This window comes from Coptis chinensis, chromosome 2 (assembly GCF_015680905.1).
Source record: "Coptis chinensis isolate HL-2020 chromosome 2, ASM1568090v1, whole genome shotgun sequence".
Classification (NCBI taxonomy): Eukaryota; Viridiplantae; Streptophyta; class Magnoliopsida; order Ranunculales; family Ranunculaceae; genus Coptis; species Coptis chinensis.
In genome coordinates, this window is record NC_141457.1 from 38119115 (window position 1) to 38263293 (window position 144179).

At 36.8% G+C, this 144179-nt stretch overlaps 2 protein-coding genes, 1 long non-coding RNA gene and 1 pseudogene across 3 annotated transcripts; 3 read left to right on the top strand and 1 right to left on the bottom strand.

Annotated features, from left to right (window-relative positions):
* The first annotated feature begins 14249 nt into the window (after nt 1-14249).
* LOC147515956 (uncharacterized) lies at nt 14250-16800 on the top strand. Its single transcript, XM_086593113.1, has 3 exons — nt 14250-15308; nt 15386-15868; nt 16204-16800. Exons 1-3 carry the CDS (start codon nt 14250-14252, stop codon nt 16798-16800), a joined length of 2139 nt encoding a protein of 712 aa, XP_086449239.1.
* A 10261-nt stretch (nt 16801-27061) lies between these two features.
* On the bottom strand, nt 27062-27748 carry LOC147515957 (secreted RxLR effector protein 161 pseudogene; annotated as a pseudogene).
* Nucleotides 27749-34568: 6820 nt separating this feature from the next.
* ACS (acetyl-CoA synthetase) lies at nt 34569-57322 on the top strand. Its single transcript, XM_086588686.1, has 18 exons — nt 34569-35153; nt 35248-35391; nt 35458-35613; nt 35714-35836; nt 35926-36094; nt 39264-39346; nt 41150-41251; nt 41319-41407; nt 41566-41656; nt 43607-43720; nt 51113-51189; nt 51269-51347; nt 51485-51553; nt 51628-51803; nt 54210-54266; nt 54418-54508; nt 55648-55746; nt 56549-57322. Exons 1-18 carry the CDS (start codon nt 34836-34838, stop codon nt 56732-56734), a joined length of 2223 nt encoding a protein of 740 aa, XP_086444812.1. The 5' UTR covers nt 34569-34835; the 3' UTR covers nt 56735-57322.
* A 6166-nt stretch (nt 57323-63488) lies between these two features.
* On the top strand, nt 63489-65386 carry LOC147515959 (uncharacterized). Its single transcript, XR_015213552.1, has 3 exons — nt 63489-64286; nt 64368-65092; nt 65188-65386. It is a non-coding gene; the product is annotated as an uncharacterized LOC147515959 (long non-coding RNA).
* Nucleotides 65387-144179: the final 78793 nt, after the last annotated feature.

The following is a 144179-nucleotide window of genomic DNA, read 5'->3' on the forward strand; positions in this document are numbered from 1 at the left end:
TGGTTTCATTTTTAGCTTCTATTTGCGGGTGGTCTTCAGGCATAGTTACTTTGTTATCAACTACTCTCCCTGAACGAAGGGTAGTGACTGCCTGTAAGTCCCCTAGGTTTATATTACCATTATAGTGAATACTGTTTATTTCGAAGGCGGTGTTTGTTGAATTAGGAGTAGGCACTGCTTAACCTGGAAACACACCTGTTTGGTTATTATTTTCGTTAGGAGACGTGTCAATAACCTTTTAGCACAAAGACTGCATCATGTCCATCATTTGTTTCATCATATTAGAGTTTTGACCATGCTGATCTTTCATCAAGTTTGAGTTTTGTTGTATAATTTGATTTAGTTTTTCCAACAAGGTCACTACTAATTTGTCTGTAGATGGTTGAACTGGCATTAAGGCTTGTTGAGCGTTCATGTCTTAATGTTGATAGTTCTGGGTCATGGGCACTAAACCTCTATTCTGGTCACCTAAGTTTCCTAGTCCTTGAGGTTGAGTTAACTGGTGGAAGGTTGATGGTTGTGGTGGTGGTTGTGCATAGACAAGAGGACAATAGAAGTCGGAATGCTCAAGACTAAAACAGACATTACAACGAGTAGATTTAATGTCCATGACAGGAGTGGGTTGTTGTTTAATAGAGATGGCATCTACCTTTTTAGTGAGGGCATCGATAAGAGTTTTACGCTCGGAATTAGGTTTAACCTCAAAAGAAGGAGTGGAGCAGGAAGATTCGTTACCTCCCCAATTGTTGTTCCTCTTAGATTGATCCTCTAAGAATTTATAAGCCTCTGAGGCTCCTTTACTAAGAAAACTACCACCAGTCATGATATCTAGAACCTCCTTATAATGATGTAAAAGCCCCTTGAAGAAGGCACTAACAAGCGTGTCCTTTGCAAGATTATGATGCGGGCATTCAATAAGAAGATCAGTGAAACGATTTCAGGCCTCTGAAAAGGATTCATGAGGATTCTGATGGAAGAAATGAATCTTTTGAAGCATTTCATCTATTTTCAGTGGTGGGTAAAACTGTTCCATGAACAATTGAACAAGATTAGCCCATGAGTCCATGGAGTTTGGCGTTTGGGCAGTTAACCAAGACGCCGCCTTGTCGGTTAAGGTGAATGGAAACACCCTAAGTTTAACTTGATCCGGACTTACGCTAGGATGATGGAATATAGTGAGAACTTGGTCTATCCTACGCATATGCTGGTAAGGCTTCTCATGGTCCAAACCATGAAAAATTGGTAACAAGTTAAATATATTAGGGGGAATTAGAAAATCCCCCACTAGGTCTGCAAGAACGATGCATGACTTAGGGCCATCGTTTAGGGCTTTATAAAAATTAGAGAGAGGAGTCTCTTGTTCTTTAGTCATTGATGCAGGTGTAGTGTGTGAAATTCTAGATAGGCGTGTGGTATTTATGTCTATAAAAAACAAGCCTGATTATACTAGAATTAAAACTCCTCTGACAGAAGAGGCGAGGAGTGGAAGAAGGAGTACCTGAATGCCTCCTTGCTACGCGTTTGAACAGCGTCTTGTATACGTGATCTTAGTGTTTGTATGATGTTAGAAACATTGAATAACTTGAAGAAATGAAAATTTGGACTGACCTTTGAAAATCGGGCTGCTCTAGAAGAGGGCGGTCACTCTCTAACTCAAGTTCCAGTGGTTGAGCCGCCGGGCACGCTTTGGAAATAGGCTACCTAAAGGCGCGGGTCGTGTGCTCGTGCTTGACACAATGTCCAGCGGTTGGCCTTGAGGCACGCTTTGGAAATAGGCTATCTAGGGAATTATTCGCCGTTCGTGGAATTTGGAATTCCAGTGTTTTGGGCGTGGGTCGCGCTCTCCAAAATATTTGAAATTTTTACAGTAGATTGCTAAGATTTCTATCAAGTAGCCTGTAAAATTTCAGATCAATCGGAGCTATGAAAGTCCTTCTACTGCCCTTCAAAGTTTGTGAACAGTTTTTGGACACAATACAAACAACCAAATGGTTAACCAATCAAAACAAAGAAACAAATCGCCAAAATTTTACTGGAGACTCCGAAGGGTATTTCTGTGAAAATTTTAGAGTAATTGAAGTTCTACAAATCGTCCTTATCGGCTATTCTTCCAGAAATTAAGTGTTCGCAAAACTGCATAAACATACTGGAAACACTCCACTAGTTAGGAGGTCAAAACAAATAAAAAACTCGTTAAACTTTTACTGCAAACTCCTGACTTAGGATAGATACTCCTGTAAAATGTTTAGAATTTTTGGAACTGCCTAAGTAACCTTACTTGGCTGTTTTTCAAAAACTTACGGTTTGAAAACTGAAATGCAGCACTGTAAAGATCGTATTAGTTCACTAGGTAACACAACTAGGAAATATCTGACAAAATTACAGTAAATCAATAACACCTTAAGGATTACGCCTGTAAATTTTTAGAATTTTTTAAAATTTACAAATACCTTTACTGTAGTGTTTTCCTCTGTGAATCCGCAGCTCCTATGCCTAAAATAGTGAACAGTTCCAAAAATTCAAGAAATAAGAATGAAAACTTAAAAGGGTAGGTGGGTAGAGAATGGGGGATTGCCCCTTGAATTCAAGCAATTGAATTCTTGTCTTGAACGAGATTAAGATGGCAGCGGCGCCATTTGATAACCCGTAAAAACACGACTAGAATACTTTAACCTAGTTCTTACGGTATCAATCATTTATTTCCTACTCTCACATATATATTAATGCAATATATATAGAGTACGGATTCGTTCCACTCTTAAATCTCAAGACTTAAACAAATTCAATTGAACAAACACAAAGAACAATGGTGAGAGTAATGTGTGATGTGAAATTTCTATACTATCATTCCCAACACAAGAACAATAATAACAAATCATAATTTAATAACTAATTTTAACTTAATAAATCTAATTTTAACAATAGTCTAAGAATCAAAATGAAGACAACCTAATTTATGAATTTAAAACAACTAAAACTAAATAAGAATTTAATCAATAACTAAATTGAAATGAAAACTAATACTTTATTATAAAACTAATAGTGATTCTAAATAATAATCTACTTTGTTCTAACACTAATTAATTGAAGGTAAAAACTAGATCTAAAACAAGCTATTCAAACTAATTAATGGAGTCTAACCTAATTTTTTTAATCTAGATCTAGGTTCCTTAAGAGCTAAGTCTTCTCCATACAAATGGAGGAGACCAGATCCACTTTTTCGTGCATGGGCTGAGGAGCCATGTTTTGGGCCAGAATATCGAGCCCAAAACCCAATTTCTTCAGTCCACAGAGGCCTTTTCAGTTAGATTTGACTTCAGTAGGCTTTTTGTCCACTTTTTCTCTTCTAATTGGATCAATGCTTGAACCATTGGAAAGCTCTTTCCGAGCCGGTCGTTTTGACATAAGGTAGGCTCAATTCTGAGGCCTGCGTCCAAAGATACAGTCTTCAGAAGTTCTGCTGCACAAAATAGACTTCAATGCCTAAAATACATAAAAACACGTAATCAGTATTAACTCTTATTCATTACTCGCATAATTGGTCTGAAAGTATTATTGTTAAGGGGTTATAACTACAGTTTTGGGCTCTTATCAAGCATGCATGCAGTGATCTTTTACAATGAAATCTACGAGTAGGGCCGTTTTTGGATCCTTTGGATAGCGTCCTTAAGTAGGTTCTCACAGGTATGTGTCGAAATACAATTTCTCTCTTATTTTTCCACTCAAGTTTTGCTAACTCCAGTGTGCAGTGGGCACATGTTTTCTCACATACTCAATGACAGTCGGAGGAGCCGAGGTCGAGAATTCACATCTACTACTGATTATCACACTATCCTACTCCTAATTGAGCTAGAAGTCTTTATTAGGTTTTATGGGGCTTAGGTGGTAGTGTTGACGTAATTGGAATGGAAAATTCAAAAATGATAAGTATGAAAGAATAAGGTCTTCGAGATATTTATACTAGAGAAATCCTTATTTTTTTTTCCTGCTTCTAATATGGGTTTCCATACTTGGCTTTTTTTTAAGCTTTTGTATTCCCTTTTGATTTGATTTTGGAGGAAATTCTAACTTTGATCATTCTTTTGATTTTTGGAAACATATTTCTAATTTTCTTTTTCTTTTCTTCTGAAGCAGGTAACTGATTTTGATTTGTGACAAGTTTTTCTCTTCATTTTTCCGCACTTTATCCTATTTCTAATACTCATCATCTAGGTAGGGTTTTTATTTTTATTTTTATTTTTTATTTATTTTTATTTTGTGGTTAATAGATGGGTAATAAATTTTTTGGTGAAATAGAAAGGGTTAATGAAAGGTTCAATGGGGCGACTAGCGATAAATTTTTTTTATAGTTGTGAATTTTTGGCTATATCAATCCAAAGAAGGCCTAAATTCTCACCTAGGATTTGGGTAGTGATCAAGTAAGTAGACGTGTGAACTTCTCTATTCGAAAAAACTACTCCTCTGTGTCATTACTCACATATCACACATTTTGAGGCTTTTTGGTTAGATTTTTACAAGATATGAAAACTAAGTTGTCTAACCGTGGGTCCCAGAAACTTACTGCTGTGTACATTTAATGATAGTCAGTGCATGAATGCTCATGAAAAGATGTAAAAACTATTGCATACGTATTAACTCAAGTTTCTAAGAACAAGTCCTAATTCAAATGCTAGGGTGAGATTTCTAAATATTTTTCATCACAGAAAAGGAAACAAGAATTTGTCACTAAATACGTTTATTTAGACATAAAATAAAACTATATACAACTATGAATGCTTAATTTTTGCGAAAGATTCTCGCCACCCCCAAACAGTCGGACGCTGTGTCCTCAAAGTGTTAAGAGGAAGAAAGAATTTACCTAAGAGGCTTTGAGCAAAAATATAGCTGACATCTTTCACAGAAATTTATTATAACACACTATATATTATACATCATAAAAGTGAAAGCACACTGTTAGATTATTTATTTTTCAAATCAAAACGTAAAACAAATATGTACATCAACTCACATTGCCCCAATTATGAATTGGGGGATGGTCCATCCTTGCTTCGTCTCTGTAGAAATGTCATTCCTTTACGTCACGCCAATCTATCATAGCCTTCCAGACTTCGCTCCACTTCCTCTTCCTTGAAGTGTCCAGATGAGCTATCATTTTAACGTCATCAGGGAAGCAACGGACTTTCTTTAGATACCTTGCAGGGCACCGCCATGCCCAAAATCACAATGAACGAATTATCTTGTTTGTTGGACACATAGAGTCTACTTTTACCCAGTCCTGAAATGTGGCCGCAAACTATGGGAAGTACGTCCTCATTATCCTGCATGCTGTAACTGGTAAAGGGATATAGTGTTGTCGAAAAGACCGAGCCCTCTTAAAGTTCTCAATTACTAGGTCTGTGATGTCGAAGGCGATATATTGCTGAGCCAGGGCATGGAACGTCTTACAAGTTGATTATGAGGCAGTGGAAAAATGTCAATCCCCCATGATGTTTAGAAGAATAAATAACATGGCAGTTCCAACATTCATGGTCATACTGGCTAGTGGAATAGTGTTGTCTGGCCATCGACCAGCTTCTGCACGTTCAATGACTTGGGCAAGGCCATCGCTATAACGGGCGGCAAAATTTTCCCAAGAATAGTCATTAAAGTTGTTTTCAATCATGTATTAAATGGGGATATATGGCTGAAAAGGAGGAAGGTTGAAAGCCATAGCAACTGCTGGCTCTTAAAAAGGGTGGCGGTTGTTACCAATACGGATTGCAAATCCGTTCTACACGAAACCATCAGCAAGTAGATCCTCCATATGATTGTAAAAATAAGTTGCCAAACCTGGAGAGTACGTCTGCTCAGGGTGTAGTATCAAGGAGTTCCAACCAACTCGGGTGATGAAGTCTCTGAAAAGATGTCCATATGTAGGAGAATTCAACAACGAATGGAAAGATTATTCTGGAATAATCTTTGGAGATGTCATTGTAGAAGACGTGTGAAGAAAGATACTACCTGTAGACAAAGATGAACAAAAATGAGAATACGATGGAAATGACTAATTAAAACAAATTACATTTATTTATCATAGGAAAATTGCACTATATTTAAAAACTAAAAAGAAAATGACAAAGAATATAAAATTGCAAAATTTAAATTATGTCATGGGCCCAAGTAACGGCGAGGGTCCTTTTGTGAGAGAAATTCATTTATAAGATTCTCGATGCCGTTAATCCGTGCAACAGCCCGTTGCAACATTTCGCTCTGTGTCTGGTAAATCTCGGCGTGGTTCTCCATTATGAGAGTGTGATTTGCCAAGAACTGGTTGTGGCTGTGCAAGAATTGTGTTTGTTCCTCTTCTTGTATTGTCCGCAGGTCGTGAAATTCAAGAAGACTGGTGATGATAATGTTCTGACGTTTGTATAATGTCATCAGTCCTTGTTGAATTAAACGAAGGCCTTCCATAGGATTAAATATGTTGCATAATGCATTTTCAGTGAAGATGTTGTCAGGGGAACAAGCTTCGTCGGTTTCTGCACCGACATGGTTCTTTGCAACGTCGGGATTCCAGAAACCGTTCCTACAAACTGAGTGAATGGTGAGAATGTTAGCTGTTCTGAGAGGTGTATTAGGAGTAGCAATAGAAAAACCTCAACGCATCATGATAAGTGTCACAATGGTTGGCAAAGGAGCTGCCTTTTTCCTGGCACGTGCGATAGCGTTCCAGAGAAATTTAATAATGCAAAAATCATTGCAATTAGTCTGCAAGACCCAAAGTAGATGGAGGAGGGGTTTTGTTATTTCGGAAGTCTTAGATGTGCCGAGCACATTATGAGCTAGCCATTGGATCACAGATAATTGGTTTCTTTGCAAGGATCGCTGATAAATAATACGGTTTTTCCAGTTGTATACGCCATGAAGGATAGTTGCAAACATCAGATGCCTGATATTGTCGAATGGTGAATCCTGAAGGTGTACCCCCTGGTTCTTAATGGGAATTTGAAGTACCTCAGAGATGATTTCCATAGTCAATTCACGCTCGCATCCGTTTGTACGGACGAAGAATTGCCCGTTTTAGAAATAATCGTGTTTATAGATTAGCAGGACCAATTCTCTGGAATAAAATGCCTTCTTATGATGTAATAGAAGGAACTATCCTCGACGTCAAATTTCTGTGTCAAAATAAAAAGATGAAAAAGACCGTTTTGGAAATTTTCCATAAAATTTTGCTCGGGCACGAAAATTCGAGTGAGGGCCACTAAAGATGGATTGGTGAAGAAAATTTAGTGGAAAGGGGAAGTTGAATTTTTAGAGGTGTCTATCCTTGCTATAAATAGGCACCAATCCGAAGATGCAGAAAATACAAATCGAGGTGTCACAGGGTAGTTAGACCACGTGTGTCTTCTGAAACATGGCGTAAAAGTGGATGTAGTGTAAATGGGAAGAATGGGGCATGTGACTACAAGGAGTGCCCCTTTTTTTTTTTTTTTTTTTTTTTTTACGTAAATAGCGTAAGTAGAAGGACAAGGAAGATGTAGATATAATATCACAATAAGATGTAACAACATACAGAGATGTGAAAATACACCATAATGACATAAGAAATAAAATACAAACTTAAATATTAGATAGGACTATATGCCACATTAACAACATTACTATAATAAAACAATCGAGAATAAAGACTTGAGTAGCATATTCAATCTACTGCTGCTCAAACTTTTCTAGTGCATCCATGAAGCTTGAAATTTGTAGCGAACTAAAAAATTATATTTAGAATAAGAAGTATAGAGGGAAGAAGATGAAAGGAGTGAATGTGAAGGATGTATTGTGCATTTTTATAGAAAGAAAATTGAGTCGTTTTCTGACCGTTTTTGGATGTGATTTCTTGAACGTTTTCTGACCGTTTTTAGGATGCAATTTCATGACCGTTTTGCAAAACGTTGGTTTACAGTAAAATTTGTCGTTAAGTGTGACGTTAAAAATATATATGTATATATTTTTATATATATCTACATAAATTATTATTACTAATATTATTATAAATGTTTCTACCTATATAATATAATATTGGAGATAACTAATATACTATTTGACAAGGCAGAAATTTTGGAACATGTAGGAAATAACAGACATCCTAGGTTGGAAAATAAAAATGCAAATACGTAAATAAAATATCCGACATAAATAATATACAAGACCGGGAAAATAACTGGCTACTAAGAATCCTCAGGGGCTGCAGAAAAATCCTTAGGGGCTGTAGAAGAAGAACCATGAGTCCTGCGACGGCATGTAGGACAAGCTCCTATGGAGGCTAACTGCTCCTGAATATCACCTAAAGTATCCATCACCTGAGCTTGAAACTGATGCTGGTTCGCCATGAGCATTCGCTGGAACTGGTTCTAGCGAGTAGTCATTTGGTCCTGAAATGCATTCATGGAAGCTCGCATTTCCTGCTGAAATTCGCCCATGCTGTCTATCAGCGACTCGTGGCAAGTGGTCATATCTGTCCTTAACTCGCCCAAGGTATGTTTCATCGATACCTGGTGAGTGTACATATCTCTCATGCCACTGTTCATAGCATGTAAGGCATCCATAGGATGGCTTATCTTACTCATAGTAGTCTCATCATAGAAGGGTGGGTAAGATGGACCTACGTTAGCGTGCTCAACTGCCATTGGTGCTGTGGGTTCCCATGGGACCAGTATGCATTTCTTGAACACAAGCATATTCTCATATAGTGGCATAAGGAGTAACGGGGTGGCAGACAGGAAACCCAAATTAATCATAACTTTGGTTACAAGAACGGCAAGAGGGGCTGACCTGAGAGTGGCATGCGTAATGATATCAAAAAGAAAGGTAACTATGCAGAAGTTACCCTTGTGCTCCTGTAGGATCCAGAGTAGGTGGAGGAATGTCTTGTTGATGTCCGGTATTTTCAAGGTGCCAATGACGTTCGTCCCGACCATTGAGTCATCGCCACCGGTTTCGTCACACCGAAATACGATACGTGCATTTCCCATCCATATTATACTCGCCCTCGATTAGCGTGTTGAGCATTAGGTCGTAAGTCCGTGGGTACACGGACTGCTGCTGAGTCAGTACGTGGTCGACCAGAGGTATGCCCGTTATCCTGGAGATCAAAACGGGTGTGACTTCGTGGCGCACACCATTGACGGTAACCCAAAAATGGTCGCCATTAAAGCTACTATTATCATAAAATTTCATCACCAAATCCTTTGAATATAACCCGCCATTGGCATACAACAAGTACTCCCATCCTCTAGAGTGTATTTCCGTATCGAAGAATGGAGCAAACATCCCATTTTCAAATAGGGAACCAAAAAATTTCTCCACCGAAATCCGCCTATTTCCGGCCATTGCTGATCGAATGAAGAGGATGGATATTGATTTAAGATGAGGGGGAGAATTTGGAGTTGCTGACGAAAGGGAATTGGATTCGGAGCTGTGGTGGTCGCGCGCGAGACCTGGATATAATGTGGGCCTGTCTCGTGCGAGACTAAATCGAGAGGGAACAAGATACGGATTATGGGGAAGAAGAAAAACGAAATGGTGACACGTGGGATGGTTGTCTTGGGTTTAAATGGGCTGAGAATAACGAGATTTGGTTGGGCCCAAAAAATTTCTGAAGCCCAAATCAAGCCTAAAGCCCAATTTAAGCCTAAAAAAATCTAAACGCTCACCCATGACTCGTTCGGACTCTGAATTGGATGAATGAGATATCAAAATGATCGACACGAAAAATATCATCCAATTATATGAGTCATTCTCAAAGGTCACAAAAGTTTTTGAAAAGAAGGGGGGTGTTTTATTTATAAACAGAGTTTTTATTTATATATAAAAGAGATTTACGTGAAGAACACTGAATGTCCAGAAAAGTCACCATCTAAATTCATAGGCAACTATCATGTCGACTTTGGAGCGAACCCAATCCAGCTAGACTGTGGCTTTACCTCTATGTATTATGGGGTTAGGGGCAGGACGGTACCATCCTGGACCGTGCACGCTACGGTCTAATAATATTGCCCTTATTACATACGACTATCATCAAACCGCCCCAAAGGGAACTTAAAGTAACCAATGCTAGGGGTTGGTCTGGTGGAATCCATTGCACGTACGTGTTCCAAGTATGCAACATCCAAGGTTGAACACGAATCTCTATGTGCACAACTTAATGCACGGGGAATTTTTTAAAGGTAATAATATATACATATCTACAAGGTGGGTCTTTTAACGTCAGATCCTCAAGAGGAATCGAGTCTTTTAATGTCAGATTCTCAAGACGTTATGAGTCTTTTAACGTCAGATTCTCAAGACGATTCCCAACCCATGGGAGAAACGGCGCGGTGTCGAAGTTTATCCTGCGCAGCTGGTGTCAGACAAAAGTATACCTTATACTGGCTAGTATCGGATAAGAAGTCAAGACCTGGACAGAAAGGTGTTTGACAATGCATACACCACCCCATCCTTCGCGCACGTCGTTTACGAGCAAAAGTACTGCGACCATTACCTATTCGTGATGGGTGAGACTTACACCAAATGATTAGCTGAAGTTCGCGAGGCAGAGAGTAGAAAAGGGAAGAGAAGGAAAGAGGTGAAATTTTTGGTACCCAGCGTTTACTAGCAGGAACGTTTGCTCGTGTTGCAGAAGACATTTATACTCAGTTCTAAAATAGAGTTTTTTTGGACTACGGTTCCGGCGCTTGCAACCATACACTTCAAAAAACTTTTGAGATCATAAAATAGAAGATGGCCCGACTACCAAAATGGCGTACCCTCTACAGAAACAAGATTGAGTACGCCAAACAAAACATCTAGTCTATGTAGACCGGATCCTGAAGAAGAGTCTATTCAACATTTGGGGAGCGTAATTCGTGGTAATGTTTGAGGCATTGTCCATTTACTTGAAATTCGATGTTATCTTGTCCATTAAGATAAGAGATTGCCCCATAATGGGTCACAGCTGATACAATGAAAGGACCAGACCATCGTGTTTTCAATTTACCAGGAAAAATGTGTAATTTGGAGTTGTACAATAAAAAAATTTGGCCAATTTTGAAATCTTTACGCAAAATGTGCTTGTCGTGCACTCTTTTCATATTAGCTTTGTAGGATTTCGAGATATCATAAGCATCATTCCGAATCTCCTCAAGCTCATTTAATTACAGTTTTCGCTTCTCGCCTGCCGTGTTGATATTATAATTGGGGCTTTTGATGGCCCAAAGGGCACGATGCTCAAGTTCAACTGGCAGATGACAATGTTTTCCAAAAACAATGCGGTAAAGAGACATCCCGATAGGTGTCTTAATTGCTATTCGGTATGCCCACAAGACATCCGATAAGCGGAGAGACCAGTCTTTTCTTGATGGATTGATAGTTTTCTCCAAAATAGACTTTATCTCTTTGTTGGAGACTTCCACTTTGCCACTCATTTGTGGGTGATATGGAGTAGCAACTTTGTGAGTAACTCAATATTTCATCATTAAAAACCCAAAAATTTTATTACAAAAATGTGTACCTCCATCACTGATGATAGCTTTGGGGACACCAAAATGAGAGAAAATGTTTTCTTTTACAAATTTCACAACAGTCTTATGGTCATTTGAGCGACATGCGAGTGTCTCAATCCATTTGGACACATAGTCTACAACGAGTAGAATGTAGAGAAAACCTAGAGAAATAGGGAAGGGTCCCATAAAATCAATGCCCCAAACATCAAAAATTTCCACAATTAAGATAGGATTTAGGGGCATCATATTGCGTTTGGTAATTCGACCTAGGTGCTGACAACGAATGCAAGCTATGCAATGTTTGTGTGCATCGCGAAAAAGGGTAGGCCAGTAAAAACCACATTGTAACACCTTGGCCACAGTTTTCTTCCCATTGAAATGACTGCCGCAAGATTGTTCATGGCAAAAATATAATACGCCGGTGTGCTCCCAGTCGGGAATGCTGCGACGAATGAGTTGGTCGAAACAATACTTAAAGAGGTAGGGGTCATCCTAGAAATAAAATTTTACAGTGGATAAAAACTTTTTACGATCAAGACGTGACCAAGAGGAAGGAACTTTCTCAGTAACTAGGTAGTTAACGATATTCGCGTGCCATGGAGAGGAGAAAATGGAGTGCAAATATTCATCTGGGAAAGAATCACATATGGCTTCAGAATCACTATCAATGTCACCAACCAGCCTTGATAAATGGTCGACCACGATATTTTCTGTTCCTTTTTTGTCTTTGATTTCCATGGTAAATTCTTGCAAGAGAAGGATCCAGCGGAACAATCGCTGTTTCGCATCCTTTTTCGCGAGTAAGGAAAAACAATTGCAGAGCAAGGAATGTAGAAAGGGAAGTTGAGAAAAGGGGAGACAGGGGGATTTTGTGAATTGGTGGTGGCAGAGAAACAAAAGGGTGGATTAGAGACTGATGGGACTATGAGTACACGTCTGCAACTCATGCATGGAGATAATAGGTATAAGCATTTGCTTATGGACACTGAAGGAAATGAAGAGATGGTAGAAAGCAATGATACAACACAGGCCAAAGTAACAGCGTCTGCAGCAAAGCTGGTGGTAAAAAAAGGTACCAAGAGTGGTCCCTTAACACACGCACCCCCCTTTAAATGATAAATCTATCTTGTTGGAATATGAGAGGGTTTAACCAATCATTTAAACATGTGGAAGTTAGGGATTTGATTCGAAAGTATGATGTGAGTCTGATGGGGCTAATTGAAACTCAAGTTAAGCAAGATAAGATGGATGACATAGTTAATAAATGCTTCTATCAATGGCAATGTGCCAGTAACTATACATATAACGAGTTGGGGAGGATTTGGGTCTGTTGGGATCCTAAAAGGTGCTCTGTGACGAATGTACAAATCGATGAACAATGCATTACAATGGAGGTATTAACCACTACTGGTAAGGAGTTTAATGTTACTATTATATATGCCAGTTCTGATCACAGCTCAAGAAGGAGATTGTGGAGCAGATTAATTGATTTGTCATACATTATAACAAAACCATGGATTCTTCTTGGAGATTATAACTCAATCTTGAATTCTCAAGAAAGAGTTGGAGGGGCAGATGTGAGACCATTTCATTTTATTGATTTGCCTCACTGTGTGACCAGTGCAAGTTTGGTAGATATCAAATACAGAGGGAACTTTATGACATGGTCTAATAGACGAGTAAATCGAATATGCAGCAAGCTAGACAGAGTAATGGGAAATGATGAATGGATTCGGGAGTTTAGTGACTATGAGGCTAAATTTCTAAACCCAGGAGCCACCTCAGATCATTCAGCCATGGTGGTCTACTCAGTTAAGTAGAGGAACCAGAAGAGAAAAGGCTTCAAGTTCTATAACTACTGGGTAAAAAAGGATGGGTTTATGCGAGTAGTGGAGAAAGCTTGGGAAGAGACAGTGGTGGGCAATCCAATGTATATGGTAATGAAGAAACTCAAACATGTCAAGGCAGCACTGATAGAGTGGAACAAAGAGAAGACAGGAAATGTACAGATTATCCTTACAAGGCGACCCTTTGAATCGAGAACTTGATAAATGGCAGACATCCTTACAAGGCGACCCTTTGAATGCACAGATTATCACTTCGGAAAGAGTAGCACTCACAAAGTTTGTGCAAGCTTCAAAATCTGAAGAGAGTTTCCACAGGCAGAAATCAAGGGACCAGACCATAGTTCTTGGAGACAACAACACGAGTTACTTCTTTAAATCTACACAGGCGAGGAGAGTAATGAACAGAATCACGTGTGTTGAAGATGTTAATGGGAAGATTCTAGATGATGTAAATGAGATCGGAAGCGAATGTGCAGATTCTTATAAAGCTCTGTATGGACCAGCTCAAATCCCAGAGCTGGATTTCGCTGTGTTCAATGCAATGCCACCAAAGCAAGAGATTAATGAAGGTATGAAGGAGAAGCTTGCTACATAAATATCAAGGAATGAGATTATTCAAGCATTATCGAACATAAGCAGTGAAAAAAGCACACGGGGCGATGGATTCTCGTCTCTATTCTTCAAGGCTACATGGAAAATCATCGGTGAGGACTTTATTAAAGCCATAAAAAATTTCTTTACATCTGATAGAATGCTTCAAGAAGTGAATGCTACATGCATTACTTTAATCCCAAAAAATTGTAGCCCAAAATCATTGAATGATTACAGACCTATTGCTTGTTGTGGGGTCATTTATAAATGCATTACGAAGATTTTAACCAACAGGATGAAAGATTTCATACCTATAGTGGTTGCAGATGATCAATCAGCCTTCATACCGGGAAGAAACATCCAGGACAATATACTTCTATCACATGAACTACTTCATAATTATCACAGAAAGGGCGGACCACCAAGATGTGTTGCAAAAATTGATCTAAGAAAGGCTTATGACTCTCTGAGATGGGAAGCAGTACTATTCTCTCTGCAAAGAATTGGAGTACCTGCTAAGTTTATTGGGTGGATCAAGGTGTGTATTGAAACCCCAGTATTTTCTATCATGATAAATGGGGCGCCATATGGATATTTCAAGAGCAAGAGAGGAATCCGACAAGGTGGCCCTATATCCCCGTATTTGTTTGTACTAGTCATGGACTTGTTTCATGAATTAATGATGCAAACTGTACGAGATGGATCTTTTAAGCTGCATTACAGATGTCATGATCCCATTATCACTCATTTATCATTCGCCAATGATCTAATAGCTCTCATGCATGGGGATCCTGGAACAGCTGCTTCTCTGAGAAATACTTTGGAGATCTTTAACAAATGCACGGGATTAGAAGTCAACATAGAAAAGAGTTCACTCTTTTTTGCAGGCCTGGAGGACAATAGATGTGATGATATTCAAAGTGTTATTCAGTTTCAGAAAGGAACACTTCCTGTGAAATATCTCGGGCTGCCGCTTATTACAACAAGATTAACTTCCATTGATTGTGCACCATTAATTTCTAAAGTGGCAACCAGAATACAATCATGGAAAGGTAAATCTTTATCTTATGCGGGAAGGCTACAGCTAGTCAAGGCAGTTTTGAACAACATAAGTATGTACTGGGCTTCATGTTTTATGTTATCGCAAAGTATCATTGAGGATATTAATAGATTGTGCAGGAACTTTCTGTGGACTGGGCCTGATTGTGCTACCTCTCATGCATTGATATCATGGGAAAGGGTCTGCCACCCTTTTGAAGAAAGGGGTTTGGGAGTGCGAGACATTGCAGCAGTGAATGTAGCAGCTAACTTAAGGCACCTCTGGAATGTGGTCAGCAATAAGAAGACACTATGGGTACAATGGGTTAAGAAGAACCTCATAAAAAAGAAAGACTTCTGACATATGGCTATACCAATGGACTGCTCTTGCAGCTGGAGGGGAATACTAAAAAACATAACGGAAGGAAAGGGTATTGTGATGCACCAAATAGGAGACAGTCAAAATACAAGGTTCTGTTAGACCCTTGGCACCCAGCTGAGATTCTCAAAAGGTTGTTTCCGCAGACTCTTTTATACGACTCCACAGGTAATTTGAATGCAAAAGTTTCAAAGTTCATAGAGAATAGAGAGTGGAAAGTGCCGCAGCGTATTAGAAGACACATGCCTGACATTGTCATGAAAATGGAAGAAGTGGTGGATATAACAGGGGGAGAAGACAAAGTCATATGGTCTGTGTCAGAACGAGGGAATTACAACATGAGAGACACCTACCATCATGTTAAAAATATGAAAGCAAATACTCATTGGCACCAGCTGGTGTGGTATGCTAATCGGATACCGAGACACTCATTCATCAGTTGGATGGCAGTGCAAGGAGCTCTCAAAACACTTAGTAAGATGCGAGAATGGGGGAAGGTACAGTCAGATGTGTGTATACTATGTTGGCGAGAAGTGGAGAATGAAGAGCATCTGTTTTTCGAATGCTACTATAGCCAATTCATATGGGCAAATCTGCTACAAAAAAACCGGATCTGTGAGGAGGAAGGGCAACAACATGGATGAATGAGATGGAATGGGTTATACAAATCACAAAAGGGAAGGGGTTTAAGCAAGACGTAATGAAGCTGGTGTGGAATGGGATGATATATTGGATTTGGAGGGAGCGAAATGGGAGAATTTTTTAGAACAAGAAGAACACAGCATAACAGGTTGCGAACTTGATCTTTAATGATGCAAGAATTAAACTGCAGTCGCTAAGAGTAGCTATGGAGCCAGGAAGGGAGCTGGAATTTCTTAGCAGCACCTGGAGTGTGAGGATTAAAGAAAGGGAAAAAGTGAAAAAGATATGCAGATGGGAGAAAACTGAAGCTGCTCTACATGTGTTAAACACCGATGGGACCTTACAAGGATACCTGGGAGGATGGGCAGCAGTTATTCGAACAGACAAGGGAGAAGTTATCGCGGCAACTAAAGGAAAGTCAGAACATCGCAGCATTGCCATGATCGAACTACAAGGATTGGAAAAAGGGCTAGAAATGACAAGGCAGCAAGGTATACAGCGAATTGAAGCAAGGACAGACTCAATGAATGTCGTCTCATTCATGAACACAAAAGGGAAGTACCCATGGCACGCAAGGAAGCTAATCCGGAGCATTGAAGAGCTGGTGAGACACTTGGAGCAGTTTAATATAATTCATGTGTATAGGGAAACGAATAAATTGGTTGATGCATTAGCTGATAATGTACCCAATGTGAGGAATGTTGATATAATCCCTAGCTCATTTTCAGAGGATACTAGGAAGATTGTATATAAGGATGCCATTGGCATAGAATATGTGAGATTGTAAACTGCTCAGTTACTATTTATTTCTTTAATGAAGGGGTAGGGGACCTCGTTAAAAACCCCGCTTGCCTACCAAAAAAAAAAGTACCGTAGTGCGGCATGGTAAGTATATACGATGGTGGATGATCCAGCTAGGTAAGGAAGAAACTTATCCAAAGCATAGACAACAGCTAGGAACTCTTTCTCAGTTGTTATGTAATTACGTTGAGTGTCATTAAGAGTTTTACTAGCGTAGTAAATGACAATGGGTTTGTCATCACGTCGTTGGCCTAGTACGGTGCCAATAGCAAAGTCGATAGCATCACACATCAGTTCGAATGGTTGAGACCAATCAGGGGGTTGAACGATAGGAGCAGTAGTCAGAGCGGTTTTTAGAGTTTCAAACGCTTGTTTGTAATTGAAATTGAAGTCGAATACCGCATCCTTAAGCAAGAGATTGGTTAAGGGTCGAGCAACTTTAGAAAAATCCTGAATGAATCGCCTGTAAAACCCAGCATGGCCTAAAAAGGCACGGATATCACGAACTATTCGTGGGAAAGGTAGCAAAGCAATTTTAACAATTTTAGCTTTATCCACCTCTATCCCGTCTTTCAAAACAATATGACCTATAACAAATCCTTTGGTAACCATGAAATGACACTTCTCCCAATTAAGTACCAGATTTTTCTCTTCGCAACGCGTTAACACTTTAGAAAGGTTGGATAGGCAGTCGTCAAAGGAATTTCCATAAATGGAAAAGTCATCCATGAAGACTTCCATATAACGTTCCACCATATCACTGAAAATGTGAAGCATGCAGCATTGGAAGGTGCCTGGGGCATTGCAAAGACCAAAAGGCATTCGTCTGTATGCAAAAGTTCTAAAAGGACATGTGAAAGTTGTCTTTTCTTGATCGGCGGGATCGATGTCAATTTGGAAGTAGCCGGAATAGCCATCAAGAAAATAGTAGTAAGCATGACCGGCTAAACGTTCTAGCATCTAGTCAATGAATGGGAGAGGGAAGTGATATTTACGTGTTCTAGCATTAAGTTTGCGATAGTCAATGCAAATTCTCTATTTTAATGGAATGCGAGTGGAGATGCATTCACCATTTTCATTTTGTACAACTTGAATGCCGGACTTTTTGGGAACAACATGGATACGGCTAACCCAGTCACTATCAGAGATAGGGTATATGATACCCGCATCAAGTAAACGTAAAACTTCCTCCCTCACCACCTCTTTCATGGCGGGGTTAAGGTGACGTTGCGGTTCTCGCAATGTCTTTGAGTCGTCATCCAGATGTATGTGATGTGTGCATACACTAGGGTCTATTCCTTTGATATCATCTAAGGACCATCCGGTAGTGGAGCAGTGTTCACGAATGACACGAATCAAACGTACTTCTTCGTCGGTAGTCAAGTGAGAAGAAATTATTATAGGGTGACTACCATCGGGATCGAGATGCACATACTTCAAATAAGAGGGTAGAGGTTTTAAATCTAGAGTTGGAGGAGTGGGGATCAAGGATTCGTGAGGGGCCGTCTCTTCAATAGAAAAGAGCGAGTTTGGTTCTTCTGAATCAGATAGCAATGCAGTAGTAGGGTCAAATAGTGGTACTGACTCTAATAATGTGTGGACATCCTTAATATACGAGTCATCGTCAAACTCAGGATTATCAAAAGAAAGAAATTGGTGTACCTCATCTGGGGGAAAAGATTTTTTGAAATATTCATGTGCCAGACTATCGAACAAGCTAATCTCACTCTCCATTATAAGATCGGGAAATTGTTTCATTAACTTGAACACGTTGACTTTGACAGAAAGGTTCCCAAAAGAAAATGTCATTGAACCATCCTGACAATTGATGATAGCGTTAGCAGTTACAAGAAATAGACGTCTCAAAATGATAGGAATAGAGTCACAGGCTACTTCGGTATCTAAAATGAAAAAATCAACTGGGTAGTAAAAATCTTGGACCTTAACTATGACGTTTTCTACTATGCTCTTTGGGTACTTGATGGAGTGATCTGCGAGTTGTAGAGTCATATTGGTAGGTTTTATTTCATGAAGACCTAACTGCTTAAATAAATAGTAGGGAAGTAGGTTAACACTGGCGCCTAGCTCTAGAAGTGGGGTAGCGGTATACTTGTCGCCCAACGTGCATGGTACAGTTGGTCGACCTGGTTCTTTGTATTTAACCACACCATTGGTAGTAGTAATCGAGGGAAACTGCTCAGTGAGGAAGGCTTGTTGAGGAACATTTGTACGTCGTTTGGTGGTGCACATGTCTTTCAAAAACTTGGCATGCTTGGGCAAATGCTTAAGCGCATCTAGAAAAGGTAGGTTTATGGTCATATTTTTAAAGGTTTCACAGATCTCATCGAAATGTTCATCCAGTTTGTTCTTTGCCAAACGGGTAGGGAATGGAGATTTTGGGCGGAATCACGCATATGGATCAAAGGCGTCTTTCCCTATGGACGTGGATGTAGATTTGGAAGGAACAACTTCGTCTGCTAGCTATAGGTTGCGAGGTAGGAGTTGGAAAGACGTCAGCCGCGGCTTCCATCGATTCGACGTCTGGCATACATATGTGATTGTCGTTGGTTTAGCCAGAACGAAGAGTGATGATGGCATTTACCTCACCCTGGCTGGGATTACTAGATCCTGGTGTATTATTTAGTTGAAAGGCAGTGTTGGTGGGCTTAGGGTTTGGAACTGCTTGGCCCGAAAACATGCCCTTTTGACTTTTATCCTGTGCTAACAGCTGAAGAGACTATTGGATAGATGCTAGGATTTGATTCTGTTGATTCATGTAAGTCAGAAAAGTTTCAGCTGTTTTATCTGCAGTGGATTGTACCAGTGGAGCAGCAGGAACAAGTTCACGGTTATTGTTTACGGGTTGATTTTGGTAGCCATATCTTTGATTAGTGGGAACAAGGCTGCGGTTGTTTTTGTACCCTATATTTGTGTTGTTTGACCTTGCCCTTGCTGAAATTGCGGAGGATTTCCTTGACGGTAGGAATTATAGTTCGCTGGTGGTCGTACAGGAGCGTTGTTGACACCCAAAGGAGCTTGTTGTTGGGCAAGGGGGGCCCAAGCCAAATTCGGATGTTGTCGCCAAGGTGCATTAGGAATGTTGAAAGCACAAGCCTCTTCAGAAGGTTGGGGAGGGCACTCGTATGCCAAAGGACAATAAGAATCGGCGTGCTCAGGACTTAAGCAAAGAGGACATGGGGAAGCGTTGGCAGCCATGACTTGTTTGGGTTTTTGATCATTTACTTGAACCGAAAGAGCATCAACCTTTTTGTTTTGGGACTCGATCAGAGTTTTTAATTCCGGATCGGGTTTGACCTCAAACATAGACGTAACTTTGGTAGGAGTGTCTTTAGAAGATCTGGAAGAATCAGTGTTACCCCAATGGGTGCTTCGTGAAGCCTATTTCTCAAGAAAAGTGTATGCTTTAGTAGTGCCTTTGTCCATGAAATAGCCGTCGTTCATGATATCTAATATTTCCTTTTGATGGTCAGAAAGACCATTAAAGAATGAACGGACTAATACAGCGATATTGAGTTGATGATGGGACATTCAAGAGGCAGATCAATAAATCTGCTCCATGCTTCCGAAAAGGATTCCTGGGGGTTCTGGCGAAAGAATTGAATCTTCTGAAGCATTTCTGTAGTTTTCTCCTGAGTATAGAACTTTATCTTGAATGCTTGTACGAGTTTGGCCCATGTGTCAATGGATTGCGGCGCTTCGCCTGCGAGCCAAACTGAAGCTTTAGCAGCTAAGGTAAAGGGAAACAGCCTAAGCAAGACTTGTTCATTGGTAACGGTCAGATGGCGGAAAGTGGTGACTACTTGTTGCATCCGATGAAGGTGATTGTACGGTTTTTCATGGTCTAGACCATGGTAAACAGGTAACAAACCAAAAATGTTTGGCGGAATGCGAAAATCTCCTACAATCTCATCGAGTTTAATGCAGGAAGCAGGTCTTTCTTGTAAGGTCGTATAGAAATCCGAAAGGGCTTTCTCGACTGTAGGATTTTCCTGGGCCATAATTAAGGGAGATAATGGCAATGGAGATTCTTGACGAGGTTGGTTTACGAAGGAAAAACTATGTCTAGGAGATAACTTAAGCAGTTGTTTATTGTATTTTCGATGATGATATGTAAGCTATAATTCCTTATTAGTACCAGACCGTAGTCTCATACAAACACAAGTTTTAATTCAAGGCTCATAAAGAACAAATTATGACAGGAGGATTTAGAATTAAGGAAGGAGGGAGGTGAAGCATGTCTTCCTGAGCTGTTGCTAACTTGAGCATGTAAGCTAGGATAACGTGTGAATATTCCAGCAGCCAGGTCACCTGAGAGAATTAAAAGAGGTTGTTCGTGCTAACACGTTCCTTAATTAGGCAACCTCAATCTTTCGAGTTTTCTAGACACTGATGAAATAAGATGATGATTTATGATGGTGTATTCTGCGGGGTATTATTAAGATGATTATGATGAAATTTTAATTATTAGGATTTTTTTATTATTAGGATTTTTTTATTATTTTAATTTTATTATTTTGTTTTTTTTAATTAATAATTTTTTTTATTTTTTTAGTTTACGTAATTAATATATTATGGAGACGTGCTTACGAAACATGCAATTAAAAACGATAGATACCAAAATAGAAACTAAACATACAATTAGCACATGCTAGTTTTACACAAGAAGTTTACACATGCAACTCTATATTACTTATACGTGAAATAGAAATATGTCCTACGCATGCAATAATCAATAGCTACCACTACGTGCAACTATATGTGAGCTACGGGAATGTCGAGAACGAACTCATGCAAATGAATTTCGCGTACATTAATTGATGTAATATACACATACAAAAATATTCTAAGCAGGTGGTTTGAAATTACGCATATATCCAAATATATTCGAATTATATTAATCGTATTAACGTGAAGATGTAATGACTAACTACATTTACATGCAAAGAGTTCTCATGCCAACACACAAACATGAGAAGTAAAACAGGTTATATGGCAAACAACCAAATAATATCCTCGACAAAGTTTGAGGTGTTTAAGAATTCGAAACCTGACGTCCTGCGATTCCTCGTATAACGATCAAATTAACTCCCGAGCTTGTGAACTTACTGGATGGTGTATAAACAGGACTAGAGAGTCCAAAATAGTACTGAGAAAGAAAGTGGCATGTACCTGAAAACCAGAGTGTTGATACTCCAGGTTAGTCTCATGCACTACTAATTTAGTCTCGTCCGAGACTCTTTTATCAGTTCAGTACTTCAAGTTCCTACGGAATACTTAGACTGTGCTAATAAAAATAAACAAGATCTGGTTCACAGATATCTATTAGTAGAAAAAGTTGGGGCAAATAGGTACGTAACACGTTACTATCACAAAAGAAATGGAAATAAAAAAGATGAGGGGGTAGGGGAGGGGGTTTTGTTTGATGTATTCCAGTTATTACGTTTAAATATCTAGAGTCCTTCGGCGTGCAACGGCGCCATTTGATAGAACGTTAAATTCACGTTTTGGTTTTATACTTAAGTCCGAGGTCCACAGTCCAAAGTCCGAAGACCAAATTCCAAATTCCAAAGTCCAAAGTCCGTATAGTCGTCCGTTTAGTCAAGTTACCTTACTCACGTGGGTTTGGTAGGATAGGTCGAGTAAGGGATCATCCAAACCTTAGGGCTTGGCAAGGTTTACAACTGGATTTACAACTTTTTGTGAGTAGGAATTTAGGTTATTTAGTTGGTTTAAGTAATTTAACGGTAATGAAAATAATGTAAAATAATAACGGTGATTTTGATGTAAATAAACAAAGATAGAGAAACAGGGAGAGGGTTAATCATACTCATGCAAGAATCATTTTTCAACAGTTTATATTACCACATCACTATAGCTCTAATTCGTCTCGAGTTCATAGACAAACCTGAGACAACGTCGAGTATCGATCCCTAGCGAAATGCCGCATCTCTGAGTCGCATAGCACTCGCATAAGGAGTTGAGCTAATATTTCATCTTTGGAATATCATTTCAGCTCCTGGTTCGATTCTACATCATCTGGACAAATTAGAGAGCTGTCTGACACCAGAGAGTCGCGTGAGACATTTTGGGTCTCTCGCGAGACTGTTCTGGAGCATCAGCACTCCAAATTTGTACAGTCTCAATCATTTTGGGACTGGATGTATAATCTACACCTAATTCCTAAGCAGTGATTCTAGAACATTAAAGTGTCAATCCGGATTATCACACGAGCAACATAACCCTCCCCCTAGGGGGGGGGGATTAGATTATGGTCATTGGAGGAATAATTAAACTTGTTGTATACAATAAATAAGTAAATGCAGGACAGTAATTAAACTTGAAAAGAAATGACTTTTATTAAGAAGAAATAACTTACATTATTGAAGCTGCTGGAAGAGAAAATGACGAAATATAAAGTACCTACTGGAATGAAGCTACAGACGATAAACTAAAGCCAACTAACTAATGAGCAAGGCTAAAGCATAAAATGTTGATGGAGAAATATTGAAGACCCCCCCCCCTCTCATATATATAGGATGGTCTCCCCTCGTGAAACCATTTAATTTGGTTTTGTCCTTTTCTCCCATTGAGACATTCAAAACTTTGAAAGTTTTGGCTTCATATGAATTAATTTGGTTCTTTGTCTTTTTGTACCTTATGTTTTGTCCTTTGCACAATTCAATTCAAACATTGAATTGGTATGTGTCTTTTCCTTTTGTAAGGTGGCACACAATTGTGACCACCACTTGCCACCTGCCTAAGCTGACTCGTCATGCCTTTTAGGCCCGTAGAGTGGGTCCACGTGGTGTGTCTAGTAGCGGCACCGATTTTGGCATCTTTAGAACTTTCTGTCCTTGTATAGAGTTTGTCGCCCTGGTTGCTCTGGCAGTTCACTAGCCGAAGTCGGCATCCAGGTTTGGAAGATGTGAGCTTCGGAAGTGTGCTGCTTCTTTATATGTGGACTCGTTCTGCACTGGTTTTGTTCCTTTGGAAACTTCGGCTCTAGTCAGGCTTTGTTGGGCTTCACTGGGGTTGAGTGGGAAAACTTCAAGAATTCTAGTATTCCCGTACTTCGATGCATGTTTTATTATCATATTCACGTTAACTGCGGAAACCTGCAAAAGTACGAAAATATAATTATTACATGATTATTAAACACATAATTGACCAAAATGCTATGTTTCTCGGGGTTTAATATTATAGTTTTGGGTGCTTATCAGCAACCATCTTCCATGGGATATGTGATCTCGTGGCAACCCGATACCGTGGATTGTGCGATCTCGGTGTAGCTTCTTACCGTGAGTGTTTTTTGTGTGATTAATGGAGGGGCGCCACTACCTTTGAATTGGTCAAAGGGGTGTCAATTCCATAAAGTGGGGTGTCAATACTGCGACCCCTACCTATAAACATTAAACTGAGATACTAGAGATCTAAAATACTATTGTAAATGCTACTAAAATCATAGTCAAGATTTTAGAATGAGTTTTTTAGGTTTTGGTCCTACTAATAGTAGGTAATTTGGTTTTGGTCTAGAAAATCTTAAATAGTCAAACTTCTAGTACTTAATTGTCAGTCTACTCAGTTGACCATCAATCTATATAAAAAAAACAACAAGTTTGACCACAGTCACCTGAGTGGACTGACGGTCAAGCTACTACTGAAAGTCAGACTAAAAACTAATGAATATTTAAACTTTTCTTGACCAAAGCCTAATATACCAACTAGTAGTAGGACCAAAACCTAAAAAATGCTTCCGGAATTGCCAAAATTCCAATAGCTCTATTAATTAGAATTCCAAAACATTTCAAGCAAAATAAAAAAATTTACATTTTTCAACCCTTACATCGTTATTTCGATTTCTTCAAAATCGGAATATTTAGTGGAATTCCGCGATTATGTTCGAAATCATGGCTAAAACAAGTGCTACATTCAATTTAGCATCAATCAACTGGGACAATCGAAACCCAGTGCAGCTCAAGTACCAACAAGTAAATTTTGCATTCTAACTTCTAATATATCCTCCAATGCCATTTTAACTTGTCAAATTTAGTTTCGAAGGCAAATTTAGTATGGGGTTACCGCACAAACAGAAGTATTTATTTATTTTTATTTTTTGATAACCGTACTTGTATCTCTATTACTTATAAGGAGTGTGGGCGAGTGAGCCGTTTGAGCTGTAACTCGGTTCTAACAAGTGCTGCTTTTTTGACACGTGTCTAATGTTAGCCATTTGAGTTGGAATTTTGATTTTTTGTGGGACAAAAATTTGTTATATTATGTTTTTCGGTTTTGAGTGTATGTATTTCTAACATTTTACTTTTTTGTTTGGGCCCTACTACGTACTAAACTATCATAAAAGTAAAGCAAAATTAGACAAAGTCAAACAAATGTAAGTCACGTGCTTTTGCACGTTGAATAATCTATATAACAAATTAGGGTGGTGTGGCCCCCCAAAAACAACCCCTAACTTTTGGATCTACTTATGACATGGCGAATCTAAAGGCTTGTAGGGTGTAAACAGGATAATAAGGGACAACAAGAGTAGTGAATCATTATTGAAGTTAACAAAGGCCGTCGGATTTTTGGTGGGCAATTGAGCTTTTCTAGTCGGGCTTCTGTTGGGCGGGCTTTGGTTGGGCTTTTCAGTTTATGGACTGGGTTTTTCCTTGTCATACGGCAAGGGCAATGTACTAGTTTCTAGTATAAATTTAAGCTAAGGGAATAATATGTTCTGCATCCATCCAACTAATTGATGTGCATCCCCATTAAAGACCCTACTGATCCATCTAAAACTAACGACTAAAAACTAGATTACTAATAAGGTTTTAATTAACATAAACATGTAAGGCTGCCAATGACCAGCTGCTCTCTACACCATTAAACGTCTTGATATTGCAAAGTCTCCTTCAGATACAAAGCTATCCCCTTCCAGCATTGTAACCAAATTCGGCGTTTTTTTTAAAAAAAACATGTTTAAAACCCGTTAAATTGGCAAGGCGTCTTGTTCTAATTTAAAACCCGGGGTTTTCAAAATATCGCGCTTTAAACGTTTTAAACTTAAAAAACGTTTAAAACCCGAGATTTTGAAAATCTCCCGTTTAAAACTTTATTATTATTATTTATTTATTTTTAAGTGTTGGCCCAACACTATAAAAATCAGGTACTATTCCCAACTTTCCATTGGTGCAGGCCACTAGTGCTTTATTTTTTTAATCTAAAAGAAAATGTGAGAAGAAAATTGGGTTTTGAGTTTACGTTTTTTAAGAATGGGCGTTAGATTGACTTATTGAGACAGATCTATTTTGCTTTGGACTATTGATACTTGTAAATTTTAAAGTTATTCACTTATTTGTAGTACTAGATTATGCTGGTAATAATTAGTAATATCTTATTTAGGGTCGTGTTTTGGTACTGAATCTAAAACTTTTAATATTTAGATGAGTAATTGATAATGTGATACTTTCATGTATTTGAATTTTATTTCATTTGTATTATTATTATTTTTATTTTCTGTGCCTATACTTTTTTCCACTCTTATAAAAAATCAAACTCCTTATCTATCGTATTCTTTATCGTCGGTTTTTATCGTTTCTTTTACGTATTATACGTTTTAAACCTGTTTTTTATGCACCATGTTTTTTTACGTGTTTTTTTTTCCGAGACGTTCTATTTAAAACACGAACTAAGTTTTTTTTAAATATGTCGTTTTAAACCAGTACTATACTTGATGACAATGCCTTCCAAAGAGCAAGGCAACAAGACGTACTGCAACTTCTGCTACAACCCTTTTTGCCTCTTCAAGTCCATGCGTTTTGTACCTTCTCACTGCTGCTCGTACACATCTTCTGTCACAGCTCGATTTTCTAAACAATTGCAAAATGAATATTTGAAATATAAATATCTCAAACATCACTATGTTCAATTGTTTAAAAACCCAGGCTATGACGGGGTGGATACAACACATACCAAAATTAAAAACTGTTCTTTACGCTAGGAGATACATATGGTGGTTAGTTTGTTAGGTTAAAAGGGATTGAGTGTGTAGAAGAAGAAGAAATGATGGAGGCACAAGAAGAAGGTAGGATTTAGAGTATATATTACTCTAACTTACAATATATATATTTATACTAGAGATAGAATAACCAAAATAGCAACAAGCTAAATAAGGTACGGTCTCACACTTATAGAATGTGTGAGACCGACACTACATACTTCAACACCCCCCTTCAAGCTGGAGCATAGATATCACTCATGCCCAGCTTGTTACCAATATAACTCAAAACTAGATGAATCACTGGTTTGGTGAAGATATCAGCTAGCTGATCCCGGGAAGCCACATAAGGAGTACTTATCTCCTTTGTTTCAACCTTATGTCTGACATAATGACAATCTACCTCTATGTGTTTAGTTCTCTCATGAAATACTGGATTAGAAGCGATATGAATGGCTGCCTGATTGTCACAATGTAGAGGGATTGGTAGTTGTACCTCGAAACCTAACTCATGTAGCAGATTACGAATCCACATTAACTCACCAGTCCCTTGAGCCATAGCTCTATACTCAGCCTCTGCACTAGACTTTGACACAACTGTTTGCTTTTTACTTTTCCATGTCACCAAATTTCCACAAAGGAAAGTACAATACCTAGTGGTGGATCGTCTATCTGAAACTGATCCTGCATAATCAGCATCTGAATATCCAACAACATCAAAATTTCCATTAGAACGATAGACCAATCCACAACCAGGAGAACCTTTCAAATACCTCAGAATACGAATAACTGCCTGGTAGTGAGGAATCCGTGGTGCATGCATATACTGAGATACTACACTGACTGCAAATGAGGGGCGAGTAATAGTAGCATAGATCAGCTTTCCCACCAATCTACGGTATCCCTCAATATTGGCATACATTTCTCCAACATCCGACCGAGTTAAATTGGTTCGAATCCATAGGAGTCACTCTTTGGCGAAGCTCTAAATTACTGTCTCCACCGAAAGGTCTAAATACATACTTTCTCTGTGAGAGATGAATTTCACCAGGGAACCTGGAAACTTCAATGCCTAAAAAATACTTCAGTTCTCCTAGATCTTTGGTCTGGAACTATCTTGAGAGATTGACTTTAAGTCGATCAATACCCTGTTTGTCAGACCCTGTGACAATGATATCATCAACATACACAACTAAGACAATAATCCCTTGCTGGGTCTTTCGGTAAAACACGAAATGATCATATTCACACCTAGTCATTCCATTAGCTATCAAAACCTGACTAAACTTTGCAAACCAAGCTCTAGGAGACTGCTTGAGCCCATAAATAGACTTCTTTAATCGACAGACTTTCCCCCCTTGAGCAACAAAACTAGGAGGTTGAACCATATAGATTTCCTCCAGAAGATTGCCATGTAAAAAGGCATTCTTCACATCCAACTGAAACAGAGGCCAGTGATGATGAACAACAAGAGAAATCACAATACGCACAGAGGCGAGCTTTGCAACCGGAGAAAACGTCTCGGAGTAATCAATACCATATGTTTGGGTAAAGCCTTTTGCAACCAGACGAGCCTTTAAACGAGAAATAGTACCATCCGGATTATGCTTAATAGTGAAAACCCACTTACAAGCAACTGTTTTCTTCCCAGAAGGAAGATCTGTAAGAACCCAAGTGTCATTAGAATACAAGGCACTCAACTCCTCGTCCATTGCTTGCTTCCAGCCAGGATGAGATAGAGCATCCCTGTAGTTAGATGGGACAGAGACAGAAAACAAGGACGTAGCAAAAGACTTGAAAGATGGTGGTAAATGATCAGTGGAAACATACTTAGACATAGAATATTGAGCATACTTACTAGGAAGACGCATACTTGCAGGTGGACGTTCAAGTTTTCGGAGGGCAATAAGAACATCGTGGTCAGATGGAATGGCAATAGGATCCACAGACATAGTGGGCAGAGGTGGGGGCAGCGGAGCAGTTGAACTTTCGGCCTCAACATCTGGAATGGCAACCGGGTATTAAGAAGTGCCAGCCCCGAAGGCTATCGATTGGGCGCAGGTCGAGCTACATCGCCTGGAACTTGACCATCAAGGGAGCGCAGGTCGTGCTCAGGAAGGTGTGCTCCATCGCTTGGAACTCGACCATCAAGGGAGCGCAGGTCGCGCTCCTTTTTCATGAGCTCCCTCATTTTCACCAAGATCATATCCAGCAACACCAGATGGCATAACACAATCCTCAAATGGTTCAGAGGACATCTTCCTTTCTGAAGAGTAAAACGGGACATCTTCAAAAAAAGTAACATTAGTACAGACAAATGATTTGCGCAGATGAGGACTATAACACTTATACCATTTCTGTGTATGTGAATACCCAAGGAAAACACACTTAATAGCACAAGAGTCTAACTTATCATGACCCGGCTGAAGATTATGAACAAAGCAGGCATAACCAAAAATCCGAGGGGGAAGATGGAAAGAAGGTTGACCAGGAAAAATAACAGAGTGTGGTGTTTTTCCCCCTAATACTAAAGAGGGCATACGATTAATCAAGTATGTGGCAGTAAGGACTGCCTCTGCCTAATAAAACTTTGGGAGATTTGTTTGAAACATTAAGCATCGAGCGACTTCAAGAATGGGTCTGTTCTTTCTCTCAACAACCCCATTTTGTTGAGGTGTATCTACACAGGAGGTTTGATGTGTAATGCCATGATCATCTAAAAAACACTGGAATATTGTAGAGGTATAGTCTTTGGCATTATCAGTTCGAAAAACATGCATGTGTGCAGAATACCGATTAGTAATCTCAGCATAGAATTTTTGAAAAACAGAGAATACTTGAGAACGATTTTCCATAATATATACCCAACAAACACGAGAAAAATCATCTATAAATGTAATAAAATACTTGGCTCCAAAAAGGCCATTGGTTCTACAAGGACCCCAGACATCTGAATGGACTAATTGAAAAAGAGCACTAGAACACTTATTTAACCTATTTTTGTAAGAAGCACAACGATGTTTAGCTAACTCACAAACCTCACAACTTAAAGACTGAATACTATAAGAAATACTGGGAACTAAACTGCGCAAACTAGCCAGAGGAAGATGACCAAGACGTCTATGCCACTGAACAGGAGAGACTGAGACTGTGAGAGCCTACTTCTGGTGAGAGTGCCCATAATCATCTTGAAAGTAATAGATGCCCCCATGCTCATACCCCCCACCAACTAGTGTCTTTGTCTGTAGATCCTGAAATACAACATGAGTGGAAGAAAACATGACATTACAGTGAAGAGATTGGGTGAGACGATGAACAGACAATAGATTAAAGGGGAAATTTCAAATAAGCAAGACTGAGACAAGTGATATATTACGAGTTAACTAAATAGTACCCCGGCCAAGAATACTAGCCTTAGCCCCATTTGCTAATGTGACATATGATGGAGTGTGAGTATACGCAAGATTAGAAAACAACTGGGGATTACCTGTCATATGATCAGAAGCTCCTGAGTCAATAACCCAAGAGTTGTTACCACTTGTATGAAGACATGTTTTACCTGAATCGGCTAGGGTCGCAGTGGGGTGGTCGGACAAACTTGATGAACTGGGAATAGCTTGTATCCGCTTCATCAGGGCTGCAAAGTCTTCTTGAACTCGTTGAAAATTTGTCACTTTCTGATCAACTACTATGGCATTGTTGGCTTTGTGCAAAGGTGGGCATCTTGTTATATCCAATCAAAAATCAAAACTATGATTTGTGCGCCCACAATGCTCACAAGGCTCAAAACTGCCAATACCACGACCACGGTCACTCCCTTGGGTACGACCACCCCCACGGCCACGACCCCCTCTACCTCCTCTACCTCCATTACCACGACCAGAAAAGGGGTTGTTATTACTGCTTGGAGGGATCAATAAAGCAGCACTGTCATTGTGCCTTAGAGGAGGTGTAGTAATACGAGATAAACGAGAGTAAGCCTCAGATAGAGTAGGGAGCTTAGATTCAGCTTGAACTTGGGCTTTCACATTAGCAAACTCGGGACGTAGCCCAGATAGGAATTTGGAGACTCGAAATTCCTCTCTTTGTTTCTTCAACTGATTTATGTCTGTAGTAAGTGGGTGATATATATTCAGTTCTTCCCACTTGCTACAAAGAGAGTTGTAATATTCAGAGATAGACATATCTCCTTGAGTGAGATCAAAGATGTTCTCATATAACTGAAAGATACGAGAAGTATTATGAGATTGAGAGTATGACTTTTGTAGATACTCCCAAATCTCCTTCGAGGTTTTAAAAAACCGCACAGTATTACAAACATCTTTCTCCATAGTATTCCACAGGAAATTCTTAACCAAGGCGTCATCTTTCGTCCAGGTTGTCTTTCCTTTATCATCTGGGGGATTTGTCAGATGATTTTCCTTACCTTTTCCAGTAAGATAAACAGTAACTGCCTCTGCCCATTGAAGGTAATTGGCAACACCCTCCAATTTGACAGAGGTCATACCAACAGAGAAAATAGACGTATTACCGAATTCATCGGATTTTGGAACAACATCAGTCATTGTAAAGAGAAGAGAAACTCACTTGATGAAAAAGAATACGAAACTGCGAACAAAGTACTACGAAGGCGGCGGCGCTTCAAGAAGCTTTAATCGAAAGCACCCGACTCGCTACCGCATCGTAGAGATTGAGAAAACCAGCGAGATGACAATACCACACCTTTGCCTTATGAAACCCGGACGCTCTCTTTTATCAAAACCGAGATCATGGAAGCGAAACAATACTAAGACAACAACTAATACTAAAACTGGAACCTTGAAACTGAGGATCTCTCTCCTAGCATTCTCTAAACAGAGTCGGCTCCGATACCATGTTCTTTATGCTAAGAGATACATATGGTGGTTAGTTTGTTAGGTTAAAGGGATTAAGTGTGTAGAAGAACAAGAAAGGATGGAGGAACAAGAAGAAGGTAGGATTTAGTGTATATATTACTCTAACCTACAATACATATATTTATACTAGAGATAAAATAACTAAAATAGCAACAAGCTAAATAAGGTACGGTCTCACACTTATAGAATGTGTGAGACCGACACTAGATACTTTAACAAAAACCCACATCCTAAAGAATCAACTTAACAACAATAATCTTCCAAAATTCTCTATTTCACTTTATAAAAAGGCTATCTTCCGTCCCAATAAAACATCAAACAAACTCTAAGAATAAAAGTCTTCAATATTGTATTCTCATGTCATATGAATACAAAACTACGTTATTACATACTTCCAAAAAGATCAGACCTTATAAAAGAACTAACGGACTGCTCCAGGAAACAAATCCAAATCAATCACCGTGGTTCCACTGCCTCCCACCTATGTTCCCAAGAACACACCCACGTTGCCAAAACAAAGCAAACATGGGTCAACAAAATGGAATTTGCTGGTATAAGTAGACTAACAACATAAATACAATATCATACTTTAATTATCCAAACAATCACTTTATATCTTTCCATAACTTAATCATTTTCAGCTTGGAAGACAGGTAGTTCCGTCATTTCAACCGGCATAGTTTCTTCCCAAGTAAGATTTCCATTCTTTTAACTCATTATAATAACCCATTTTAATTAATTAATAATTGAATTAAATCTCACCGATATCCACTTCGGTATAAGGGTAGGACAGCGTCCCTGTACAAAAGATTATAAAGTCATACCCTCCTACAAACGGAAGTTAGAAATTTTATGTATCATATGTAGATATCCTATAGGTATTCAAATATAAACCCAAGCACACTCGCACAATCAAATTAATTTCTCTTATTAATTAGTTAATTACTTTTCTTATACACCCACCTTTTAGTTCCTATGTACCTTAGGTCATGCTCGCCACATTCAATGAATACCCAGGTCATTCATGGCGCAATCAATGAATACCCACCTATCACATGACATCTTTAGTCATAAAATTTCATTTCCAAAACTTGAGGCGTGGAGAGATTTTAAAAGGGTGTGGTAAATTGCTGAGAAACACTATTGAACTTTATTGTATATATTATTTCAGATAATGGAGGAGTATCTTGTTTCATGCATTTTTGGTTTACGCGTTATTAATTATATGGATATCTAAGTGTCATAACGTTGTATATCATAAAAGACTGAAATATCACATAGTAGTTAATACACGTACACACGTATATATCGAAAGGTCTTAGCCTAAATCTAAGCATGCTAATAGCCCTAGACCGATCATAATAGACCAAACCATTATCTGAGTTAAAAGTCAAACTGGGTCAACTGGTCAAAGTCAACCCTTGTCAACAGTCAAAGTCAACCTGCCAAGGGTCGGCAACAGTCAACCAGTCCCAAACTCCTCTAACCCAAAAGCCCAAAGTCTAAAACTTAAACCCAAAATGAAATCTAAAAGTTTAAAACACGTAGGCCCACCCACTGACTCGGCCCAAGCCCAAGCCAACACAAAAAGAAACGAACAAGACTTTGTCTTCTTCTTGTTCCTCACTTCACCAGCACATCCACCACCACAGCCACCACAACCACCACTCGCCACCACTACTAAACCACACGGTTTTAATCCCTACCAAAAACCCCATCTGCCGATCCCATCAACTCTTGATTTCCTCCCTTATCAAAATTCGCGATATTGCCACCATTAATGGCTGCTCAGAGCTTCATAACGCTTATACCACGATTCCACCACTACCAATCATTCCCCAGCAACCCACACAAACTATATAGATCATCTCCTTACCACAAAACACTTTCAACCACCAACAAAATCCTACAGACCAACAGTAGCAATAAAACAAAACCCTTGTAATAGCATATCTATTCGAATCCAAACAAACAAAGATTTGGTATTTACTAATACCACATGCTCATCATCATCACAACATAATAATCACAAAAAAAATAAGAATTTGCATAGATACAGTACTTCAATATTTTTTTTATGAACGCCGGCCACCATTAACAGAGTTACAATATATTTAATAACACTATATCATATAAGGAAAACACTATAACCGACATGATTAGCAGTCAACGAAAAATTTAAAAGAATGTCTTCATACTACTCACCCGTATTGCGTTCCGACTATCCGCTAGCTAACAGAAATTTTTTTTTTTTCTTATGTCATTAAAACTCCCTTTTTTTTTCTTTTCTTTGTATAAAACTCTCGCTGTGTTTTCCCCCCAAAAACTCTACCTGAGAAAACTCATTTTTTATTTATTTATTTATTTTTTTAAAACCCCCACCGAAAAACAAAGATGATAGTTATCTATTTACCTACGGGGCTTTTATCCTTAACTGATAGTTATCATATATTTAGTTTAACCTATTATCATTATTATTATTATTCGGTGTTATATCTTCCCTCATTGTTTCATGCCATGCATCATGCTCGAGCCCATCCAGTTTCCCTGACAAAATTAAAGAAGCATCAAATCTAGTAATGATATATACTATTATTTTGTATAGAAGGAAATATATGATCTAAACTAGGAGTAAAAGGCTGTTTCAAATTTGTCTGCCTCCATGGACCTTCTCTTTAGCAATCATTCCCTGTTAGATGTTTTTTTTTTTTTTTTTTTTTTCAAATTTAACTTAATTTCTTGTTACCCATATGCCATGCAGTAAAACACAACTAAAAACACAGCCTGCATGATAGTCTCGTCTTTGCTATTGCCCCTAAAGAAGTCAAGAGTCGCGCGAAACAAAAAGGACAGAGAAATTCCCCAACGAATTTTTGGACTTTTGTCATCAAAAGATCGAAAACATTTACATTTGGCAGTTTGAGACTTCGAGTACCTCAACTCCTAAACTTATTAGGAGCCCGGCCATACAAGTGTTGGCTTCCGACTTATAGTGTGCGTGTGTTGCCTTGATTTTTGTAAAGTACAATTTGTGTGCAGAGTCAATGCCCAAGTCTACATAAATAAATAAATTGACACTACAAATCCCGCCCGATCCAATCGGTTCTTGGGAAGATGACGACGTTAAATTACACAACTGCCCTTATGCATGTCCACCCCTATGTTAATAACAGCAACAACACAAAAAAAATTCAACGATCTCCCTCTTCTTCTTCTTCTCCCAGTCAACTCCCCATTCTTTCTTCTTCAAAAATGTCTTCGACTAATTATCTCCGTCACGTTGAGTCAATGTCAACTCTCCCATCTGGAGCTGGAAAAATCTCTCATGTAAACGCCGTTATTCTCGGGGAATCTTTAGCTTCTGAAGAAGATCATCTTGTTTTTCCCAGCAATGATTTCTCTTCCCAGGCTTTGGTTTCTTCACCCGAGAAGGTTTATCTTCTTTTTCCAAATCTTTACTTTATGTTAATATATTAATTATTAATCTGATGAGTGATGATGACTTTTCTTTTGTGTACGAATGAAGTATTTGGAGATGTATAGAAGATCTATTGAGGATCCAGGTGGTTTTTGGTCCGACGTTGCTTCTGTTTTTTACTGGGAAAAAAAGTGGGGCCAGCCTGTCTATACTGAGAATCTTGACGTTAGAAAAGGAACTATAGATATTCAGGTAACTTTTTTGTTATACCATTTTATTTAATATATGTATTCATTTCGATTTGTTTTTATTAATCAGTGGTTCAAAGGTGGTGTGACCAATATATGTTACAATGCTATTGATCGAAATATTGATGATGGAAATGGAAATAAAGTTGCTATTTATTGGGAGGGAAATGAATTGGGAGATGATGCTAGCTTGACTTACATCCAACTCTTGGAACAAGTTTGCCAGGTTTTTTGTTTATTTGTTTATGTTTTGCTTTTGTTTTTTTTTTTTCTTTTATTTTGTGCTTCGGTGGATATATTGAGTTTTGTATGGTCTTGTTAAACAGCTTGCGAATTATTTGAAAGATATTGGTGTTAGAAAAGGAGATGCTGTTATTATTTATTTACCTATGCTCATGGAATTACCGATTGCTATGCTAGCATGTGCTCGCATTGGTGCTGTTCATTCGGTATTGTTTTCCAGCTCATTATTATTATTATTATTATTATTTTTCGTTTTCTTTAGTGCTGTTCCTCAGCAGCTGTTTTGTCTGTTTAGGTTGTATTTGCTGGATTCTCTGCAGAGTCTCTTGCACAGAGAATTGTTGACTGCAAACCAAAAGCTGTCATTACCTGTAATGCAGTTCGAAGAGGTCCTAAAGTAATTTATCTCAAAGACATTGTTGATGCAGCACTTATTGAATCAACTAACAATGGCGTCTCTGTAGGTATGGGTTCAAGCTTCAAATATTCTGTTTTTTTTACCTTTACTTTCTTCTTTGCTTATATGCATTCATATGTTTGACTAGATTCATGGATAGGGGCTTGTTTTCTTTGAAATAGAGTGCTGAATGAATTTCTTTCTATAGTTCAGCATCCAGCATCCAACATTAAACAAAAGCTTGTGCTTAATGGTGTTGAGTGGCTATAACTAGTATAACTGCTAGCAGTGGGGAGTGAGCGGAGAGGGAAGGCAGAGAGTGAAGGAGGGAGAGGGAAGGTGAGTTTGGGGCGAAGAAGAAGAGAAGAGAGGACGGACAGACAAAAACCTACCAAACAACATTTTGGGCCATATAACCCCCCCAAGCCCAGAACGTCACTCCGCTCACTGGATTATATTTGGCATACCCCATTCAGCACACTATTTCAGCATTTCAACCAAACACTTTTGTATTACCAACCAGAACCAGTAATCAGCACTCAGCACGTGAAACAAAACGCACGCTTAGTCTCCTCAAGCCTTGGTGAAAATTCTCCAATTGAATGGATTGGGACTAAAAATTAGTGAACCCACAAGATTTAGTATGGAATGACTAATTGAATTTAGTGGATTTAGAATGTTCAAACACTAGAACAATGACGTTTAGGATTTCGTCAGGGCATTTGATTGGGTTAATTAGATCTCATTTGACCATGTAACAGAAATAATGAGCTTTGGCAAAAAAAAAGGTGGGACTGGATTAAAATTTCTTTCTCACAGAAAAAGTTCCATATATTGTTGAGTTTTATTCCTTTTGGCCTTTAGAAGAGCAAAGAGGACTGCCTATATGAAATTTTTGGAATACAAAGGGTGTGCAATGGATTATTGGGGCTTGTGATCAAAATCTCTCCGTTCAATTTATTTTATATGCCAATGATACCCTTATATATGTGAAGCCCAATTGCACCTTTGGCATTAAAGCTATCTTTAAGTGGTTTGAAGATTTTTTCCGACTTGTCGTCTTGCGGGTAGATTTTCGAAAGAGTTCAATATGAGTTAGAGCATGTGGCAACATTTCTCACCTTGCTAACATCATGCGTTCAAATTCATTACTTGTTGAGTACGCTAGATATTAGATTGTTGTTCAGTGTAAGTATTAGTCTTTGAGTTAGTAGGATTTCATGTAGTGAGTTTAAGTTCCGCATTGAATAGCTAGGAGTCTTCTTTCATGTTCTCTCCCTATTTAGGGAGAGCGACTCCTTAGTATTGATTACATCTTGCTTAAATAATTATATTTCAAAAGTTTCATTTGGTATTTGGTATCAGAGCTTTAAGGTTCAAACCTAGGGTTTCACGTCTTCTGGTCACCGGTCAAATATATTTCAAAGGTTTCACTATGCCTTCTCTATCTTGGTCTTCCTTTTGGTGATTTGTATAAGGCAAAAGCGTTTTGGGTTCTGGCGGTGGAAAAATTTTGTCGAAGATTGGCGAAACTGAAAAGAAAGTTCTTATCCAAAGGTAGATAATCGCTCTTATTAAGAGCACACTTTCAAAGCATCTAATGTATTATCATTTCTTCTTCACTATTACTATGATTGTGGAAAACCAATTTAGAGACAGTTATGTGGGACATTTATGGAGATCTACTAATGGTGCTAGGTATATTTATATCATCGGATAAGATGTGCATACAAATTGATATGTTTGGCATTGGCATCTGAAGTATCGAAGACATGAACATTGCTTTGCTTTGGAAATGGTTGCACTTTGGTGAGTATGATTCAAGTCTTTGAAAAGAAGTTACTATGGTGAGGTATGGAAAAGAATGATCAGGGTGGTACACGAAACCGACAACTTCGTCTATTGATTGCCCCATTTGGGAAGATCTTATGAAGCATAATGATGTTGACATTGCTGAAATCCAAAATTGCTTTTTCTGTTGGTTTGTGGTCACATTCCTTTGGTAATTCCCTGTTCTGAACTCAGACATCTCTTATTCTTGTCATCAGAAGGAGTCCATTTCATGCTTCTTAGAGCCCTTTTTTTGGACTGTAATTTATTGAGATTGGGAACGTAGATATGGTGAAAGGTTTGTTTAGGATTTCAGCAATCCTAAATGGGGTTTTTGCCAAGCAAATCAAGTACAAGGTTGGTAATGGTGAAAGTGTCTGTTTTCGGGAGGATGCTTGGTGTGGGCAGCGGGAACAACTGCTCAAAAAGAACTTAGAGGCAATCTATAACATTGACAAACAGAAATGCCTCTCAGTAAAGGAAAATGTTACAAGGAGTGATGGGCTTCATTGTTGGGAGTTCGGGTTGAGGTTGCTGTGTCCATGCTCAATGATTGGGAGATTGAGAAATGGACGTGGTTGTCTAACTAGCTTGATCAAGGAGTGTCACAGGATAATGAGGATATAAGGGTGTGGACCTGCAACAAGGTCTACACTCGAATCTTGTTATTATGCAAATGGGGTGTATCTTTTTACTCGAATTCCAGCATTCAGAATTGGCCATGGAGACTGGAGAGAGTTTTGGTCAAAAGGGGCCTATCCAAAGCATGCTTCTTCATTTGGACCTTAATGATTGCGAAACCCTTATACGCGACCCGCTAAGAAAAAATGGCAAAAGCACGGCTAACCATGCATCATGTGCTGTTAAGAGGATGAAAGCATTCAACATCTAACATAGGAGTCTACATCCACATGAGCCATTTGGAACATGTGTGTTTGGACTAGTTTCCGATGTACAAGCACTCATGATTGTATTTACTAGAAAGCGTTTTAGCAAAATGTTTGGAAGATTCTTCTTATTCTATTTGTTAGAGCTGCTTTTCAAGTCTGGAACAATCTTTTCTTGGCTGCTTTTTTATTGCAGTTCTTCTGTATCTTAGATTTGATTACTTGTTCCCTAAAAGCATGAGTTTCAACTGAGGTCGAAATCAGGATAGTTATTGACGATTCCTTATTGAGAATTATTTTCGAATGTATGAGTCAATATTGTCAAATTGTTAATGTAACATTTTTTTGTATCACTTTGTCTTAATAGAACTTTTTCTCTTAGCCGCATTGTTATGCTCAAACGGCATTATTGGATGTAATATTTTATGTGATATGATCAAGACCCATGTTTTGTCTATCTTCACAAATATATTTTTAGTCTGATTGCCAAGAAATTCACTATCATGTTTTTGTGAGCAGATGTATGTTTAACCTATGAAAATCAATCAGCCTTGAAAAGAGAAGCGACAAAATGGCAGCTGGGAAGAGATATTTGGTGGCAGGTTAGTGAATACATGTCTCTATGATATAATGTCATATATCTTTTGCCTTGTGTTTTTACCGGATAAAGCGAATTTGATACTTCCAAACTAAAATATAAATATATCTTGTACAAAGGTACAACTGCAAAAGTCAAATATTTTGTAAATAAGGTGCTTTGTACTGGATGAAGTCTAGGATAAATGAGTTTAAGCTTCCAGCTTTAAATGGGTATCCAGGGATCTGACGACATGAAGTTCTGTCATGGTTCCTTTTCTGAGATTAATTGGATCAATTAGATCAGTATTGTATTGTGCTGCATAATTTCGGTGTGATTTAAAGTGGTCAGTATATTTTTGTAGATTTGAGTTATATATAACTTCTCTTTGAATAAAGAGGAATGCTAAAACCGGCCTGCCCAGCTAAGAGACCAAGCAAAGTGACCAGACAAGGCTTGGACTGGTTACTTAAAAGTCAGGTTACATTGACACAGATACGCATGTCCATATTCAACACGGATACGAATTGTCTGACACGGCAAAATATAAAAAATTGAGCTTTGTCACATACGACATGTGTCTGTCTCTTGTCCGACACGTGGTGTGTTCTTGTAATATAGCTTCAAAGCCTAAGAAAAGAAAAACTGGAAAAGTTGTGCAGATATAAACTGAAAAGAGAAATCAAACTCGGCAACCATGCATTTAACTGAAAATACATTAGAAGATGGAGCCTGGAGGTTGGCATTGGTGGTAATGGAGGTGGAGATGAATTCAAATTTTTCCTTTTCTGAAATCATTAGAGAGTGTGCGTGAATACCAAAACAATTTGTTTTTCTCTGTACTCGAAACTTTATTTTGTGTTCTTTCTCTTAGAGTTTCAACAGATAACTCCATATTTTCTTTCCAAGATTGGCTCCACAAAAGCGGGTGGTTCAATGTGTAGAACGTGAGTGAAAATAATTTTCAAAGCAGGGAAGTGGGGTTTCCTTTACGAAATCAAACAGATCAGATAAACAAATGACTTGAGCGGATTCTGGCGATTAATAAGTGGCGGATTTGTCTGGTGATCAAGTACCACCGGTCAATGATCAGATGTGGGCGGTGGCTAGTTGTAGAGGGTTGTTGGGAGTGAATGTGATAGAAGAATAGAAGGTTTGGAGTTTTCATAGAAGAATAGAAGGTTGTGTAACTTTTATTTTTGGGGGGTGATAGGAAGAAGGGAGGGCGTAATTGTAAAAGGAGGATAACCAGAAGACAGTGGAAAGGGCAAGGGAACATGCATTTGTTAAAGTGGGAAGGGGAGTTTCTGTTTTTGTGAATAGAAGAACCCTAACATCTAAAGCATGTAATCTGTTTTTTGCCTTTTTCAGGCGTATCCGAACCCATACCTGAACCAGCCTGACCAAGTTCACAGATTATAACTGTTTCCGACCCAAATAAATAATTGGATATCCTTTATCATACCAAATCCGGTGTGTTTGGTTTTCGGTTGGGTTGGGTTGCGGGTCAACCCAACCTGATTCCCTGCCATGGGGCGTCTTGCTAGCAATCCTCCTGAATAAAACTGTTGCATGAGGTCATGAGGATCACCATTCATTCAGCTGACACAAACATATGTGACAAGAGAACTTAAGTTCATTGTATGTTGAATTCTGCTATTGATGATGAGAAGAATAATGTATTGCAGTGCGTAGATGTTTAAATTTTGATCTGCTTCACACAGATAGTAGAGTATGAAAGATGTTAGAGCATCTGTAACTACGCACTAAGTAGTTTTCCTTCGTTGCATTAGATGTTTTCTTTCTCATGCTTAACAATTGCTTTCAGGATGCCGTCCCTAAATATCCAATGACATGTGATGTTGAGTGGGTTGGTGCAGAGGATCCACTCTTCCTGCTGTATACTAGTGGAAGCACAGGAAAACCAAAGGTAACCTAACTAGAAGTTCCTTGAAAACTTCTCATAATTTGTTTATGATCGTAATATGGTTACACAGGGTGTTCTGCATACCACTGGGGGGTACATGGTGTATACTGCGACTACATTCAAGTATGCATTTGACTACAAGCCTTCAGATGTATACTGGTAAGCACGATACACGATCATAATAACTCTGTCACTTTTATTGAGCAGAACGCAGGGTTCAGAGGATACTGAGTTTAGATTCAGAAATATCTTCTAGTGGTTAGTTTTCACCTAAAGTGCATTTATTAAGAGCTTGCTTGTTGTTTTCCTGACTTCAGGTGTACTGCTGATTGTGGTTGGATTACTGGTCATAGCTATGTTACATATGGTCCACTGCTGAATGGAGCAAGTGTAATCGTTTTTGAAGGGGTAATTTATCCAATTTTTTTATTCTTAACACGGGGTACATTGATCTGTATTTTACAAATAGTTTCTATCGGACACACGGAGACCTTACAAATAAGATTTCAAACTAGGGTGTCTCTTTAGAAACCTAAAAGACTAAGAGCATAATGCCATAATCTATTATCATATTTACGACTCCATGATATGCCACTTTCATAGGCGCGTACACATTCTTATCCTAAATTTTTAATGCTTTGGTAACATCTATGCTTTGACACACGGAAGCTATTGTTGAGGGTCCTGTGACACGCTGTATTATGGGGTAATATAGTTGCTGCAAGCCTGCAACCATACTTTACTTTAGGTGGGTTAATTTTGGGTATTGGGCTTAAGACATTTGTCTCTTGTAGTAGTCTTGCTAATGTCTCAAGATTTACGTAATTATTTCAGTTATATCAAAAAATACATGATGTCCAAACAAAAATATATTTTCTTTCTAGTCCAAGTGCAGTCTTTGTTTTCCAGGATATTATATTCTTCACTTACCTCTCATGTGTTGAGGATCATAACAAAAATACTTGATATCGTTTACAACTATAACATTGTATCAAACTATAGACAACTCCCAGTCAATATCTCTTACAAGAAAGACAAAGCACGTTTGAGATAGAGTAGAATTTGGGAGCAGACACGCAGCACCTCCTTTGGGCCTTGCAAAGCTTGAGGAATGAGGTCAACCTTACACTATCAATGAAGATTCAGCTAGGATTTCTCGTTGAAGAACAGTCTTCTTTCTTGTAAAAATTGTGGAATCTGGAGGCTTTGAGGAACAAGAATCCTCTTCGTTTATTGTTCTTGATGCCTAAGCAATACAAATATCTTCTCTCACGCTCAAAGAATGCATAATTTATGATTTAGAAGACTCTCACATACTTCTCTTGTTGAAATCCGGCGGAGTTAGCTATTTTGGTCAAGTGGTTGAGTTTCGGGCAGCAGTGGGATTTGATCAAGAAAATGTTGAATTGTGAGATTTTTCAAATGCATTAAAAATATACTAAGGTTAATCTCTCCATGAGTCGAACCTAATCTGGGCCAATGATCCCCATCCAGTCTAATATTTGCACATGCCTAGGCACATTACGTTTGACTGATTCTTCTGGTATTCAGTCCTTGCAGTACATTTTCTTCCAACTGGTGTTATGGAGCGTGAATCCTAATGTAGTCTTCGCTTTGGTGAAAGATATGGGAGACTTGGAGAATACACCTTTCGGGACACTTGAGTCCAGTTGGGAATCATTGTTTGAGCTGTTGTAATTGGCTTAGTTCGGGCTGTAGTTGTTTTGGGTAGTCTGTAGTTCTGTTATTTGTTCTTGCTTCTTTTCATTCTGATTATTGATAATATATCTCTATTTTACCGATCAAAAGAAAAAAATAAAAATAAATAGCAGACTTCACTTCGGACTCAGAGACTGCACTCACTTAGAGTTGTCAACACTATTACACATTAACTGTGTGGGACCTCTTATCCATGTCGGGACGTACCAAATGTCATTGTCAAGTGGATATGTTTCAAAAATCAGTGAAATAAATGAAGCCATGTTCTGGTTATGTTGACCATATAACTGGTTGTGTTTATAAAATCATTGAGATAAAGTGAAGAAGTATTCTCGTTCCATCATCAGCAAACATCCTGGAGGTGACATTCACTGTGGAATAGTATATGTTAGTTGATGGACAGATAGATCCAAATTTAGTGGTGTTGGATCCTCCACTCCGTTAACTAGTCCAATTAATAGAGTTATAGTTTAAGCCCATTTCTGATGTTATTATTATCATTTTATTAGATTTCCCGAAAAAATTATATTGTGTTTTATTTTGTGGAGACTTTTGTGTTCCGCAGAAAGAAAGAAGAATGAATATACTACTTTAAAATGTGCAGAACTGATTCTGTATCTTGCAATTTTATTTCTGCAGGCTCCAAATTATCCAGATCCTGGACGTTGCTGGGACATTGTCGATAAGTACAAAGTAACACTTTTTTACACGGCCCCAACTTTGGTTCGATCTCTAATGCGCGATGGTGATGAGGCAAGCAATGTTAAACTCATTTTATATGCTGCTAAGCATGAATATATATATATATATATATATATATATATATATATATATATATATATATATATATATATATATATATATATATTTTGGAAATATTGCTGTGAATACTTTTTACTCTTTGTTTACACAGTATTGATATCCCTTATTATTTTCTCTGATTAAACTTGATTGGATTTAAAAGGTAATATAAAAAAGATTTTGTTTAAACTGTAATGACCCACCACACTACGTTCTATACATAGATCTCCAGCAGTTAGGGGATTTGTTCCTGAAAGAGTTCCTGACTACATTCATCACACATCCTGGTACTGCTTTCGCCCGAGCGCACTTAGCTCCTGAATTGATGTTTGTACGTGGTAGATATGATACACTTGCCTGCAAATGGAGGTATGAACACTACTTGGTGAAGAATCACATTGTACTTCTTGTGGGCGACTTCGGTTGTGCGAGAAAAAACAGCCTTGAAAGTTGATACTCAGAATTTGATGAAGGGGGAGGCAACTTCTCCCTTGTAATCACCTATCAAATATCTTTTTCTTTTGGATCAGCAAAACAATATATTCTATTAATAATAGGAGAGGTAGTGTGAGAGATTCACACTACAAAATTTACAAGCATACAATGGCTAAGCCTCAATCACAGCATCCCATCTAAATACAAGGTCTTCCAATTTTAATCCCCTACAAATCGGTAAATACGACACCCAATCCCACATAAGTGACTTGCATTTAACTATGAGCTGCTGGACATCCCTAGAATTGTCATCAAAAGTTATATGATTTCGCTCAAGCCATAATGACCAAGTGACTGCATGAGCTACGATCTTTGAGAGAAGATGACCCGACTGTGAATCTGACCCTGTGGTGGTAATTAAATCTTTCCCTAAGCCCATGTGATGAATCTCTCTGGCACGTCAAAGATTGCATGAAATAATCCCAAACCGCTTGTGCCACTTCACAATCCCAAAATAGATGTTGAATTGTTTTCTCCTCCTTGATGCACATCACACACCTATTAACAAGGATCTTACCCCTCTTTCTTAGATTATCCGAAGTCAAAGTCCTACCCGAACATAAAGCCCAAACAAAGAATGAAACCTTTGTAGGGAATCTTTTGTTCCATACTTTTTTTACCGGGAAGTTCAGACCACATAATTGTAGCTCTTGAATCCTCCTCCCTTCGATCAGTTCATACATAGTCTTTGGAGTGAACGATTGTACCTTTCCCAGTCACTTCCATGTATCTTTTTCTTCATTTACTTTTTGGTTCGGTAGAAAATTTAAGAATCCATCTATCACCTGCCAAATATCAATTCACACACATACAAGAGAAAGTTACCCTCACACAAACACACTACTTTATTGATCAATTGCCTACTTGGCAAAGGCCTTAAGTTTATTTATAATCTTTGGCAACATGGAAAATAAAAAATTAAACTTATAGAAATTCTTACTTAATTAGAAACATACAATTCACAGCAAAAATTTGTTGACACATACAGTCCTACATTGGGCATTTAAAGCCAAATCTTAGACTTATCAGAAAAAAAAAACTCAAATCTTAGTGTATATGATCTAGGCCTCTCCACTCACAACAAATTGGTTTTGAGTTCGGTACCCCAGATATTAGATAGTTGGCTAAATACTGAAATAACTTGCTCTGATTCTCAATTTTGGAGACTCAACTCAATGAACTCAAAACTGATTGGCTATGGGTGGAGCTACCATTGGACACTTTATACTCAGTTGCAAGGCTTTTAATGCCCAACTGAGGACTATCTACTGTATATCTCAACACAGTAACCTGAAACTAAACCTGGACTAAATATGTCAAAAATTTAAATTAAACTTAACTCTAAAGGTTCTTACAACTATAACAATTAGGTTTCTTAGCCCTAGATTGCATCATTCTCCCTCGGTTCAAGTAGTTCGTACTCAAACTTGCGTCGCATGTATATGTTTTCGTACCCTGTTTCTGCACATCTGCTTGTTGTTGGAGTAGATTAGGCAATGAGATTTCTTCAGCAATATTGACAGAGTCAACAAAAATTTAACCAAATATCTGTTAGGACAATAATCTCAATTTTCACTAAGGAAAAAATTCCATCAAAAAGATATGATTGAATTGGAAGAAACTTTGTCACTACTAGCAGTACTCATGGCTTGGGCGCCTTTTCAACTTCCATCATACCCCCTTGGGCTATACCCACGGTATCACAGTCAACCACTGTAGGAATGAGTTGCTCTCCACTTTTATACCATGTTCAGCAATTCACCACACAATACATGTCGATACTATCCCCACTTGGCAACTTTGGACTTTCAACAATGTAAGGTTTTCTTCCTGCTAGGAATTCCAGAAGATACTTCTCTACTTTCTGCGCTATGCTTTCTTGTGCTTAATAATGACTTGATTTTAGTATGTTGTAGATAATTCGGATCAAGTATAACTTCCTAACCAAGACAGACTAAGCCATGGGCTAGGCGCCTTCTCAGCATACCCTCTTAAGCTAAGCCAACGGGCAATCACATAAGCTGAATCCCCTTTTACTTACTATATTCCACAAGTTGATCTTTCTTCCTAAACAGCAATCTGGAGTTTTGCTGTATAATCAGCTTTCTATCTTAGGAAGTATTAGAAATGTGGTTGTTAGAAGAGCCTGGTGAATTGAATCGTCATGCTGTGTATTCTAGGCTGTGATTGGGCTAAAGTGGATATTGTTGGACAATCTATCCTAAAAGCAAAATCATGATTATAATAATGCTTCAAAATACCGATAGAACCTGTCCCCTTTATAACCCGCAATAGAAATCTGTGCTGACAATGTCAGAATTTTCCATAAGAAGAAGATTACATTAAGAAGTGATTGAATTGGATTTAAGTTTGTCGCTACTACCTCCACTCATGGCTTAGGCGCCTTTTCGAGTTCCAACATACCCCCCTTGGGTTACCGGCGGTATCACACTCCACCACCTTACGAATGAGTGTCGGTAGTAATCCTCAATTAGTAACTTTAGACGTCCAGCAATGTTAGGTTTTCTTCCTGACATCCAGAAGATATTTCCCTACAGCTGTGCTATGCGTTCTTGTGCTTAGAAAAGTCTCGATGTTAATATGTGGTAGATAATTCGGATCAAGGACAACTTCCTAATCAAGTGGGAGTAAGTCATTGGCTAGGCACCTTTCCAGCGTACCCACCTTTGGGTGATGCCAATGGGCAATTGCAATTGCATAAGCTGAACTCTTTTTGACTTCTATATCCTTCAAGTTGATCTTTATTCCTGCGCACATGATCTGGTGTTTTGCAGTATAACAATGCTTCCTATTTCAGGAAGTACTATAAATTTAGTTGTAAGAAGAGCCTTGTGAGTTGAATTGTTTCATTTTTTTTTACAAGATTTCTTTGTAAACACTTATTTGCGTATGGTTGTAAGAAGAACCTGGTGACTTAAATTGTAATGCTACTTATTCTGGGCTGTTATTGGGCAGAAGTGGATATTGTGTTGAACAAATCAAAGCAAGTTCTGAGATAATGCTTCAAAACTACTATTTATCTGACAGAACTTGCAGTTTGAGCTTTTCGGTAGTCTTAAACCTTCCCCCCATCTATATCCTGCAATAGAGTTGCCTCGGCCCCAAGACTAACACACGATCCAAGTCTACCTGCCTTGACCAATATATATATATATTTTAGAAATAAGTTAGGGTTTGGCAGACCCCCCACCTGTATTACATGCAAAATCTTACATAATGTGTACCTACTGCATCCTCCTCAATGGGTTTCACAAGCTCTCTATCTATTGGAGGTCCTGCATACACTAGCTGATTACAAAGAGACAAACACAAATCAGCAAGGTAATCAGCTGGTTTGTTACTTTCCCTGAATACATGTGTAAAAGAACAAAATCTTAAACGTGCTACAATCTTCCCTATGTGAGTTACAGTATCTAAACAGTACAATGGAACAGCCAGAACTTTCTTTATCATCTGGATAGCCCACATTGAGTCAGATTCAACCTCAACCTCCAAGTAATTCAATTCCACACATCTACATACCCAATTTCAATAGCTCTAAGCTCCTGAACCACAACCGACTGTCTTCCTCCTGACCTAGAGAAAGCATCGAGCACAACTCCATTTCTATCTCTTATTAAACCTCCATGGCCAGCTCCTTGATGATTTAAAGCCCCATCTCCATTCAGTTTAACCCTTGAAGCTTCAGGCGGCTCCCAACAATTCCACTTCTCCTCAGTTTCGATGAAAGCAACTTGTATGCCTAGTTTCTGACATAGACTTCTACTACACTCATGTCGGCATAGAGTTGATTTGGACTTGGACATAGCCTTTCATATCTCCGATCAATCTTCCCAACGTAACCTTGGCAGAGGCTTCGAACAGTTATTAAACCTTCTTGCATTCCTCTCCCTTGACCAATATCTTCGTGGTCAAGGCAGTTGAAATTTCTTATATATCCTTTTCGTTTTAACTTTACCCAAATGACCTCCTCATTTTGCAAGACCTGATTTCAAGGTAGAGAAGATACATGACACTGTTGGGTATTTTGGTCCAAACATAACCAAATACATTATTGCATATATACGATACATTAATTTATACTTGTGTTGCTATTGAGTATTTTTTTTTGTTATTATTCATGAGATGAATAAGGTTCTTATGGTAATATTTAATACCAACAATCTTGCATGTGAGAGTTGCATGTGAGTGGTATAACTACTTCTAGTTACCTTAAGATGGTTGACAATTAGGGGCGAAGTTGGGTGCTTCACTTTTATGAAAGTCATATATAGGACTGCTATGAGATAGATAGGGTGATGATATCCTAGTGGCTGGAGTGGGACTCTATGTCTATTTATTGGTGTAATATATGATTGACATTGAAGTGGATAGCAGTGCACATACATTATAAATATACCAAGGAGGAAAGTGGTTACAAACTAACTTTTGTAGATTGTCCTTTAACTTGAAGAATCGTAAAAAAAATCAAGTATCTTGATACGTATTTCTTTGAGTCATCAACCAATGATGTTTACTTTGGAACCAATGATGTTTACAAGTTATATTTGTTCACAACGATTTATCGTGGTGATCTTGTGTTTTAAGTTATAAAATTTGATTTAATAACCATCCGACACGTGTCAACATCTCATTAATCTCATCCAACGGCCCACATCACTCCTTGGTAAATGACGACCACTACCCTATTTACACACAATAACCAAGCTACCCCGTTTACATGAAATAACAACCACTAATTAAACAACAATTTTGTTTGAAATAATCAAAGATAACACTTAGGAGGGTGGCACAGAGTTCAAGAAGTTACAAGTAATAAATATGTGTAACGTCAAATAACAATGTGTGCTCGTGTTTCTCGAGTTTAGGAGACGTTAATTGAGAGAGTTAATTTGTGTATGGCCATTTGGGGTATCTTCAATAACACATGACAATAGGGGGCAACCCCAAGTTTGTACATTGTATTTTTTGTTTCATGATTCTCTTCTTGCTACCGGTACCCCTTATCCCAAGCAAAGTGAGGTCTTGGCCCAGGGAAGCCAAAACCCTCTCCTAATACCACCACAAATTCCGTTTTCCTCTTTCCTCAACGAGTGCCTTGTCTCCCCTCTACATTATTAGGTTACCGCTCTCGTCATCTTCTCATTCCTTTCTATTTCTCTGACTTGTTGCTTTATCTGGTTTTTCTAACTATTTAATAAACTTGACCCCAATAATTGTTCTATCAATTTTCTTCTTAATTTTCTGTTTTAGGAGGTCAAATTGTTTAGTTGCTTTATTCAGTTTAGGCTTTCATCTTCTTCGTTCGGCCCACACCGTTTTGCGGTATTCTAGTAATTGTGTCAATTACGTTCGTCACACCCCACAATACCTTGAAACACTTACAATTAGGTGTTAATTTCGTCCAAAACGTAGCTCTAGCGTTTTATTGCTTTATGAATTTATTTAATTTGGTGAAGAAAGAAAGAGTTGGACTAGTGAGTCCCACTTCTATGAAGCTTAGGATAAAGGGCATGATTCCATCTACAACTAATTAGATTGGGACGTGTCATTAGTGTTTTGATTCAAGTAGGAATAAGTTGGGGTAGTATGGCAATTTTAGGGTGGAAGTGGTAGTGGTCCTCATTCATCAAGAGGTGTTAATGGTCGTTGGATGAGATTAAAGGATATCAAGTTTTTGTTGTGGGTCTTGCTAGGTCAAGGGGTCATTAGAGTAATTCTACGACAAAACGAGTATTGAAGGCATTTCAACTGCCTTGCCCATGAAGATAACGTGATGGTCACGGTATGACTTTGAAACTGAATTCCAAAGCCTATGTTGATTTATGGGTTCAACAACCTTGTTCCTGGAAAAGAACACAAATTCACACATGAATTCAATTGAGAAAATCATTCTCCAACACTCGAACTTTATTTAGGCAACTCTAACTATGGCCAATAGTGTATAACTCAATATATAGCTAAAGAAATTATGAATTTAGAAGCTAGTCTTCTAATTCAAATTTAGAAACTATCATACCTAACAGCCTTCTAATCCAAATTTAGAAGCTATTATAATTTTCGGAATTAAATATAACGCCAAAAATAACCTATGCTAAAAACAAAAAACTAGCACCTAAACGTAATTAGAAATAACACTAATATTATATGATGGATTAGAACCCTAGATGCATCATAAGGATCAAGCCAAGTTGATTTGGATGGCGGTTCGACTGTGGGGCTTGTAAAATATACATTATTATTATTTAGTTTTTCTTTTCTTTTTTCTTTTTTTAGGGGGAGGGCAACCTCAGGTTATAAGTGGGGATGTAGGTATAAAAATCCGTAACTTTTATTGGATGATTTGGATTTTAATTGTCAACTTGATTTGATAAGGTTGGGACTGTTGTTGTATTGATTGATTTCTTGTGATTCGTCTATAATCTTGATATCTAGGAGAACTTATGATGTGAATTACAGCGGAATAATAAGTCACTCAACTTAATAACTAGGGTTTCGCCCCAAATAAACACTCAACAATAAAAAAAATCCTTCTTAATAAACATTCTCTCCATATGATGCAAGGAATAAAAAACCCATAGAATCAGGAGGTATATTAACCTTGCTTTCATTAAATTTAAAATACTCTAGTTGCGCTTTATTCATTGGGCCGACATGTCTAATTAAAATAAACATAGGGAAATAGCGAAAAAGACCCACTAGATATGCCTTTACATCAACTCATTTGCATTTGGATTGTCAGCTATATCTTCGTGTGAGTCATCACACGAGTTGTAAAAAACAAGGTTAGTATATAGTCTGTTAACTTTATGTTTTTTGTCATTGCAGTATGTTACTCGTTATTCACGCAAATCCTTGCGAGTTCTTGGAAGTGTGGGGGAACCTATCAATCCAAGTGCATGGAGGTTTTATGGATTTCTAAGTTCCCTTCATTGCAATATGTCAAAGGCTTTCAAAATTTTAACTCGTTGTTTTCTGTACTAGGTGGTATTTCAATGTTGTTGGAGATTCAAGATGCCCTATATCAGATACCTGGTGGCAAACTGAGACTGGTGGCTTCATGGTAATTCATTCTTGTCTTTGCTGCTTTGTGCTGAATTCCACGAGGAACATTCTCCCGTTACCTTGATAACCTATAGATTTTTTTGTTACTTTTCCGTTATCAGGATTAAAATATTGGTCATCTTTTTACCCTTGCAGATAACTCCTCTGCCTGGCGCTTGGCCGCAGAAACCTGGTTCTGCTACTTTCCCATTTTTTGGTGTCCTGGTATGTACTCTGGTAAGTTAGGTATAGAACAAATCTTCCTTGTTTTTGTTCTAATCATGATGGTATGATTGCAGCCTGTCATTGTTGATGAGAAGGGAACTGAAATTGAAGGTGAGTGTAGTGGATATCTATGTGTGAAGAACTCGTGGCCTGGGGCATTTCGTACTCTTTATGGTGATCACGAAAGATATGAAACGACATACTTCAACCCATTTCCAGGGTACTATTTCAGTGGTGATGGCTGCAGCAGGTAGAGTTCTTTTTTTCCCATTCAGAAACAATAGGACATACACGATTCTATTTCTCTTCATGCCTATAATGTTTGAAAAATGTCCATCGTCATTGTACATGGATACGGGCAATGGTCTTCTTTGTCCATTTCAGTTTCAGATCACGCGGGACAATGGAAACAACAGAGAATATCATGGTTAATTTTATTCTGAAAGAATCACATTTGTTCTATGCAAAATACTTTAGTGTCCTGAATGAAAAACGTTAAACCTTCATCCCATTAGGCGGACAGAATTGTCTAGAGTATTGTGAAATTCTTGCTAATGCTAGTAGGGTATTGTGAAATTCTAGAAAGGAGAAATATTATTATACTTGGATACCATTACACAGGGACTCACTCTCCTTAAAATAAGGAGAGAACTCATACTATGACTCCTACCTACTCAATATTGGACTAAACCACATACTAGAAGTTATATATATCTCAACACTCCCCCTCAAGCCGAAATATACAGACTCTGCATATTTCAGGCTTGCAATTACAATAACCAGTAAATCAATAATAAACACCAATCATAACATCAGGGGTGATGTATCCAAGTAAATCATGAACAATTTGGGGAGATGCAACCGAACCAACTAGAGAGAACATCATCCAAAAGCCAACTTGTCAGCACATAACAACTCTCATCCATGAGTACCTTATACCAAAACTTCCAACATCACTCTTAATAGATAATGCAGAAGCAAATACTTCTAATACTCCCCCTCAAATCCAGAGACATAATACATATAATGTAATTAGCTCCATATAAGCATATTGTCGCAGACAAATAATGACAGCATACAGAAACAACAAATATCCTCAACAAGAGGTAGTAAAAGTCTATGAAACATTAGAATACTCGGCACCACAACATAAAAGGGAATCAAACCTAGAAAAACTGAACCATCAATGACTGTTACATACGATAAGCTCCTCAATAAGACTAAAACAAAAAAAGCCGGTGAAACACCTGAGAACTCGGCACCACGACATAAAATGGAGTCAAACCCGTACAAGTTGAACCATAAAAGGGAGTCAAACCCTTACAAACGAAAGTACTTCTCAACCAACCAATAATCATAAGAGTCTTACCAAATTGTACAAGTTGAGAGGAGAGGAAGCTTTGACTCATAATTCTTAACGAAAAACTGATCAAATCAGCCAAGAGATAGAGAGCTCACCAACAAAACCAAAGGAGTGAATAGTAACTGGTGAACAGTACTAAAAAATTTATCACTGGAATCTGGCCAACGGCAGGTCATCAAAATCCAGCTACTAGTGACCAGAAAACGTTTAAAATGAATGAGATAATTCTATTATTCTCGTGTGAGGTATATAAAGATTGTTACTCTTAAACATTATGAGCATTCAACTTAAAACCAATTGGTGATAAGTATAGAGACCCAGGAACATTTATACTAATACTACAAGGTTTTCACAAATTGCATGTGCGACTATAACAAACATCTAACGCGCCACTTCGCATATGGCATTACTTGAGCCTAACATTTGTACAAACTTGGGTGTCATGGAGTAAGCGGGTTCTCTGGGTCTGAGAGCATCTAAAACACTATGATGATTCAACTTTAAACCAATTGGTGATAAGTGGAGAGGCCTGAAACAGCTCTACTATACTGCAAGGTTTTGCAAATCCCACCTGGTCAACAGTTACAAACCAAGTATGCAATATACAATTGTTGACCATGTGCATAATGTGACAATAATGCATGCCAATTATGGCAAGACAACTTATGGTTTTACACTTTGCCAACAACTTGGCAATCTGTGATGAAAAGTTTGGAGCCTAGAAGCAGAAAGTACTGATTTTGAAGGCCCTTAGTAAAGAGGTCTGCAATCTGATCAACAGATGGATCAAACTGAAATGGGTGAAACAACATGCTTATGAACAAAATGGTAGTCAAGCTAAAATATGTTTGGTGCGAACATAGGCGCGAACGCTTGCTTTCGCTGCTGATCTGTGGATGAGGAGACATGGACTGTGGAAGAACACCTGAACAAGCAGGACATGTGTATCGCAGTTACGCAACATAGACTCGTTCTGCGCACTGGAAACCCACTAATATCCCAATTCTGCATCAATAGATGAGGTCATCTTTTGTTTCTTTTGCATAACCAAATAGAAAGGGTGATAGGAAGTTGGCTTCTCTGGTTGAACTCGTGTTTATGTGAATCTCTCTCTCTCTCTCTTATTGTTAATTATTTTTTTAGGTTAGAAACATTTTTTCGCTTTTAAAAAGAAATCCAATAGCTTTTGTTTGCAATTGCTATTCTAATTGAAACTCTTAACACTATTTTTATCTATATTATGAAAAGCTTTGTCCTAGAATTTTATGTTAATTTGATGCTCTACTGTCTTAGAGACAAGGATGGTTACCATTGGCTCACCGGAAGAGTTGACGATGTTATCAACGTTAGGTATGTTTTGGACAATGTTTATTTTTTGTTGGTTAATAAAGTATGGTTGACATACTTTTATGGAACCATTAAGCAAGTATCAATGTTTTGAGGATAAGATATTTGGATGTAATCTCTATGTATTTAATCTCTGGTTTTTTTATGAATGCAGTGGGCACCGTATTGGCACAGCAGAAGTGGAATCTGCTCTAGTCTCACACCCCAAGTGTGCTGAAGCTGCTGTAGTTGGTGTTGAACATGAAGTAAAATTTTATTTCTCTGTTTGTTACCTCTATTTTATATATCACGATTAAAGAAACTTTGCACACACACTCATTATATGTACTAGTAATTACCTATGGTGGTCGTGCGTTTTATAAATCCAATTTGTTAAAAAGGAATAATTAAGTAATCATTAATTTTAGAAAATAGTAATTTTCAATATGAGTACTCTCTAATAATATATGACTATGTGCGTGCATATAATTACATCTGAAAATATTTACTGTTCTTTTTCTTTTAATGGACCCATCTCTTTTTAATAAAAGAAAAATAGGCACACAAATTTGTAATGTACACTTACACATGGTTAGTATGTATTAATCTGATGAAAAAGAGTTGGAGAGGACTCGTAGGTAATCAATGATGGTTGACAGAAAGAGACTAAAAATTGCAACCAGCACGTTGTGTCATCTTATGCGTTGTTATATGTACCTATATACATAAATACATACATCGGCAATGTTGCACGTAAAGGTGGAATTTCAGCTGAGCAGCTCGGGCTCAGTTCGAGCTCGTTCTTTTAATAAATGAGCCAAGCTGGAGCCTATACTATAGCTCGATTAATAAACTAGTAGAGTGAAGCTCGGCTCGATAAGCTCAAATACCATCGTCACAGTGTACACACCAGGAGATATCACCCTTCGTAGAGCTATATAAGTAAATTACTAAGAAAGTGAAACAAATTGAAGATGTATACTAGAATGGAGGGGCTGCTCATCCTCATAAAGCTTGCTGGCTTCTTTTTTAAGGCTGTCCAAGCCGAGCTACTCGGGCTTGGCTCGGGCTCGTTCATATAATATATGAGCCAAGCTTGAGCCTATATTAAAGCTTGTTTAATAAATGAGCTGAGCGTAAGCATAGTGAAGCTTAGCTCAATAAGCTCGAATTCCATTGGTCTCTTTTTAACGTGTATCAAGAAACCTTTTGTCAAAACATGTAGTAACCTGTTCTTGGATTTTTTTTTTGAAAATGAGCAATCTCCATCTAAGTATCATACGATCGATCATGCATTTAGGCACCTCTTCTTGAGTTTGAGCAAAACCCTCCCCCCTTCCCCTTTGTATCACTCCATGTGACATTGTGACTCTATACTTATATTTAACTGAAATTTTTCACCCAGGTGAAAGGACAAGGCATTTATGCATTTGCCACTTTGGTGGAAGGTGTTCCTTACAGTGAAGAACTCAGGAAGGAACTCATATTAGCTGTTCGGAAACAGGTTTGGGCATAGTCATCTTCTCCTAACTTGTTCCTAAGCTTCATTTATAACAGTTACATTATTCTCGATGTTGTCTAGATCCAAAGTATATATAATCAAAAGCTTATTGAATGTTCACCTGAAAATTATAGAAAACTCCCATGATGGTGGCCCACGTAGGTATAGTGTGCATAAAGAATCCCTAGATGTGAATGCATCCAATCACTTGTCACGTGATTTAACAAAAATGTCTTACACACAACTTACTAAAAATGGACCTGCACGGCTTAATAAAGACTAGACGTACACACATGGATCAAGGGATGATTGTGGAGATGTGCCCACCATGAAGATCATCCTCACAATATAACTGTTGTATTTGAGTATGTCTAAGCATTTCAAAAGAGTGTATGAGCTTGAACTCAAGAACTAATCTGTACCCTTATTTCACCCCAGCCACCCTATGTTTTTGCCTTGAACTGGAAAGTTGTAGGAACACCTGCCAATGGACTCTGTGAAGCTAACGTAATGCCCTTTCAATCTTTTACCCGTATTTCTACATATTAAATTTTATCTTGTGGCAAGTGAATACCTAGCAAGTGGTTTCTTCATGTCTTCAAATTTTCATGTCCTTTTCATGTAGTACACACTTAATTTCTCTGAAACCAAAATACCGTATGGTATCTTCTATAATGATCCTCACTCATCAGCATATATATAATACACTAATTTCTCAGTCCGAACTCTATATTATTAATGAAATAAAGTATCACTTTGATTTAATCTATTTAGAGCCTCCGTGCTGAACTAACTTTCTGTTCAGATTGGAGCATTTGCTGCTCCGGACAAAATTCATTGGGCACCTGGACTCCCAAAAACAAGGAGTGGTAAAATTATGAGACGGATTCTGAGAAAAATTGCTTCTAGGCAGTTGGGCGAGCTTGGAGATACAAGTACTCTAGCAGATCCAAGTGTGGTTGACGAGCTTATTGCGCTCAGTGATTGCTAAAATTTCTATTTCGATGGATTTCTCTGTTTAAGATCTCTTGGGCTCAAACCGGGTTCTGTGGGTGCTTCTGCGTAATCGGAGGATTCATTTAATCAGTATTGTGCTCCTACTTGAAAGGGACTTGGTGTGCTATAGTATTTATAGCTTTTCAATCTGTGTAATGGCGGTGAAGTTGTACTGATTCTTTTTGGGCGTTTACAACATGGAATAAACATGGAATAAGATGGATAAAAAAAACATCAAAGAAACATCAAGATGGAATAAGATGGATAAGATGCCTCATAAAAAAAAACATGGAATAAGATGGAATAAAGAAATTAATAATTTCAAGTTTTTGGCAGACTTGCGAAGATAGGAAGATGCCGTTGTCCGTAAAGAAATTAGAGACTTTTGTAAATAAACAAGTACCGTATATGTGATTATGTAATACCACCATGCACGAGAACTACACCAGGTCTACCAAAGGAAAAGAAGAATTTTGTATAATTTGTGAGTAATGTGCAGTGGCGGAACCGGGATTTAGATGAAGGGGAGCTGCCGTGCTGCTACTTTAGAATTTATTTTTATTATTTTTTTGGATGGAAGAAATCAATGTCTAACTTTAAATATACCGAAAAGCTAGGGTGTGCAAGGCTGTGAACCACACATTTTAAAATTTTTGACTTGGTGTTTAAGTTTTGAGGAAAAGGAACAGTGAACAACAAGTGAGGGTAAAAACGTCAATGCGACAAGTGAGGGTAAAAATGTAAATGTTCTATCTTCTCTCAACAAAAAAGAGTTGTGCTTTAATGGCCGAAACCAAAAAGTTGGAAAACAGACAAAAAATAGTTGTGCTTGAATCGTTTGAGGTCGGATTAATAAGCTTGAGGTCAGATCATATCTCATTTCAATAAATTGAATTCACTTATCAAAAACAAAAATAGTATGATATATGAGGTCGAATGATATATCTAATGGCAAGTAGACTACAATGTCATTTGTTGTTGGATACTTAATTATATGCTATATGTAGTAGTTTAATAGTAGTATGCTACATATAGTAATTTAATCTTAGTATGCTATATCTAGCAGTTTAATAGTGTTATGCTACATTTAATAATTTAATATGCGTATGTTACATGTAGTAGTTTTAATAGGAGTATGCTACACGCAAAATGAATAGTTAAAGGTAAGAAAGTAACAATACATCTTCTCTCACTCTAACATTTAGAATGGCGCGAACTAAATTTTTCCCTCTCACTAAAATCCATTCAACTTGAGAACTCTTGCCTCCATTTCTTGTAGTGTACTTTGATCTTCAACAATTATAAGTATGAGGTTAGTTGATTTTTTTTTTGGCTCCTCTTTTTCATGTCTAGGTAAAATTTCACAATTGAATGGTGTATGATTTAATGTCAAATGAAGTTGACATTGAAATTTTTCAAAGTGGTATATGGTTTGAGCACCATAGTTATTTGGTTCTGACCATTATATTGTTCAAGCATTTATGTGTTTTTTTTTTTTACTATTACCACTGTGATTACTTCGTAGAGTAAGAAAACGAGTGAATATGTGCTAAAAGTGCACTTGTTTCATGTAGCAATCCGATGATAAATCACTACTCTGATGACGAAGAAGATTGGCTTCGAAATTCATGTTTTGATAGTTTTACGTATGAGGATAGTGATTTTGTGGATGTCACATCTATGAGGGAGGGTGAAAATGTTGAAATTCATGAGAACAGTGATAGAGACAGTGACGGGTGTGAGGCTAGAAGAGTTTTCAAAGCAGACAAAGCAACATTCTATTCTATGCAGTTCAAGATGACTGACGAGGGTTTCACAATTTACAATCAATATGCAAAGTTAGTCGGTTTTAGTGTTTGTAAAGATACTTATAGAATGCGTACAGATGGTGTTCGTGTTAAGCGGAGATTTCAATGCTCAGCTGCTGGTGAACGAAATATAAACAGGGTGACACCCAGAAAACGCGACATCGAATCCAGAGAGTCGAAGGCCATCAGTAGGTTTAAATGTAAAGCCCGCTTTGAAGTTGGTTATGATTTTGAATCAAATTTGTGGGTTGTGAAGGATTTTATTGGAGAACACACACATCCACTTGTACTAGATCCGAGCTCGATGTTCTTAAGATCACATAGAAATGTAAGTGAAGAAGATTTGCAATTTGCTACGAGCCTAGTTGATGTTGGTATTCGTAAATGTAAGGTGATGGATGTTTTTGTACATAGGGCTGGAGGTTTCTCAAGTGTTGGTTTTTTTAAAAAAGACTTGTATAATCATATGGGGCTTGATAGGAGAAATCGATATATTGATGGTGACGCCAACACATTGCTGGCTTTCATGGATAACAAGGTGAAGGGAGATCCCTTATTTCATTACAATTATAACTTAAATGAGGGTGGCACATTATGAAAAATTGCCTAAAAAATATCCACATCCTTGGATTTTCAAAAGATTTATGCTCTATTATATTTATGAAGTGCTCGTCCAATGAGTTCGAAGAGAGGTGGGAAACACTCGTGAAGAAATTCCAAGTCAGTAATAACAAATGGGTGAACATGATATACAAGAAAAAAGAGATGTGGGCAGAATCATATCTCCATGGTGAGTTCTTTGCGGTTCTGCGTAAGCACCCAACGTTGTGAGAGTATAAACTCCGTAATCCGACTTTATGTGAAAGTTGGAATGCAGTTGTTTGAGCTGTTTGGAAAAATGGAAGTGGTAGTTGCAAATATCCGGCACCGAGAGCACGAGGAAGAGGTGATGACGAAAGTAACCAAACCAGTCCTTCATACCCACTTGAACGATTATGCAAATCAGGCTGCATCTATATATATGCGAGCTGCTTTTGATTGTTTTAAGAAGCAATTAAAGGACGAAGTAATGTACACTGCAAACGGTAAAAAAGATGTGGGTGACAATATTCGTGTGTACACTATGAGTCGCCATTTGAATAGGTAAAAAAAGTCGACTGTGAGATACAATGTTGTATTGCAGGATGCTAGCTGTTCATGTGGGTTATTTGAGTCGTTTGGATTTCCATGTAGACATCATTTTAGTTTACAAACATGAGGACGTTGGTGTGATACTTCAGGCCTACTTTTTAAGGAGATGGACACGGGATGCTAAATCAGTTGTTCGATTAGGAGAATCCAACTTTTCTGACCGAGCGGCCTCTGTTATACGTTTCAGTGATCTTACAACCAAATGTAGGCAGATATGTTCGTGGGCCTTCCAAACAGCGGAAAGCACTGAAGCTTTCAAAGTTTGTTTAGCTTCTTTTTCTACAAAGAACCGAACTCCATCTGCTTCTGAAGGAAGTCGATATGCTCCTTTTGAGATGCCTAATAGTCCAACGGAAAATCCAATAACCGATGAGACTTCACCAGCTTATGAAGGCAGCCCACGTGTTCCTTTTGAGATGCCTTTTACTCAGCCTAAAACCACACATCGGCAATCGGTTAATGATCCCCCACAGGTAAAATCCAAAGGCCGACTGCAAAATCCTAGCAGACTTCAAGGTCACAATGAGACGAATAAGAATAAGTGTGGCCATTGTGGTGAGACAGGTCACACAAAACCCACATGCCCACTCTTGCATCCGAAGGACGGAGGTAAGTTTTATTTACCTTTGTGATTTTTTATTTGGTATGGTCCCAACTTTGTAATGTCTATATTTCCAATTATATCTTTTGATTAGTTGTTGATTCTTCTTTATTTTGGCAACATTTTTGTTGTGTTTCACTATTTTTCGGGTCCAAGTATTAACCGCAACTATGTTGAACGCACTGCTCGAGTTGCCGACCTACGTGAGGAAGATGACGAGTTGAACAGAGATACAGGGTGTAAGTTGAAAGTTTGACGTTATAAAATTCATTTCATTATAGACACAGAGATAACAGTTGGCATTGATAAGAGTGTCCGTTTATCTTTTACCTACATCAAAATATATTGCTACAAGGTGTGGGAAGTCATAATAACATGCATGCATGTACATCTCACTTTTAGTTTTAGAAAATTCCTTTTGGAGCACATGACATTTTATTTCTTTGGGTTATAAGTAAGTAAATGTTGTTTGTTTCGTGGTCTTAGTGAGATTGGATAAAGGAACACCAGGATCTCGAAGGTACAAGTGTAGCAACTGCCAATCTACGGAGCACACAAAGCCTAGGTGTCCACATCCGCATAAACACAATGGTGATCAAAGTAGGACACATGCTTTGGTTTCACACTTGTTTAACTTAGATGGGGATGATGTTATAGTGTAAACTTAAATTGTATGGTTCGCGTAACTCTTTTATTTTGATTTTCTGTTGAACTTACAGGAAGAAGTGGTGGTGATGTTCCTAATGGTGAAGTTATTGGTCATGTTCCTAGTGGTGATGTTCCAGGTTCTGATATTGGGTACAACACTCGAGAAAAATTCAGATGTTGAGAATTTTTGTAGTGAGGATGGGCGGTGTTTTTCCGCATGATGACGATATTTGATGTAAGGGAAAGAGATGTGCAATTGAACAATGTAGAGTAATTTTGTTGTTAGAAGCAGTTATTCCTAAGCTTCTCAGAAGATTTAGCGATTGTTGTAATAGTTAGAGCAATTGTTACAACGGTATTTATTTTGGCTTCAGGAATCGGATAGATATTGTGATTTTGCAATTCAGGAAGAAGTTCACTGATGTTGGAACTTGTCAGTCCATGAGTCTTTTGAAATGATAAAATGTCTTCATATCACACTTTATGTGGTATAATTTGGAATATGATACTCCGTATGACATATTTCAGTGTTAACTATTATGAAAGCGGTTCTCAGTATGATACTTTATGTGGCATATCTCAGTGTGTTAAAGTTGAGTTTGGGCCTAAAGCCCACAATTCGAATGTCTAACCCTATTTAGCCTTGTTCTTTTCTCTTTCTTTCTTCTCTATCAACAGTAAAAACAGCAAACTCCAAACTTCTGACAACAATTAAATGGTAGAACTAAACTCCAAACTTCAAACAACCTAAAAGTATAGAGCTTGCAAATCCACTACAGAAGATGAAGAAGAAAATGACCAACAGTAAAAAAAACCATCAAGGACGAAAGCAACACCTATGAAAGCAAATTTGATCTGACAAAGAAAGAAGAGAAAAACGAGGAAAATGTGCATTTAGAGTCAATGGGGAGGGGGAGCAAAAAGCGATGCCCGGGAGAGAAGGTCAAAGACAATTTTTAAGCTTGTTGTTAATTTATGGATTTTTAAGCATAAGCATTTGAGTTTTTTTAGGTTGGATTATTTAGAGGAATGTAATGCTATTAAATGATTGAATATGAATAAATTCTATTTTATTACTTATTTCCATGCATAATCTACATGAAATACAGTTAGCAGCTAAGAAGAGGGAAGGGAAGGAAGTGGTAGTTCAGAGAGTGGATGAAGATAACAAGAACAAAAAGGAAGAGAAGGTAGTGGATGAAGATAAGAAGAAACGAAATCTTATCCTTTTCGCTCAAGCTTGTTACCAATTTTTTATCTTGCCAATAAACTCCGTGAGTCAAAAGTTGGTGTTGATTTCAATGATCTAATGGGTAGAACACCATTTGGTCACATTTTTAGAGTGTTTTTTGATGATTTGTTGGACAAACAAATGTTGGTAAAAAAAACAAGCATTATAGTGGATATTATTAAAACTTACGATGAAAGGGAAGAAGCATTCAAGTTAGGAGAGGTGTTTGTCAAATTAACAGCTGAAGATGTTTCTAGAGTGTTTGGTATGCCAATGAATGGGAGTCATGTGACTACAAACGTAGATGCGGACGAGTTGAGTAAAACAGGGTTTGTGACTCGTCACTTTAGCGGAGAAAAGAACTTGTCCAAGGAATTGATTGTAAATGCTATTTATAAAGTGGTGAATTCATGGAATGGCAAGCAGGATGAAGATGACTTCATCAAACTTATTTCATTATACATTACCACCACTCTTCTCTTTCCAACACCATCAAGAACACAGTGGTGGTTTTTGAAGTACTTAGAGAGTGTAAAAAAAATGAATGAAGAATCCTGGCCAAAAGTGATACATCAAAACCTTATGTGCCGAATGAAGATGTACTACCGTGAGCCTACAAAAGTAAAATCTTGCGCAGTTCTTCTTTTGGTAACTTACAATCTGAATTCACTCTAGCTTAGCCTTGTTTTTTTGTGATTTTATTATTAATTTCATTTTTTACATGTTTACTATATTTTTTTTTTGTGGCTCTTGATATCATTACTGGTTGTGTGATCACGTCAATTTGGTTGATGCAATGCCAAATAGAGGTGCTGATTATGTACCTTCGTTCGCAAGATGGGATATTGTAACACTCAGCAAAATGCTTCGTACCCAGGCCTTGTCAAATTTGACCGTGGACAAGGTGAGCGAATGTATTATAATTTGAAGTCATTTCCCTTCCTTCTATCAGTCTTCTTTGAAATTTTGATGTCGTCAGAATTCCATTCCAATTATGGAAGTAGTTTTCACTATCCGGAACTTTGTTGCAATGTCAAGTTCATTTCATATTGATTTGATTTTTTATCACTTGTGAAGTTCAAATTCTTTCCCATGTCAAATGAACTTGATTAATCGATCATGACACATGTCAAATGCATTCGACAGTAGTTTTTTCCAATGTAATTTTTGTCCAGACAAATCCCCTATTTTCAATGTCAAATGAACACTTTACATTGCATTCTTATTGTGTGAAGTTATTATCGGTGTTTTCAGTGACCCGTCGAAATCAAATTTAAGGAATTAGAGCTTGTTACGTTGACAAGTTATTCGATTCCAACAGAAAAGGACTTAAGGGGAAGGTGTATTAAGTTGGAAGAAGAAAATCAAAGCCTGCGGGCAGAGAATGAAGCCTTGAAGGCGAAATTAAAAGAAAGAGAAGAGGATGCTAAAGAGAAGTCCAAGAAGGAGTCTAGGGTTGAGGTTGAAAAGGAGATGTCACCTTTTAGAGATAATGATATCCAAGCATTGCCATTGACACTGTCTGTTCCAGTGGATGTGATGCTAACAAATGAAGCCAACAAAGAGGAGCTGCAACCGGAGTTGCGATCAATTGTTGTAAATCAAAAGAAAAGGACGAGAACGTCTACACAAAAAGTGAAGAAGAAGAATGAGAGAAAGGGAAAACAAAAACTTATTCCAATAATATATGTTGATGACTGTCTGCCTATAACAAATCTTGGTGAAAAGCTACTTTCAGTAGAATCTTCAACAGCGTTTCAATGTCTTAATTCTCGAAAGCAGCTAGTGGTTAGGAGGTTTTTCAAGTCTGCATATGTCAAGTATGTAAAATCTAAGTCTATCTGAAAACCTTTTATGATGCCTATTGTTCATTTGACTATAAAGAATGCGTAGTTGTATGTATTTGCAATGACAATTGGCCATCACCGAGATGTATATGTTATTATATTAACTGGTGTACGTATTGTATGTGTTTCATTGCAGCACCGTTGCTTGGGATGGAGACACAATTCAAGTACACGGTAAACAGTTGGAAGAATTGATGCTTGATAGATTTGTTAATGGCCAGGTAAGCCAAACACACATTTTGTTCTCAACTTCTCGTATATCATTGATGAAAATTGACTTACTTCTGGGATGCACTATGCAGGTATTAAATTGGTATCCTCGAGAGATAGAGAAGAAAATTTATCCTGGTCGTAAGCCTCAGAATAGACCACTTAGCCATTACTTTGACACTATGACTTGCGTATGTTCGAAACCTAGGGTTATATAATACACAGTGTTGCATACTATTGATATTGGTATATTCATTACATATTCTTAACGGTATTCTTATGAGGTATTCTTATTAGGTTATTATTAATAATATTTTTGACAAACTAGCGTGAATTGGGCAAAACACCTTGAGAATGTTTTTTTGATTGATCCACTGCATCAACTTCACGAAAATGTTAAGAATCTATTCTTTCCTCTGAATAGTGGAAAAATAGTCAAAGAAAATGGGGGATACCATTGGACGCTCCTACATTATAACATGATAGATAACGTATGGACACACTTTGATTCAATGAACACAAGATTTCCCTTCACATCCGTTCCCTACAGGAATGCCACGAAAGTAGTGAGTTACTAAACTTGAGTTTGTGCACTTGCATGTGAAACTGTTTTGTTATCTACCTTAAGTTGTAGTTTTGTTAGAGTATTTCTGACTGATGATATTTGTCATATCTTCTATCAATTTGAAATGGCAACACAGATGGAACGTGTCTATACAATTTTAAATGAACACATTGCACAGAAGAAGAGCAAGAAACCCCTTTTAAAGGCTACGTTGTTGGAAACTGGAAAGTGCCCTCAACAACGACCAGATTTGTAAGTACTTCTAGCCTAGTTCTTTTGTGATAAAGTTTGTCGAACACTGGAAATGTGACGTGCGATTTTTAATACTTCTTTTGTTTGAGCTTTAGGGTGAACTGCGGACTATTTGTGTGCAAATTCATGGAGTGGAAGGCACGTTCCATTGATCACTTCCTAAAATTACACCAAAACGCGATGACTAATTTCAGGGGGGAGTTAGTGTACAAATTACTAACCGATGAACCATACTGCTGGAAAGCATAATAGAAGCAACACCCCCGAAAAGCAAATGAATGTTGATGAGATTAACTGGGGGCTTACAACCGAGGATGCATTGGATTTGAATGTGGATGCTATGGATGTGATTGTGGATGCTATGGATTTGACCGTGATGACGTTGGAATGAAGTATCCGGATTTCATTAGAACTTAGGGCTTGAGTTGGTCTTGTTTTAGTTATGTTAGCTAAGTATCGTAGTTGTATTTGCATGAGCTACTTGTTTGAAGAAGGGACTAATTGTATTAGCTTATGAGCTCTTTTATGAAAAAAAAAATTAAAAACTTGACTTGTTTCCTTTTCCTTTTTAAATGGTGTATGTTCTGTTAAACTGACTTCATTTTAGTTTTGAAATGAAGATATGATGGTTGAAAGCAGTTCATACAATATCACCTTTTATGTGCTTTACTTTTTAATATGACATTTTATGTGACATACTTACATGTGTTTACTACTATGAAATCAGTTATGAATATAACACTTATTGTGATATAATTTTGAATATGATACTCTATGTGACATATTCAGACATGTTCAGTACTATGAAATCAGTTCTTAATATCATACTTATTGTGATATAATTTTTAATATGATACTCTATGTGACATATTCAAAGCGTAGAAATCGATTCACGAATATGACGGTTTATGTGGTATAATTTGTAATATGATACTCTATGTGATATATTCAATCGTGTTTTGTACTATGAAATCGGTTCCTAATATGATATTTTATGTAGTATAGTTTTCAATATGATACTCTATGTAACTTATTAATAAAGTTTTCAATAGTTTTCAATATGACTACAAGAAAAACAGTTATTAGCCATGGCCCAAAACCGTGGCAAAAACTTTTACCCACGGTTAAAATCCGTCCACACGACCGTGGGCTTTTTATGCGTCGGTAATAGTGTGCCCACAGTCATGACTGTGGCAAAAGCCAACCAATAGCCACGGTCATTGCGTCGGTCTAAGTCTGTGGAAGTCGCGATGACACTAGTCCGTGGGAAATGCTGGTTTTTGCCTACGATCGCACAATATTAGCCACTGCTTTGGACTGTGGGGAAAGACTTTTTTTTATTAAAAAAAAATTAGGGCCAATATCACATTTCAACCTATTTCTACACATTTTTTCTAATTAAACAACCACCAATTGTCCACAAAACTTTCTACAGATTCTTCATTACACAATTATCAACAATTATTAAAAAATAGTTAATAATGAGAAATACAAGTTGTTTAATTGAAAAAAAAAAGAAAATATAAGTTACGTTTTACTCTAAAATAAGAACATGGACTTGAACACACCCATCTTCATCATCTGGCCTTCACGATACCGTTAAGGCAAGTCTAACCCTTTATATTCTTTAGGCACTTCATGCTTCCCACCATCATCACTTCCATATGGGAAACTAACCTTCACAGCATACAAAAATTTCTTATTTAATTGAATAAATTCCAAAATAGTTGTTGCAAAGAATGACCAGGAAAAGAAAAAAATGATTCGTCAATGTACATTCTCACAATCAAGTTGTTTTAAAGGAAGGTCCTTGTTTTTTGAAGTAAATTCTCACAAGAGAAACCATTTATTTAGGAAATTCAATGTATCAAAATAAACTAGCATGCATACCACAAAACACAAAAGTAAAATGCAATCAACCCACGTGTGAGTAGCAATTATAACCCAATGAACACAGAACAAATCAACCCCTATGCCAAGTATGTGACCACTAAACAACATGTCGCCAATAACCAACTTTGAAACATGCACCTCATGTGGTCAGTAACACAAGCCAACTTTGAGAGTCACCATGTACCAATAACCTTACATAGATGCAGTGCTGCTATGTATACCCCATCTTAGTATACTCATGTTCATTAAAAATAAAAATAAAAATAAAAATAATCTTAATAGACTCATAAAAACTTCATCCTTAGAAAACAAGGACCAATGTATTGAAAATATGAAATCTATTAAATATTGGGGGCAACAGAAATATTTTGTAATTCATTGACAATATCATATCCTTTCTAGCCTATATGACATATATCAACCTCATGTGTCTACAAAAGATAAACATGATACATAATACATATCAAAGGTCACAACTAAAAAGAATAAGATGTGAACTTCAAAGAACTAAGTAAATTTTAAATACTAGCTAGTCTGCTTGTCAATGTATGAAAACTCCAAGAGATTATACCTAGCACGAATTTAAGCTCCAACGAATTTCCTTGTACTTGTCAATGTTAAAGAACTCCAAGAGTTTTCCTAGGCATCTGCTAGACAAAGGAATAATGTTTACATTAGCACCCTAATTATGATCTTCCAAATCCAATCATATATAAGTACCTTTATCTATTGCTTAAACACAACCTCATCAAGTTCAGCATATATAAACAATCAAGTTAAGGTCCTTTGTGTCATAAAATAACTCTTATTTCAAATACACATACAAAAAAAAAATATCTCTAGCTTTCTCAGACTTCTTCGATATAATGATATCAATTCAAGTAGTTTTGTTAACCCGATCCCTAAACCTAAATTACTTGGTTGAAGTGCATGTTCACAGACTTCCTAAGAAGATATCTTGAGTATTGATCAAGAAAGAAGTTAACCAAATATTGAACTATTAAATTAAATAGGTCATGGAATTGGTCAAATCAATCCCTTGTACAGAGGATGTAGAGGTATCATCCATTAGAAAGCCTATTTAACCATCCTTAACAATAAAAGTCAACAAAATCACTCACAATTAATACTCGTGGTGGGAATAGCTCCAATGCCAAGTTACAATACTCAAGGTTAACCCAATATATTAGGAGCCTAAGAGTTGGGCCCTTTTAGAAGTCCAAGATAACTGCATACACACATTATCGAAAATCAATATATACTAAAAGAGCTAAACTTACCAGGTAGCGGAACAATGAGAATATCACCAGCCTTAACAACAATACTACCCATAGCACTAATATTCATAAGATCAGAAATAGTAGTAGAATACCTTGCTACAATACTTGCCAACGAATCCATAGGCATAACAAGATACGACGAATAAACAGCTGGCAGAAAATTATCAGAGTAGAGTTATAAAAAGTACAAGACAATAAAACAACTAAACTCTCCCCAACAATCAAGTACACATGGGATCCAATGTCGATTTGGCATCTCTAAATTGATCGTAAAAAAATAAACAAGACCAATTAGAGAATACCAAGCCAGCAATAGATGAAATTGTATATCCGAAGGGCATGTTTTAAAACGCAGTAGAAACAGATTTATGGATACCATCTACCCAAGAACAGTAATGGGGATCATTAAAAGAGATGGGAAGGAATGATAAGGCATTCGACATATGAGATACCATTTGCATTGGTAGTTAAAAAGATATTAGGTCGATTCGAAAAGGGCAACGACTTGGAGACTTTGAGGTCGGTGTAGAAAGTGTAACCAAACATTGCATTGCAACAATCGAATTTGAGCATTGTTCAATTGTTGATTTTGAGTGGACTAGTGTATTTAGCCAAAAGTTTTAGCAAGTTCTTTGACTGTAAGTAAAGAGCTTTTAGAGTACGTAAATAGAGAGCTTTAAGAATATGTGTACAAAGAAAATGAAGTGTTTGATACATTACATTTAAATCCGTAACATAACAAACAAGTCAAGAAACAAAGATTGAGTTTTTCACCAAAATTACCAACAACCGCATTACATTTAAATGAACACCTTTGAGTTCGAGAAACCCCAAATCGAACAATCAAAGTCCATAGCCAAATAAAACATTCAATACCAGTTGGTGGAGAGGGGAACCCAAATTTATACCAAATGCTCGAAATTTTCCTACCAAAATAGAAAAGCTTTTAAGAACAACCCCTAAATGACAACCTTTTCTCAACTTTTTTGGTTTTAGTTTCTATTCGAAATTTAGTAATCTTAAAATCAGTTTTCTTTCCAAACACTCAAGAAATTAGGCAACAATTTTGTTGAACTGGGTTTTGGGAAACCAAAACTTGGAAAATAACTTCAATTAAACTTGAAAAGTGAAACCCCAATGAACGAAAATTATCAAAGTTTGGAATTTTTAGATTTACCTTAAGGAAGAACAAAAGAGATTTTTTTCATCTTTGACTGTCGAATTGAACCAAGAAGAGATGCGTCCGCCCTCCACCTTCAAATCCCAACGACTTAATTATAATTCTGATTCAGGCTGTCACAAAAAAATGGGGATAAAAGTTTATCTCGTTGTGTTGAAGAAGAACAGTTTCGCTCTAGGGCTTTTTCTCAAGTTCATTTTTTTTTGTTTCAGAATACGTATGTTATTAGGTAGACCTTTGCCTACGGTTCTTGACTTCACAGCAGCCGTCGCTTAACAGTGGCTAAAGGATGCAAAATTGGTCCACGGTCCTTTTAGGAGTAGCGACGGTCACAAACTGTTGGGTATCTAGCGAGGGTAATTGACCGTGGGTAAAAAATCAGGGCATCCGTGGCCAAAAAATCATTTTCTTGTAGTCAGTACTATGAAATCAGTTCTGCATATAACCTTTTATGTGGTATAATTGTCAATTTGACAGTCTGTGAACATCCTAACAAACAAACCATGAATAGATCAGACTATAAAATCATACACAAGTCATGAATATGAAAGTTAATATAAGTAGAGAAATAATAGCATTGTATCCCATCATAACCAAAACGCATAACCACCACAACTCAACTTACATTTCGATCTGTTACAATAAGTTTCCAAAAGAACAACACTATTACAAGATTCACAAAACCGGTCTTCGAAGTTCCAATGTCAATTTGGTTGAGGCAATGCCAAATAGAACAACACTACGATAGAGATTAGAGCAAAGGCTAATTAAAAGATTGACAAAAAACTTAGGTCTTCGAGTTTCAACGTCTCCAAACTATCGAGGCAACAAAAAAGACGTGCAAACTTCTCGAAGCATACGTTCTCCATATCATCTATGGGCACATTTTGTTTAGTTTCGACCTTACCATTAAGACAACAATGTGTTGCCAGAAATAAGCCATATCCTCTTGCAAGTTCATATACAAATCCGCGTGGTTAGTCAAAATGAAGATTTAAGGTAACCAAACTATAGATAATTAATTGGACATATTGAGAAACATACTAGATTGTGTCAAATTGTTATCTGATCAAACCAATGTACCAACTTTTCCCCTTCCCAAAGCTCCATGAATTTCATCATGAACACCCCACAGTCGAAGCTATACATATAAAGATATGTAGTTACTATACTTTCAAAGATTGCACTAAACTCAAATTTGAAACTATAAGTTAATTAGGGCCATAAGATAAGATATATACCCATTGTATTGTTGTGGCATATCTTTGCATTTATCAATAACCCAGTCTTTCACATCACAACTTTTGGCATGGAAATCCCTAATCAAAGACAAAGTGTAGTGCATTTTCGTAACCTAAGAAAACACAAAAGTCAAATTTAGTTCGAAAACATGAAGCGTGGATCTGAGATATTCTCAAATGATCACAAAAATACTTTTAAGTTACAAAACTCACCATAGACTTCATCGAATCCGTCCCTCTACAAATGTAGGATCGCTTACCCGCAAAGAGAGTCCAATATCACAACTTTGCGAGCACTAGGATCAAAGACATATAGCCACCAGTGATTACTGTCGACGACGGGCACAAACCACAATCAAAAGTAGTTCAAGGTGGAACTCTCTACCAAAGTTGGGAACTGCCTTATCAAACCATGAGTCATAGTAGAATCATCTTACCCTTCGATATTCGCTAATATCATTGTCCAATTTAATTGCACAAGCCGCGGAAGTTAGTTGCGTCTCATTTTTGGTTTTAACCTACAAAAAACAACATTGGGGACTCAAAAGGTACATCATCATGTTAGCCTTTTATTATAGAACAAAACCATTTTCACTTCATATCTTACTCGCACCCATTAGGTAAGGGTAGTAATAGTGCCTATTGTAGTTCGTAAGCTTGCTGTTTTGCTCCGCGTTCAGGTACGCACACTAAGCAAAGACCAACTACACCAAATATAACAAGTAGCAAGGCAATTAAATTATTTTGTAATCCCAAAAGCATTAGTAGTTTCTAATTAAAAACAGTGCAACAAAATGCAAGCCGTAACATAATGAAAGTTAGTTACTCATTCCCAAGTAAACACTTAAATGTGGATCTGTTCTCCGACCATCCGCATTTGAAGTCCACGATGAAGTCCCTACACCAAAGAAAAGGAATTCAGTATGGTTTGGATGAAGTTCTATTGAAATTAACCATGTACATAAGCCAACACCATTTACCCCCTTTTCCATAAGGTGAGTATATTGAGCCGAATCTGACTACTTCCTCCACTATTAGCGAAGACGTGAGGTTGTACCCAGTCTACCTTCACATCTTTAAATGGATAATCTTCAACCTTGTTGTCCGATTGAATCTAGAAAGTGAATAAATTACTATGTGACATATTGAGGTGTGTTCATAAATATGAAAGCAATTCTAAATATGACACATTACGTGCTCTAATTGGAAATATGATACTCTATGTGACATATTGAGGTGTGTTCATAAATATGAAAGCAGTTGAATATGAAACTTTACGTGCTCTAATTGGAAGTATGATACTCCATGTGACATATTGAGTTGTGTTCACGACTGTATGAAATCAGTTCAATAGGACAATATATGTGGTCTAATTTTTAATATGACAATCTATGTTACATATTGAGGTGTGTTCACTACTATGAAATCAGTTATGCATATCCCACTTTATGTGGTATATTTTTAAATATGATACTCTATGTAACATATTGAGGTGTCTTCAAATACTATGAAATCAGTTCTGAATATGACACATTATGTGGTATACATTTCAATTTGACACTATGTTAACATCCCAACCAACAAACCATTAATAGATCAGACTATAAAATTGTTCAAAAGTCATGAATATGAAAGTAAAGACCTTAATCTAAGTAGAGAAATAGTAGCAAACTCACACAATTACCTATGTTATTATCCTCCTCTTTGCAAAAGGAGTGTCCGTGAAGGGAACATATTGCATCTTCTCACAAAGGGAGGTGTCTTAAAGACATCTTCTCCGTAGCTCTCCGCATCAATTATCTCAATGCCTTCATGTATATCTTTTAGTATGAGTTCCTTCCATTCATAAAATAGGCTACGAAGTGTTGTAACACTGTCCTTGAGTTCCGCTAGTGCCGATTCAAAAGCCTTTTTCAGATCTTGCACATCAAGTTTAAGAATCTCCAACTCTGATTGCACCAAATTGACCTGTTCAGAAATATTATAGTTGTTTCTAGGTACTCTCGGTGGTGGTCGGTGGTGTTGTGCACCTACAATAGAAAACAAGTCCATATAAAATAGCTACCAAGGTAAGAGAGGTAAGATCATAATATATGAATATCAAAATATATGTGCTCAACACAAGTATCAAAGAAGCAAGCTAAACACAAACACACCAAAAAGTCTTCTAGTTCGGAAACATGTTTCATTTGTCCAAGAACCAATCTTTCACAATTTAATATGTGGACAACATGCCAATAATCAAAGAAAATTCACAGACTATGTAACTATTAGTGATTTAATTTGAACTAAGTAACAAGTATGTCATTTGAGGTCTCGGATTCCTCATATGCAACAAAATATGGCATATGCATATCTGAACCAAGTTAAGAATATGCAACTCGGAGATTTTTTTCCTTTTCTTATAGTAGTATCTTTGTAACATATGCTATATTAATAGATCCTGAAGAACCAAGAACATGAACCATGTAAAGTGAGCACTAAGTTTAGGGGCGTTGATTCACATTAACATTATGATCCTCACAATACTAATCATTTTCACTTAGTGTTGGCATTTGAAAATATATACCACCAAACCAAGTTTAGTAAGCGCAAGTTTAGTGTCCTTACTTTTCCTTAGAAGAACCATGTTTACTTCAGAACTTCAGAACTACGAAGACCTTGAAAGTGTTAGAGTTTCTCTCTTAAAAGTGGTAATTTTGAGAAATAGATTAGAGTGCTGGAGAGAAGTGGTTATGGGGAGCCATTATATATGTGGGTCGAATAAGAGCAGATAGTGACATATTGTTGATGGCGTCCTTATTTGTTTTGAGTCCACAAGTCTGCTTTGAGAGTAATCATTTACAAAACGAGGGGCGAGAGACACAAGTATCACGGTTGATATGATGTCCATTAATTGTTGGTGGCAAGGGCTAAAAAGAAAGTTGATGGGTGTGGGGTTTGATAGAATGGTAACGAGAGGTACTTACAAAAAAGGGGGCTTGTGTTGTTCGATCTCAAATACACCTATCGAATAAGAGATAGAGGGAGATATTCCCGTGGTGTGTTTTATGAGCAAGGTGCCACTAAAATCGTGTAGAACCAGGTGTAGCATATTGACTAATTGGGTTAGTGAAGTGAGGGAAGCAAGGCCCAAAATATCGCCGATATATCTGATATATATCATTTTTTTAGTACACCGAAATGGATATATTTGATATATCTCAACCGAATATTGAATCCCTCTTTTTTTCCCGATATATATCGCAATTTCCAATATAACGATATATATCGACCGATATATCTGCTATAAATTTTTGACTTTGACTGATATTGTTGACTTTGACCAAATATTGTTGATTTTGACCGATATATTGACTATATTTCCGATATAATCGACGATATTTCCTTTATATCGACATAAACAAAATTTTGACTGGTCAACAAAAAAATACATATCTCCGATATTTCCAATATATTCGAAATTTTTCCGTTTTTGGGTACATCAAAATATTCACTTAATTCAATATTTTGCGCCTTGCTGTGAAGTAGGCTTAGATGAGGATCATGATGTAGGCCTTGATGACCATCTATTATGACCATCGCATAGTGGTTAATTACTATTACTATGACTCAATTACTACGATGTTATTACGAATTAAAGTATTAATTATTGGTGTTAATTACGAATTAGTACTAAACAAATTTATTTCTTATTTGGCCCTCTTCTTATTTTTATCTTTTGTTCATTACTATGGTATGCCCATGTCGTACAACATTGATGAGCTCGACGCGTCTACGGCACTATCTAGCATGAACTCGACGCGCCTTCGGTGCTATCTACTATCTACCAAATCGATTGGTCATTATCCATAAACCCAATAGCATCAATTGGGCCAGCCCTATATCTGATACCATGTTAAATTTGGAGGCCCAATAGTTTATAGGCTAGCCCAATTAGTTTTAAGCCCACCCACAATTGTTTGACTTTTGAGTATTTTTAGATAGATCACATGGATACTGATTTGGAATATACAAAATTGCACAAACCCTAAATCACTTAGATTAGCCATGTCATATTTTGTGAGGAAGATTTGTAGCCGCCGGATGGGGCCCTTTGGGCCCCACACCATTCTGTTTGGTTAGATACATAGTTCGATTTGAATTCTCAAAATTGACAAATCCAAAACCGAAATTCATCAAATTTTTATATTCGATTTGACCAATTTGAAATGAAAAAAAATAAGTCTTGGGTGTACCCATGCTTGCATCTGGACCACTAATATAGGCACACAAGTATTGGTGTATTGCAACAAAGAAGTCGCATCAATCGACTCTCATTCCCGTGCACACATACATACTTGATGCACCCTAGATGCCCTCTTTTCGAATAATCAAAATTTCGACTCTATATTTGGAATTCGGTTTTGTAAAACCAAAATATTGGTGAAATTCCGAGGTTTCGTTCGAATCCACGAACACTGATTAGATCCACGATACACGCACCTTTGGCGCCCGACAGCCCCAGATTTCACATGAGATCCAAGAAGAAACGCCTTTAAATCCCCGATCTTGCATCCACCCCATACTAAAAGAACTCCAAACCGGCCGCCCAAAAAAAACTCCAATCGAAGCCCATAAGAAGCCCGACAAAAAAGCCTAACCGAAGTCCACTAAAAGTCCAGCTGCATTTGTTGACTTCAAGAATGATGCAAAACTCTTGTTCCACACTATTAAACAACCCACACCTCATAAGCCCTAGGATTCGCCACCTCATAAGCTAGATCCAAAGGTTAGGGGGTGGTGTTGGATGTCCAGCACCACCCTTATTTGTTATATTGATTGGTGTTAATTATTTGGCCCCACACCATTTATTCGGATATTTTAATTTCTTTTCAATTCAGTGATTTATGTCCATAATATTTAGGTGGTGTTATACAAATTCAAACTTGTCACTTATAAATGTTCCTCATAAATGTTTTAAACTTTTAATGGTTGCCATGTTTTAAAAGCCCAATGTCGGTTTTAAATTACTCAATTGTGCATTTATAAAATCTAACTCTTATAAAATAGAGGTCGGTTAAAAAATATGTGTATTTTCCACAAGGATGGAATGATTTTATCGGGGAACACACACATCCATCCCTGTATCGACCGAGCTCGAGCAATTCTTAAGATCACATAGAAAATGTAAGTGAAGAAGATTTGCAATTTGCTATGAGCCTAGTTGATGTTGGTATTCAGAAATGCAAGGTGACGGATGTTTTGTACATAAGTATTGAGGTTTCTCAAAGTGTTGGTTTTTGAAGAAAAGACATGTATAATCATATGGGGTTTGATAGGAGAAATCGGGTCATTGATGGTGACGCCAACACAATCGGGGCTTTCATGGATAACAAGGTCAAGGGAGATCCTTTATTTCATTACAATTATAACTTAAATGAGGGTGGGCAGCTAGTTGGGATCGTTTTAGGCAAGATTCCACCTCACGCGTGTGGACTACGCAGTTGCTTTGGAGATGTATTGTTGTTTGATTCAACATACAAGAGCAACTAGTACATGATGCCCATTGTGTGTTTGCCGGAGTGAACAACCACGACAAACGAATAATGTTTGATTTGCAAAGTGTGATGAGTGAGTGTGTGGAGTCTTACGAAGTGGGTATTGAAATCTTTAGTTGGCGATGTATGGCAAATACCCTAAGTCAGTGATCATCGGTGGTGACCCGGGCGATGGCGAGAGGTTTTGTGAGATCTACTCTCCCAAATTCGAACACTACTTACTTTGTTGGCACATTATGAAAAATTGCTCAAAAATATCCACATCCTTGGATTTTCAAAATTTCTGCTTTATTATGTTTATGAAGTGCTCGGTCCAATGAGTTCGAAGAAAGGTGGGAAACACTGCGGAAGAAATTCTAAATCCAAGAATAACAAATGGGTGAACATGATATACAAGAAAAGAGATGTAGGGTAATCATATCTCCATGGTGAGTTCTTTGCGATTCGAGAAGCACCCAACGTTGTGAGAGTATAAATTCCCGTAATCCAAGCCATGTGAAAGTTGGAATGTAGTTGTTTGAGCTGTTTGGAAAAATGGAAGTGGTAGTTGCAAATATTCGACAATCGAAACATTCCAGGAAAAGAGGTGATGACGAAGTAACCAAACTAGTTCTTCATACCCACTTGAATCGATTATGCAAATCGCCAGCATCTATATATAATGCCGAGCTTTTGATTGTTTTAAGAAGCAATTAAAGGACTAAGTGATGTACACTACAGACGGTAAAAAAGATGTGGGTGACAATATTCGTGGTGTACACCATGAGTCGCCATTTGAAACCAAAAAAAGTCGACCGCGGGAGATACAATGTTGTATTGCAGGATGCTAGTTGCTCATGGGCTATTTGAGTCGCTTTTATTTCCATAGACATATCATTTCAATTTACAAATATGAGGATGTTGGTGTGATACCGGGCTGCTTTTAAAAAGAGATAGATACGGGATAACCGGTTTGTTCAATTAGGAGAACCCAACTTTTCGACCGGCGCCTCATTATACATTTTAGTGATCTTACAACCAAATATAGGCGTGATATGTTTGTGGGCCTCCCCAAACAGCGGGAAAGCAGCGAAGCTTTCAAAGTTTTTAGCTTCTTTTTTCTAGAAAGAACCAAACTCCATCTCAAGCCGAAGGCAGTCGACATGCTCCTTTTGAGATGCCTAACGGATCCAATGGAAAATCCAATAACCGATAAGACTTTCACCAGCCTTATGAAGGCAGCCCACGGTTCATTTTGAGATGCCTTTTACCCGCCTAAAACCACACATAGGCAATCGGGTTAATGATCCCCACATGGAAAATCCAAAGGCCGTAACCACAAAATCCCTAGCGGACTTCAAGGTCACAATGAGGCGAATAAGAATAAGTGTGGCCATTGTGGTGAGACAAAGTCACACACAAAACCCACATGCCCACTCTTGCATCCGAAGACGGAGGTAAATTTTATTTACCTTTTGCAATTTTTTCTTTTTGGTATGTCCCCCAACTTTGTAATGTCTATATTTCCAATTGTATCTTTGGATCAGTTGTTGATTCTACTTTTTTTGGCAACATTTTTGTTTTGTGTTTCACTATTTTACGTGTTCAAGTATTAACCAAGAACTATATTGAACACACTTTTCGAGTTCTTGGAGCCCATTGAGGAAGATGATGAGTTGAGCGAGAATGGTGGTGTAAGTTGAAAGTTTGACGTTATAAAATTCATTTCCAGATAGACTTGTGGATAACAAATTGGCATTGATAAGAGTGTCCGTTTATCTTTCACCTACATCAAAATATGTTACTACAAGGTGTGGGAAGACATAATAACATGCATGCATGTACATCTCATTTTTAGTATTAGAAATTTACTTTTGGACCACATGACATTTTATTTCTTTGGGTTATAAGTAAGTAAATGTTGTTTGTTTCTTGGCCTTAGTGAGATTGGATAAAGGAACACCAGGATCTCGAAGGTACAAGTGTAGCAACCGCCAATCCACGGAGCACACAAAGCCTAGGTGTCCACATCCAAGATAAACACAATGGTGAGCAAGGTACGACATATGTTTTGGTTTCACACTTATTTAACTTAGATGGGGATGACGTTATAGTGTAAACTTAGATTGTATGGTTTCATGCTAACTCTTTTATTTTGATTTTCTGTTGAACTTACAGGATTTTGTGGTGGTGATGTTCCTAATGGTGAAGTTATTGGTCATGTTCCTAGTGGTGATGTTCTAGGTTATGATATTGGGTACAACACTTAAAAAAATTCAATGTTGAGAATTTTGGTGAGGATGGGAGTGTTTTCCCAAGATGACATATATTTGATGTAAGGGAAAGAGATGTGCAATTGAACAATGTAGAGTATTTTTGTTGTTAGAAGCAGTTGTTGCTAAGCTTCTCATAAGATTTAGTGATTGTTGTAATAGTTAGAGCAATTGTTACAACGGTATTTATTTTGGCTTCAGGAATCGGATAGATATTGTGATTTTGCAGTTCAGGAAGAAGTTCACTGATGTTGGAACTTGTCACTCCATGAGTCTTTTGAAATGATAAAATGTCTTCATATTACACTTTATGTGGTATAATTTGGAATATGATACTCTATATGACATATTTTAGTGTTAAATATTATGAAAGCGGTTCTCAGTATGATACTTTATGTGACATATCTCAGTGTGTTAAAGTTGAGTTTGGGCCTAAAGCCCACAATTCGAATGTCAAACCCCATTTAGCCTTGTTCTTTTCTCTTTCTTTCTTCTCTATCAACAGTAAAAACAACAAACTCCAAACTTTTGACACGACCAGAATTGAAAGTCTTGGATTCAACAAATTGGGTTTTGGGCTCGATTTTTCGGCCCAAAACATGGCTCCTCAGCCCATGCACGAATTTGGGGATCTAGCTCTTCTATATCAAGAGACAAAAGCTTAGCTCTTAAGCTATCTAGATCTAAACCTAGTTCTAGTTCATAAAATTAGTTTTTGTAATATAGAATTAGTTTTAATTCATTAAATTAGTTTATATAGATTAATCTAGTTAGTTGTCAATTTTATTAGTTGTTAGAACAAGTTTTGAATCTTAGAATAAAATACTTAGTATATATTTCAATCTTTAATTTTGAATTCAATCTTGCATTCATAGATTTAGTTGTTTTAAATTGATAATTAGTATTCATAATCTTAGTTCTAAATTAGTTTAAATTTCAATTGTAATCCATTTTGAATCTTAGATTATTGTTAATTTAGATTAAGAAAGTTTAATTAGTTATTTAATAATGACTTGTTTTTACTGTTCTTGGTTTAGAAATGATAGTATTATGATTCAAGACTAAAATCTCCATTAAAGGGGTTTGAGGAAGCCTTGATGAAAGCTTGATTTTTGTTAGCTTAGAAATCGTCGTGATAATCTATTCAATTCTAGAAAGTAATTAGTTCACCATGAGAATGGGTTTGATTGCTTCACATGCTAGTTACTATTTGGTAGAGATTGCCATGAATAATTAGGGATTAGATTTACTAGTTTGTTATGCGAAAGCACTGAAATTTGGATTGCGACTTTCTTTGTTAGTTAAGGTGGAATCAATCCTCCCTAAGTCCTTATCATATTATCAATTTAGTATTCTGTAGTTAAATTATCATATCTTGTTAGTATTTGAATTTCCATTGTAGTATAATTTCTATCATACTCTCATTAACTTTGGATAGACCGATAATCTTAGAAAACATTGAATTCTAAAGAACTAGGAGTGGAACGAACTTTCTACTCCAACTTTATTGCGATAGCATTCGAGAGTAGAAAAACTTTGATAACATCACACGTAAAGTCCAGTTTTAGTTTTACTTGCGTTGAGTTTTCAGAAGCTTATTAAGTAGGTAAAACTATCATTTTACCTTTATCGAACTCTACCAAAGTTGGGAAGCGCATTTTATGAAACCATGAGTCATAGTAGAATCATCTTACCCTTCGACATTAAGCTAATATCATTGTCCAATTTAATTGCACGAGCCACGGAAGTTAGCTGCATTTCATTTTTGGTTTTAACCTACAAAAAACAACATTGGGTACTTAAAAGGTACATCATCATGTTAGCCTTTTATTATAGAACAAAACCATTTTCACTTCATACCTTACTCGCACCCATTAGGTAAGGGTAGTAATAGTGCCTATTGTAGTTCGTGAGAACTTCTTTGTTTTGCTTCGCGTCGTGCATGCACACCAAGCAAAGACCAACTACACCAAATATAACAAGTAGCAAGGTAATTAAATTATTTTGTAATCCCAAAAGCATTAGTAGTTTCTAATTAAAAAATATCACAACAAAATGCGATCGTAACATACGAAGCTAGTTACTCTGCCATTCCCAAGTAAACACTTAAATGTGGATCTGTTCTCCGACCATCTGTTGAAGTCCACAATGAAGTCCCTACACCAAAGAAAAGGAATTCAGTATGGTTTGGATGAAGTTCTAATGAAATACACCATGTACATAAGCCAACACCATTTACCCTACTTTTCCACAAGGTGAGTATATTGAGTGGAATACAGCTGCTTCCTCCATTGTTAGTAGTACGTGAGGTTGTACCCAGTCTGCCTTCACATCTTTAAATGGATAATCTTCAACCTTGTTGTCGATTTAATCTAGAAAGCTTAATAAATTACTATGTGACATATTAAAGGTGTGTTCATAATATGAAAGTAGTTCTAAATATGACACTTTACGTGCTCTAATTGGAAATATGATACTCTATGTGACGATTGAGGTGTGTTCATAAATATGAAAGTAGTTCAGAATATGAAACTTTACGTGCTCAAATTGGAAATATGATACTCCATGTGACATATTGAGTTGTGTTGATGGATTGTGAAATCAGTTCGAATAGGACACTAGGACACTATATGTGGTCTAATTTTTTAATATGACAATCTATGTTACATATTGAGGTGTGTTCACTACTATGAAATCAGTTCTGCATATCCCACTTTATGTGGTAAATCTTCAAATATGATACTCTATGTAACATATTGAGGTGTGTTGATACTATGAAATGGGTTCTGAATATGACACATTATGTGATATACATTTCAATTTGACACTCTGTGAACATCCCAACCAACAAACCATCACTAGATCAGACTATAAAATTGTTCAAAAGTCATGAATATGAAAGTAAAGACCTTAATCTAAGTAGAGAAATAGTAGCAAACTCACACAATTACATCTGTTATTATCCTCCTCTTTGCAAAAGGAGTGTCCGTGGAGGGAACATATTTCATCTTCTCACAAGGGGAGGTGTCTTAAAGACATCTTGTTCAGTAGCTCTCGCATCAATTATCTCAATGCCTTCATGTATATCTTTCAATATGGGTTCCTTCCATTCATAAAGCGGGACTCTGAAGTGTTGTAACACTGTCCTTGAGTTTATTAGCGACAATTTGAAAGCCCTTTTCGGATCTTTCACATCAAGTTTAAGAATCTCCACTCTCGATTGCACCAAATTGACCGTTCATAAATATTATAGTTGTTACTATGTACTGCGGGTGGTCGGTACGTGGTGTTGTGCACCTATAATATAAAACAAGTCCATATAAAACAGCTACCAAGGTAAGAGAGGTAAGATCATAATATATGAATATAAAATATATGTGCTCAACACAAGTATCAAAGAAGCAAGCTAAACACAAACACACCAAAAGTCTTCTAGTTCGAAGCATGTTTCATTTGTCCAAGAACCAATCTTTCACAATTTAATATGTGGACAATATGCCAATAATCAAAGAAAATCCACAGATTATGTAACTATTAGTGATTTAATTTGAATTAAGTAACAAGTATGTCATTTGAGGTCCTCGGATTCCTCATATGCAACAAAATATGGCATATGCATATCTGAACCAAGTTAAGAATATGCAACTCAGGTAGATTTTTTCCTTTTCTTATAGTAATATGTTGTAACATATGCTATATTAATAGATCTGAAGAACCAAGAACACAAACCATGTAAAGTGAGCACTAAGTTTAGGGGCCGGCGTTGATTCACATTAACATTATGGTCCTCACAACACTAATCATTTTCACTTAGTGTTGGCAATTGAAAATTTGAAAGCCAAACCAAGTTTAGTCATTGCAAGTTTAATGTCCTTACTTTTCCTTAGAAGAACCATGTTTGCTTCGGAACTATGAATACCTTGAAAATGTTAGAGTTTCTTTCTTAAAAACCAGACCTTGTTTCTCTTAGTTTGTAAAGAGAGCTTTGAGAGTGGTAATTTTGAGAAATAGATTAGAGTGTTGGAGAGAAGTGGTTATGGGGAGCCATTATATACGATCAGTGAGTAAAGAGGATAGTGACATATTGTTGATGGCGCCCTTGTTTGTTTTGAGTCCCCAAGTCTACTGTGAGAGTAATCATTTACAAAACAAGGCAGAACATAGACACAAGTATGCGGCTGATACGATGTGCATTAATTGTTGGTAGCAAGGGCGCGAAGAAGAAAGTTGATGGGTGTGGGGTTTTGATGGAATGGTAACGAGAGGTACTTTACAAAACGGGGTTTGTGTTGTTTGATCTCAAATACACCTATCGAGAATAAAGAGATAGAGAGATATTGCCACGTGGCTTTTTATGAGCAAGGTGCCACTAAAATCGTGTGGAAAGGGTGTAGCATATTGACTAATTGGGTTAGTGAAGTGGGGAAGCAAGGTCCAAAATATCGCCCGATATATCCGATATATATCATTTTTGGTACACCGAAATGGATATATTCGATATATCTCAACCGAATATTGAATCCGTCTTTTTTCCCGATATATATTGCAATTTTCGATATAATCGATATATATATCAACCGATATATCCGATATAAATTTTTGACTTTGACCGATATTGTTGACTTTGACCAAATATTGTTAACTTTGACCGATATATTGACGATATTTCGATATAATCGGCGATATTTCCTTTATATCGACATACAAAACAAAATTTTGACGGTCAACAAAAAATACATATCTCCGATATTTCCTATATATTCGATATTTATCGGTTTTGGGTACATCGAAATATTCACTTAATTCGATATTTTGGGCCTTCTTTGTGAAGTAGGCTTTGATGAGGATCATGATGTAGGCCTCGATGACCATCTATGATGACCATCGCATAGTGGTTAATTACTATTACTATGACTCAATTACTATGGTGTTATTACTTAATTAAAGTATTAATTATTGGTGTTAATTACTTAATTAGTACTAAACAAATTTATTTCTTATTTGGCCCTCTTCTTATTTTTTTATTTTGTTCATTACTAGGGTATGCCGGTCGTCGTGCGATTAATCGGTGAACTCGACGTGCCTTCCGGGACTATCTAGCATGAACTCGACGCCTTCTTCGAGAGCTCTCTCTCTACCGGTCAATTGGTCATTATCCATAAACCCAATAGCATCGATTGGGCCAGCCCTATATCTGATTACCATGTTAAATTTGGAGGCCCAACAATTTATAGGCTAAGCGTTATCCCGGTGTTTATAAGCCCGACCACAATTGTTGACTTTTGAGTGATTTTTAGATAGATCACATGGATATCTGATTTGGTTTAACAAAATTGCACAAACCCTAAATCACTTGAATTAGCCATGTCATATTTTGTGAGGAAGATTTGTAGTCACTGCTGGATGGGGCCCTTTGGGTCCCACACCATTCTATTTTGTTAGATCACAAATACAGCCTTCGGCCTTGGACGCCAAGATCTGCCACAAATATCATCCCCCAGATGCCACAAATATCGCATCCCCGGTACTAAAAGAACTCCAACCCCAACCGAAACAAAAAGCTCAACCAAGTCCACTAAAAGTCCAGCCACATTTGTTGACTTCAAGAATGGTAAACACTCTTGTTCCACACTATTAAACGACCCACACCTCATAAGCCCTAGGATTTGCCACCTCATAAGCTAGATCCAAAGGTTAGGGGGTGGTATTGGATGTCCAACACCACCCTTCTTTGTTATATAGATTGGTGTTAATTTAGAGTTTAGGGCCCACACCATTTATTCGGATATTTTATTTTCTTTTCAATACAGTGATTTATGTCCATAATATTTAGGCGGCGTTATACATATTCAAACTTGCCACTTAAATTTATAAATGTTTTAAGGTTTTAAGGGTTACCATGTTTTAAGACCCAATGTCGGTTTTTAAATTACTTAATTGTGCATTTATAAAATCTGACTCGTATAAAATAGAGATCGGTATAAAATATGTGTATTTTCCACAAGGATATCAACAACGGAATTTCACGAAATATGTCATTTGAATTCGAAATGTCGGAATTGATGTAATTTCACTAAATGTCGGAAATGTTTATGGCTTCATTGTGCAGTTTAAGCACTAATCGGGAGCAAGTCGCTCCAAAAGCTTATAGCGATTAATCGAAATTAATCCGGGATTAATTGCGATTAATCGCCTTAGCTAACTTATAATACATATGTCACATATAAGTGATATAACAACCTAAAACAAAATAAAATAAAAAAACTACAAGTCTGAGTGGTGGAGTGATAGCTAGCCTAAGAGTTTTATTTGGTTGTTTTTCACTTTTTACGGGTTTGATTATTTCCTCGGTGAAATGAAACGTTTTCAATATATAGATTCATTGGCTTTTCTTTTTTGGGGTTTTTTGCTAGCTTAATTTTTTTTAAAAAAACCTATAAACCTATTAATCGGCGCTTTATTTATACCAATTTTTCGATTAATCGCCGATTAAGCGGAAGAAATCGCCCGTTTTATGGCACCCGCTTAGACCTGTAAATGTTTTCTTGATTGGATCGGTCGAGGGGCACATAACGCTTATCGCGGCGTGATTAATAGCGCTTTAAACTGCGCCAAAACCCGGTCGGACCTCTAAATTTTTCTTGATCGAATCGGGTCGAGGGGCGATAAGCTTTATGCAATTGATTGATGGCGATTAATAGGTGCTTAAACTGCCCAGGATTTGGCTTGTAATGTTGGTAAATCAGATCAACTCATTATTGTGTGGTTCACTAGTTCAGCAGGTATTAGTTTGATTGGAATTGACTTTGACTATGGGTTATGTTACATTAAGTTTCATAAAACATGAGAAAGCCATTCAATCCGGTTGCAGACTTGCAGGTACGCACATATTGTTCATTGACTTGACTCAATCCACCAGCTTCTTACATGTGGCACTCTTGCTCACGTCTCTAACCCTTGGTTTTGGGCAATAAAGCCACCGCACCCTACCTAGCTAACTAGCTTTAGCCATGATTAATTTGACCCTCTTATATGGCTGACATACTAAGTGGGTAAAAGTGTAAAACTCAAGAAATGAACCATAATCCTACCTATCGACATTGTTTGGGCTGGTTGGGTCCTCATTTCTATCCATTTCTATAGTCATCCAAAAAAGATCAGGAAAAATGGAACGGAAGGCATACCCTATTACAATACCTCATTACAATATTGTTTGGGTATGTCATTTCTTATGACATACTATAGTCCATAGTACAAACAATTGCGATATATATCGAGATATTAGAAAAGGATACATATTACATAAAAATCATGATATGCTCTAGGATATATCTCTCCTTTAAAGAACGCGCCCCCCACCTACAGTTTTATTTCATATGTCGTTTTTTTTTTTTCTTTTTTCCGATTTTCCCCTCGCCAAATACTATTATGAGGTATTATTATTACAACCCATGCCATCCGAAATTTTGATAATTCCACCCAAAATTTGGACGATTTTATTAGAAATTCGGACAAATTTTAAAAAAATTATTTATTACTATTTTATTTTGTTTTTTAACCCAACAAATTTAACATATTTAGTCTAAATTAGTGGGTTAGTAGCATAGTTAGCAATTAAAATCTCGGCAAAAAATTTAATCTAAAAAATATTCGAGCTTTGACAAGAATTCGTTTTTTTCAATTCGGATTAAAAAAAATGGAAATGGCAAAAAGTTCTAGTTAAGTAAAGTAATTGAAAGTATAATCTGAAGCTAAAATTAAAAAATACGATAAAAGTTGACAACATACTAAACTTATAGTGAAAATACTGAATAGTTTGCTTAATTAATGATTTCTTGCCTAATTAACTGAATTATTCCATTATCATTGATAAATCGACATTTTTAAATGTTTTTGAATTAAAGCGAATAATTAAGCCAAATTGCTAACTATGGTTAGTGGGACCTCCTTACATCTAGAACAACAAATCCGGTAGGAAATTTAAATATTTAATGATCGATTCAAATTTCAATTTTGGAATATGGATTTTTTTTATTAAGAGGGCATCTAGGGTGTATGAGTGCGCAGGAATAAGGGCCCTTGGACAGTACTTCTTTGTTGCAATACACCAGTACTTTTGCCTATATGAGTGGCCCAGATGCTATACGTTGAGTACACTTTGCACACACTAGCTGTTCGGTATCCATAATATCCACAATATTTATCGATATTTTAGATATATCTACGATATTTGCATATGAGACAATGTCAAATATCCCCAAAGAAAAATATATATCCGATATACATATCCATAAATCAGGGGATCGATATTTTGCCATATCCCCGATATTTTGTACTATGGTTTCACATGCAAATATCGTGGATATATCCAAAATATCGACAAATATCATGGATATTGTGGATATTTATTGATATATAATTTATATTTATTTGAAATATAATGATAAATATTCCTCATAAATATTAACCTCAAATATTAAATACAATTGTTAACTACACAACATATCGCAAAATATCTCCAAATATTGCAAAATATTGCAAAATATCGCATATATTGTAAATATCATTGATATTTACAGTTAAACTAGCATTCTGGCATGCTCGCTGAAACCTATACTGACACGCACGCGATGCCCTTGTTGTTTTTCACACTTATTTTATGCTACCTATCCGAATTCGAAATCAATCTGGTTAATAAAACCGAAAAGCTAGTATGCGCAGGGTGTACTCAGCGTATATCATCTGGGCTACTCATATAGGCAAAATTACTAGTGTATTGCAACAAAGAAGTACTATCCAAGGGCCCTCATTATATTCTTTGATATATCATGATATTTAATAATTTATATTTATTTGAAATATAATAGTAAATATTAAATAAAATTGTTACCTACACAAAATATCGCCAAATATCTCAAAATATCGCTAAATATCAAGAATATCACCGAAATATCATGGATATTTGCAGTCTTATATATCTCTAAACATATCATGATATTTATATATCTTTTGTTGATGTATGGATATTTATCGTGAAATATCGAGATATTTTGTACTATGTGTGAAACAATGTCAAATATACCCAAAAGGGGATATATCCATGATACATATCATTATTTGGGTATCGATAAATACTAAAAATCCTCATATTTTGTACTATGTTTTGTACTATGTTTTGTACTATGCTATAGTCATCCCAAAATTTCCTTATTGAAAAATACACAAAATTTCAAAATTTCATTAGGCACCTCATTTTATTATTGATGCCCATGAAGAAAAATACACGTATTTAATTAAGTAATTTAAATAATTTTAGCCTTAGATATTTAGATTTTAAGTGACACATTGGAATTTGTTTTGTTTAATGTCGCGTCTAAATCAATTTGGACAATAAAAAGAAAAAATAAGTTCTGTCCCTATTAGGGTGGCAATGGGTTGTGTTAGGTCGGGTTCGTGGTCGCGGTCATATTCGGGTCACATGTTAGGAGAGCAAACCGATACCCAACCCAATTACTAATTGTGTTGAGTTTGTCAACCCCAAACCCAACCCACCTATATAACAGGTTACCGAACATATGACCCACTAAAGCCCGATTGGTGAATTCAATTTCGATCGAATTCATACATAACATGTAGAGGCGGTAACATGTATGTAAAATACACCATAAAATTAACCGAATAAATATTGAGCAATAATATTTAGTATATCATATATTCATTATAAAAAATCATCCATAATTCCAGTTAATAGAACTGGCTTCAAAGAATCATACATTTCGAAGTACAGACCCGTGTAAACAATAATGTTGAAGCCATGGTAAAGCCTAGCAATACCACCGAACTTTAAAGTCTTCTCACAACTTCAAGAAATCAATATTGTCATTCTAGTACATGTCTCAATTTTTCCGAAAGCACTTTATCCGATCCGATCCAAGTCGGGTGGTTACACAACTTTGTATGCAAAATATTTAGTATTTCACGATTGTATTTATAGAGGTCGTATATATATATATATATATATAATAAAACATGTATTAATTTTCAAAAACCATCAATAATTTAATTACATATTAATGAAAACTAAATAATGAAACATATCTTTATCGAATGAATCAATATGATAGCTAATCCTTTTCCTTTTAGTTGTTTATTTTAGGTAGTTGGGATGATAGATGAGATTTTAGATCAGTTTCAGATTGGTTTCACACAACCTGTATGAAAAATATGTAGTATTTCACGATTTTATTTATAAAAAAAACATATATAATATATCGACCTCTATAATATATTCAGATATATTAATTCTCAAAAATCATTCACAATTCAATTACATATCAATGAAAATTGAATAATAAACATGTATTTATCGAATGGATCAATATGACAAACTAATCCTTTTCCTTTTAGTCATTTATTTTAGGTTGTTGGGATAGTGAGATTTTTAAAATGAGAAAAGCTAGTGTGCATCGAGAGAGAAAAAGCTAGTGAATCTGGGCCACTCATACACACAAGTTGAGGGTGTATTGCATGGCAAGGTCTTTGGATCTATGCCCTCTTAGTGATAAAAGTAATTTTTAATGTATTCTAACTATCTATCGTAAACACACAAATAATCAAATTACGTAAATACGTGTTTATATCAATATTCCTACTCAATAATGAAGTAATATCAGAAAGTCAGGATTCGTTCCACTCTCAATCTATCAAGACTAAATAGAATTCAACTAATCAAACCAAAAGGAACAATGGTGAGAGTGATGTGTTTGGTGTGAAATTTCTATACTACCATTCCCAACACAAGAACAATAATAACAATAAGACATAATTAAATTAAACTGAAATTAAAACTTTATAAATCTAAATTTAACAATAGTCTAAGAATCAAAATGAAGACAACCTAATTTATGAATTTAATGAACAATAATCCAACCCAACATCAATAACTACTTAAATGACTAACAACCAAGAAATGAAATTAGATCTAAGCAATAGATAAATGACAAAATTGAATTTGATCAATAATAAACTACTTTATTTATCTAATGAAGCAAGAACAATATTTTAATACTTTTAAATTAAAACAAAGGAAATGAAAACTAATTAAAAAAGAGATTTAATTCTAGATCTAAAAATTATTCTAACCCTAAACTCCATTAACATTGGCTTCCTAACCTAACTACTTTTGCTACCTAACCTAATTGCCATTAACAAAGAGTCAAGCTTTTGTTTTATACTTCCAGATCCAAAAATCGTGCATGGGCTTGGAGCCATGTTTTGGGCCCTGAAAAATCGGGCCCAAAACCCAATTTCTTTAGTCCAAAATGGGGCTCTTCAGCTGCAGTTGGCTTCGACAGATGTTTCGTCCACTTCTGCTCCTCTGATTGGGCCAAGTCTTGGACCATTGGAAAGCTCTTTTCGAGGGCGGTCGTTTTGACATAAGCTACTCCCAATTCGAGATCCGAGTCCAAAGATATCGCCTTCGGAGTTCTCACGACTTGTGCACTCTTTACGCCCTGTGTTGACTTTTTCAGCTTTTGGACCGGCTTTACAAAGGCTTTGTCTCCTTGAATCTTGGCCTTTATTCACGTAACTCCTTAGCAACCGACCTTTGCTCTTTTATCTCGCTAAAGTGGCACATTTCTGCACATAATAGACTTTGAAGCCCGAAATGCATAAAACACGTACTTTCAAGATTAACTCTTAATTATTACTCACATAATTGATCTAAAAAGTATGATTGTTAAGGGGTTAAAACTACAGTTTTGGGCTCTTATCACTTAGCCATATCTTAAAACAGGTTATACATGTCATGGACTCCGCGGGTTGATGACGACCCATTAGATCCGAGAACTAATCGGATCTACCAACGTTACTCGGGTTTACATATGTGTCCCTAACCCAACCCATTTATTTGACGGTTTGGATCAACCCTTAAATGACCCAAAGCCTTTTTCCCAACCCAAACCCGGTAATTTCATGTCGGGTTAGCTGGTCGTGTACAAAACCGCCACCCCTATATATAACATAGTAATCCCAACCGAATGTGATAAATCATCGATAAGGACCGATATTTCGCGGGTTGATGGTAGGAGTTTGTTTAATATATGACCCAAATTTTGCCAAGTTTTGGGCCGGGACTTTTTCGTTGTTGGCTCATACGAAAAAATTGAATTGAATCGTGTCCTTAAAGCCACCTAAAAACACTATCGGTATTAAAATATCTCGATACCATTATTTCATCTGATATTTCATCGGTATTTCAACCGCCTCATATTTATTTGAGGTCGGTTCAAATTCAACCGAATTCAATTCTAAACACCAACCGTCTTTTCTTTTGCTCCTCTGTCTTTTTGGCTCCCTTTCTCTGCAATCAGACATACTCATACAACTTTGTTTCAGGCCTCTTCAAACTTCTGTCTCCTCATATTTCTTGCGCGATTCTTTCCATTCAAGTAGGTATTACAACCCTATTGTTCACTGATTTCTTATGTTTCACACTTTTATAGGATTTTAACCCCCCCCCCCCTCCCCCAAATTAATTTGTTGCAGATTGTCGTGTTCATTTTCTGGTTGGAGACGGCTTTGGCCTCAAGACCAGGTAATTTCCAGTGTTCTTTTATGTTCATTTTTATATTTTGAGTGCAATGACGGAGTTAGAAATTTTAGTGAGGGTGAGCAGTGGCAAAGCCAGGTGAGCACTACAAGTATTCACCGCAAACACAATTGAAGTGTACAAGCCTTTTCTTTATTTTATTTTTTGGTTTCTTCTTTATTTTTCTTTTATGAAAAGCAAACAATTGTTAGTTTATTTTGTCAATTTTTGAAATCAAAATCATATTAATAGTTCGGTTAATAGTTTAGGTAATGAAAATTTTCTATTTTTGGATTACAATTACACCCAGTCGTTCCTAAGACTAATTAAAGTTAAAGCCTAAATGTATGGATAAAAAGCAAACTCCAGAGAGTTGCATGTAATATAGCAGAGAAAATAAATCTGGATTCTAGTCTCACTCTAGGCACCACCTGGGTGTTCTAGGCCCTATCTTTTCTTCCTCGAAAAAAGTACAACACAAACAAGCAACACTTGAGTTTGAGCTTGTCATACATGGGTGTGGAGGGCCATGTATTTAGGAAGATAATATTCAAAAAAAAATACCGCCTAGGAACATGAGTATAAACTGATGTAAACTAAATGCAAAAAATTAATTCTAAGACTATGAGCTTACATACATAGTTACGGAAACATTTAGAAGTGAGGGAGGTGAATGCTAAGGTTCTCCTAATAGGTTAATAGTTAAAGAAATGCCATGTCAAATGGCAGTAATATCTCCCATTTAAAACCAAGAGTAATCTGTCTTTACAATGTATATACACAAAGACAAAAAAGCTTTATCCGAAAAGAATTGGAAGTTAGTGAGAGTTCTTGAATTACATAACCAATGAAGTAGGTTGTTGAGGAGTAGGTGGTTGAAGGTAGAGTCTATCTTGACTGGAACAAAATATTTGTTTTATTGTTCTAAGGATTCCTAGAAGGGTTCATTAGATGATGTTTACCCTTATGCAAAGAGAAATAACTAACGAAAAAAGGTACACAAATAAACTAAAACTTTGTTTTCCTACATGGAGAAGTACTAAAAGCGACACAATATATAGCCAAACTGAAACTTTTGACAATGCATGAGCAATTATAGTAGTACGACACACATTAAAGCTCATCTTACATGAGAACCGGATGGCAGGAGATGAGATAGAGGAACACTATCGATGGGTCTTTGCACATTTATAAAGCAAAAGAAGAAATAAGACAATGCAATATACATAAGCAATAGTGTAGAAAAATAATTCGCAAGTGGGGAATGAGATTCATAAAGTCAGTATATTAAATGGCAGTGAAACACTTTATGGACACGATACATCATGCCATTACATTTTTTTTTAATTAAAACTCATCTAACATGGGAACCAGATGGCGGAGATTAGATAGAGGAACCCTATCCGATGGGCTATGCACATTTATAAAGCAAAAATAAATAAGGCAATGCAACTTAGCATAAGACAATGCAAGCAAGAAATACACGGAAGCCAAGAGGTGGTTGAAGATTGAGCCTATCTTAGGGGGGCAACAAAGACATGTTTGTTATGATTTGAAGGTTCCTTATAGGAGTCCATAGAGAGTTTTCCTTTGAAACTGAATTGGTTGCGTAGGGAAGCTATAAATATTTGAAAGAGAGTTAAAAAACGTGATGTGAAACCAATAAAAGTGCTAGGACAATTTGGGTAACTCTAAGTATGTTAATAGAAGTTATTAGTAGCGTATATTGGTGATAGTAATACCTAGGAGCGAGCAGGTCATTGAGGAGTAGGTGGCTGAAGGTAGAGTCCATCTTGGACTGGAACATAAATACTATTTTCATTGTTCGAAAGATCCTTATAAGGGTCCATTGGACGTTTACCCTTATCTATGGTCTCCTGCAGAAACAAATAGAAATAGGTACTCAATAAATTATGTAGAAACAAACATAAAAAGATAGGTAGGGATAATGAAACGTTGCTTTCCAGCACGTACCATTGAAAGTCAAAGTCGAATCTGCACGAAAAAGGGCACCTAAAAAAAAGACAAAGTAGCAGTGATTATTTCGCATGTAAAAGTAGTAGTAATTAGGCGTAAACACATATGAAAATTAGGTGGCAGTAAATAAAACAAAGGGGATTAAATAAATTAGATGGTAAAGGACAGTAGTAAACCACGCTGAAGTAAGAAAAACAAATGGGAAATAAAAATCAGACAATAGAAACTAAATCGCGGATGACACTCTTCAGTCGCGGGTTCTCGACACTGAGGCGAATACTCTCTTCAGTCGCGGGTTCTTGACAAGATAAGAAAAGGGGTGGGAGTGATGGTGGCGGTTAGGGCAGATAGAAAATAAGATATGATTCCATGGATCCAGATGTTGTGGATAGAAGCAACATACCAGCTGGGAGCCGCTCTTTCTGCCAGGTCATATTTTGCTGAAAAAGGATTGCAACCGTTGGATTGGGCCCTTTGGGCCCCACACCATTCTGTTTTATTAGATAGATTAGTTAATTTTTATAAGGTTTCTAATTGTCTATATTATATTTTTCTAACGATAAAAGGTAATTTGTTGGGTGTCAAAACCCAAATGTTCATAATGGTTAGCAGAGCATCCAAGCATATAGTATGACAAGCTTCAGTGCGTTAATTGTTTTTGGTTGGAAAGGAGGAAGCGTAACTTTTCTAATGAAGGAAAAGGGATTTTGGCTACATTATTTTCTCTTAAGCATCTTATTTAGTTCTTTCTTAGGCTAAACTTGGGGAGAATCGGATAGCTTCCCTACAAGGCTACTAGCTACAACAGTAGATGAGAAATTATCTTTCTTATCAGATGAAGTGGATCCATGTTGGAAATGCCTGCGTCAAATAACACAAAATTACTTTTAGACCCATATCAGTTCTCATCTTTACCAAAAACTAGAGCTTTTAACTCTATAGGAAAAACTGGGAATAGTGGGTATGCTCAGAAGCCCTTAAGTAAAGCTAAAATCTCAATCTTACCAAGACTAGTAGTATCTGAAACTTAGCAAGAGGAGTAGCTTGAACCCTTGCTGTTAAAAAACCTCTTCATCTTTTCAAACCAAGCTTTTGTAGCGTAATCACCAACGACTTATTGTAGTTTGGATTGTTTGAAGCCCAAACTCGTTGGTGATTACGTTACAAGAGAAATAGGTTTGAGAAGATGATGATTTTTTTTTTTCCGTAAAGGATAATAGAAACTTCGGGATGGCTATATTCTTAAGAAGAAACCAGCAAGACAAGTATTTTTGGTAAATTATATTTATTTCGTGGTGGCTATATTCTTTAGAAGTTAACGAGGTAACTTTTGGAGAATATAGCCATCCTAAGTCTAATATACTTTACCGAGAAAAATACCTATTAAGGATCTTCTAAGAACGGCTAACTTATTGTTAAATTATAAGAAGATACTAGTTACAAGTATTTCTGGTAAAGGATATATTACCAGGATCTCCTGACTATATTCTTAAGAAGTTACCTGTAATTACTGGTATCTTCTAATAATTTATTCTGAATTTCCAAAACCTATTAAAATTGGCATGCTAAGGTAATCCTTTGGGCAATTTTGAGTGGTAGACCACTTTCATTTACCCTTTTGTAGGCTTCACAAATGATCACATTGTGAGAGGAGTAGCCTGAACCCTTGCTGTTAAAAAACCTCTTCATCTTTTGAAACCAAGCTTTTGTAGCGTAATCACTAACAAGTTATCGTACTTTGGATTGTTCGAAGCCAAAACTCATTGGTGATTACGTTACAAGAGAAAAGTTTGAGTTTGAGAAGATGATGATTTTTTTTTTTTTTTTTTTTCTGGTAAAGGATAATAGAAAACTCAGGATGGCTATATTCTTAAGAAGAAATAGTAACATGTCTTTTTGGTAAATTATATTTGACTCGGGGTGGTTCGGAAGTTACTTGTAGCGGGTAACGGGAATTATATAGCCATCCCGAAGTCTTATATAATTTACCAAAAAATACTACATCGCTTTCTTCTAAGAACGGCTAACTTATTGTTTAATTATAAGAAGATACTAGTTAGTGGTATTTATGGTGAAGGATATATTACTCATGATCTCCTGACTATATTCTTAAGAAGTTACCTGTAATTACGGTATCTTCTAATAATTTATTCTGAATTTCCAATACCTATTAAAATTGGCATGCTAAGGTAATCCTTTGGGCAATTTCGAGTGGCAGACAACTTTCATTTACCCTTTTGTAGGCTTCACCAATGATCACATTGCAAGAAGAGTAGCCTTAACCCTTGCTGTTAAAAAACCTCTTCATATTTTCAAACCAAGCTTTTGTAGCATAATCACCAACGAGTTATCGTAGTTTGGATTGTTCAAAGACAAAACTCGTTGGTGATTACGTTACAAGAGAAACAGGTTTGAGAAGATGATGATGTTTTTTTTCGGTAAAGGATAATAGAAAACTCAGGATGGCTATATTCTTAAGAAGAAATAGTAACATGTCTTTTTGGTAAATTATATTTGACTCAGGGTGGTTCAGAAGTTACCTGTAACAGGTAACTTCTGAATTATATAGCCATCCTGAGTCTTATATAATTTACCAAAAATACCTGTTACTGTTTCTTCTAAGAACGGCTAACTTATTGTTTAATTATAAGAAGATACTAGTTAGTGGTATTTATGGTGAAGGATATATTACTCATGATCTCCTGACTATATTCTTAAGAAGTTACCTGTAATTACTGGTATCTTCTAATAATTTATTCTGAATTTCCAATACCTATTAAAATTGGCATGCTAAGGTAATCCTTTGGGCAATTTCGAAATTGGCGCATAACTTTCATTTACCTTTTTTGTAGGTTTCACCAATGATCACATTGCAAGAAGAGTAGCCTTAACCCTTCTTTGTTAAAAACCTCTTCATATTTTCAAACCAAGCTTTTGTAGCATAATCACCAACGAGTTATCGTAGTTTGGATTGTTCAAAGACAAAACTCGTTGGTGATTACGTTACAAGAGCTTGGTTTGAGAAGATGCTGATGTTTTTTTTACCAGGTATGGGTTTAGGCTATTCCTCTCGCAGTGTGATGTGCATGTTACAGGTATTTCTGGTAAAGGATAATAGAAAACTCAGGATGGCTATATTCTTAAGAAGAAACCAGTAACAGGTATTTATGGTAAAGTATATTAGACTCAGGATGGCTATATTCTTCTTACAGGTAACTTCTGAAGAATATAGCCATCCTGAGTCTAATATACTTTACCATAAATACCTATTTAAGGATCTTCTAAGAACGCTAACTTCTTGTTAAATTATAAAAGATACTAGTTATAGGTATTTACGGTAAAAGATATATTACTCAGATGACTATATTCTTAAGAAGTTACCTATAATTACTAGTATCTTCTAATAATTTATTCTCAAATTCAAATACCTATTAAACTGGCATGCTAACAATTGGTGTACCATTTGGATGAATGAAGGGAAAGTTATTGCTTTGACAAGTTGCCTAGAAAACCTAGAAAGAGGAATAATTCTAGAAATGAATTAAGAGCTACATAAGGCTTGATTCCAAACCTTAAAAGGATTTCGACACGGTTAATCATTAGGAATATTTTTAAAATATGTGTATTATAAAAAAAAATTCTCTTAGGTTGAGTCCAATGGTGCATCCATCCTCTATCTCCATTCTACTAAAAACAGTGTTTTGAGGATGGGGAGTCACGACTTTGATGCCCAATATGATTAAGAAAGTGAGGGAATGTGGTCGGATTGTTTTTGGGAACACTAATTTGGATGAGTTTGGTATGGGGAGTTCCACTAAACGGTCCGGTTTTTAGGTAAGAGGTTTGAGTTTTATTGGTTTAAGTTTAGTTTGTTTTGATTTTTTGTGTTTTTAGCTTTGAATTAGTCTGTGGAAACAATTAGATATTGTACTCCAAAATATATATATATATATATATATATATATATATATATATATATATATATATATATATATATATATATCATCATCCTCTTAGACGGATGTCCATTTACGGACTTAACTTAAAAATCGAAATTTCAAAATACTCTCATGAAGGGTTTTCTCATGACTCGCTCCTCTATCCAAGTCCAAACTTACATTGACTATTTCCCTCCCCCTCCGGTACTCTCTTTTCTCTCTCTCATGGGGAATAGTGTTGGCTCTTCACATCGTGGGGAATAATGCTTTTGATTCAATCTCATGTATATATATATATATATATATATATATATATATATATCATCCCCGCTCTTAGACGGATGTCCATTTACGGACTTAACTTAAAAATCGAAATTTCAAAATACTCTCATGAAGGGTTTTCTCATGACTCGCTCCTCTATCTGAAGTCCAAACTTACGTGACTATTTCCCTCCCTCCTGGTACTCTCTTTCTCTCTCTCATGGGGAATAGTGTTGGCTCTTCACATCAGGAATAATGCTTTTGATTCAATCTCATGTTCTTGTTTGAGCATTACTCTGTTGAGGAACTAATGATTGCTAGGTGGAATCCAGAGCAATCTCACGAGGACAGTATGTCTATTCTTGTTCTTAATGGAGGAAGCTAGTAATATCTCCTCGCCATTCCTCAACCGTGAATCCTAATATAGTGCCTCGCGTAGCAGTAGATTTCCGTAAATCTGCTATCTAGCTCATTTCTCGCTCTTCATGCAAGGCCCAAGGTTTCATGTTTCGCTAGACCCACCCAAAATATCTCTCATGTGGAATGTAATAGCGAGATCTGACCAATCCTCTTCACTTCTTATCCAATAAAAACTAGCAAATATTAGTCTCAGTGAACATGATGTATTAACATCATTTCAACTGAGTTGGCAATTCCTTGGTTTTTGAGTTTCTTCAGCCTTCTTTATTTCCTCTTATTTTTTGTGCTTGTGACAACAATGTGCTTTTTTGAAAGTAGCTCAGAGCTCATGGGTTTTAAGACAGAATTGGCTTATTACTAGTGGAGGAGTGGACTTCATCCTCAACTACTTAAACCTCAGAGAATGTCTCTTGGAAGCATAGGTAATTAGTTTAACTTGGGTTCTTGATTTCAACCGTAAGTGTATTGTAATTTAAATGATCTAAGTTCTAGTAGCTAAATGGTTCCCTCTACGTAACATGGAAATTAGATCGTAGATGAGAACAAAACTCCACCTAAGAACAAACAAAATGCATCTTTAACTTGCTACTTCATCCCAATTTACCCAATCTATTTTGTAATTCATACTAGTTCACAGAATGGTACTTCACTTTAGTTCTAATTTAGATCAAGTTACCAACCCAGATAAAAAGTTGGAGCAACATTTGTGGATCTACTAACAATGAATTTATATTATTAAATGTGAGACGGTTATTAAAGTGTTTTAATGTACTTATAGATTTGCTGTGGAACGATTTGAAATATACATGTTGTTTCCGCGCAGCCCCTACTGAAAAAGTACAAATTTGGATTGTGGAAAAAAATGAAAAGGTCATCATTTGTAGTCTTTGTGTGTTTGTCTCTTTGTGCGCATGAGATACAAAAATGTCATACTTGGTTCCTGCAAAACCAAAGCAAACCAATGTCAAACACAAAGAAGAGTCTCTTATTCTGACCGTCCTACTCTCTCTAATTTCCTTATTTCAATTGACATCAACCCCGACAACATGCCAAGATTATTTTTTCTAGTATCAAATTTACATAAATAGATCAACTCCCACCGAAACAACAAGCTTGCCAAGATTTGGACATAAAAAATTTACACAGTGTAAGCAATGGCACAGTTTGTTCGGACGGATACCAACATGAGCCTAGAGAGCCTACTAGACATGGATAAGTTGATTATTTCCAAGCAGCCAAACACTCCAATACATGGTACAAACAAAGCGGTCAGGGGTCAAGGCCTTGAATTTGAGAGAAGAGGAACCCCATGAGAGAGAGAAAGAGAGTACCAGGAGGGAGGGAAATAGTAACGTAAGTTTGGACTTCAGAGAGAAAAGGAGCGAGTCATGAAAAAACCTTTCGTGAGAGTATATTGAGTGTTTTGAAATTTCGGTTTTTAAGTAAAGTCTGTAAACGGACGTCCGTCTAAGAGCGGGCTGATATATATATATATATATATATATATATATATATATATATATATATATATATATATATATATTTGTTTTGAGAAACTCGTATTGTCTTGGTTAACAATCTTTTGAAAAATGCATCAAAGCTTTGAGGTCGACGGGTTTGTACTGTTGTTTCTTGTGTAGAAGCGGTATGTGGATTCTAAATCTTATTTTGTACTTGTACTACTAACTCGTGTCGATAATTTATAGTGTCCTCAATGTACAAAGAAGTGTGGAGTGAAAGATATTATTAAATTGTACGTACCACAAATAAGCTTGTTATAAAAAAAATATATGTTCACTATAAGCTTGTTTTGTTTCATTGTTTCATTGTTTCATTGTTTCAATTACTAAAACTAATTATTTTCCTTACTCGTCAAGTCGATTTTGACTTGGCCAATTAGTTGATGATTTAGTCGGGGCAATATATTTAACAGTTGGCTTGGTCCTGGGCAATCTATTTAATGTTTGTTTGGATGATTAGTACCCAAATATACCAGTTCCATGGGGACCGGGACTTGATATCTGCTTTGGTTAATGATGAATTGGAGAGAGATAGAAACGAGATATTAATGGGTCATCACCTGATCCTTATGGATGCGGTATTTGCCAAGGTCTTAAGATCTTTTCGCGGGAGTTCACTGATAAGAACCCAAAACTGTAGTTTTAACCCCCTAACAATAATACTTTTAGACCAATTATGCGAGTAATAAATAAGAGTTAATGCTGATTACATGTTTTTATGTATTTCAGGCATTGGAGTCAATTATGTGCAGAAATATGTCACTTTGGCGAGATAAAAAAGCAAGGGTTGGCTGCTAAGAAGTTCTGTGATTAAAGGCTAAGATTCAAGGAGAAAAAGCCTTTTTAAAGCCCGGTCAAAGCTGAAAAGTCAAAGTCAACGCGGGCAGAAACAACGCACAAAAGTCAGCAGAACTTCCGAAGATCGTATCTTTGGATTGAGACCTCAAAATTGGGGCTACCTCATGTGAAAACGACAGGCTTGGAAAGAGCTTTCCAATGGTCTAAGTCTTGAACCAATCAGAGGGGCAAAAGTGGACAAAAAGTCTGCTGAAGTTATATCCAGCTGAAAAAGGCTCTGTGGACTGAAGAGATTGAGCTTTAGGCTCGATTTTTCAGCCCAAAACATGGCTCCTTAGCCCATGCACGAAAATGTGGATCTTGTCTCCTCCATTTCAACACACAAGACTTAACTCTTAAGAAAGTTTTTTTTTTTGGGTAGACATTAACATATAATTCTAGATCTAGTTTTTAGATTCAATTAATTAGTTTTATTTACCTTGTTTTAATTTAGTTATTGAATCAATTGTTATTTCTTCATTAGATCAATAAAGTTAGTTAGTTCTTCATAATCTAGTTTCATTTTCCATTAATTATTTAGTTTCAATTAATAGATTTAGTTATTTGTCATTACTAGTTTCAATTAATTCTTGCATGATTAGATTTCCATTTGAATTCAAATAAGCAAATTTAGAATCTTTATATCATGTCTTGCTTAAATTCATATAGAAATGATAGTTTTATGAATCAAGGCTAAACCTCCATTAGAGGGGTTTGAGGAAGTCTTGATGAAAACTTGATTGTGTAGTGTAGAAGTAGTTGTAAGAGTCTATTCCACTCTAGAAGGAAGTTGATTCGCCATGAGAATGGGTTGAACTTCCTCACATGCTAGTCATTATTTGGTAAAGATTGCCATGATTGATTAGGGATTAGAACGACCAATTCTTATCGTAAGAACGTAAGAATTGGATTACAACAATCTATACTAGTTTATTAAGTTGGATTCAAGGTGGAATCAAATTCCTCTAATTCTTTATCTAGATTCAAACCTTAGTATTATTTGTTAAATTATCGTATCTTGTTAGCATAAATTGCATCATAGTATAATTCCCATCATACTCTCATTAACTTTGGTAGGACCGATAATCTTAGAAACATTGAATATTAAAGAACTAGGAGTGGAACGAACTTTCTACTCCAACTCTATTGCGATAGCATTCGAGAGTAGAAAAACTTTGATAACATCACACATAAAGTCTAGTTTTAGTTTTACTTGCATTGAGTTTCGTAGGTAAAACTATATTTTACATTTATCATTCACGTATAGGTTTGAGAATGGGCGAGGGCTAGATTTTTAGTGGAGAGTCTTCCATCATTTGAGAAGGTTGTGCAGGCCTTCTCTGTCCATAAAAACTAAGAAGCACATATTTGTGGATGGTAAGTCCTTTCCTGATTCTCGTTTCTTACTTGGTTGTACCACCAAGAATAATATCCGTACCAGAGATATCCTTTTTGGGAGGAGAAAACTGATTGCAAGCTTTAGACTTTTGTGTATCTCGAATGGGGAGTGTGCCAGTCACTCTCATTCAATCTCCATTTTCTTGGCATATTTGGTGTCATTTTGCTCTCTGTTTGAGGTTTATTTGGAAGTCCCTGGATTGGTGAAGGAGTTATAGTTTCTTGCTTGGTTCCAACGAATACTTTCCTTAGAGGGGCATTGGTTTATGAAGCATTGCCATTTTCGGCCATGTTGTGTCGAGAAGACAATTAGAGCTCTCATTGCATTTTGAGGGAAGGGCAATGTCATATGAGAAGACTATTAGAGCTCTGTCATTTCATTTTGAGGGAAAGGCAATGTCATATGAGCAAATTATTATAGTTCTGTCATTGCATTTTGAGGGAACGACTAAGTCATATGAAAAGACGATTAGAGCTCTATCATTGCATTTTGAGGGAACGACTAAGTCATATGAGAAGACGATTAGAGCTCTATCATTACATTTTGAGGGAATGGCTAAGTCATATGAGAAGACGATTAGAGAGTTGTCAATGCATTTTGAGGGTGATATATTGTGTCCACGCTATACTTATGCAACACAGGTTGAGAGAGATATCCGTTTTTACTCTTTTTTTTCCCAGTTGGATATCTTTGATATATAGCTTGAAGTATTGTACCTTCTGGGTGTTTTTTGTTGTTTGTGTGGTCTGTCTTGTTGATGTCTTACTTTTGTGTTTCGTGTGTCTATTTTGTAATGTACAATATCTCATCCTCATTGATATATAGAGTAGCTACTACTCTTTTAATCAAACCGAAAAATAGAAAAATAGAGTAAAAAGGACTTACAGTAATGTTTTCTTCCCATTGGTCTACTCTTGCATCATTTTTCAGACTAGAGATGAGGAGACAACTCTAGATTGAGGGAAGTAAGAAATCCTCCTTATGGACCTAAAATACATCCAAAGTAGCCCCAACTCCCATGAAGTCATGACTTTCTTGATTGCTGCAAATAATAAAAGAATAGTCAGAAGATGACTATTTGCCTTCTCTGTCGGCAGTTTACTTAACAGAAGAATTATGAGACAATTAATAATTCTCAGATCGTGTACATTTTGATCTTGCAACATATCTTTTCTCACATAATAAGTATGATAATTATTTTTAATGCTCTATCTTTGTGGGTGTGTGTATGCGTCTAGTCCTCTATCAATACCTTTCTTTGTCAATTGTCACATTTTTTCTTATTATATGTTAGTCTCAGAATCGATATGGTTTTGGAAATATGTATTTATTGCAGGTCTCATTCTTCATTGGGATTATCCCAATATTTGTAGCATGGGTATATTCTGAGTATTTGGAGTACAAGAAGAACTCTCCTAACCTGTGAGCTGTGTAACCTTTTAACTGTGTAGATTGCTTTTACTTTCTCCCTATACAACATGCAAAATGCATCGACTGACACCTATATTCTATTCAATTTAATGTGAAACTTACTAAGAAGTATTTGAGAAGCTACCATGCTCTCGTTGCTTGTGTTCTGTGATGTCTTTATTCATTTTCAAATTGGGGGTGCGTTTTGCTGATCAGCAGCAGACGTCATCTGCGCAAACTCTGTTAAATTATGTTGCAACTATTAAATGTTCAATTGATAAGAACATTCAACTCCTTTGCCTAAGATTGTTTTCGATATGTGATTTGGCCATTACTTTCCCTTCATTAATTTTAGCTACCTTATCATAAGATACTCAATCCATGTAACGTGCAATTTGTTTAATCTCTTATCTCTTGTATGAACTGTTCTAGTTTAATTATTTTCGCTCTAACTTTTTTTCTACTAATGTACTTCCTACTACACCCCTCGCAAAGATGGACAACAGACTACAAATTATATATGCAGCATTTATACTTACAAGATGATCATATATCATCTTTGCTCATGGACGGAGAGGTAACTAGCTATCTTCAACTATTTATTAATTATCAGTTTTCAGTTTGCTTCTATTAATTAACATTCAATAACTTGTCTAAATGAGTAATGTGTTAGGACCAAATTGGTCCGCATTACATGAGCACAATCAAAAGGTAAATGATCGGATATTATCTAAAGCCCAAAAGAAAATGGTCGCGGGTTTGGGCATCAAGCACCTGAGAAAAATAGACCAGTTCTATGGGGATCGGGACTTGATATCTGCTTTGGCTGACCGTTGGCGACCAGAGACTAATTCATTCCACTTTCCAACTTTTGAAGCAACAATTACACTAGAGGATGTTGCCTATATTCTAGGCTTAAATGTAATTGGGAAACCAATTGTGGGCAACTCAAAATTGGACGCTCATGAAGCATGTAAGAAATATTTGGGCCTAAGTCCTCCAGAGTCAGAGGTAAGAGGGAAATCAGTGAAATTGTGCTGGCTGCAAACTACCTTCAGACGCCGACGGCGCGGTGTGTGAGTGAGGCACAACGCGCGGATTGCGCGTTTGTGTTATCCCTCATTGGAAGCACAGTTTTTTTAGAGCCAGGAGGTTATCATGTGCATACGAAGTATCTACCATTCCTGGCCGATACGAAGAATTGTTCCTCGTATGCTTGGGGTACTGCTGTGCTTGCGTTCCTATTCAGGTCACTCATGCGGGCATCACTTCATCGTAAAGAAAATAACAAAGGCGGCAAAAGTGACTGTAATTTTGTTTTGAACGTTTCTGGCTCTTCAACTCTACTGTTGGTAAGTGTTGTAACACTGTAACTTCAAATTCTTTTATGGACTGTTCTTTATTAATTAACTATGTATTGGATTGTAATTGTGGATGTTTGCTTCTAGGCATGGTTTTACGAAAGGATTCGTATGTGTCAGCCAAGGTGTCCTGCTTTTGTTAAATTCCCAGCTGCTTGCCGGTGGAAACACGTCAAATATATACTTTCAAAGCTCACGTATGAGCATCTAAGTGCAAAGATGGACACGCTACGTACGGATAAGGTTAGTTGTGCAATGGTTGTCTTAAGTAGATATTTAGGTATTAGCGATATCCATTTATACTTGATATCTGTCATGCATAAACAAATTAGCCACGTCGTAAAAAACCAGTGCAATTAGGTTGTTTGGAGCTGATCACTACTTATTTATGTGTGAATGTGAATGCCAAAGAAGTGTATATGCTAATCTTGGTATGATGTTTGCTATTTTAGATAATATGGCAGCCATGGGACGCCTGGGTGAATGCTCCCTAGTTTGCTTTGAACGCTTCATATACGAAGCCCATATCGACATGGCTTATACACTTCGACATTGTAGAGAGGTATATGCCAGAAAGGTGCATGAGGCAATTTGGGCAGAAGAAACACATACCAGATCCACCTCCTAGGTGGAGAGATGATCCTAAATCCTGGGAGCCGTCCAAAGAAATATGCGCAGACTGGGAAATCTGGTATACGTCTGATTGTACTGGGGAGGAACAAGTAGACTTCACCGAGGCAAGTCATGCAGCTTACTTGGAGTGGTATAGGAGCCATAGTGTCACGGAGATTTGACCCTTGCACCCTCACGAGGCATTGCTGAGGGATAAGTTGACTGAAGAGGTTAATATGTTATGAATTCATTCCGTGTGTTTACTATGTTTTTGTTTAGAATGACGTTTGCTTAGAATGCATGCTTTCAGAAAGTAGCTTGATTATGATATGCTGAGATTTCCCTTAAAACTTCTTCTTGCTAGTAACTTCAACCTTTGTTATGTGGATAGTTATCCATGTATATCCTGTGAAGCTAAAACTGCATTTGTTTGTGTTTTGGTGCAAAGGAAGCGCTCTTTCCGCCTTGCTCAATTGCTTGTGCCTTTCTTCGAGAGTATCATTGAGCAAGTAATCCCAGAAGATTTGCTCGCCGTGCATTCAAATATAGTAAGAGCTGGTGAAGCCGGGAGTGATGCTGATGTAAGTGAAGATATACATTGTGATGAGAGTGCGAGTGGTGTTCAGGAAGGCTCCAATGACATGAGTAGTGAGTCTGATCCTTTTTTGGCACCAACTTATGAAAGTGAAGACAGCGTTGATGACATAGAAGTCAATGAACAAGGTGAGCGGATCAATGTAGTAATCAAACCAGTCAATGTGTGGTTGTTAGATGAAAATATGTCGTTGACTACAACACTGCATGCTTCTTGTGGTGGTAAGTTTAGGTTGTGATGTACAGTTTTATCGAATTAATGATGTACTCTTTAGTGTAAATGAATAAACACATATTTGAAATGATGTGTAGAGAATGTTGAAGGAGGCATTGCTAGTGGTCGTCCCCAAGTCGAGCCGGAAATACGTAATGGTAACCTGGAATTGTTTAAATACATATAGGTATCAAAGAATTGAATTCCCAAAGTAATAATTATCATTGATGCTTACGGGCTGGAATTTGTGACAATTGGTTATGCAGGTAATTCTTCGAGTTCAGTTGACAACATTATCACCTCAGTGCATGCAGAATGTGATATGCAAGACATGAAGGTAAACATGTTTTCAAATTTATTAATGATGCAGTTTTTTTTAAAAAAAAATTTATAAGGTTAGTACACCCCAACTTGTTTTAACTTAACTTAATTAAAGAAGTGGATAAAGGTCCTGACTTTTGCAAGTTTGCATTAGTAGGTAGACTAGACTTCCAAAAGATCAAAATTTAAAGGGTTCATCACTAAGGTTTTATGGGCACCCAAAAAATAATGTTTGGTAACCCCTCTCGGTAGAGGCTTTATCATGGTAACATTTTCTGATGAAAGTGACTACCATAGGGTTTGGGAACAAGGCAATTCGATCTTTGAGATTAAATCAGTGGTCACCTAAGCTTTCTGGTGATAAACAATTTCAAAGTCATGCTCTTGTATGGGTTAGATTTCCAGGGCACAGTCTTGAGTATTGAGAAGTAAAGAATCTACTTGCTATGGGAAGGGCTTTTGGAAGGCATACACATGTTTGTGTTCAATATTCCCCCTCTAGTTAGGGCGATAGTTTCCGCAAAGACAATGTTCAAGACAATTGGCTTGTGAGATTCCTCCCTTAGTTCATGATTCCCTAGGATCCATACTAATATGTTCTTACATATCCCCTCTTTTCTTTAGTCTTGCTATCTATCAGCCTTGTAGGACTATTCAGAAGCATCTTGTCATCAAAGCCGTTAAGCCTTCGTTCGGACAAAGAGTGTGTTGCCTTATTCTTTTTCGCTTGGTTCCTCGCCAAGAGATTGGACACGCCCTCACTCGTTCTTTTTTCAAGATCTTTGAGCCTCTTAAGGATGCCATAGGGATTCTTCTAATGTGTCTGTCCTCAGACTAATAGACCCCCTCCAATCTCGGCCGGGCAAGGGACTAGTTCTCTACCCGATCCCATTCCGACTTTTGTAGGGTTTACTGGTAACAGTTTCAGCATTGCACCTCACTAGGGTGGCTTTTTTTTTTATCAGGTTTACTATCCAAGTCCCTTAGCCTTAGTTGGAAGTGAAACAAAGAAAGCTAAGCTGCTTTTCTTTTTCCGTCTGTCTTTTTCTTCTTCGTGCTACTCTCGAGATGGTAGTGAGGAAGGGAAATGCTTTGTCTTTCGATGTAGTTCCTTTGCTTGGGCTTCTTACCATGACGGAAGAAAGTAGGTTCATAAGGAGAAAGGGATTTGCTCAAGTTGTTTCCATTGCGATCGGTTCTACTGCTCTTACCACTGCTGCTGCACCCTTATCCCAACCTAGTAATACAAAACCTTTCCGCTCAACAACTATTCTGATTTCTGAAAATCAAAATACTATCTTATGAAAGAAAGAACTTCGAAATGATCATGCCAAAGGAACTTCGGGATAGGATCAAATAAAGGCATCACATAAGGAATCGGGAAACCCCCCTATTAACACTATTAGGTTTATTTGAAAAGCTTTCATCGCCAGGCCCTGAGACCACCTTATTAATTAATTTACCTACCCGATCCTACTAGGTTGACTAGCGCATTGCTCTTAGATTCGTAGCTTTCCCTCTAGTCTAGCTCATAGCCAACTCCCATCCCCGGTCTACCCGCTCATATTTCTTGCTCTACCCGTGCACTTCTTTCATCCAAGGGTAGAAGCCAGAAGGAAATTACAACCTCCTTACAAACTCAGATTAGCTCTTTTTTTTTTTAGATCGAAACCAAAGACTTTCGATGCACCTTACCTTCTACCCGATTTAACTATGCTCTATAGTCGCTTTATCGACAAAGTCTTAGGAACCAGAGCTTTTTTATCTTAACTCTCAAGGGTTTAGTATCCTTAATCAAATGCCCTATCCAGTACCGGAACATTCAAAAATAAAATCTTATTTACTATAATAATAATAAATTCCCCAGAAGAAAACAAAGGGAAAAAGGTAATTGTGGCTCGATTTATACCCGTTATGATGACAGTGTCATCAACAAATTGGTAAATCAGGGGAGCCGGAATCCCCGGTTTTTTTAGTCCCATAACTTTCCCATATCGTTGTTGTTATTCTTGAGGGCTATGTTCAACATTTCGGCCACTAACTCCTTACCGGGATAATGGGCATCCTTGCCCCAGGCTCTTGGTCGCATGGATGAATCCTGCTCCCTGAAAAAAAAAGGGTTCAAAAAGATTGATTAGCTATGCATTCTCTGATCCATTTTCTCAGAGGTTCAGCAAAGGCTATTTCTTTTCTCGCTTCATTTTTAAAAAGGTCGACTCGTATGCTGTGACCATGTCGACATTTGATTAACATGGCTGCTTCTCCCCGTAGAGTGAAAAGACTCCAAACGGTGAATTGTAATAAATCTTTATGGGCTCCTTGTTCATTTGCAATGAACCCACTCAGGGTTTCCCTCAAGATTGGCTATTAGATTCGTAAAAATTGGATATAGAGTGGTGCCCATAAAGGGCCGTGATCGATAAAGTTGATGATTCCATAAAGGGCCGCGATCGATAAGAAAATAAAAAGGCTGAAGACTTGTCTAGCACTCGGATATATAGAAGAATGCAGTTGGTCTTACAAGGGATAGCAGAGTAGCCTTAATATTATAGCCAGAGATCTGCAGGGGTGGATTTGTAGCCAGTGATCCTGATGGGGTCCCATATCTTATAGCGCAAAATAATTTGTATGCCCTACGTTTTTATGTTCCTAGGATTGAACCATGCTCATTCTGTGGTGGCAAGTTGGAAACTGCTTTTGTACCTAGGATTAAACCATGCTTTAGATTGTGATCCATGCTCATACACTTGGGTTATAGTGGTAAAATTTTGGGAATGTTTGGACTGGAATGTATACGTAGTTTCTTCACCAAACAGGTCTTCTTTATTTTCATTTTCATTTCATGTGATGTGCATGTTTTGAAGAGGATTATGTAGTTTCTACAGTCTTCTGATCAGCTAATCTGGGCTCTATTAAAAATTTGAAACTTGGTTGTGTGCATAATAACTCCATTGAAAATGAGTTTGGAAAAATAACACAGGGCATGTTGGATGCGGTTTCTCATGACATAGGAACACCTTTGAGGCTTTTACACGTTATCCAAGGTTGGTGCTATGCCGAAGCTAAGAATCCACTAAAAGTGACCGAGAACAAGTATTGAGCAACGTGTTTCCTGTGTTTTATTATATTATAAAGTAATGTATGTGTATAATAATTAAAATCAATAAACAATTACAATTATAATTACGAAAAGACAATTTCACTAGAGGTTAATTGAGATGCTCTTGGAGAGGAGTTCAGGGGTTATGTGTTCAAAATCATGGGAGGGTGTGACAAATAGGGTTTTCCAATGAAGTAGGGTGTCGTCACTCTTGACTCCTGGGCCCTGGCCGTGTTTGCCTTTTGCAGCACAGAGGCACTCCCTACTTCTGTGGACACGGAAGGTGCACTGGAGAGAAGAGAAGGAAGTATGTTCGTCGTAGCAACTTTAATGTGTTTTTATTACCATCTTCAAAGTTTGAATTTGCCTTGATAAATAAAAAAAGAGAAGTACTCCTGCTCTTGTCTTTACATGGACCAATTATGGGGAGTTAATTAAGTGATGGTCTAAGATTGTGTAGAGAATGTTAAAATAGAGGTTGTTGCTTTATAGAGTGTGAATTTATTTAAATAGAAGATGTTTTATATATGGCCATTTCATCTACCTTTTTAATATATATCATTTTGTGGCGTATATAGATGTTCTGGTGAAAAGGAGGTCCGAGACGATTGAGCAAGCAGCTCCAATCTCCGTCGATGAGGCAGCAGGTTCAACAGGTTGTCATCCATAAAGTCCACCTCCTGTTGTGACTACTGTGGAAAGCACCGGGGATTGTGGAATAGATGGTAAGTCTCTTGAGTCTTATATCCTTATCTATTTGTGTATCATGAAAGTTAAATTTTTCCCGAAATTTTTATAAGGTATAAGGACTTGAGGACTTATCATCTAAAATCTTTATTATTTCCTTATCTAGATGGTCTAGTGAAGAAGAAGCCAGATATGGACAAACAGAGAGAAATCCAAGCAATTAAAGCTGGCCTCCCAAATAAAACTTGCCTGCACCAACGACCCGGACATTCTTCACTTGATGTCACTCCAGGTAGTTTGTCTAACCAATATTAATTTTAAATTTCCTAATGAGATTGTTTTTGTCACGGCGTGGGGCTTTTATAAGCCACACTACTCTGAAACATCTGATTATTGCAAGTGGTAATGACATGAATTCAAAATATTTTCAGAGCTCCTCCAACCTGATTACAACATCATCGTGGAATACCAAAAGTATCAGAGAAAATACCCGTAGAAAAAGAAGACTTTGAAGGAGACAAATGCATTGCCGACACAACTTGGTGAAACTCTACTAACACTTAATGAATATTTTATGTTTTCTTGCTAATAACAACCTATTTCTATTTCGTACATAGACAATATTACTACATGTAAGATTTATCTTTCCCTTCTGGACCCCTTAGGGAGGCTGAAAATTCAGCTGCTCTATTAGACTTTTTTTAAAAAAAATTAACAACCTTCACTTGACTAAACTGTTGCATTAACTCCCAAATCTCTATCGCCTCATTTTCAACAGACCATGGCATGGTTTCTTTCTTGTTAAGAATCTCGAGTCAGTTGCAATCTCTATCTTCTTATAACCTACCTGGTAGTATACAAAATTTCAAGCCATTAAGAATAGCTTGTAATTCCTTATGTAAGATTGTTCTTGTACGACCTAGCTTCAGCTGTATAACACATTATACTAGTTCCCATTAGGTCTGACTATGCCTTCATGTCTTACTCCCTTAGGTGCTACGCTTCCATTAGTCTCCGACACAGTAGTAGTGCTGGGATCCTGTGAACCGGTACCAGTACAGTAGGAGGAAGCAATACCAGTGCAGTAGGATATAAAAGAACAAGCACCTGTCAGAGTAACTAGGTCAAAGAGGCAATTGTTACAGGAATGAGAGCTAGGTTGCTAAGCTTGGGAATAAAACTTGTTTTTGGATGATTCAACTTTATAACTTATGTCCATATCTGTGTAAGTTGTGTGATGGAGGTGCAATGTTGGATAGTTGATGTGGTACCATTGTAGGTAATGTGGGGTAGAGTTCTAGGTAAAAATAGGAAACTTTTTCTTTTTATTAGAGGTTACTTTCGACATATCAATTGTAATGTCGCAGGTTGGATATCGTGTATTAGTTCTTAGATGGAGTATGCTTTTTAGTATCCAGAACATGTGTGTTATACAAACCAATTGGAGGGTTCTGATGTAAGTACCATCAGAACTCAGAAGGTCCCTCGGTATTATCTTTGGACCACTTTTGTTTCTCTTTTAGAAAGTTGTATAGTAAGTCCATTTGTTAATGATGTAAACCTTTTGATAACTATCAGACATAGAAGTATATATTTAATTTGTGTTTTCGGTAATGGCTTTGTACGAGGTGCTTGGATGATTTGTAATTAGTCGAGACATTTAAGTTCTTTGGCGTAATAAGTCTTTCTATTGCAGTGATCTTATTTTTGTCAACCGGTTATTTAACTGCTCTGGTATTCGTCGAGACGGTTAAGTAGCTGGGTTAATGACTGAGAAGTACATTGTTTTAATTTTCATGTTATGACAGGTCTTTTATATTTATGAAATGTTGAAAATATAGAGGAGACTCTGCCGAATTTTTTCTAGAAAAGTCACGTATCTTAGGTATATAATTGTTTCAGATTTGGGGCGTGTTTATTGATGGAGCCTTTGTTTTTTATTTTGATTTACTTTATTTATTAAAAGAAGTTAGATGGCTGCTCAAGTTAGATTAGGTACAACATAAGTACTCTGCACATGAAAAGAAAATGACAGCATAAGTATTCTGCTCATGTTAGATTAGGTAGAACATAAATATTATGTATTGTATAGCTGACCTTCAAAATATCAAATTGTAAACTTGTATTGTTTTCTTTTCTTATTGGTAATTAACATACATTTGGACTTCATTTGATGGAGACAGCCATAAAATAAGAGAAAAGAGAATGGACTTTCTACTAATAAATTGTAATTAGGCTACTACATAATGCCATTTGGTAGTCCTAGTATCAAATAATAGCATATATACTAAAGCCTCATATAGTAGAAAGTAGGACAAGTAATAATGAAAAGAAATGTAAATCAAAATGCAGAAAAACACAATGTGAGAAGCCCTCATCTTCTTTTAATCATTATAGCATGTGTCTATGATACAATAAATAGCATATGAGAATTGTGGTTGACTGGTTGTAACGTAGTTTGGTGTTTCACTCTTGGGTTGCACTTAAGTGTTTAAGTTTGTGTTTCAATGCCTAAACATTGTGGTTTGGTTTTTGAATCACGGCTATGTTTTTAAATGAAATTACGACTATATTTGGTACTTAACTGTTCACATTCAAATTACAGGTATGTGTGGGGGGTGTTCACATTCAAATTACGGCTACGTTTTTGCGTTCAAATTATCATCGACATATTTCATTATGATGTACGCATTAGAAAAGACTCTTATTCCAATATAGCTCTACCACTTTGCCATCGCTCGCAATACTTATTAAATCCAATATAGTGATTTAATGGGAGTATGCTACAGATAGTAGGTTAATAGGAGTATGCTAAAGATAGTAGTTTAATAGTAGTATGCTACATCTAGTGGCTCAATTGGAGTATGCTACATCTACTGTTTTAATATAAGTTGGTCAATGCATTTGTTCCCTCCGTATGCTCCAACAGTATAACCCGTCCCTCCTTTTACCTTTCCTCTTCTTTTATAAACAGCATCAACATCTAGGGTTAGGGTTTAGGGTTTTTACCTTTTTTTCCTTTTTTTTTTAAAAAAAATTCTCAGTTATTGCTACTGCATAAGATCTAATCAAGCATAAGAAGCACGAAGCAAGCATAAGAGCACTTTAATTTTGCAAAAATGAAGGTAATTTCCCTTTAAATTCACGAGTTTGATTAAGTTTAAGTTTTAGGGGTAAATAAGAGAAAATTTTGAGTTATTGAGTGTCATTCTTCACTTAGAATTTTATCAAGTATAAAGAGCACTAAGAATTTGATCTTTGAAATGTTAACAGAGATAAATTTTAATGAGGAATTTTAATTTATCAAGTATAAAGAGCATGAAAAAATTTGTTGGTTGTGTGAAGGTTTTCCTTCCTTCATGGATTAGTAATTCTTGAATAATTGAACTTGGTTAAGCTATTGGTCTAAAGTAGCCTATTAAGAAGTTTAATTTCTGCATTAGTTGCTAATCGAGACATTTGTTCATTGTCGCTATCTTCATGAGTTTCAAATTGAGAAGTACATGTTTCGTTCACCACAGGTTGAATGTCAGGTATGTGATCAACTTGGACACTCAACTATTGAGTGCCAATTTATGTACTCTCACTGTAAAGAAGCTACATGTGATGGGATCTGATTGTTGGGCAAATCGCAAACAACAAGCAATCTAGGAAGGAAGTACTTGAAGTGTCAGCATGATTCATGTCGAAGTTATTTGCAATGGTTGGATGAAGTTGTTTATGATCAACTTTCTGGATCAAGCTCATCAACAAACGAATGCTTTAAGTGTGGTCAGCCAGGTCATTGGATGAACGAGTGCCCTTGGGTAAACTGTGAATGCAATACAAAAAACTGTAAAGGGAGGAGGACTGTTAAGACTACCAAGTATGGATTAAATGTTGGAGAAAAGTATTTGAAATGCAAGAGCTGCCAGGGATTTCAATGGCTTCGTGATGCAGTGAAGATGGCATCAAGAAAGAAAACAACCACTTTGAATTCTCAAACGTAAAAATAAATTGAAAAATGTAATGTGTAATGCAAAGTTCAACTTTGAACTTCTGCACAGTTATAGCTTTGTAAGATGCCTCCTTGTAAGATGTATTCGAACATTTTTCTCTCTTTTTCTGATTGCAAGTTTTAGCTTGGTAAGATGTAACCTGACATTTTTATGATTGCAACTCTATAATGCTCACAATGTATGTATCTGAAGCACTTGACAAGCGCTTGACAACTTTTTTAAACTGAAGCACTTATCTGTGTCTTTTTGCTCATTTTGCTGTAATTTTTTCGGTAATAGCCCATTTTGTTATGTCTGTTCAGCCATGCTAGCATTTAAGATACATGACAAGTATGAAAAGAACCTGTCAGAACTCCATAACTCTCTTTTTGACATAAATCTTCTTTACTATATAGAATCCATAATGTAGTGACATACAAAACAAAGTTGCACTAACTAGACGCAATCTCAGGTAGTATGTTGACTTTTTAGGAAAAATAGTTTGAGATACAATGGTTTTATCATATGATTAAACACTAACTTTTATCATATGATTAAACTTCTTTTAAGTGATTGCTTATTAATCTCAACACCAGTTTTGTAGCACTTAAATGTATATGAAACTAAGAGGAGTTTATAACCATTTAGTACCACGAACTTCCGCTTTTTTTACTAAATGGTACATGAACTTTGTTTCTCGCCTATTCGTACCACGAAGTTTCAATTTATTTCAATTTAGTACATCAGTTAATTTTCCATCCAATTCCGTCCAATTTCACTAACGGCATTAGCACTATTCACACAACACTATTCATGTGAACAGTGTTTTTTCAAAAATTCAAATTTTGAAAAAAAAACACTATTCACGGTGATTTTTTTTTCAATCTTAAAAATTAATTCTTTAATGAAAAATAATAAAAAAAACACTATTCACATTAACAATGTTTTTACTATTCACGTGAACAATTTTTTTTTTTTTTTGTAATAATCTTTAATCAATCTTAAAAATTAGATTATTATAATAAAAAAAAAGAAAAAGATTATCATAAAAACTTGTATAGCATATCTATATAATAAAAAGCAATGGTGTGGGGGCTGTAGGGCCTCCATCCAATGGTTGTCATTGTCTTTTAGTAAGTTGTGACATGGCATATCCAAGTATTTGGAGAGTTGTGTGTAATTTTGTTAAGTGTAATAAATACTATGGGATCTGTCTAAAAATCAACCAAAAGTCAACAATTGCGGCTGGGCTTATAGATTGTTGGGCTAGCCCATAAACTGTTAGGCCTCCAATTGATTTGGGCTTATAGATAACGGGTAATTGGGATGGCCTTGTGGCTAGACTTATAAATTGAGTTGTTTCGCTGGTCTTGTGCCAAATATTTTGCGCCTAAGATGCATGTACGCCTTGCGACGAAGGCGTGATGAGTTGTCGGAGTAGTGCCGCAGGCACGTCGAGGTCTCGTGGGCCGTAGGCATGGGCATATCCTAGTATATATATACAACATATTCTTAAAAAAAAACACACACACACACACACACTGTTCACGTGAATAGTAAAAAACACTGTTAATGTGAATAGTGTTTTTTAAATTATTTTTCATTAAAGAATTAATTTTTAAGATTGATTTAAAAAAAAATCACCCGAACACTACGTGAATAGTGTTTTTTGTTTTTTTTTTTTCAAAATTTGAATTTTTGAAAAAAACACTGTTCACGTGAATAGTGCTGTGTGAATAGTACTAACACCATTAGTGAAATTGGATGGAAAATTAACTGATGTACTAAATTGAACTAAATTGAAACTTCGTGGTACGAATAGGCGAGAAACAAAGTTCGGGTACCATTTAGTAAAAAAAACGAAAGTTCGTGGTACTAAATGGTTATTTTCTCAAACTAAGAGTATCATACTATTGAATTATATGTAACTTCGAGTAACATATTATGGAATATGTGACTAAGTGTAGCATATTATTGAAGTATTATGCAATAAATAGTATCATATTCCTGAAATATATGAAACTACTAGTATCATATTATTGAATATGGGATTAATAGTATCATAATATTGAAGTCTATGTAACTTAGAGTATCATATTATTGAATTTGTGATTAAGAGTATCATATTATTGAAGTATTGTGGTCTTTATAGTATCATATTCCTGCAATATATGTAATGAATAGTATCATATTATAGAATATGTGATTTATAGTATCATACTATTGAAGTATATGTAACTTTGAGTACCATATTATTGACTATGTGAGTAAGAGTATCATATTACTAAAGTACCTAATCCTGGGTTGTATAAGACATGGTTTGAGTGCGACAAGCAAGTAATGGGATTTCCTAATACTTTGCACCAAAGTTTTGTTTCTATAGAGGAAGGACAACGAGCTATAGAAGGACAACGAGCATGGACTCTCTACAATAGTCAACACAGTGTTTCACCGCACCCTTTAAAAGGCCACATGCAACTATGTCTCGAGCTAATAGGTCAAAGGTGCTTGCTGAAGCTCCAATTGTCCCACTGAATTTTCCATCAACTCTATCTCCTCTTCCAGCTGTGCCTAATCTCGTTCACTAGATTCAATATGTCGTTTATTGTTCGATATTAACGTAAATGCTATATGTAGTAATTTAACTAAAGTATGCTACAACGAGTGGTTTAATGGGTAGCTTAGTGACCCAATTGAAACTTTTTCAAAATATGTGGCTGAAAATCCTGTGCATGCGAAATTTGGGTGCACCCGACGCACTCTAGACGTCCTCAAAATTTAATACGAGAGGAGAGAGAAAGAAACTAACACGTTAAATTTAGTATTTTAGTAAGGTCCGTGTATTTTTCTAGCTCCCTCTCTTAAAATTCACTCCTATTAAAGCAGAAATTGCTCTCCTACTGACAAAGAGAAATTCTAGCTTCTCAGAGGTTATACAAGGAAGCATGGTCCCTAGAGATGTACAATCAAAGTTGACATTCAGAAAACTTATGATACTGTCAGCTGGGAAACCTTGATTCTGGTCCTTAAAAAGTTCAAAGTTTCTCAAATGGCTACCCATGTGCTTCACCTCTCCTTCTTACTCTATATTGGTGAATGGATGCGCACATGGTTATTTCCAAGGCAAGAGAGGGCTTCGGCAAGGAAACCCTTTATCTTCATACCTATTTGTGTTGGTCATGGAACTACTAGGAGGTCTCTTAAAGCAAGGTCTTATCTCAAGAAGTATTCCCCCACATTCAAAGTGCAGAAGACTCACTATCACTCATTTGAGTTTTGTAGATAATGTTCTTCTTTTCTGTAAAGGGGAAACAACATCTATTACAATAGTAAAAGCAGCCATTGGCTTCTTCTCCTCTCTTATGGGGCTCAAGATTAACTCCATGAAAACTTCTATGCTTACTGGTAGTATGTCAAAGGAAGATGGAATAGCTCTTGCCAACTTACTAGGTATCCAGATGGTTACTCCTCCTATTAACTACCTCTTACCACTTACCTCTGCGAGAATCAACTTTAAGGACTGCCTCCCTTTGATTGAAAGGATCACTATCCGAATTTCAAATTGGAAAAATAGGTCTTTAACCTATGCAGGAAGATTGCAGCTTATACAATCCTTCCTTTCATCTTTTTACATCTATTGGGAGAAGACCTTTATCCTGCCAGTGGGTGTTCTTGATAAGGTAGCTAAGATATGCAATCGCTTTCTTTGGGCTGGAGTTTCTATGCAAGCCAAAATACATAAAGCCAGTCATGCAAAACTAAGACTCCACAAAATGGAAGGGGGGTTAAGCATTATGGACCCGAGAGTCCGGAACAAAGCTGCTTATTGTGGGCTAGTATTCAAGGTGGTGAGTAAAAAGGAAACTTTATGGACAAAGTGGACTTGGGAATATCACATAAGGAGAAAACACTTCTGGACTATGAAGATACCGCAAGACTGTTCTTGGGTAAGGAGATGCATTCTCAAGAATTGAAAAACTGCCAGAAAATTCATAAGATGTTTGATAGCAGATGGAAAGGAAACTAGTCATTGGTAAGATCCTTGGATGTCCTCAAAACTTTTGATTCATAACAATCAAGCTCGAAACATGCAGCATGACATACCTAATGATGCCAAAGTCAGTGTATTTATCACTAATGGTATATGGAATGAGCTGGTAACACAACTCCCAGATGGAGACCTAAAATTGAGCATCTTATAGACGATCATCAATGCCAATATTGGGAAAGATTTGGTTGTGTGGACTCCTAGCAATGGAAAGTTTACTACAAAGTCTGCATATATGGAATTAAAGAAGATGAGAGAAAAAGTGGCTTGGTACAAACTGGTTTGGGGTAAGTACACGGTACCAAAGCACTCTTTCATAACATGGACGCTGTTCGCATTGTGTCTAGCTACGCAAGATCGGTTGATTCACAGGAGGATTCTCACACATTCAAGGTGTTAGTTGTTTTTGTGATGCCCATCTGGAAAATTCTAAACACCTTTTCTTCAACTATGACTACTCTCGAAAGGTTTGGGCAGAAGTAAAGTTGAGAATGGGGTTTCATGCAACTGTATATGAATCCACTCTCGAATGGAATTTTATCATGCGGATTAGTAGAAATAACTCTGTGACTAGTGAGATAGTAAGAACTTTTGTCTGTGCTACAGTCTATGGAATATGGAATGAACGAAATAGCAGGAAGTTTAAAAACAAAGTACACTCTGCTGACACTCTCTAGAGACATTGTTGAAAGGATGAGAACCTACCTTTAGAGAGTGATAAAGGAAACTGCTGATTTGCCCAGGGACAGACCTAAACCCTCAACTTTGCCGGGGAGAAAGTAAAGTAGTGTTGGTAATTAGCTACGTAGGCCCAACTGCCCAACAACCCAAGTCCACACTTTTACTCCAAGAGTAATGTAAAGAATATATATCCATTGGGTTTTCAAGAAGGAATTTACGGGTGGGTTTGGGTTGCAATGACCATGTTTCTACTTTTTTTTGCTATAAGTTATTCAATTTTGATTGACATTTTGTTTCGTATACTAAAACGTATTTTTCATAAGTTATTAGCATGGTGATCAAGTGCCTAGCTAGTGCATCAGAACTTGAGTACCTTTTTGAGTTTTTATAATATACTTGGATGCATATCTTTTCGGACTTCCCCAAACTTACTCAATTATATTTCTCAATCAAATCCATTTTTTCTCAAACTTTTTGGAATTATATGTTTTTTGAGGTACTTGTTGTTAATTTATTCATTTGTATGGAACCTAAAAGTCATTTTTCCATTCTTCAAATATTCAATGTTTGTTTTGTATATGAGAATTTGAGAAGGATTTGTTTTGAGCAGTTGATGTATTTATGTGGATTGTACAAAAAATTTGTATGTTTCTACTGAACCTTCTATTTTTGGTGTTCTCAAAATTTTACAAAATGGAATTATTTGTTACTTGCATTTATCTATGATTTTTTTTACATAATGATCAGTCCCCAAATGTGCATTTTATTACCTTTACAATACTTCAATTATGCCCTTCTTATGCTTAATGAACAAACAACTTATAGCTTTTGCTACCGTTTGCAGGATACAGGCCATTTAGGACGTATATTCCCAATACGTGCATTTTAGCGCGAAAATGCTTGCTATTGACGCTACTTGGGAAGATTCCAGCTTAGGAGCAAAAGTGCCAGAAAGTCAAAGTCAACTCTCAAAGACTCAAGGACTTAAAGTTGAAAGCTAAGGATTCAGGGACTTAAAGCCAAAATCAAGAATTCCATTGTATGGGCTTAGGTCAATAGCCTACAAGGTTGTTTCTAGAAGGAAGGGCAAAGATGTAATTGGAGTCCTATATAAACCAAAGTTGTAGAGAAAGAACATTACCCTAGAGCTAATCTTTGGTCATTAGGAGTAGATTAAATGTTTTAATTTAATAGTATAATTTTATTTACTTGTTTTCCATTTTTATGTTCTTCAAGCTTTAAGTGATTTAATACAAGTTTTCAATATTAACTTTGATACAAGTTTTCATTCTTCTTTTCAATACAAGTTTTCTTTACTTATCTTATATTTGATTCAATCCCAAACACTAGTATACTCATTTGACAAGTTCAAATGAGCATGACTTTGTGAACAAGATAACCACCAAAACCAATTTCATTCCATATTCCATGTTTTGATTCAATAACAAGCTAAAAGCAAGTATTAATCCCTATACAAATCAAATAAGAGTTTCACATTAAGAAGTAATTCCAAATAACCATTAGAAAGTAGGAGAGAAGAGTTACAAGTCTAGTTTTTCCATCCATCAAAACCATCCTCCAAACAAAGGATTCAAGATGAACAACACAACCCTCAACATCACTATTCTACCACTTTCAAATGGTGCTGCCGTCCTGGATTCAAATGGGAAGAGGAAGATGGAGAAAAACAATACTCATTGAACCCTTCTTCTCAATCTTAATTTCAATTTCTTTTAGTTTTTATTATTGATTTTGTTGCTGATGGTTCATTTTCGTATGTTTCTAGCACACTTCTACACAAACGGATCCCGAGAATAGCACGAGACGAATCACAGGAACTTGTTAGAGAAAAAAGTACACAAACGGAGCAAAAGAACTTGTGCTGCGCTTGTCACACGCGCGAAACGCGCTCGCACTTGTCAAACACGCACCCGCAAACCATTCACCCGTGTCCGCATATGACACAGGTCTGCGCCTCATTCACCCACGCCGTGCCTCAATTTTCTCAGACGAAGATTCCATTGGCTCGAAATCTTCGTATGTAAGTCTACTTTAAATCCCCTTGGTTTTTTTAATTCAACTGTTAGTAGATAAAAAGTAGATAGATTTGCAAAGTTTTGAGTTTTCAAAAACAAAAAATTCAATTAAAAAAGCATTTTTAAAATTAAAAGTTTTTATTAATTAAAATGAATTAGTAATCCATCAACAAGGTTGAATATTAAAATTAGTTTAGTAGCATGTTTAGGTTTTATTTTGTTATTAATTGTTGTTTATGCATGATTAGATTAAGATAATATCATATAGTTAAATCAAAATACAAAAAAAAAAAAAAAAAAAAAAAATTAATTAGGATAAATACAAAATAGTTTAAGTTTTGGAAGTTTACTCTTTTGGTTAAAGTTTACTTACCAAGAGTTGGGGATTCAATCAATTTGGAATCTGGTTAGATGTGTGAGGCAATAAAAGAGTAGTACCACGCTCGCGCATCACAACCCAACTTGGGGGGTTGAAGTTCCAATATTTGACGAACACTTTCCAAGTTTTTACATACTTTGTTTAATTAATCATTAGTGAATAGTTAATTAGCTAAACATAGTTAAATTTTCGTGTTTACCGCTTTCATAGTTTTAAGCCCACAAAGGCAAATTTGTTTTAGGCCCACAAAGGCAACCAATTGGAACTTATTGGCTTTGCCAACATTTCGACCTGACTTATGGGTCTTAGTTAGATTAAACTTGTAACCGTAAGAAAAAGCTCGAATGGTGGGTTGACACGTAAGACACCAAACACTTCGTCAACCCCACCACATCGCCTTCACCCCAAGGGTCGTGTACGCACACCTTGGGTGGTAATTTCTACACCTCCTCGCTACAAAGTGTAAGAGGATACTTGTGTGTTACTAAGCATGCTTGGATGATTGTGTGATTTACATTTCAGTCTCGTCTTAACATTAACGCTAAGGCTAAACCCGAGCCCTAAAGACAAAAAGTGGGATTAAGCCCCACTTTAGAACGGAGGTTGCTTGAAATGTTTGTTACATAGACCAAACTAAAAAGATAAAATCAATTGAGCAGAGCCAATTTAGTCACGTCCATTAGGACAAACATTTAGCACGAACAAAGAGAGTAGTGAACTACCAGATTCTAGTGCACCAACCACCTTCCACACTCCCCTCCCTCAGAAATACCGTGGGTAAGATTCTTGGTGGCATACCATTTGGTGAAGTAGCGATATTCTCCCTCGACGCGTGTAGTTCCCAAAACCCAGTTTCGCGCCCACTGTTAAATTCAAACAGGGCATAATATCTAATCTACAGACATTGCATGCAAACTTTTCAAAAACTTCAAAGCTACAAACGAATTTCGCTGTTTGAGCATCCAATACATTTGTGTGCACATATAAGTAGATTCTAAATAGTCTCGCAATCGTGCATGAGACTACACTCAGGCTATACAAAGCTTAGCACATTTAAAACTTACCTATGTAGGAGAGCACGTTGATCTCGACATACTCCTATTTCTCATCCCCCAACTACTAGGATGGCGGATGAAGTAATTCAAGCTGAAGAGCCTCTCTCTAGTTTATACACACCGTTATAAGATGGACCTCCATCTTGTATATGACTCACACAGCTTAATAGTGATTTTCGCATCCTTACGAATGTGTTCAATCTTTTACCTGTCTTTCACGGTCTCGAGCACGAGTTACCATACGAACACCTATGCCGGATACATGAGGTCTGCAGTACATTCAATCATCTGGGCGTTTCTGATGTTAAGGTTAAACTGCGAGTGTTTCCCTTCACTCTAGCTGGCAAGAGCCACGTATGGCTTCTATCGCAGAATCCCGATTCATTCGATACATGTGAAAAGGTAGTGTTCTCCTTCATGAAGAAGTACTTTCCACCGAAGAAAACAGAGGAGATAGTAAGCAAGATACAGTTCTTCAGATAGAGTTCAAGTAAGACATTCTCCGAAGCATGGGATAGATTCTCTGACCTGCTCCATTCATGTCCTCCCCATAAACTAGAAAAATCCATTCTTGTCCAATGTTTTTTCAAAGGTCTTCTCTAAGAACACAAAGTCACACTGGATATCATGAGTAATGGAAACTTTTTAGATAAAGGTGCTACAGAAGCTTTAACCTTTCTTGAAAACCAAGCAGAAAAGAGTACTCATTGGGGCAACACAAACAATTCCATAACATCCCAGCCCAGTACTTCCAAAGCCAATGGTATCTTTGAGGTAAAATCCGATCCAGAGATGAAAACACTAATCGAAATCCTCACAAGAAAGATAGATGCCCTTGCAACCAAACAAAAAGACCATACTCCCCAACCAGTCAGGAACATCGATATAGCACCATGCACTTTCTGTCTCAATCTAGATCACGTATCTACCCACTGTCCCTTGCACAACAACATAGCATCACTTCAACCAGAAGAAGTTTGTGCTTTCAATGTACCAAATGCACCATGGAGGCAACACCTAAATTTTCAATGAAATACTAATCAACAAACTCAACCACCGCTAGGGTGCACAAATCATGTCAAACCACAAAACACATTCAATCAGTTCATACAAGGACAAGGCACCTACAATAATCAGAATAGAGCAATGGTTCCATCCAACTTTAACCATAACTACCAAAATCCACCAATCAACAACCAAAAAGACCTAGTTCCAGTTGTCCAACCTACTAATGTCCCATTAGATAAAACATCCGAGATGATGCTATCCTTGATGCATTAACAATCTCAAATCTTAATGTCCATAAAACAATCTCTAAGCCACCTAACTCAAGAGAAAGCCCAGAAAGGTGTGTTCCCAGGACAAGTAGTTTCTAATTCTAAACAAGCAAACTCAGCCTTATAAGCAACAAGCACCTAAAACACTATCATGAGTTACGGTCTACGAATGTAGAAGAAACCATTCTCAAAGATCCTATCTCTGAGGATTAAATCCTCTGTTCCATGATGTATTTCCAATCCTTTCATTCCCTTACATCTGTTTCTATGGAATACATCAGAAAAGGTAATCAGACCCTCTACTTGGAGTGTGAGGTTGTAAGTGTCGGAGCCTTGAGTCCATGTATACTTGTATATTTGAAGCTTGGAATATTGTAGTGAGTATACTTCAAAAGAGTTAGATTAAGAGTTGAGGTTCATCCTAAATTGTTTGGAGTTAAGTGAAGGAGATAAAAAGAAAAAAAGGTAGACACTTGAATAGTAGAATGGTTCTAAGCTAGTGAACTTGAAAGCTTGATTGTTTGAATGAAATAACTTGAAAACATGAAAGGAATATTGATTAAAACATTGAAATGAAAGCAACAACAAGATTGAAGATTTAAAACAATAACAAATAACAAGTTGATTGAAATAAATTAAAGCAACAAGAAATTAAAAGCCATGAATTAAAAACAAGACTAGAAAATAAACAAACCAATTAGTTTGGATCCTAAGACATGGATGAGTTCTCTCTCCTTTGCTTTTTAATTATATACCCCTACTTTTGTCATTTACAGATTTTCCCTCATCCATTCTAAACTAGACACCTCACCCCTTTCACTTTTGCTTTTGCTTTTTTGTGCCTTCTTGGCCAAGATAGGTTTACGGATAAGTCTTCATAATTTGAAATAAGGGCCCCCATCTTTGGTCTTCTGAATTGAGGACTTTGACCGTTGACTTTGACCGATTGACTTGACTTTTTTAGCACTTTTCCATAGCAGCTACTGGTCTTCATAATAAGCGTGATTAATGCTCATTTTAGTGCTAAGATGCAGCTTTTATGATGAGTGGTCTGAAATACTCCTTAACTTAAAAAATGCAGTAAAATCTATGAGTTGTCTTTTTGTTAAGCATAAGAGGGACTATAATGCAGAAATATATAGGTAATAAAACACACATTTGGGAGCTGATCACCACCTCCAAATAACATCTTGCTTATCCTCAAGCAAGGATGAGAGAAAAAACAAATATCACAAATGAGTGATTTAGTATACATTATACTAATCTCTTTTCGCAGAGTGTGATTGCATTGACCATATGCAACAAGGCCTTAAACCACAAGGAATTCCCTAGTGGACAAGCTTTAAGCCTCGTGAGAGTTTTCTAGTGAAGGTACTCACAAACTTCTTCTATTTAGTACAAAGAGTCATGTTTCCTTATTTATTCTCAGAAGTTCATACATCTCATTAGCGGGGAATAAGGACAAGCTCCTTTGAACTCAGAATAACATATGTACAATAATTTAAGCATCTAAAGATAAGTGTACAAAACATGAGCACTGAAATGCAAAAGCAAAGTTGTTTCTGAGGCTTTTGGAGAGCTTCTTTAAGGTGGGTTCTCACAGGGGTGTGTTGCAATCACAACTCTCTGATAGCTTCACTCAAGGTTTGTTCTCTCAAGTGCAGCGGGCACTTATATTCGTCGCATACTCAAATGACGTCCAAAGAAATCAAGGTCGATTGATCACGCTTGCCACTTACTATCACACCATCCTATTCCTAATCGGGCTAGAGGTATTTCATTAGGAGTTACGAGGCTAAGGTGATGGTTTAGAAAGAAAAAGGAAGGGAAAAACAAAATCTGATAAGATGAGAAACTTGGTATTCAAGATACTTGTAAAACAAAGAAGAACCTCGTTTTGTTCTTTTCCTTCCTAATTGTGATACATTCTTATAGCCCTTTGGCTTTGTGACTCCATATAGTTTTGAATTTTGGGAGTTCTAACTTTACTTTTGATTCTTTTTGTTTTTGATATCGTCTCCTTTTGATTTTGAACTTTTGGGAGATTCGATTTTTGACTCCTTTGGATTTTTAGAGTTTTGGTTTTTGATCGGTCTTTATTTTCTTTTCTTCTCTTTCTTTTCTTTTTCTTTTTGGAAGCAAATAGTTGTTCTATTTTTTTACAAGGTCTTCTCTTCTCTTTTTCTGATAACCATCCAGTTCTTAACTTATCAGCTGGGTAAGCTTTTTATTGTGTGTTGTGATGGGTTAGGAATTAGTGGTGAAGAATAAAAAGGCTTTTAGAAAGGGTGAAGGCTCAAGAGGGGTAACTAGAGGAAAACTATATTTTTGGGTTTTTAACGTTTATTTGGCTATATCGATCCAAAAAGGGCCTAAATTCCCTCATAGGATATGGCGTGGTGATCAAGCAAGTGGACGTGTGGCTTTTCTATCCGAACATCCTTTGTGTCATCACTCAATAATCATTCAGATGAGGCTTTTGGCTAGATTCTCATAGGATATGGAACTTAATTGTTCTAACCTTGGCTTTGGAAACTCAGTGCTATATACAAACAATTGCTGATGCATGTCATTCATGAAAAGATGCAGAAATTATTGTACGTATATTAGTCTAAGTACGAAGAACAAGTCCTTACTCTATTGCTAAAATGAGACTTCTAAACTTTTTATTCATCATAGAAAAAAGAAACAAGACTAAACGGAAAAATATTTTTGGTCTTTTTCGAAAAAAAATGTAGGAAAGGAAGAAATATACTATTATATATACTATATAGAAAATGCATAGTTTTTGCAAAATATTACTATACCAACTCTATGATAGAACAATGCTTGTCCTCAAAGTATGAAGAGATAAGGAAAGAGATTACCATAGAAACATGAGCAAAAATGGTGATAGACATGTATTCTATTCTTCATAATAAAAATACGCCACCCCCAAATAAGTTTGGGGCGTGGGTTGTTTGGTATAGAGCGAGAAATACATGGTTTATTATACTAGGGATATTTATTCTATTATGAAATCTTTTTGGGTTTTTGTATTTTTGAAAATATATATGAAATGCAGAAAATCTAACATGCATGGGTGATTATTATTACACTACAAAACGTAAAGTATGTAAACAACTATCTATACAGACACATGAAATGTGTGTGTGGGTTTTTTTTTTTTTTTGAGTAATTTTTTTTCTCAATCTAAAGGTATCTCTAATCATATAGAGGTTTTGACAAGAAGAAAATATTATATGTTGATCCGGTATCATCTTGGTTACTCTGGGGGTATAATTTTCATGTTTATATCCTCTAGTTTTGAAAACTATGGAGAGATGTTTTAAGAAACTCATACTTAAAAAGCTGTGATTTTAAACGCTAAGCTTTTGAAAACAAATCATAATTGGTAATCTCATGCAACTTTCGTGTTGGCTCTTTATTGAACCCAATCCGGTCGGTGTGGCTTCTTCCGGTTTTGTGTGTTTGGGGAGTTTATCGCATAAGATATAATGGGAAGGTTTATCTGATTAGACATGAGTGGATGGTGGAACTAGGTCTCTTTGGTGGATTTTGGTAGTTTTGGTTAAAATGGAATGGAATCAATGCTCTGTTCTGATTGTTGTAGGTACATTGTCCTTGTCTGAATGTATTTGATGATTGGCGTGATGATATGTTGGTGAGCAAGGGACAATTGGTATCTATAGGGTTTAAGCTAAGACAGAAATTGCATAGTGATATGGGCAACCCTTAGTAACACATAACTGATCCTCAAACCGCCCTTAGAAGAATGGATATTGCGTACTTCTAAGGGTTGGTCTATGTGGAATCCATTGCTCATTTTGTTTTTGGAAAATCACATAACTATTGATGTATCGAAAATCTTTTATAGTGAAAGCAGAGAAAAACAACTATTTTGAAAAAGAAATGTAAAATAAAGAAAAAGAAAATTGTATACTCGCTCCATAGGATCACACTTACTCAAAAAAACAAGTAAAAAGTGTTTTTTAAATAATATGCAAGATATACTTGGACTCAGGTTCTGACACTTACAACCACACACTCCAAGTGGAGTGGTCCGGTTACCTTAATGATGCACTCCCATGATATAAGAATGGAAAGGAATGCATCGAGAAAACACGATGTGTCTTTTATAGTCAAGACTATATGTGGAGTCATTTTAAGTCAAATTCCCCAAGACTATGCATAAGATGGATGATATGTTATTAACTATATACTAATAATCTAAACAGTTGGAAATCTTTATAGAAAAACATATAAAAGCATACACCCCCAAACAAAATGAAATGAAGTATTTGGAGTGTAAGATGCCAAATGGTGAGATGCAGAATGATAACAGAATGTTTGTGCAACTCACAATGGAAATTATGCAATAACCCGTCATAGTTGAATTGTCCAAAAGAGTGTGAGTGTGGTAGTGGTTGTTCTTCATGAAGCTCAGATGATGTGGAGTATGACATACTAGGCTTTTGAACCACTTGAATGATGGGTTCATTGCATGCTTTCAAGAACTCTAAGAACTCTTCATCTAGCTTGGGTGAACCTATTAAATCGGGGTCAGTGTCGGCATCTTTAAAAAAATCATTGATTTCGTCCATTGTTAAGTCCACAACAACCAAGCTAGAATAGGATCCACATAACACCATAGATTTTGTTTCCTCTTTTTCTGACACTTCAATCAAATCGGGGTTCTCATCAACTGGAATGATAGGCTCGTGAGTATGTATGTTGGGCAAAGTCTCTTTATTGGGAAAGTTTAGAAAGTAATGAAAGATCTCAAAGGCAATTGGCTTAAGTGCAACTTTGAGGTTTCTTTGAAATGGTTTCGTGGTGCAGTCTTCAGAAATTGGTGGATTTTTGCTGAATGGAAGATGGATTTCAAAAAGTGTTAAATTGGGATGGTGATAGTGATGGTGATGGGTTGGTGGTGGTTCTTCATATGATCTCGAGGATTTTGGGAATTCTTCATTTAGTTTTGGCGTTTCCACAAGATTGTGGTTCATATATGAAATAGTAAGGATGTCACAAATTTGTTCCATCGATAAGTCTTTAACGACCAAACTAAATTGAAATCTACTTTCTACCATAGATAGTATTCCCTCTTTTCCAAGCACTTCATTTTCTTTATCCTCTCTGCTTGGATCTTCATAAATTTTCTCAATGCCATTTTCCAAATGTGTTGAGTCCAATACATGCTCTTGAGTTTCATCTGCCAAAGTTTTCTCATTTATGGGTGATGATGCATTAAGTCATGTGAGGGAAATTGTGACTTTAAGCAAAAAGTCATCGTCATAAGAACTGGAATTCACACGATAGTCAAGTGGATGGTGATAGGATTTTAATTGGTCATTAATATTAGGATGGGCTATAGCAATGGGCGTTGTTATAGTAATACCTTGTTTCTCTTGTTGGATGGATTCTGGACTGGGTGGAAGGATATTAGTCTCAGATGTGGACTCTTTTGTATTGGATTGGAGAAAACATAAGGTAGTTGATATTTGCTGAGTTAGTATTATTGGCTTAGCTTGGTCATTTCCTGGTAGAGTTGGTCTGTGATGGATGGTGTAATAGAATATGAATTTGATATGAATGGTGATGTGAATGGTAATGGGTTTTGGATGAAACCGCACTCTGACTGAGCATATGGATACATGAATGGTGGTTGACTATTTGTGGTGGAACTCCATGAATTTTGTTGGCATGACTGGAAAACTCTTGAGTGTATGTGGTACTAGGGAAGTTTGAAAATTGAGGTTCGTAAGTGTAGGGATTTCCAGTAGTAGATTCGAATTCGGTATATGATGGACAATGAGATAACCAGTGATAAGGACTACTGCAAAAAGAACAAGGTTCTGGGTTTGCATTGTAATTCCATGATGGTTGCAATGCATATTGAGAAGACATGAATGCTCAATCAATGATGATGCACAAACAGTTGATTTTTTTTTATTTTATTTTATTTTTTTTGAAAATATTTGCTTTGGTCTATAATTTTCTATGCCCTGTTCAAAGAAACAATTGGGCATGAGACTAGGATGGCTCTACTATACGTCTCAGAAGAGTAGGCAATCACTTCACCAAGTGGTGTGCTACCAAGAATCTCACTTAAGATGAATCTGGGGGAGGGGAGTGAGGAAGGTAGTTGGTCCACCAGAATCTGGTAACTGATTACTCTAAATCCTCATGGCTATATTTTTGTCCTTTTCTGGAGGAGTGTGACCACTTTGGGCTCTAGTTGATTGATTTTAATTAAGTTTTTTTGGTCTAAGGCTTCCAAGAATCAAGCAACGTCCAATTTACCTACATTGGGTAATGACTTCCCAATGGTTGTTATGGCTCGGGTTCAGCCTTATGCGCAAATGTAAATTGCAGTGTGGAAAGTAAATTTCAAACAATCATGTAAGTATGCTTGAACACACACGTATTCTCTTACTTGGGCTTCGAGGAGATTTAGAATTTATCTCTCAAGTCGTGCTTGCACGTTGCTTGAGGAGAAGGTGACGTTGGTTGGCGCTTGATATGAGAATCAGGCCCAACCTTTCAAGCTTTACCCTGTTTTAAGTTATAAATAAAGGCCCACTTAAAAATTCCACAAGTTAGGTTTTTGACAATTTATACAACTTTGCCTTCAAGGGCTCAAACTTAAAACTAAACTAAGATTATACTAATCTAATTAACTAGTTTTAAATTAATCTCCTAGATTAACTAGAGTCAAATGGACTTAGAATGTTGATTACCAAGTTGATTCAAAGTGTGTGAGCTATAATCCACAACTTGCCTCACACACTTGAACTTCCCAAGACAATTAAAACCCTAATTCCTTGGTAAATATTAAACTTAAACCAAGTTTAACTCATGTTCATCATAAGAAATCAATCAAAAACCAATTTTTTTTTTTCGTTTTTCTTTTAATCACTAACTATTACAAACAAGTTCCACTGTTTTCTCCTACTCTATTACAAAATCCGGACTCAGAGTACGACTTCTTGTCACAAAGGAACTGGACTGTAAAAAAATCACACGCACTTATGTTGAGGTGGTGGTCGGATTCGGTCTCACCAGCGTCGTCGTGTCGCCCGCCGATCGCCCGATCGCGAGAAAAACTGCCGTCGGTTTTCATCTATTTCTTCAGCTCCTCTCCAACTTCATTGTCATGCAACCTGATTTGTAAAAAAAGTAGACAGTACTAAGAAACAATAAAAATAAAATGACAAAAAATAAAAATAAAAATAGAAATGGAGAGGTGAGAATGATGCTCCCTTCTTAGATTCTCAACCAATCACTCTCACTCCTTCAATCCATGACGGCGGCTCCATTTGAAACTTGGAATATTGTAGTGAGTATACTTCAAAAGAGTTAGATTAAGAGTTGAGGTTCATCCTAAATTATTTGGAGTTGAGTGAGGGAGATAAGAAGAAAAAAGGTAGTCTCTTGAATAGTAGAATAGTTCTAAGCTAATGAACTTGAAAACTTGATTGTTTGAATGAAGTTACTTGAAAAAATGAAAGGAAAATTGATTAAAACACATAAATGACTTGAAAACATGAAAGGAAGATTGATTAAAACATTAAAATGAAAGCAACAACAAGATTGAAGATTTAAAACAAGCACAAATAACAAGTTGATTGAAATAAATTAAAACAACAAGAAATTAAAAAACATGAATTAAAAACAAGACAAGAAAATAAACAAACCAATTGGTTTGGATCCTAAGACATGGATGAGTTCTCTCTCCTTTGTTTTTTGATTATATACCCCTATTTTTTCCATTTACAGATTTGCCCTCATCCATTCTAAACTAGACACCTCACCCCTTTCACTTTTGCTTTTGCTTTTTTGTGCCTTCTTGACCAAGATAGGTTTACAGATAAGTCTTCATAATTTGAAATAAGGACCCCCATCTTTGGTCTTCCGAATTGAGGACTTTGACCGATTGACTTGACTTTTTTAGCACTTTTCCATAGTAGCTACTGGTCTTCATAATAAGCGTGATTAATGCTCATTTTAGTGCTAAGATGCAGCTTTTATGATAAGTGGTCTGAAATACTCCTTAAGCTGAAAAACGTAGTAAAAACTATGAGTTGTCTTTTCGTTAAGCGTAAGAAGGATTGTAATGTAACAATATACGGGTAATAAAACGCACACTTGGGAGTTGATCAATATTCCTTGTTAGCACTTTTACTCACAGTTTGAGTAGTGTACCTCTATGGAGCAAATATACAATTTTATTTTTCTTTATTTTACTCTCTTTTTGTTAAAAATAACTTTTCCTTCTTGTTTTTATAAAAGTTCTTGGTTTTTCCAGTTTTTATAATAGAGGAGTCTCGACACAACACTAGTCATGTGTTTTTGTTTCAAAATAGGCAATGGATTATACACGGACCAACCCCTATAAAATCGCAATCTAGGGGCGGTTTGAGATCAGTTTTGCTTATTAAGGGTCGCTTATATCACCGTGTTATTCGCACGGGTCAGGACATTCCATGTATTGCGCAGTAAATCCCCCAACTCGTATAACTGAAGCTTTATCTATCTGGATTGGGTTCACTCAAACAGACATGAAAGTTGCCTAAGACAATCTGTTATGGTTGTTTTTATCACTGCTTTTGTAAGAATCCTTTGTATATATCTCTACATAGTTTTCAAAAATTTGAGGATATAAAAATTTAAAATCTTACGTCCCAGAGTAACCAAAATGATAATGGATAAACGTATGATTTTATCTTCTTGATAAAACTTTCTATCTTGTTAGAAATATATTTTAAGAAAAACAGTTTTCCAAAAAAAAAAACTGGACGAGGCGTCGAATTCTAGAACTAAACAAATGGTTTTACCAAAAGTGAAACCATGATCTGTTTAATTCTATCATGCACCTCTCTATTATTGTCTTGAGAATCTAACGTTAAAAGACTCACTTTGTACAAATTTTTCAAAAAAACTTCCCTCTTTTCTAAAACTCTACAAAATTTCCAGTTGCCAAAAAAATTCAAAAACTTCTTTTCTCTCCCCTACAAACCTTTCAAAATGTCTAACAACAGTTCTTCTCCACCGAGCAAGGCTCAATGGAGACGTGTACCCTCTGGTTATGAAGTTTTTGCTTCTTTTTCGATTGATATTAAACATGATATCTGGAAGAGAATTCACACCATCACATCTGGTGCAAGAAAAAGTTCCTACGCTCGCAGACGGCATGTAGTCAGGGAGAACTAGTGCTTGAGATGTCAAACACCAGACTGCCCTGGGCTTCAACCGATAAGCGAAGGCTCAGTATTTATAGTCTACATGTGTCTTACACCAAAGCACAGAGCCTAACTTCATAGAGTAATCAAACCATCTGGTTGGGATTGACTCAAGTCTTGGGGATCTGATTAAAAATGACCCATACTTTTACAGTTTTTCAAAAATATAATCCAAAAAAATTAATGTGTCTTTAATTTCACATTTGTATATTCTTTCCACCATCTGTTCCCTTTGCTCTCGTAACACTCTTTTTTATTCATTCCACTATTCGTGTGCTTTGTTTACAAGTTGGCAAACTCTATTCTTTTTAGAGCTCATTCGTGTATACAACTTATGTTATCTTCACGCTTCAAGGCATTCATCTATCATCTTGTGTGCCATACAACCATCCTTTCATCTTTTCACATCTATTGGGCGAAGACCTTTATCCTGCCAGTAGGTCTTCTTTATAAGGTGGCTAAGATATGCAATCGCTTTCTTTGGGCTGGAGTTTCTATGCAAGCGAAGACCTTTATCCTGCCAGTGGGTCTTCTTTATAAGGTGGCTAAGATATGAAATCGCTTTCTTTGGGCTGGAGTTTCTATGCAAGCCAAAATGCATAAAGCAAGTCATGCAAAGTTGAGACTCCACAAAATGGAAGGGGGGTTAAGCATTATGGACCCGAGAGTCCAAAACAAAGCTGCTTATTGTGGGCTAGTATTCAAGGTGGTGAGTAAAGAGGAAACTTTATGGACAAAGTGGACTTGGGAATATCACATAAGGAGACAACACTTCTTGACTATGAAGATACCGCAAGACTGTTCTTGGGTTTGGAGATGCATTCTCAAGCATCGAAAGACTGTCAGAAAATTCGTAAGATGTTTGATAGCAAATGGAGAGGAACTAGTCTGTGGCATGATCCTTGGATTTCCTCAAAACTTCTGATTCATAACAATCAAGCTCGAAACATGTAGCATGACATACCTTATGATGCCAAAGTCAGTGTATTGATCACTAATGATATATAGAATGAGTTGGTAACACAACTCCCAGATGGTGACCTGAATTTGATCATCTTGCAAACGATCATAAATGCCAATATTGGGAAAGATTTGGTTGTGTGGACTCCTAGCCGTGGAAAGTTGACTACAAAGTCTGCATATATGCCTTTAAAGAAGATGAGAGAAAAAGTGGCTTGGTACAAACTGGTTTGGGGTAAGTAGACAGTACCAAAGCATTCTTTCATAACAAGGCAGCTGTTCACATGGCGTCTAGTTATGCAAGATCGGTTGGTTCATAGGAGGATTCTCGCACATTCAAGGTGTTAGTTGTTTCTGTGATGCCCATCTGGAAAATTCTAAACACCTTTTCTTCAACTGTGACTAATCTCGAATGGTTTGGGCAGAAGTAAAATTGAGAATGGGGTTTCGTGCAACTGTATATGAATCCACTCTCGAATGGCATTTTATCATGTGGGTTAGTAGAAATAACTCTGTGACTAGTGAGATAGTAAGAACTTTTGTCTGTGCTACAATCTATAAAATATGGAATGAACGAAATAGCAGGAGGTTTAAAAACAAAGTACACTCTGCTGACTCTCTCTAGAGACATTGTTGAAAAGATGAGAACCTACCTTCAGAGAGTGATAAAGGAAACTGCTGATTCGCCCAGGGATGGACCTAAACCCTCAACTTTGCCGGGCAAAAAAAAAAAAAAAAAAAAAAAAAAAAGGTAGTGTTGGTAATTAGCTACATAGGCACAACTGCCCAACAACCCAATTCCACACTTTTACTCTAAGAGTAATTCCTTTGGTAAAGAATATATATCCATTGGGTTTTCAAGAAGAAATTTACGGTGGGTTTGGGTTGCAATGAGCATGTTTCTGCTTTGTTTTGTTATGTATGAGTTATTCAATTTTGATTGACATTTTGTTTCGTATACTAAAACGTGATCTTCATAGGTTATTAGCATGGTGATCAAGTGCCTAGCTAGAGTGCATCAGAACTTGAGTATGTTTTAGGATTTTATTTATAATATACTTGGATGCGTCTCTTTTCAGACTTCCCCAAACTTACTCAATTATATTTCTCGATCACCTCTATTTTTTCTCGGACTTTTTGGAATTATATGTTTTTTGAGGTACTTCTTGTTAATTTATTCATTTGTATGGAACCCAAAAGTCATTTTTCCATTATTCAAATATTCAATGTTTGTTTTGTATATGAGAATTTGAGAAGGATTTGTTTTGAGCAGTTGATGTATTTATGTGGATTGTACAAAAAATTTGTATGTTTCTATTGAACCTTCTATTTTTGGTGTTCTCAAAATTTTACAAAATGGAATTATTCGTTACTTGCTTTTATCTATGATTTATTTTAACGTAATGATCAGTCCCCCAAATGTGTGTTTTATTACATTTACAATACTTCAATTATGCCCTTCTTATGTTTAATGAACAGACAACTTATAGCTTTTGCTACCGTTTGCAGGATACAGGCCACTTAAGACGTATATTCCTAATACGTGCATTTTAGCGCAAAAAAGCTTGCTATTGACGCTGCTTGGGAAGATTCTAGCTTAGGAGCAAAAGTGCCAGAAAGTCAAAGTCAATTGTCAAAGTCAACTCTCAAAGACTCAAGGACTTAAAGTTGAAAGCTAAGGATTCAGGGACTTAAAGCCAAAATCAAGAATTCCATTGTATGGGCTTTGGTCAAAAGCCCACAAGGTTGTTTCTAGAAGGAAGGGTAAAGATGTAATTGGTGTTATATATAAACCAAAGTTGTAGAGAAAGATCATTACACTAGAGCTAATCTTTGGTCATTAGGAGTAGATTAAATGTTTTAATTTAATAGTATAATTTTATTTACTTGTTTTCCATTTTTATGTTCTTCAAGCTTTAAGTGATTTAATACAAGTTTTCAATATTAACTTTGATCTAGTTTCATTCTTCTTTTCAATACAAGTTTTCTCTACTTATCTTATCTTTGATTCAATCTCAAACACTAGTATACTCATTTGACAAGTTCAAATGAGCATAACTTTGTGAACAAGATAACCACCAAAACTAATTTCATTCCATGTTTTGATTCAACAAGAAGTTAAAAGCAAGTTTTAATCCCTATACAAATCAACTAAGAGTTTCACATTAAGAAGTAATTCCAAATAGCCATTAGAAAGTAGGAGAGAAGAGTTACAAGTCTAGTTTTTCCATCCATCAAAACCATCCTCCAAACAAAGGATTCAAGATGAACAACACAACCCTCAACACCACTATTCTACCACCATCAAATGGCGCCGCCATCATGGATTCAAATGGGAAGAGGAAGATGGAGGAAAACAACACTCATTGAACCTTTCTTCTCAATCTTAATTTCAATTTCTTTTAGTTTTTATTATTGATTTCGTTACTGATGTTCTGAAGGACCATGAAGGAGCACCATTACTCATTTATATGGGCCACTCTAATCTCATATCTGTTATAGGTTAGGAGCTCAAAGGAATAGAAGTTGATTTATTAGTAGCAGACACTACATGAATTATAAATATATCATGGTGGAGTCTGACTCCAAAATGGCAGTTCAAATAATCAACAAGGTGGAGATAAGCCCTTGGTATTGTTTGGATTTGGTAGCATTGATCAGAATGTGCATGAGAAACTTTGAGTCTGTTGTAGTTTCCCATGTGTATAGGGAGAGGAATAGAGTAGCTGACTAGCTAGCTAAGTCAAGTACTGTAATGGATTACTTAAATCCTTATGAGAGTCTAGGCATTTTTTTATAGCATTCCTCCTTTTGTGTATGAGCTAAATGTAATAGTGGATGATGATATTAGGGGTATGATGTACCAAAGAGTTTGAGTTGCACTTTTAATACAGGTTGGGGTCTGCCTAACCCCTAACTGTTTAAAAAAAATATATATAACTGGAATCCTTCCCTTATTATAATGGGAATTCATTCCCTATTGAAAAAAAAAAAAACTCTAGCACTTCTAATTAAAACGGGATCCCTCCCCCAATTAAAAAATGGGTTTCTAAAACTTAATTAAAACAATTTGTTGAGAAATTAAAACGGGTTTTTAAGACTTGATTAAAACAATTTGTTAGGAAAAACAGGTTAGCAACGAAAATGTATAGGAATCACGATTTGTTAGAAAATTTCTTTATGTATAGTTATGATTGTTAAGCAAGTTTTTAAAAGAGCCGGTGCGTAAGCACAATTAATATTAAAGCTCCCACAAGGGGTATTTTTCTAGCTCTCTTAAAATTCCACATCATCAACTCCTATTAAAACGGGAATTCTTCTCCAATTGAAAAGAGAAATTCTAGCACTTCTAATTAAAACGGGAATCCTTCTTCTATTATAATGTGAATTCATCTCCTATTGAAAAAGAAAAATCTAGCACTTCTAATTAAAACAGGAATCCCTTTACTATTAAAAACGGGAATCACACTTCTAAATTAAAATGGGATATCTTCTCCAATTAAAAAACGAGTTTTTAAAACTTAATTAAAACAATTTGTTGAGAAATTAATATGGATTTTTAAGACTTGATTAAAACAATTTATTATGAAATTAAAACGGATTAGCGACGAAAACGGAAATCACGATTTGTTAGAAAATTTATTTATGTATAGTTATGATTGTTGAGCAAGTTTTTAAAAGAGTCGGTGCGTACGCACAGGTCTATTTTCTAGTGTGTGTATGCACGGGTCTATTTTCTAGTGTGTGTATATATATATACAATCACTTTTCGAGCTCATTGAGGGTGTCCATGTAAGTAGGGGTATTACAAAAACTTTGGAGAAAAAATTAAGCTACAAGAAAAAGGAGAAAAACTACTCGACTCAAAATGGAAAGGCTTAAATCATAATTTTTTTTAAAAAAAAAAGAAAAGAAAAGAAAAGGTGACGGTGTTACCCCTATTCCACTTGTTGCATCTTCTCTTGATGAGACATTACTTGACAGCACATTTCGTATACCTTTTCGAACCGTGAAAAGTATACCACGTGCATGTCGTTTGGCCTTTTCTGGTGCATTGAAATCCGCCCTCTTGGATATCATGCTTGATCCTAGTTTAGTTATACCTTGGGTTCATCTCCTTCTTTTGCCGCGATGCACTCTGCAAGTTTTTCAACCACAGAATCGATAGGAACATTGTTCTGGTACTAGGAAAAACCTTCAGCAGAAACAAATTCTCCATGCTTTGACAACATGGAATGAGCCTAGTGGGATGTTTCATCTCTTAGAGTCTGCAGTAGAGCCTCCTTCAATCCAGTCAACCAGGAAATCCGTCCCTACTCAAAATGTGCGTCGATGCTAACAGAAAGTTGCTGATGGACATTTGCTGTAGTGGTAAAAGTGTTGTCATCATCAGGGGTTGCCTCCAATATTGCAGATACCATATGTGCATTAGAGGAGAAGCACCCAATTCGACAACCACCTGTAAGACCAACTGTTCCTTTTGTTGACCCCCCTTTAGTGTTAGAGAGAGACACCCTATTGTCATGTATTAGGTCGTTCCGATCCCGAAAGGTACTTCTTGTGGCCGTGAAAGTCTCCGAGCTCAGCACTTGCTGGATGCCATGAGTGGTGTTGAGCAACTATATCGTCTGCTAGATGCATTGACCCCTATGGTGAATCTTTGGTTACAGGGACGATGTCTACAGCCGTTAGTGGAATTCATAGCAAGTGCTACGCTTACTCCACTTCTTAAGCCGGGCGGTGGGCATGGTTTGGCACTGTCTGGTCTCCAAGATTGCAATGAAAGGAGTTTCCAAAGATGTGGTAGGATACTTACAGGATTTTCAGTATGGGGTTGGTGTTTCTGGTGGAGCATAAACGATTTTCCACGTTGTCAACCGTATAATGTATGCTAACAGTGACAATACCTCTCTTTCGATGCTGCTTGTAGATTTTCAGAATGCTTTTAACATAGTTGATCGGACTACCATGTTGAGAGACGTTCGTATCCGTTACCCAACTACTGCCCCTTGGGTCGAGTACTTGTATTATCAACCTGCGAGATTATATTTGGGGGATAGCTACATATGGTCTGCTACTGTGGTCCAGCAAGGCGACCCTTTGGGTCCCCTTCTCTTTACACTAGTGTTGCATCCCCTAGTTCTACGAATCCAGTCCAGTTGTCAGTTGTTGCTACAGGTTTGGTACCTAGATGATGGGACTCTGATCAGAGATACAGAACAGGTGGCAACAACATTAGGTATGATTCAGGAAGAAGGACCTTCTTACGGGCTGGTTCTTAATGTGGCTAAAACTGAGATATTTTGGCCATCACTAGATCCACGTCGCTCCACTCCTAGTCTCTTTCCTTCAAATTTGTCCTATCCTCAGTAGGGGGTCAAGTTTCTTGGAGGTGCAGTCAGCACTGATTCACCCTTTGTCATGGGCCTTGCTCGCAAGCATGTTGAAAAGGCTATGACTTTGATGAACCGTTTAGCTATTTTGGAAGATCCACAGTGTGAGTTAGCGCTCTTACAAGCTTATGTTGGGCTCTCTAGTCTTTGCGATTCATACTTATCCACCAACCCTTTTCAGAGAGGCAGCTAAGACCTTTAATCGGCATCTCCGCAGTGTTCTCCAGGGTATTGTGGTTTCTGATGGTCCTGTCTTTAGTGATTTGTAGTGGCGTGCGTTTACTTTTGTTGTGCCACTGGTGGGTTAGGTATTTATTGTGCCACTGATGTCTCTACTTCTGCTTTTGTTGCCTCCTGTTGTCAAACTTCTAAGCTTCTTGATGTTGCTAGCAGTGCCTTTGGATGAGATTCTTGATGTTGCTAGTAGTGTATTGAGTCTCTGTCTAACTGATTTTGACCTCAACTCTCTAGCTGTGAATGCTACCGTCCCCTCAAAACCATAAAAAGTTTTGGTGGAAGCGTTCTACGGTAAGATTGGTGCTGGTCTTGAGAGGGAGTTTGAGTTATCTGCTCGTCAAAAAATAGTCATTGGATGCTTGCAGTCAAAACAAGTACGCAAAGGATTTTCTACTTGCTATTCCGATGGAGGGACTTGGGCAGGATATGTCGTCAGTGGAGTATCGTTCCATTTTCCAGTACCATCTCATGATTCCTTTGTACTTTGACGGTGGTCTATGCCCTGTTTGCAAAAAAAGTAGACTGGATGCTTTCGGGGACCATGCAACACATTGTAGACATTTTCCAGGTTTCAAATACCGACATGATCATATCAAAGACATTTTATGTGACGCATTTTGGAGGGCTGGGGTACAAGTGAAGAAGTAGGATCTTGCCAATTTTCTCACTGATCTGAATGAAGGGAGATCGACGCTTCAACCTGCGGATGTATTAATCTACAGTTGGTCAGAGGGGAAGCATGCGTGTGTTGATGTACTGGAGCATCTCTGTTAGTAGGGTTTAGGAATGGAGTCTTTGAGTTAGGAGAAACAGCTAATAGAGCAATGGCAGGGAAGATTGAGAAACACGAGAATGCTTGTAGGGCTAACCAACATTGTTTCATTCCGTTCAGTTTCGACACTTTTAGTTTTTCGGCACAACCGTCTGTTGAGCTCCTTAAGAGGTTGCAAAAAGTTATGAACAATAACGTTATGACAGCTGGTTCTAACGAGTTTGCATTTAGGATGATAGGATTTGTCATTTAGAAAGGACTTACGGCACAACTTGTTGCACGCTTGTTTTCATTATTTGTAAAACTCGTTATCGTTATTAATAAAAAAATTCACCTAAAAAAAACCCACACTTAATTGATTCCCCACCTCTACTTATTTATTGTTGATCAACACAAGGTGTTTCTATTCGAGTTCAAATTCGTTTTAAGAGCAAAATGATGAAAGCCCAATGATTTTTATGAAGGTCAAGAGTCTGGACGATCAGCTACCTGCAAAGTGCTCATCCGCGGTTCGTATTGTTTCTTAACCAATTCCTTTTGATGTATATTTTATAGGAAAAAATTGAGAAGAAAAAAAAAAACCACAGTTCTTGAAGGGGGAATTAGAAGAAGGGGCAAACTTTCTGAAGATTGTGACGATATTATGAGGGGGATTGATGAAAGTTTGAGACAAAACGATAAAGTTGTAGAGTAAATTGATTCATTCAATCTTTGGTACCCGGATGAAACGGAATTTATGATATACAATTACACTGATATGGGTTGAAATATTGTATTTATTATTATTATTATTGTTGTTGTTGTTATTATTATTTTATGTTTTTTTAGTGAGCCCAATCACAGTCAAATGTATTTAGCCATTAAGACAGTCCAATTCTATAGAAATGGTTTCTACTGATTCTCTTCTTCTTTTTTGTTATGTGCACATATTGGTGAGTTTGAATATATTAATTAAATTACTGACCAAAGAAAATGCAGTAGTTATTTTGATGACAATCCCTTTACAGTTTATGAGATAAATTGCTATGGTGTTAGCCTTATCGTACCCCTCCACCTGCCATTAGTTTTGTATATAGTATTGGCTACATCAAGTTAGATTGTTTTATGTATAGTTAGTAACACACTCAAACAATACAATTTACACAAAAAAAATTTAACAGCGGATGTTTTTTCGGGCAGCTTTCTTCTCCTTAAGACTGGGAGTCTGTTACACTTGGAGAGAAGCCAGTGGAACTGTATATGGGAGCCACGGTCATAGCTTTGCTTTGTCGTGAATACAATTGATCGAGGTGTGTCTACCCATTTTCTTTTACTGCCTTTAAGACGCGGTTATGAAACTATGTCCTCTTAATTATTCTATTGAATTTTGAATTTAGATTGATTTTGGTGTTCACTCACTTTAAACTTTTTTTTCTTTGTTCACATTGGATTAAAGTTCTGTAGTCCGTAATAAAAACCAACAATTGGCAGTTTCCATTGCATCCTACGTGAGACTGGCATTATTAAAGTTCAACCTTTTTTTGACAGTAATACTATGTTTATCCTTCTCTATTAAATATGAATGGGTCATAAGATTAAAAGCACTGTGGCCTTCAGGGTTGATGTAAAACACTATTTAGTTGCAATTTGATGAAAATAGGATCTTCCGTTAAATCCTGCAACTCTTAGATATGCACCTAAACTTTAGAAGAGATTTAATAGGAAGTCTAGAAAATATGTTGCAATTTTATCCCAAGGAGGAAACTCAATTTGAACCTTGAACAGAATCATTGTCAAGTTTTGTGTCTATCCTTTGATCATGTATAATTCGTTTTCTCCGTTCGTTGTCGTCTAGAATGGGTACTAAACCTAGGAACATGCTCTGTTTGACTATTTCTTATACATATAAGTTTACCATGAGGTATTTCTTATATATATAAGTTTACCATGAGGTCTGGGTACTTGCTCTGCAATCTTAATGTGTCATGTATGAGGAATGTACTTGGGAACGTAATCTGTTTCTAATATGGGTCTAGGACGGGCACTATATTGAGATACATACTCTTGGTGTTCAATGTGACTTGGACAAAACTTATTCTATGCAAGTCTGCAACACACTTTGTTTCTTCCATATGTTTAGGATCAGGCATAGGCTTAGGAATCCACTTTTTCTCAACCTTCTTTCTAGGACGAAATGTTGTTAGGATCAAGCCTACTTTTTCTCCTCCATTTGTACTCGCCTACGCATAGGAATAACATATAATTAGTTTAATGGATGAAAATCCAGCCGATGCCAATCCTGTTGAGCATCTTGCATCGTACCTGTAAGATTTACATTAAAGAGTTGGATTTGTAATTTACAACGAAGTAGAACATCGTTATCTTAAACTTTCTTAATCATCGCCATCTTAAACTTTCTTTTGAAGGTCTATATTAATATTTGTTAATTAGATGTGAAAGTTTATTTTCTTTGTTCGCATTTTAAAGGTGATTACACACTATGCTGATTGCCTATGTCAATATATGGGGTTTTTTTTTTGTTCTTCGTAGAATTCATTCCTGCATGCATCAGTATAACGCTGTTCAAGAAGAAAGGTCCAAAAAGATTTTATTTGATCATCTTGCTTCACTTGGGTTTTTGCCTATTTTATTTGTAAATGCTTTTGATACTAATTACAAAATAGTTAATGGTTTAGTTCAGGTGACACAACTTTGCTCTTATGGAGCAAGCCCTTGGAGAAACTCCAGTTACAACTCACATTCCTTATATACTAAATCCTGGGTCCATGGTTGTGGCTGTCGATCAGAGGTAAACGACCAACCCAGATTTGCAAAGTTGTATTTTAATTCAACTGGTAAACTGTAATAGAGTATCTTCGCGTCAAATTAAGCTTTCGCATTTTTGAAAGATTGGAAATGGTCGGAAAATTAGGGTTTCAATTTGGGCAATTCTTTTTGTCCGAAAATAGACACTAAACAGTCCTTATAGCACACACATATTACTACTGATATGTATCAGTTAAAGGTAAAAAAACCATCATTTCTTCAACCATTCGGCAAATAATTAATGCTATCGTACTGTACCTAATATGTGGAAAACATTTTTCCCACCCAAACTAGATTCTTCATCTCACCAGTTTATATACGTACGCACATATTCCTGGGTACTAACTGTAGGGGATTTTCTGAGTATCCCTTGATCCTCCTCTATGCCTTGTGATTCAGGAGCTCTTTTCTTGATAGAGAAGGGATGAGATGATATAGAGTTCAAGGTTGAACCGCCTGGCGGATGCCTACGTATCTCCTTGTTTATTTAGGAGAATCAAACCCTATTTTGCGTAGTTCTTACGAGCAAATTCCTATGGTTTATATAGGAAGAGCTTTGAGAGTCCTAGAGTTAGGATGAACCTCACCGCCTGTGAGTTCCCTACCATCTTTGGACTCTGTCTTACTATTAGGAATCCTCTTCTTATAGAAGTCTGAATCTAGACCATATATTGCTAGAGGTAGGTTTTCTTGTTGATCATAATGTCCCATCGTATATGGGAAGATTATATCTAAAATGTAACTCTTAAGATATGTCATTATGATTCCTTCTTTATCATCAAAGATCGTCCTCTTTAGTTTCTTTCTGTTCAGGAACTGTCCATATCAGTTCCTAATGACTTGGAGAACTGTTATGCTTAGAGGCGGTTAGTCACGTGTCTGGCACATGCCTACTAAACACTCGTGCTAAACACGAGATCACTTATTCGTAGAACTGATCCGATGGTTCTCGTCCCATTCTAGACATCTATAGTCCTGGGTCATTTCCCATACACATGTTATCTAATCAATGACGGGAAATCCCCCTTACAGATGCCCCCTCTCGTGCCATCTAGCACGTGGGCTCTTGAAGCGACACTGCTTTTGGCACGAGAATCATTTTCATAAAGTTGTTGGAACTGCTCACGTACTCAACTAATTAAGGCTCTGAAAAGACGGCTCGAACAGACACGCAGTTTCCCAAAAAAGGTAATGATGGCAGTTCTATCCCGAAAAGACGCAAAGCTTGGGCTAATCGTAACCGTCCATCATATTTGTATAAAAAGGATCTGGTGAGAGAACCCTCATTATCTCTTCCACTACCTTTTCCCTGTATACTGAACCCTTTGATCTCCCGTTAGGGTTTAACCAAAACACCAAACTTTATTTATTTTCCGATCATGAATCCCAACTGGTCACTTATAAACTTTGGAGATCTTTCCTCCCTGGAACTGATCTGAGAAAAATTTCACATCCCTACCGATATTGGTCTTAAGTGGGGGAGATTGTCTGATAAGTTGGCCTACAAGGAAGTAGCACTCATCACCATCGGTCAACTTAGGGCCGGACTCACTCTTCCCCCTCCACCCACTGTTAAGAGAATGTCTGATTCAC

Coding starts and splice junctions, on each gene's coding strand:
- LOC147515956 (XM_086593113.1), top strand. CDS start 14,250: ATGAAAGATTTCATACCTATAGTGGTTGCAGATGATCAATCAGCCTTC. Junction 15,309..15,385: donor GCAATAAGAAGACACTATGG/GTACAATGGGTT, acceptor CTGCTCTTGCAG/CTGGAGGGGAATACTAAAAA. Junction 15,869..16,203: donor AGATGCGAGAATGGGGGAAG/GTACAGTCAGAT, acceptor ATTAAACTGCAG/TCGCTAAGAGTAGCTATGGA.
- ACS (XM_086588686.1), top strand. CDS start 34,836: ATGACGACGTTAAATTACACAACTGCCCTTATGCATGTCCACCCCTAT. Junction 35,392..35,457: donor AAGGAACTATAGATATTCAG/GTAACTTTTTTG, acceptor TTTATTAATCAG/TGGTTCAAAGGTGGTGTGAC. Junction 51,804..54,209: donor AGTGGTGATGGCTGCAGCAG/GTAGAGTTCTTT, acceptor CTACTGTCTTAG/AGACAAGGATGGTTACCATT.